This window comes from Aythya ferina (genome assembly GCF_964211825.1).
Source record: "Aythya ferina genome assembly, chromosome: 5".
NCBI classification, from domain to species: domain Eukaryota; kingdom Metazoa; phylum Chordata; class Aves; order Anseriformes; family Anatidae; genus Aythya; species Aythya ferina.
This window is the reverse complement of record NC_140301.1, coordinates 17,830,085-17,974,263: the sequence shown is the minus strand read 5'-3', so window position 1 is coordinate 17,974,263 and position 144,179 is coordinate 17,830,085. Positions and strand designations below refer to the sequence as shown.

Genomic DNA, 144,179 nt, shown 5'->3' with positions numbered 1-144,179 from the left:
TAATGAAGGTGGATGAGGTTATACTCAGTAGTGGAAGAAGAAAAGTAAAGGACTGAAGTGTAAAATTGATATATAAAGATATACCATACTGAGTCTTTTTTTTCTTTTTTTTTTTTTTTACATCAAGTTTTAGCAGCTTTATAAGACCTCAAGCTAAAATACAATGAATTGTTCTTCTATATTTGCATCTAACACCAACTTTTTCAAGTGCTTTTACCTGAAGTCTATTTTCAAGATATCATCTGAATGTTTCCAATTTCTGTTTGTTTAGCTGTTCAGCGCCATTTTTTCTTCAAAAGAGGTTTTAACCTTATATGTGTAAAATATAAACCTGGTGTGAATCAGAGATCTGGGGCAGGAAAAAATGCTTGAAACAGACATTTTATTTTAAGTATTTGTGTTTGCTGTGTGACATGCTGGAAAAAGTTTCCCTATCCTGTGGTCTTTAATAACAAGTCTTACGCCATTAGTTAAATGTAGTGATGTCCAGAATTTGATTCCTGTAGAATAAAATTTTCACTTATTTACTTCATTCCTTCATTGTTTCAAATGTGCTTTCCATAGGTATTTATCATTTAGTCTGGAGATAAATAAGACTACCAATATTTCGTTTCAGTGAATTTTTGTTTTCATCAAATTATTTTAATCTCGTCTGAAACCCCATTAGGGTAGAGATAGTAGTATTCTGCTATGTGTGGTACCTGAATGAGAAAAAGATTCTTTTTCCCCAACAGCTTTCTGTTGTAAAAAATTAAACAAAAGAGGTAATGACAATGACTACACCGTGTAATGTATTTGTCAAAAAACGATGGCAGTGCCATGGAAAGCCTAATCATAGTACAAGTTCCTTTTAAACTGTTTTATGGCCTAGGATGTTACTAGAGGAGAGGATATCTGTGGAAATCTCCACCCAAGAGTAAGGAACAACTGTGTATAAAAGGAAAAAGAAGAAAAAAAGAATGGGACAGCGCTATTCATGACATTAAAGAACATCTTTAAAACCCAGATGTCAGCTAGTCTGAGAAAAGTTGATATGCTCAGTAAGAAGCTCTGATGTCACTTCAAAGATGGAGGTTTTGAGCTAGATTGAATGAGGAGGAAGAGTAAGGGCATTAAAGGAGTCACACGAGCAAGTCTGTATCCAGGCATATATGACTTTGCCAATAGATAAAGGGTGACAGAATAGTATCTGCCAAGAGCAGAGCTTGCAAAAATATATTTAATCGTTACTGAGCTTTTGCTAAAATAAGTGTCTAAAACTAAGGGAAATAGAAAAATATATATATATATATTTCTTATTATGTTTTCACAGTATTTTCAATTGGTACTTTTACTAGTCTTCCCACTAAGAATGTTATAAAACTAATAAAGTTTGCTTTTTGGGTAACCTTTTTTTACAGTGCTGAAACAGTTTGACAGTTATTTTTACCTTCATTTTGACTATTAACATTTTATTACTAAAAACAAACAAACAAAAAGGTGAGGTCCACTTCAAATCTGAAAATTACAGAAAAATATCAACTTTTCAAATGACTGAATTTCAAAATACACTTGCATGATTCATCTCAGTTCAGGCAGGCGGCTGAATTAGGAACCTGCCCTGGGAAGTTCAGCTACCAAGGACCTGGCTTGCCCCTTGGAAGTAACTTTTTGGCTGGTTAGACTGGGAACTTAAGGTGAACTGTAACTCTCTCCATTAAAGGCTTCTAGTTTCTGAGCTGCATCCAAGCCATCAGTATGGGGCTTTTAGATTCAATGAAAATGTCTAAATCAAAAATGATACTGAGACAGTTGTCCTCAGTGTCAAAAAAGACATTGCTATTATTCGTGTGAAAAAAAAAAAATAAATAGAGAAGATATTGTGGATGCTTTGGAATGGGATTCCCAAAGTGATCTTGAAAAAAGGGGATACAGCATTTTCACACAAATGTGATAACTTGGAAGTATTTCTACTAACTACACATATATAGATACATGACTATAGAGCAGGAAAAAATGGCTCAAAAGCTGATTTTTGTTAGATTTACTTTGACACTTGCATCAGGAAGGAGAGCACATTTAACGAGGAAGGAGACTAGCCAGGAGAGGGCAGAATCATAAAAGCTAAGGGAGAAGAAAATTGGAGGGTGAAGAGGATGGTCAGTAGTGTAAACCATAGGGAAATGGGGAAGGGATTTAGACGTCCAGCTTTGTGCAGGATGAGATTTGCAAAGTACAGGAACAGAAAGTGACCAAGGCATCACTTAGGAGAGGAGCAGGGAGGAAGTCACAGTTCTCACTGGAGCTTGCATACTCACTCAGCTGACACATGATGCAGATTAATTGGACTCTGACGACCTACTTTCTTAATCTTTGTGAATGTAAGACTTCATCATTGCAGCTTTTTTTTTCTTTTTTTGAAACAGGATGCAATTTAAGGAAGAATGTTCCCTCGAAAGTAAATAAACACAAAGCGGATGGGATGTTATGTTCTATTAACACTAATCACTGCCTTTTCTGATTGTTGAATTTTGTAACACCAGAGTCCTAGCAGGGCTGTTCCTGCTCTCTCCCTCCATTTTTTTATTTTATTTATTTTATTTTTTTTTGGCTGAATGAGATTGAAAATCTATGGTATTTACTGTGCATTATTTGGGAGAAATATACTTTTTCAGACCTTGCATATCTTTAGTATTTTGAAGGTCATTTGAAATACACATGACACGCAAACTTTGCTGTTGTTCTCTTTTATTCAGTTGAATTATTTTATTTTACCATAATACATACAACTTAAGTGGTGTCTATTTTATTGTTACAACTTTAGACTAATGTACTACTAGTTTTATTTATTTTATGTCTTACCTGACACAAAAACTGAAAACTAAAATTAGCCCTTACACTTTAAAATGACTATTGAACTTATTTCCAATCCCTAAATGAGATTTTATGTTTGAGAACAGGAAGAGTGCACATGAAAAGACATACAGAATTTGTGGCTTTAAGACAACAAATGCTGATGGAAAACATATTCCCTTTGCCTGCTTGGTCAAAGGATGAGACCGTGTCTATTTATGCAGGCAACATTTCCTCAGCTGCTACTGTCATGCCCTCCTCCCTCACATTATGGCTGTTGAAGGGATATGTTCTCTCCATATTTAATAGCTTAGGTAAGTATTTGCGGGTATAAGTACTTTTTTGTCCTCCTTTCATAGGACAGAAGAGTGTATTGAATGACTGAATTAAGTACAAACTAGGCAAGTCAAAGCCTTCTGGAAAGTCTAACCTTGTGATGTGAGTACAATAAGAAACAGAGCAGGAGAATCTTTGCTTAGTTTTAGCTGCATGGAAAATGTTATTTATGCATAAATGGAACATCTCATACAGTAAGTGTAAAAGTCTTTTTTTCCTGTGCTCACATATCTCAGCAAAGGACAGCACAAATCAATATAATAGTTTGAAAATACAGCAAATATTTAAATTAGATTAAAATAACTGATTTTTTACAAAGAGAATTAATTTACTTGTTTGTTTTATATTGATGGACCCAAACCTCAGCATACTGAGTTACAAGTTCATTTTAATTGCCAGTAGATGGGGCTTGGCACCTCTTGGCAAGGCACGCACACTTTACTACAGCATGTGAATTCGTACCTGAATCAGAAAAGTAATGGTTTCTTCTCTTCTCTTCCTTTTGGCTTATTTTGTTGCTGTTAATAAGTTTTGCAATATCTTGCACTCTGCTACCACCTTCCCATCCAGGTGGCTTTCCCTCCAAGGAGTTTACAAACAGCCTTGAGGGGAGCATCAGCTCTGTGGCTAACTAACTTCTAAGTTCTTTGATATGAAGATAAGCAGCTTGTACCCAACAAATCTCTAGCAAATGGGTCTGTAAACTGTGCTACAGGACAAAATGTGGCTAGTAAAAATAATCAAACACTAGAGAAAAACTCACAATAGTGAACACTTAGAAACTGAAAATGATTGGGAAATTGGTCTCTCTGTAGGACCTGATTTTGAATGTTTTCAGATGAAACCAACATATTAATCTTCAGTAACATGGGGAGGGGACTAATGCCAGATCAAAAATCCTCAGTAAAACATGCATAAGAAATTATGAGAACTAAAGGATATTGTGGGAAGCTGAGAGCTAGAATGGAAGCTGTATTTCATCTTTAACTAGAGCAAATGCCATTGCAATTACAGTAATAGCAACAGAAACAGAGCTGAACTAGGAAGATGACAGATGATCGGCGGTAGGAGGGGGTGTCCACATTCAGCATGAGTCACAGTGAGTTTGCAGATAAAATGCAGTAAAATAGTTTGGCCAGGACAGTGTGAACAGACACTAAGAGAGATAAAGTCAAGTGATTCTTTGAAGGTGGTCTGATCTTTAAATATGCTGCAGATTAGAGAGGTTGTGAGAGGACTGAGGCCTTGCTGAGTAGGGGCTGGATAGTTATTCCCAACCTTTTCTCAGCATGAGGAAATAGAGAAGTCATGTTCCTACAGATAATGCAGCAGTGCTGCCCTTGCCCTTCTGCCAAGGCTATGCAGTCTTGCCTGGTGTCAGTCATCTACAGAGATAGCGCAGTGTTACATAGGAACAATTCTGACTTCAAACAATCTGACTGCAGGTGGACACAATTTGTCAAAATGGAAAGATTTATACAATTTTCCTTTTTTTTTTTTTTTTTTTTTTCAAGTAGATTTATGTAAATAAGAAGAAAACAATATGAAGAAATCCTACCTGCTATTAAATCTCATTCTAGTGATCTTACATAGGGCACACAGCAAACGACATCAGTATGTGTCCTTGATAATAGTTCTCCTCTGTTTCATTTGAAAGCAACTCTGCTCTTTCTCATGCCTCATCCTTCCCATTTGGAAAATTTATTTTGGACTCAGCTATATCCTTTACCACTTTCAGAACTATTCAAATAGTTATTTTCTGCCTTGGTGAGCATACAAGAAGCAATGTTAGTAGTACAGAAAAATATTCAGAAGTACATCTTTTTTGAATAAAACAATAAGAAATGGATGTGACTAATTGCTCATCCAGAGAACTTCAGTGACATTGGATCACAGCCTTGCTCAGAAACTAAATCATTGCACTGTGATCTTTGTCATCCTTCCATGTTTCACCATTCTATTTGCTATGCTCACCTACTCTATGTTGTTATATATCCTTCAACTTGGTAATGGTAGATTGTATGTTCTTTGGTAAGGGGTTATTACTTCTTTTCTAAAGCAGTTAGCACAATTCAGGAGTAATAGTAAATACTGACTACTTTTTTTTTTTTTTTTTTTTTTTTTTTTGTGACACGGAGGAATGTTACAACATAGTCCATTACCAGTTGATTAGAGGAGCAGAAATAAACCTTGAGCATGAAGCTGTAGTTCCCTGCTCAAATGACACTAAACCTATTTATAGATACAGAGTAGGCAGAAAGTAGATGAGGAACCAAAACATTAAGGAAATAATTTTCTCAGTCACTACCAGGCAATGACAGAATTATCTCACTAATATTTAGCTTTTGATATTACAGAGCAGAAAGTGCATGAAGGGCTCTAGGACAGACGCATCAGGCTCCCTGTTCTCTGGGTGAGAGCTCTCAGTGGCAGGGAGAAGCCACTGTGGAAAGGCTGAGTGGTCTGAGGTGGACAAACGTCTGAACAGAATGTGCAGTGTCTGCATTTCCAGGGAAGTGACTGAAATTAATGACATCCTTTGTGATATTTTTAGACATTCTCTAACCCCTTACTCTTGTGGACCAAATGATTAGTATATTAGAAATGATCATGATGGGAGAGCGCCAACAAGGAAAGCTGGCAGATGCTAAAATTGGAAGCATTGAAATGTTGATGAATGGTGGAAGATTTTAAAGGATTTGAAATTTTTGGATGAGTGTATTGGAAGTCTGACACACTGAAGTGATACCAAATGATTTTATTTACTGGCTCCATTCATATGACTCAGCTGCATAAAATATTATCCTTGAAGAAGACAAGAGGCCCACATTTACTGTAGTCACAGACTTGCAGAATAGAAATAATACAAAAAAAAAAAAAAAAAAAAAAAAAAAAAGATTTGTACCAAAAATGAATTTGGACAAAATGTTTTACACACAAAAAAAAATTACATTTAGGCTTCAGACTGACTGGTATTTGTAGTAAATTGGTTAGAATTAGGTGATCTTTAAAGTCCCTTCCAACCCATATCTTTCTATGTTTCTATGATAAATTGCTATCAAATTTTTTATCAGAAGGAAAAGTCAAGAAGCATATAAAACACTATGGTACTATATCAGTCTTCTGGTAATACTAAAAATGGATTAAAAAGCAGGAAAATATTACGTTTGAATACAGACACATATGAAGTCACATGATGTGAACTTCTATTTTTCATGAAATAAAGCATGTGTGCATTATTACATATTGCTCTAGCCTTGCAGTCAGGCAGGACATCCCAACAGGCTACAAAAGCTGCATATAACTACAAGGTCTTTAATAATAAAGAAAAAACTGGCTTGCTGTGCTCTCGCTCTGCACTTTCCATGCTTTTTCACTCCCCAGCTGTTGACTACTGAAAAGGGGAGGAAGAATTCAACCATTCCCTATTGTCTCCCTGTATGACTAGTGATAAACTGTCCAGCTTAAACAAAGGTTTTTCTTTGGAGACTCTCACTACAGGACTGACTGCAGTCCTGCATTGATTTGGTGAACTCTTCACTTCAGCCAGACTGAGGTCAGTGAAGAAGAGAAAAATGAGGCAACCACCTGCAGCTGAGCAGTCATTTCCAAGGTGGCTGCTGTGGACTGAGACTGCCCTCATCACTGCTGGTAAACATAACAGCTCCATTCTACAATGCTATTTTTTTTCTGGGCCTCCCATAGAGAGTTTAACAATCTTAATGTTTTTTTTCTAGATGTTTAAAGTGTTGTAAGTGTTGTAATAAGAGCTTCAGCAATACTACTCAATAGGTTGGCTTCTTTTCTTCTGATATTATATAAAACTCAGTGTTTGAAACATATAATGTGAGATAGATCATTTAAAAATTTGTTTTTATTTCGGTAAGATTATTCAGGGTTTATTTAGGCTTAGATTACAACAATATGCAGCCTGGCCATAGCATCTGTTTCACATTGCTAAATAGGAGATAGTCTTCCTCAGAAATCCTTTCTCACTGCAAACCAGTAAACACCTTCTAAAACATTAGCCAGAGTCTGTTGGAGGAAAAGGACAAAAGTGAGGAGAGAAAGGGGAAAAATCAGATTATCTATTTCAAGACGTCAAATGAATCCATTGAAAGATGGAGGTTTAGTTATAGAAGTACTGAAAATGTGTAAATGATGGTAATAAAACTGAACAGGACAGGAAACTTAACTGAGAATGACACGAGCAGAACGAAGGTGGGAAATGAAGTCCAGGGTAGGAATTCACATGCAGAGATTTCACTGAGGTAGTAAACACAGAAGGTCAGCAAAGAAAAAAAAAAAAAAAGACTTTAATGACTTATGGAGAAGACAAACTTTTTTAAATTGAGAGAGGAGATTTAAGAACTTAGTGGCACAGCAGGAACATTGAAAAGAAATAAATGTAAAAGGCTTGTTGGTCTCAGCATCCTTTCCTGGTCAGCAAAGTGGATGCTTGTTTAACTCCTGTCTCTGACTGCTTGTACTAAACAAAGACATTAAGGGCCAGAGAACGACAGTTGAGTCAGGTAGGAGAAATGCAGCCAAATGAGCTTTCAGTGTAAATGCCCTGAAATTTAGAGAAAAGAACAAGTTACATCAGAGAGGAATTTGAACTGATTTGTCATTTTTCTGAAGTTAGATAGCACTTTCTCCAGAATAAGGAAGAAACATAAAAATGTCAAGAGTCAAAAAAGCATCACAGTCTGGTGAATTGCTTTCAGAGGCCAGGGAAGAGCAAAGGTGGTCAAATGATTCAAATGTCTTATGGATGGAGTGGGGGATATTTGAAAGTTACTGGGCAGTAGAAGGTAGACAGCTGTAATGTCCATGTCTCAGGGGAGAGGAAAAGGTCAGTGAATAGGGAATGGAATTTGCCAGAATAACCCTTGTAAGCCCCTTATACAGGATCACACCAAGAAGCTATTTAGCACCAAGAGCAAGCCATTGAAAAGCATCCCAGCACCTGTCTGCGCCATGAGGGAAGGCAAAGAGTCCAAGAGGTGTAAAGCTGGTGGGGCAGCCAAGAGTGTCATGAAAAGGAGAAAGGGGCTGCTGAACCAGTGAGTCAGGACTAGCTGGGATTTGAAAAGTATCACAAGCGTTGAACTCTGCAGATTCCTAGAGGTGGCAGGCTCAAAAGGGTCATCCAGTGATGGTCACAATAAGTACACACGCATTGTTGAAAAGGAGACTTCAGTAAATGGAAAGAAAAAGATAACTGAGAATCTTTGTTCTGCTTTATTTATTTAATTTTACTTTTTAAGGAAAACACTTGTATGTATGTAGTGGGTCCCCAGGGAAAGGAAAACTTGGAAGGTGTAGAGCTCACCTGCACTACCTGAAAAGACAATAAATATTGTCCCAAAACTACAAGTTCAAGTAACATTTTCAGTTATTTTCAGTCACTTCACAGGAATATTTTGTGTCTACTGCACTAGACAAAAAGAATCTCTAAGGAAATCACTGCTCAATTGTATTTTTTTTTTTCCTCCACAATCTTACAACTCTTATCCCTTCTGCATTCTTGCCTGGATCCCCAGGACCAATTTTTCAGTTTCCATTTTTTTATATATTTCATTTTTTAAAGAAGTTGCTACAACTTTCAGTACTGGTCTCCTTGAGCCATGCCTGAATGTGAAGGCTATGCTCATTTCCAGGTATAAGAGGTGGTTTCCCTCTAACCTCTTCTTTCACTTGTGCTGTTATCCCTCCTACAGTCATTTGTTTTGTACAGATGAAGCTGTAAAAAATGGAAATACCCTAAGAGATGCCAAATTTCACATGACATTTGGTTCTACCCTTGTATTGAATACTCAGGCCTGCAGCTTCATCAGGCTGCTCCTTTTATGTATGAAAGTTGTCACTATCAAGACTTAGCAGATAACACTAGAAACACCCTCCTCTCCACTATAGCTTCTTGGTGAAATCTGCCATGTGGAGCTGTCTTTTCCCAGATCTCCTTACTATTTACTTTCTCATCCATCCCTACTGCTATGATAAGAGTCATCATTATTTGATGCTGTTCTCAGTTTCTATTCAGATTCCTCCTTGGATTTCTCAGCCCTAAAAAATCAGTTTTAAATCTCCTTCTCTGCCTCAAAGGACTAATAAATCTACTATTTCATGTATTCTGGCTCTCATTTCTCCTCATGAGTTTTCTTGCTATTTTCGCTCCATTTTATACTTCCCATCAAACCCATTCTCATTTTGTTCTCTCTTTTGTCAACATGCCTTTCTTCCAGATTTCTTTCTTCATTCTCTGCTCACTTGGAAAAAAATCCTCTTCAAAGTACACTTCTTCTGGTAAAGCTTTCAGTGTTAATCCCACCCAAATGCTAATCCCGACCACAAGACCATTTTGAGACTGATCTGTAGTTTATTTGCTTGCTTTGTTTTGAAAAAACATGATTAATACTGAGAAAGATGTTCTATACAGCTCTCTGGCTGGATGCACAACCTGCTTCTCAGGCAAGCATCATGAGAGTAGCTACAGACACTGCTTGCACCTGTGGAAGCAGAGGCTGTTGACAGTAATTAATTCACTGTAGGATGATGAACTTTTTGATCTATAGTACAGATTCTCAAGCAGCCTGAAAAGAATAAGTACTGGTGCCAAATTGTTTTAGGAGTTCACAGTCAATTGCATCCCTTTATGCTCCGAATCATTTGTAAATAAATGCATTGGCAAAGAAGCTGCTAAGGCTGTAAGTGGAATATTACAGTCTTCACACTACTCTGTTCCTTGCTGTTTCCAAGACTTGTAAATGACCTTTGGAGTTAGCACTGTGTTTTTGCAAGCATAGAATTCAAGAAGTGACTTTTTAGTCATTGCTATGACAATCATATCACTCAATCAAGTGATAATCAAGTCACTTCTTGACTTCTATTCAGGCTATCATAGCGATGATAAAGCCTTAAGCAAAACCCATTGAAGACTGTGGGAAGACTTCAATGGACTGTCCATTGGGCAGTAAGTATGGTACCCCCCGTGGTTGCCTTGTGATACAGTCTGCAGGACAGGCTTCAAGAAGATTTACTGAATCCAACTTAGCTTGCTTCCTGGAAACTAAATTTTTGATATGTTTAAAGTACACCAGCCATTTCATTCAATGTAGCTGGATGTATTTGTAAATTTAATCTGAAAAGGAATAAATCTTGGATAATCTTCAAACCCCGAGATTGTCTAAATAAGGAAAGGATTGAAAAGAAAGGAAAACACCAGGAAAGTAATGGATTGAGAGCTTCCTGGAGACGAGAAGCAGGTATAGCCAAATGCTGGAGTCAGGGATTATTTAAAATTCCTTTGACCAGTGTACTTCTTTGTGAAATGGATCAAATACTGTTTCTATTAGATGACAGGAGTTCATTTCCTTTCCTTAGATAAACACTTTAAGGTGCCAGACTCCTCTGTGAGATGATAAATGACTTCCTAGACGTCATCATAAAGGAAGTTGTTCCTTATAACTGTTCTAAATCTGTTACATATCAAATTTCCTGTGCATGGCTGCCACTCTGCAATGCTTTCCAAACTGTATTTCACAAATTCTCAGTATGTCTTAAAACATCAAGACACACACTTTCCAGCTCCGTCTTTGGCACTGTTCACAAAACACAGGAGGTCATGGGTTGGATTTGTAAGTTAGTAAAACACATCCTGCCTACCTTGAATTACAAAAAATATACAACTTGGATGAGTGATTTATGAATTTGTAATTACAGATGGGACTGTTCTATTTCAGTTCAGCCTGGTAAAGCTGAGAACAGCTGAAATTTGCTTTTTTCTGTGATAGGAAATTCAAAAAGAGGGTTATTGCCCTGTTTGTTTTGGAAAATTTGGATTGTGGTTTACATGTCATACTGGAAAAAACAATAGAATCCAAGAAAAAGGAAATTTTCCAGTTGTACTCCTGTAATTTCAGATCACCTCATAGGCTGGTAAATATCATGTCAGGTCTTTTGGTTCTTCACCCATTTCCTTTGCCAATAAATTGTTAAAATGAAGTTCTTTTTTTTTTTTTTTTTTAATAGCACTTGACATTTGAGAAGGGTTCATTGTCAGAGCATTTGTTGCAGCTCAATTAGTCTGCATGTTATCAGATTCTTGTCTTCATTGTCATAAGAGAAAGTGGAAGAGTCAGAAAGTAGAGAAATTTTTGCAAGATCACTGACTTCCTCTTCATATATTGCATTTACAATAAGCAGAATGCAAAATACCTGATGACTATCTCAGTGTTTTGTTTTGTTTTTTTTTTTTCACCACCAGATGCTCTTTATGTTAAATTTGAGGCATGTGTCTGTGGAAAGTTATTTTTAATTAAATAACTTCTATGCATTCCTATTCTTGAGGTTTAAGAAAGACACTTGCTTCATGGGTATTCCAGCCTGCTTTTTCCTGTCACTAAAGCTGTGTGCTTGGCAATGCTCTCTGGTGTTCCTTGGGCTTGAAGGTGGGCTTCAGTAGTCTTCCATTTCCTTCACCAAAAAGCCCATAAGTGTACACTGGTCAAGCATTTCTATGTGATGTCTTCTCTCATCTAGCAAAATAGTCTCATTTTCTGCTCTTGGTCTGATTCTGTAATACTGTCATTGAACAGCACACATCTTTAGGATAGCTTTCTGGACTGATGTGTTCACAGGCATTTAGGTGAAACCACTATGAGATAAGCATGTAGTAACCTGTGGCCTGGGAGCAGTCTCATCAAAGTTAGAAACTGTAATTACTTGATTTGCATAAATGTTGGGAGAATGTTACAGAGGAACATAGCTGGAATAGAAAGAAATGAGGGGGGGATAGAGGAATGGAAAATAAATAAATAAATAAATATTTTTTTTTGGCATGTGTATTTGTATTATTACTTCTGTTTTAGCTTTGAAGCTCTCTGGGGCATAGTCACTCTACTGCTCTGTCTTTCCGTGACAAATCTGAAGGTCTTAGAAAACAATTGTATAAGTTATTCTGGGCTGATGTTTATTAAGCAACATTTTCAATCACTAGATAAATTAAACCCCAGGCTGGTATGACCAGGAAAAAAATGAGCAAAGTAAAATGTGGATTAGCATCATAAAAAATCTAGCAGTAATGTGATCTGCCCTAGGCTATTATAAAATTATCATTAAAAAGGAGGGCTGAAAACCACCACTGTTTGAATTAAAATAATACAATCAAAACACTTGTTTTTGTACTGTAGAGATCAGAATATTTTAATGTAAGATATATAGTTTTGATATGTGTGGGTATGCAATTTATCTATGCTTATATTCTGCAGCATTTTGAAGTGCACTCAGAAGATGTTCCTCAAATTCTAAAATTATTGGCCTCATTTCCAAATGCAATGAGTGAAGAAGAAGTAATAAGGAAATCCATATTTAAGCCACTTGTACTGCTGTACCTGGCAGCACTAGAAGTCCTGTCTTTCTTTTCTTTCACTTCTTTCACTCATCACTGCACTCCAAAATTTCAAAAGGTAACTACCATGTGACCTTATTCAGAAAAATAAATGAAGCTCTTTTGCCAGTAATATTTTTTTCTGAAGCTGGGTACTGCACTGGGGTTTGGACAGCAGAATGTTTGATCTTAGCAGGAGTTGTGTAGCCACAGCTACTCCTTGTAAGATACATACAGGAACAATGTCAGAGGGGAGTCACAAGCTCCTGCTTTGTCTCCAGCCTGATATAGATGAAAACAGCTTCAGCATTTTCACGTCTTCCAGCTCAAAAAGACACAGTTATTTTCTGCACCAGCTCTGTTCTTGATACCATAGATGTCTTCAACATCAGTTTGTTGTTCTTATTTTTCATATCACTTACAAAGCCTAAAAAATGTCAGGGTGTCTGAGAGCTGGGATCAGGGCACGATGAGTGATACTATTTCCTCCATTTTCATTCTGAATGGTCTATATTTGAGTATGCTCTTGTCTTTTATACTTAGATTATAGGTGTCCAGAGACAGGGGCCAGCTTTCTGGACTGTGTGGCACAACGGGTTGGTGACTCAAGGTAATATCTTCTTAGGTATGTGGTAATAAAAATTATACATAAGAAAGTAAATAATAGCAGTGATCACATCTCCAAGAGTTTTTTCTTAAAAGAGGGGAGGTGTGTGTGCTACTCTACATCCTCAAATGTAGTGGGAGAAGCAAAAAATAAGCACAAAAACAAACACATTTCTTTACAAGGGGGTGATATAAGTGTCTGTGCTGCTGCTTTGTTTCTTTTGAGTAGAAGAGAAACTTCCGACTGCTGTGGGCGCCAGTATGGGGAAGTATGAGGTGAGTTCATGACATCACACCACAATATGGCAAAGGATCCAAATTATTTATTTTTATTTGCATCCTTATAACATCTTTTATCCCGCACCAAAGATTCCTGTAATCAGGAATTATAGCTCAGGGCTCTGAGTACAGAAAATACAAAAAAGGCCATCCTTTTCCCAAGAAGCTATCAAAGAAATCTATCCCTCACGTGACCTCACTTGGGAGACTGGATGTGTTCCAGCACAGGGGAGATCTCTGAATCTAAAATGTATATAAACAGAAGTACACATACCCAGTAGCAATACAGATCTTAAAAAACATCGGGACATTGTCTTTACAAGAACAGTTGAGGAGCAGGGCAGTTTATCATGGCTCCCTACCTAATATGGGAAGCAGTGAGCAGCAGCAGCACTTGCTAGGAGGCAACACGACTTGCTGGAGCCTTGGTCTGTGTGATAGAGCACCACATATGCTGACATCTGTGGGGCTAAGAGACCACCTCTTAACACATCTGATCTGATAGAACATGTTTGTAAATACGTTTAATTTTCAGTGTGGGAGTTATGGTCTCGTATTTATGATAGTAAAATCTCTTCTGGCATTTCGAAACATCACCAACGCGTCTGCCCTGAAAGGCATCGAGATATCTCTCAGTGCCCTGAGAGGGATTAAATACAAATGTCTGTTGACACATCTGCTGCCATGAAAAATTCAGCTGGGCATGTACCTTGAGTTCTTATGTGCCCCAAAAGAAAATCTACCTCAGCCTTAAGCCATATACTTATGCAGTACCCAATGGGATGTAAAAACATAATGCTTAGAACTAAGAATAAACTGCATTTTCAGCTGACTTTATTAACTGACAGATCTATACTGTAAAATGTATCACAGATTTCCCATTTGAAAAATGATGTAGATAATGGGTGAATACTAGCACTAATTGTACCTTGTTATGTTTGGGAAAACTAAAAAATGATTGAAAAAGCAGCCAAGAAAAGCTGAGAAATCACTAACACAATTGATTTAATGATCTGATAAGGCATATATAAAACTCTCTGTAACTAGAAGACACCTATCATGGTTTTGATTTGTTGCCAAAAGGAGTAAAATTTACAATGAAGAAAATACAAAAGCAATGAAGAATGTAATTTATCTTCTTCATGATCACTTTCCTGAATTAAAACAACTTGTGATATACATATGTACAAGTTTCAAAGCAAAAAAAACCCTCATACATTGATTTGAATATTACTGTATTGAGAAAAATGAATGGAAATGATTTTCCATATGTGTTAGGGTTATAAATTGCATAATTTAAATTTGATTAAAATCTTATGATGGAAAATAGAAATGGTTACATAACTTAAGCAGCAGGGGCTAAAAAACAAGAATATTAACAGAAATTGATTTATTTATTTCACCATGGCAGAGATGAATGACCCCATGAATTCTACCTCTCATTCTTCTACTTCAGCTTCACGGGTTACAATGTTCACAAAGAGTTTTACAAAACAAACAAACAATCAAAAACAAACAAATAAAACAGGAAAACAAAAACAAAAATATGCCTAAACCCATTGTTTCTCCAGGTGGCATTTTCTATCCCAATTTTGTGGAATGCCCTTTTGATTGGATATTATTTGTATTCTTTATGATCTTTAACTTATTGCCCTGCAAATAGAGAAGAAATGGTAACATTTGGAAATCATTTTGTGAAATTAATTTTGTGCCACCTGAGCAGCCATATTTAATACATTTTTATCTTCTTTTGCTTCTTTTCATATCAAATCGTAGAAGCTCTCTGTAGACCCTGTCACTATGCCAGGGAAAGCATAATTTTTCTGGTTTATTGCTATTAGGATTTTTTCTTTTATTTTATGCTTTGTTTTATGCATTGTTGTAACATGATTTGTGGTTGGGTTATTTACGACTGTTGTTGTAAATATGCAGCTGTGCAGCGGCAGTCCTTTTCACAAATAGGCACAGATCAGATCTGGACTTCCACTTTTTGGTCACAAGCTATGGTTCTACAGCTACAGTTAACTGATGGGCACATCCCCTACTAAAAAACAACATTATATCAGGCTATTTGGATGGTAGACTGGCTGTCACCAGGCTTTTTTGACAATACTAAAATTATTTTCCAGTTCTCCTTTCCACAAATGCAGGACTTAGAAGTGTGGGTAATGGTAAAGCAATTTATCTTTTGCTGCTGAGTTGGTTCAAAATGGTGTTTGAAGCCTCTGAGCAGTGTCCAGAGTAAGGGCTGGAGGAATGGAGGAAAGAGTACTTCAGGTGTGTTTCTATCTCTAAAAAGGAACAGAAGTGTGCCCAAGATCAGGTTTAGTGATGATCGAAAACAGCTGGGCTATCAGGTCACAGTGTGTGTGATAAGTGTGACGGACGCTTGCCAGGGAATGAACCCAGACTGTGAAATCTCCAGGCCAAGAGAATTTTAAGAGCCCAGGGTCCATGTGCTGCTGTCCATATACATGAGCTCAGTGCATGCTCATGGGAGGGAGCTTTAAAGGGCTATTCATGTGTCTTATGTGTTAAAAAAAACTTTGTGTGTTTCCATGTACACTTCTCAGTACTTTAAAAGAAAGTTCAAGGTGTGCTTTTCAGAAACATTCATTAATTGACTCATTCAACTAATGTTGACTTGATCTAACATTTCTATATTAAATACAATTCTAGCAGTTGTACCAAACATTGCATATGTCTGAAAGGATATTAAATAGTAATATTGGGAAAAGGAAGATTGTCTGCTCTTCTTCCTCTTCCAAAGTCTTCGGTTGATTTACTGCTTTTTGTAGTGCTGAATGTAAATAGTGTCACAGCAAATAAGTGTTTAGTGTCTGTGGAGTTTATTCTATTGGTCTATTTAGGTTCTTAAGTCTGAATTATAATGCATATAAATTAGTAGGCAGTGAGTGTTGTTTAATTATCTAGAAGCCTTGTCATTGACAAAGTGACCCAGGCTGACTTTCTTGCCAGGAAGAATTGAAGTTGTTATGCTAAACTCTGGACAATTTGGTGTAAATATTTACCCACCCAATAAAGAGGTGCTAAAACTAATTCAGCCTCAGGATGTTAACTCCTGGAGATCACACAAGTTCCCATAGGAAGACAAGCTCATGTTACACAGGGAAACCTCAGATCTTGCTATAGTAAATGAACAGTTGCTCTAACAAGGTGATGATAAAGAGAAGTTTGGACTTGATCATAAGCATGCCTGAGAAAAATTATATACACACAGAGAGGGATCCACCTCCCATATGGTGCCCGTCACTGTGTGCTGTCTGACAGGGTGTTTTTTTTTCAGTTCTGAGGGTGAAGGTCAATGCAAAGACATAGATCTTGATGCCTACAGTCATCCAGTGCCATCTGAGATGCTCTGAAGTATTCTGCCTGGCCTCCACCCAGCAATCCAGGAGGGTCCCATAAGTCTTCTGGCATGTGGGTACCTTGCTTGGGCCGGGGTGTGTCAAACGGAATGAGACAACGGTGTGAAAGAAACTGAATCAAACCCTTATCTTCATTAAGTCAGAATGATAAATGTCTGTGCAAGGCCTGCAGTTTTGGTCACAGTTTCTGTCAAGACTGAGGTAGCATGTAGCTGGTGATTTTTGTATTAGCAGCTTGTTTCCATATCCCTTCTGTGAGGGACAAACTGCCACATTATTTGACAAGACGAGGAATTTGTATCCTCTTTTTCTTCTGGGATGTGAACAAGGTTTGCTGCTCAGGACAGTGTCAGATTCGGTGGCTTCACATTGCTGCCAGAGAACTCAAAGCACTTCCCTCTGGATGTCCATCATCTGTGATCACGGGATGAACCAAACGGTCTCCCCGAATGAGATAGCCACTGTTTGAACAGTACACTTTTGGACTGAAAAAGCTAACTTTACAGCCTGTGGACAGTAGGACGTTTATTTCTGGGCTTCCCGCCCATTTGCTCCTGACCCAGGAGTGACCAGGCATTGCCCTTTGAAGCTGCCTCAGGCCAGTTCCCGGGCTCTGCCACACAGCACACAGCAGCCAAGCGCTCACAGGCCCACAGGGCTGCTTCTGGATAAGGCTCTTTGAACTTACACACCAGACACTTGACTCCCAGGGCCACCATCTGCAACGTCCCAGGCAACTCTGCTCCCTTTGAGGCAGAAGCACTACAAAGTCAGGGTCATCTATGTCCCTCAGGGGAGGAGACAGCTGCTGCATTTGGTTTCCATCTGCCTCTTGCCCCTTCTGGTCAGTGAACTCTGCAGAGATGTGGCTGTTATGTGTGGCCTTCCCAAAAATGTTTTCCCACAGACATGGTGTAAAGGACTTCTGCTCACTCCCTGTTATCACCCCCTGCTGCCTCCAAGGGCAGGTCGCACACTGCTGGCTCACACTCCTGAGCATCACATGAAGGATAAGAGGACCACAGGGCTTGCTGTGGCTGGAGTTTCTGTAGAGACATCATCTTTAGTCAGTGAGCAAGGACTGCTGGTAATGTGAAATATTCTGTAGAAAACTAAAAAGGAATGATGACTGTTTTGGCAGCTCTAGGTAGGCAAGCATATTGTTCTCTGTTCTGCCCTCAGTGCCCACAAACAGGATGGTGGGGCTGTAGGATAATTCAGGCCAGAAGGCACCCCAGGAGGTCTCCAGTCCAAGCTCCTGCTCAAAATAGGGTCAAGGTATGAGGTTGAACCTACCTGGTCAGGGCTTTATCCAGCTGGGTCTTGAAAACCCCTCTGGGCAACATGTTCTTCTTCACTTCCACCCATTATCATCTATGCTACACAGATTAAAGCCAGTACGCATACATCTGTCTATGCTGAACTCACACCTTCCTTTAGAAGCACAGGCTTGTACTGAAAGTGTTTTGTTTTGTTTTGTTTTGTTTTGTTTTCTAAAAAAAAGAAATTGGGAAACAGAGAAATTTGTTTTCCCTCCAAAAATTTTAAAATTTTCTCTATGCACATTTTCTCTTCTTTTTTTGGGAAGGAATGTTGACAGAATTGAGGTAGATCTGCTGGGCTTAAGTTCTTCCCAACTTCTTCCAAGAAATGAAGTTTCAAGATTCCAATTTCATCTTTCCAAAACAGATATATTTGCAGAGAATTAAAGCAAGCCCTTTTCTGGGATTTTTGTTAGAAGCCAGTACTAATCTGAAAAAGAAATGGTCTGACAATGACTATGTATACACATATTTGGAATGCCAGAAACTGTTTTGCATATATTTAAAAACACTTGGATAAGAAGATTAGTACCTCTGTATGCCCCAGCAGTGCCACTTGCTGATCATAAAAAGCAGAAGTGTCTGTTTGATTTTCAGATAAATAAAACAACAAATAATAGCAAAGGAACAGGAATGGATTTTTTTACCTATGTTAGGAAAATATGCTTATGCTTTTCTTGATTTATTTTTTGATTGTCCTAATGTGGAAGTGGAAGTTAAGAATGAGGAATGTACCCAATGGTAATTTGCTTTCAGGGGTTAATTTTACTCCTTCATTCTTCACGACATAAAAATGTACTTTTACAAGACATCAAAATCATAAATTGACATCACTAGAGACAAGTTCATTTATATCTCCAGAGAATCTGGCTCCACATGTCTCAGATTAGAGCTTTCATTCTGTGACTCTCTCTCTCCTTTTTGCCTCGCTGTTATCTCCCTTGCTGTCTCTTGTCGGCTGCAGAAGAGAAACCAATGGCTCCGACCACCCACAGTGCATACTTAGCAGCTGGAAAATATAGGTGCCAAGAACCAAAATGCTTTTTCTCCAGCAGTGGTATCTCCCACAACTGGTCCTTTGGTTGGCATTAAGAACCAGGTTTGATGGCAGCCAGGAAATTTCTTTTAAAATGCAGAAGGATAACATCCTTGTAATGTTTCCCTCAGTCTGAGTGCTTCCTCTTGGGAATTTGCTCCTCTGTTGTATGTACGAGAAGAGGTTCTTATCGGGGTGTTTGTAGGGGGATGTTCTCTGTTCAAGGCCCTGAAGACTTGGATTGAATATTCTCAGTACTTTATGGGAAAACAGCCATGGCCCACCTTGGCTTTTATGGGAGAAAAGGAATGTGAATCAAAAATTAAATTCACATAACTTTGTGGGTGGCCTTCTCTGCTATGCAGAATATCTTTGTGTATGCTCATGTCTGCTATGACTTTGAGAAAAGAGTCTTTTACTTGTATAGCAACAAACTGTCATAAGCCAGAGTGTTTATGTTCCTAAGTACTATATCATATTTCCTGACTAAGTTAATGAAACAAATTAGACAAAACTCCATACAGATTCCTGTATTCAAAGAAAACTTTGCAAATTCTTACAGGTCCAAGTTACAGTGGTAGCTAAGCATGCTGAGCTTTATTTTGTATTTTCTAAAAATCATAAGCCAACGTGCTTACTCTTGACTTCTGCATCTCAAGAAATGGAGGATTAGTTTATAACACTATTTACAGCTACATGCCACTTCTTTTAATTGTTCAAATGTTACAGTTTTCACCGTGACCCAGTGGACTGGTCAACTTCATGGGGATCTGACATATTTATGACTTAAGAAAATATATATTACAGGGTACTCTGAACACACATTTTCCTGACTTGAGTCATTAAGCAAATGAAGACTTTAATTCATTCAATGAGAAAGTCATAGATATATAAACGTTTGCCATGCTGGATTGTTAATGTGGTGTTCTCCAAAGACATATCATCAGGTTTTAGAAACACCCAATTTATAGTCAGTGAAACGTGTGAGCTCATTCATAGTAAATCATAGAAGCGTAGAATGGTTAGTTTTGAAAGGGACCTTAAAGATCATCTAATTCCAACCCCCCTGCCATTTGAAGGGGCATCTTGTACTAGACCAGGATGCCCAATGCCCCATCCAAGATGACTTTGAACACTTCCAGGGATGGGGCATCCACAGCTTCTCTGGGCAACCTGTGCCAGTGCATCACTGCCGTCTGAGTGAAGAATTTCTTCCTAATATCTAATCTAAATCTATTCTTTGTTGTTGTTGTTTTTTAAAACCTTTGCTACTTATCATATCACTATACTCCCTGACACAGAGTCCCTCCCCAGCTTTTCTGTAGGCCCCTCTTAGGTGCTAGAAGGCCACTCAGTATAAGGTGTCCCCAGAGCTTTCTCTTCTCCAGGCTGAACAACCCCAGCTCTCCTAGCCTGTCCCCATAGAAGAAGTGCTGCAGTCCCTTGATCCTCTTTGTGGCCCTCCTCTGGACTCATTCTGATAGTTCTATGTCCTAATTGTGCTGGGGACCCCAGAGCTGAACATAGCACTCCAGGTGGGCTGTCACAAGAGCAGAGTAGAGGGGGAGAATCACCTCCCTCGACCTGCTGGCCACGCTTCTTCTGATGCAGCCCAGGATGCAAACAGGCTGCAAAAATTAGTAAATGGGGCTACACTTCTTCATTTACATATTATTTTTCTGATTAGTTTTGAAACACAAGAGAAATGATGGAATACCCATATCTACACCTAAAGAAAAATGCTTTCCTGAAATACAAGTGGATATTGAATTTCAGTCTGGTATTGCATACACAGTTGTAATGAAGATTTAAACTGGTTACATATTTACTTTCTGAGGAAAGTCATTATACTTCTGAGCAAATGTTATTCAGGAGATACTTATGCATTTACCTAACTATGCTCATGCAGTAAATACTTTCTCCAGAAAGGGAGTTCAGGAGTTTTTTCACCCATGCAGTCCCATTGACTCCAGTGGAACAGGTCATATGAGTAATAACCCTAGAGTATAAAGGCAGTTCAGAAACTGTCCTTTTGCTATCTCACTTCTTTGGTTGTTCATTTAAGAGTTTTGCATTCATACACATTTTCTACAGTTAGCTGATTTCAAAACTAAAACTATGTATAAAATTAAGACTATTTGATAAATTATTTATGTAGACTATGAATAATAAGCGATGATATTCTTAAATAAATACTTAAGTAAACCTGGTCTGGGAAAATTTTATATTTTAATATTTAGATATTAAAATAAAGATTTATTTTTTTTTTAACTTTCTGATCAGCACAATGATGGCTTATGCCAGCTTTTTGCTGATGTTTTATTTTTGAATATATTTATAATATAATTTACTTAAAAGAAATTGAAATTTGCCACTTTGCCAGTCTTCCTCTAACCTCTTTAAGCTTTTTCTAACAAATAATTACAATAATACTGAAAATGCGTTTAAAATATTTACCAATATATAATGACAGGAACTATCATGTCATTTAAAAATATTCCTCCAGATTCACGCTGTATCTAACAAAAAGAAACAATTGGATTCTAAACTATGCATATTTTTAAGGGTTTACTCTTAGTATCCATTTTTAGAAATACAGAACAATTCCTTCAGCTTTTTAAATAGCTGAGACTTAATGTGCCATAAAAACATACTGTAAATATTTCTGTTGCTGTAATGGTGTCTCAGTTACCACAAAGAGTTGCTAGGATATTATCTGTGTCAGGAAGTTTGTTGTGCCTTCATGAAGGAAAACCAACAGTCATTTTGATACATTATGCAAATATTGTCCTGTTTTCTCAACAGATTCCTTTGGAGCAATCAAAAAACTCCCAGGCTCCAAGCAGCATTCATCTAGATTGGTGTATTCTGCTGTTAGTATCCATGCAAGTAACACTTCCCCTCTTTCTTGTTTTTTAATGCTTGCAGTAGTAAACAAACTTGTACTTGATTGAATTCAGTGCTAGAGATAATAGCACAAATGTACCTGTTAAAAGCATTTTCCATTTCAGAGACAGGGGAAACATTTAAAATGTTATGAAGAAATCACGTTTGTTACCAAAAATATTATTTCGAAAGAACACTTAAACTAAGATCTCTGTTTAACAGATGGTTATCAAGTATGTTATATTTGATGGAAATGAGTATACACAGTAAAGTGCTGAAGTTAATAATTACAAAAGATAAACATGGTTGTAAAACTTTTGCTGACCCCTATGTACATGATATCCTGAATGAGTCCATGATAGGATTTAATGTTTTTGAAGTGCTTATAATAAAAAGAGGAAGTTGAATTTTTCTTTAATACACATAATTTCCTCTTTAGTTGTCTTTGAAGTTCCCAAGTTTTCTTTTATTAGGTCTGCAGCAAATCACTTTAGCCTAGCTTAACTTCAGGCAGGGCAGAACTTTGCTGTGTCGTGCTCAAGCATTGGAGAGTGACAACCAGAAAGCGAAGCAGCTATGAACAGAAAATTAAGTTCCCTGAACTGGACTTTGCTGCTTATTTAGGTGTTATTCTAAGCAGTCCCTTTACTTGCTCACTCATTCCTGTTCATTAATTAGTTCTTTGTTTACAACGATTTGAATAAGGACTGAAGGAAAGTTAAGTAGAGGCCTTCAAATTATGATTATTGTCCTCTTTAACTGGAGACAGCCAGGTTAGCCTTCCATTAAAGCTATATGACAAAATGTGGCCCAAACTTTAACCGAATGTACTTATATTTTGTGGAGCTCAGCAAGCCTTTAGGTTCATGTTAATTGTTTGCATGCCTGTGCACAGCTTGGTGTTTGTCAGAAGCAAAGGCTGTAAGTGGCACAAGAACATTTAGTGCAGTGTTTCTGACCCAGCTGTGCGAGGAAATGTCAGTGTGATGGGAAGGTCTCCCGGGATCCGCAGTGTGAATTCCAGGCAAAAGTTATTCAAACAAGTATGAAGTGAATGATGCTAGATCTATTTAAGTTTGTCTTATTACTAATGTGTTTTATGTTGGCAATTTTTGTGTAGATTCAAAGAATGGAAAGGATGAAAGAAAGTATTTTTCTGAGATAATCAAAATGGAAGCTGTGGTAAATCTGTTTTTATTCAGCAATGCATCTAAGTTTGAGCAAGGCCCAATAGACTCTTTATAGTTGTTCTTTATAGAAAGAGAATTATGAAGAAGAATTAGACATTTTCACAGGGCTTTAGTGACGTGCTTAATTGGAATTATGTAGTAGTAAGCTAGGAAAAAAAATCACAGCCCTATATCCCAAGTACATGTACTAAATGCTTTTCAGTTTAATATCAGGTGTAGAAAATTATTCCCATCTGTTGGTATTACATGACTAATACTGATTGGTCAATCGGAATTATCCAGGATTTAAAACCTCTGTGTGTGGGGGAAGTATGTTTCAGTAATGAAAGCAGAACATTGTGAAAGGGCTGAGAAGTTCTGCCTGATTGTCAAAAAAAAAAAAACTCGAGTTTTGATATGGTCAGCAGTAGGTCCTGAGGAAAGCTGTGTGAATCCTGTAGGGCTTCTGAAACTTGTTCAAGTTTGGATGAAGCTTGTGCCAAGTTGGGCTGCAGAAACAGAAATCATGTAGGTACAAAAATGCCCTCTCCTTGTAACACATGCTACTTATCTTAGCCTGTATGCCCTCCTGCAGGTATCCTGAGCTTGGGGTGCTGCTCTCTGGTGCAGCTGTGGCCCCACTATGCCATAGGAGTTCCAGAACGTAGCTGTGCTTGTTGAAGTGATGTAGGTGGTGGTGGTAAAAGGAAGTGAATGAAAGCATCCTTGAGCATGAAATAATCTATTTCATCAAAGGGAAAATACTTTAAAAGAAAATTTAAGGTGAGAACATGTGAGTACCTGGAAGTGCCAGGATTTGGCCTGCTAAAGGCATGAACATTCAGTCATGCATGTGTGTAGGTAGCTGTATGCTGTACTCTATCAGTATTTACTCAATATACTAGTTGAGCCTATGAAAAGTTTTGAGAATGCACAGTTTACTGGCTTTTTTAATATCTTTTAGTTAATCCATGCTACAGGAGCAATTCTGCAGGGTTTTTAATGTATCTACAAAAAACTGAAAATCACAAATACTACTTGAATAGTAATAGTGCCAAGAGACAGCTCAAACTAGAGAATAAGGCTTCCAGAAATCCTGGCAGTTTAGCATAAATAACTAATGCTTAAAAGAATCAGTAGACTTAATTTTTTAAGAATAAACTCTTCATACTAAAATGCATCTGCATAAAGGTAACCCACAATACACCCAAAGGTATACAAATATTTTTATCTATTTACATAGCCTGAAATAGCAGTTACACAGTAGCAGAGTGGGATAAAATGTGTATACTGCTGTTCTTAAACAAAATGGCTTATCAAAGGAAGGGAAATCAAGTATAAAAATTTTTTTGTATAACAGAGAAAAAACTAATACTTGTAAAGGAGTCTGGATACTATATATGACAAGGGTGTACTTCATTATTGTAGCGTAGTTTCCAATACATACTGTTTAATTTAGTTGAGAATGTGTAGGAACTAGCATTTTCTAAGTCTACAAGTCTTTAAGAAAATTATTGCATTTGAGAACTGAATGTATTTTGAATGATTAAAGTGAAGCAGTGGTAACATCACATTTAACATTATTTTTAGGGAGTCTAAATATTTCATCATTATTAATTCCTGCATAATCTCTCATTTAATTTAAATGGTCAATTTTCCGTTGCATAAGAAATGGAAAACAGAAATAACTTGGTTTTCTTCATTTCTCCTCATTTGTGATTCAGACAAATTCCCTCTCTCCATATAAATATATGTAAGGAAAAATAGCTCCAACCCAGTGATGTCTAATGAAGTCTACTTGTACAAGAGTCATGTATTTTATTACCAATGGATAGGAAAAACTGAGATGTGGTATATACCTGGCTTTACAAGTAACCATGTAATTCCCAGAAAGTGAATCCAGCTTCTTCTGGTTCCTATTTCTACTGTCCTATACTTCTCAGCCAGGTACCTGATTATTAGTGACATGCCAGTTTGAACACTCAGCCTTCAGAAAGTCTGTCCAAGAATTACTGGCTTAAAACACTTCCCAGTGACTCAGCAAAGAGAATCCTTCAGATTATTTAATAGACTAGATGAATCTTTTCCAATAAATAAGCTTATCCATATGTATGTTTCTTCCCCAGTTGAAAATCTTTGATAGAGATTTTGTTTGCATGTTTTCTTTGTGTCTGTGCATTAAGTCATCATACGAAGTTTAGAAATAGGTAATATGAAAGAGATTTTTAGGACATTTCATAGTTGGCAATGATTGAACCAAGATCTGTGTTTCACTTTAGTATCAGAGATATCTCATCCTTGCTAAATAAACTACAAAGCAGCCAAGAAACCAATCCTACTCCTGTGTGGTCACGCACCCTTTTATTTTAAGGCACCCCTTCTCCCCCAGTCATCTTCAGTGAACTGAGATTAGCACAAATATAGGTGCATTTCAGCTGTTTACCCCTTATCTGCTCTCAACAATTACAATATGCTAGCTGTGTTTATCCAATATTCCCCTTATATCAAAAAGCCTCAGTGTCTTTATTTTGGTTTGAAATTTATTAAATTTTGATCTTGCTAAAGCAGGCAGTTAATTTCCCCATTACTTTAAAAGGCTGCCACAGGTGTCTCAATTTTTGGTGAGACCAATTCACATTAAAATCAAATGAAACTCAGCTGTCTGCTGGGGGTGGAAAGACCTGGCTGAACCTTTCTGTGCTGAAGGTATGTTGATCCTTTCTGAAGGTGATCTGTCTGATTGAAAGAGGGCATGTTTACTTTGTCATACTATAATGTTTTGTTTATTCTACTAGAAAGTTTCTTCAATTTTAATAGCAAGTTTTATTTAAGGAAAAAAAAAATGCCAATAAGAATTTTAGTTTCCTTTTGGACCTGAAGACACCTGCCTTTCACAAAGTAGAAGGTAGGTAAGAATTCACTGAGCAGAGAGGCTGTTAGGCTGGATTAAGGATGGTTTTCTGAACATGTGGGTTTCTTTTTATTACTGCCTGTAGTTTGGAGCAGTTACTGACTGTGAAGAATGAAAATGATAATGTAGAGCTGTATACATGTGAAATAAGTAAAAACAAACATTTTTCTCTGTCAGCCTGTAGGCACCAAGTGTTGTCTTGTATAGGCTTTGGAAGAGTAGTTACTCTACCTCTTCCTAGAGGTAGGCACCTCTAGGCAGTAACTGAAATAACTTCTTTCCTTTCTGAGGGTAAGTTTGCCCGAGTGTGTCTATTCCTGGTGTGACTCAGCTGAAAGCTGTAGACTCTTACCTAAGGAGTCTGTAGCCTCTGTTTATGCCTTTGAATATTTATGCATTAGTCCTCTAAGAGTGCAAATCCACTTGGAGAGCAAAGAGTGTCAGCAAATACTTTTGTTTGTTTTGGTATGGTGTCTGCAGCATAGTAAGAATGACAGTGGCTCATCAGATTTAAAAATTTCCAAAACATAGTTATATTCGGTCTTTTAAAATTAAATATGCGTATGTTCTCATTTCCTTAGGGAAATGCTCTTAAAAGGAGGCTTCTTTGCAGTGGGAAGAGAAAGCTAATTTCTAAGGCACAGTAAATACTGAAGAGGGAACAGTAACTGTCACCTAAACTTCAGACAATATTCCTGTATAGCAGTTTGATATTAGATTTATTAATATCCCAAATTCTGCTTATGAGCAGTCGGACTGACTGAAGGAAGTATGGGATTATTTTGGGAAACACACAATGCCAGTATCTCCTTCTGACTATATTATGTGTGCAACAATGATGCTTCCAAATTTAAGACTGAGCAAAGACTGAGTATAGGAATCCATGCTTGGGCAACTCTTCTGCCAATGTGAATACATTTTAACTTAATAAGGATTTCAGATTTGGGTTTGGGGAATTATTGACCTAGAATAGAAAATTCTTTGAGCTGTAGTTGATTTAAAGTTGTTGGTTGTTGTTGTTGTTTTTTTGTTTTTTTTTTTTTGTTTTTTTTTTTTTTAAAAAAAAAAAGAGAGAAAACATTTGAGCTGTGTGAAGTTCAGATAGCAAAATATGAAAATATATTCAGTTCATCTAGTTCTGCAGTTTATGACTATCAGAAGATGCAGACTTACTAGGTAGTTTAGAGGAGTTAGTGAACCTCAAAATAATCTAAATTCAATTTTGAGTTCTAAAGCTGATTTGTCTCCCAGTCTTGGAAGGACTGAACAGAACAAGAATAGAAAAAGATACAGGCAGGGAGAAATACTGAAAGTCGTATATTATGTGAATAACAAACCATGTCCTCTGAGTGCTACCCTGCTCTCCCTTTCCCTGAAAACTTTGCTGTACTCTTAAGATCCCTTTGAGACTCAGGATATGGAAACTCCCATGGACTTGCACTCAGAGACAAGAATAAGAATCTTGAGTAGATTGTGAACAAAAAGGCCAGGCTTCTTTCTTAGCTTCATTCTAAATAATGATCACATTTTAAACCTACTTCATGCAAATTCAATTTCTTTAATTCAGGCCTAATCATGCTGTAATGAAAGCTTTTCAGATGCGCTGTTTCCTGCAGTGTGGATGTTGTCATCTGCTGTTGATAGAACTCATGAAAATGAACATGCAATATTTTGATGCCTTTGGCTAAAGGTCTTAACGTTGTTTGTCTGTAGCTTGAATTGACTGGAAATGTTCCTGGGCTCTCAATTAACTACTGCATAGCAACTGTTGTGACTAACATATGATAACATCCTTATCTAGGGTGATACAGGTGGTCCTCCCTGGTGTGTGTGGTACAGCAAGAGTAAAATTCACCTACGTAATCAGCAAAGCTACCTTGCCCATCACACCAGTTCATGAAATGGTTTCTCAAGGGACTGGTGACCATCCTAATTGTCCTGACCTTCCAAAGTACAGGGAACTTATCTTGAATGTTGATTTTGTTCTAATTTGCGTTCATAGCTCTGTGTGCTTCTATATGTATGTTTGTGAATGTGTGTGCATATTATAAAATATACTGTTATACATTCTTCTCCCACTGGGAAGATGATGAGAGAACAAGTGTGTGACAGATGTTAATCGTGTTGCTTAATTGCTGCTGAAAAGCATTTGAATAAAGCAGCAATGAATGGGGTACAAGAGCCTAGGGAAAAGATGCACTTCTGTGTTAGACCAGTCTATGATGTGCTAAACCCCGCTATTGCCACTGACTCACACTCCCAGGCAGAAGCTATCCAGAAGGAAAATGAGAAAGAAGAGACCTCAGAAGGAAATGTCAGGGTAGTCATTTTCTCATAGGACTCTTCTTGGCAGCTGGAGATAGTGACTCTATAATAACATGTTAGGCTTGAAGGGGGATTCCTCCAGAACGGAAATGTCCTTACAAGGACCATTGCCCTAACTGTATTCAAGCCTGTGGGAAACAGTTACCCTATGACGAGTTCTTCTAAACTAGATAGGATTTATATTTATTCTTAAATTATGGTTTATTTTTGGTAACTCCCCCACTGTGACTTGACATCCCAGAAACAAGACCCTTCAGATTCTCACAAACCAGTAGTAACACTGCTGACAAAACTTGTTCAGAGTTGTCTTTGTTAGCTCTACTCACTTGATAACTTTCCATTCTGCCGTTCCCTTCTGTTAATTCGGAAATGGCTGCTACATATATCAAAAAAGTTAAAACCGTCTTGTTGGAGATGTATTATCTAAATCAAGAGAAACAAGGGAAAGAGCTATCTGCTTACTCTGATTATATTTCTATTTTATGAGGCTTGGATTTTGCAGACTGAGACAGGTGTTGAGTAAAAGTATCTTGAAAAACAGACCCAGATTGTGGATGTAATTCTGAGTGCACAATATAAGTTTTGGGGGTACTTGTTTTGCCTAGAAGCAATTCACTCCCCCAAACTTCAATTGTAACTGTCCTTAGCAATGTGATGGTAATAGCTAATATTGTATGGAGCTGATTACTATGTTTTTTCCTTCCTCTGCAGACCTTGCAATCACAGAGTTTGAGATCTAAGAATGAGATCAGATTAATTTCTAATTGCACACTTGCACAAGAAACAACAGTTTGCCTTTAGTGATATTTCTTAATCTCATTGACCCCTGGAACTCTATTAATGCGAAGCATACTCATGTAATGGACCATTCTGCTGATTATGTGTAATGTACAAGCAGATGCTAGCTCAATATTTCAGTTGTACTGCCTGTTCAGATTTGGCAGTAACAAGTGGTAAAATCTGCTGCTATTAGATGAAGAGTGATTCCAAGCACACACTGAGAAGCTGACACTTTTCCAGGCATTCAAAACAGAAGCACAGTTTAATATTGTGTTCAGTACTTGCCCTATAACTCTTCCAGTTCTCACAGAAGGGTAGAAATTTGGTGACTCCTGGTGTTACATTTCTCACCGGACTCATTTGTTGTATACACTCTTGGAAAAGCTGATAAATGAACAACTTGGGAGCCTTTTTTCTTTAACTGATGAAATGAAATTCTCTCCCAAGCAAGGGACATGCTGGGTTAGGTACTTCTCTGCACTTTCTTTGAGATCCAAGCAGGAACAAGAGTGATCCTCTGCCAGCCCTCTGCTAAGCAAAGGGAAGTACTCCAGGGAGATGCTTCATAAATGATGTGTTCTGATGCCTGTCCCAGTATGCAGGCCAGAGATTGCAAAGCCTTAGATAAGCAATTTGGATTCCATTGCAATCGTAATAGGCACACATCCTAGAGGAAAATGCTCCCACATCTCGAGTTTTGTGTCTGAATTCAGGTATTATTACTGTCCCTTATGTCTGAACTTAGTGGCGGCAGGACTAGCTCCTGTACTCTACCACCACAACAAATAATTGCATTTCAATAACCATATTTTTCAGAAACAAAACTGAAAATCTTTCTGAAATGAAACCAAACCATATGCTTTAATGCTTGCATTTGGTTTGGAATCTAGAGTTCAAATTCATACTAATAGCCAGGTAATCTTCAGGTTTATTGTTATAGACATGTTTTTGCATCCCTGTAAGCAAGAACAATTAAAGCAAGTTAAAATCACTGAACTCCCTTTGTTATTGGAATTTAAATAAACAAAACAAAACAAAAAAAACACACACCTTGTTGAATTTTAAATTTTCAAAAAGGGGAAAAAAAGGGAGGAGAGGGGGCATTTTACATCTAAGGACACTGTTTTTTTCCTAATCCTGAATTACTTGCCTGGTAATTATACAGGCATTTATAGAGCTAGGTGATGTCAACTATTAGCAACCTATTGATAGACTTGATCCTTTATGCAAAACAGCAAAAATACCTACAAGTTTCAATGGAAAGGCCTGAGTTTTTTACTTGGTCAGAGCATGCCAGAATGATGATTTTCTAGATGGTCTCTGGCAAGATTCCAGATCTGTGTTTGTGTATGTTAAGCTCAGATGTCAGTGCCTTAATGCAAGGGTCTGGAGATGAACTTTGACAGTGTTTTTGTACAGGTACAGTCTCTGTTTTGAAATAAAATACCTTATTGTCCTGTAAAATCCAGTGAGAATCATGCTAGAGAGTTATTTTTGCTGCCCCTAAAATACTGTGCTTTGCATGAACCTTGAATGAGCAAGGTCTTATTGGGTGAATTCTTTCCTCAAGCTTCCACAATTGTTTTTCATTCCATTTTTACATTTATGGTATATTCATATAAAAATATTCATACATTTTGTTGTTTAACACTGCTAGAAACCAGACCTGACATCCAACACATGGACAAGCACTGACGTGTGTCTTGTGAGATCAGCTTCTTCCTTTTGAATAAATGCCATTAATGTGTTGGGAGTCACGCAGTGATTCCTGTCTGAACACTGGAGAAAAGGACAGAACTTTTAAATGCTATATCTGTGCCTAGGCACAGATTGCAACAGATAACTAACCTAGAAAATGGGATGCAAACATCTTACACAGACTAGCCTAGTCACTGAAAATTGCCTAATCTGAGATAAATCGAAATCTCAGTTACAAAGCTTAAAAAAAACTCCGGAAGGAATGCCTGTTGGACATAATACTGTCTAATTTCTCCTTTGCCAGCTGTGAAATTCATCTCCTTATTAAAAAAGTCAAAGCAAAGTTTATGGAATAAGTTTGCATTTAAAGCTGTTTTTCTGTTCATTTTCAGATGCATTTGGAGACATGACCTGTTATAATACCACTTCCATTAAACATTGGAAGCTTGAATTTTTGGAGAAAAAAAATCACACAAACATACTGCTCCTAATCCAAACAGAGGGGTTATGAACTGAACCTTCAAACAGAAACTTTCAATATTTGGCTTCTCAGCTCAGTAGCACCAATATAGTATGCCAACCATCATGTACTGTAATTAATAATTGTTGTAAAAAAAGGTCTTTAAGGCAGAATACCCACTGCATATAGCTTGACTGCTTTTTTAACCAAATAAGGTAATAGGGCATTTCACTGTTTATAATAGCTACATGAAATACGATGTTTCAAACTGTTAAAGAAAACACATTTAAACTTTTCCTGCCCATTTCCAAGTTTCTCTAACTTCTTAAAAAAACTGTCTACGAGACTCTGGCAGATTTATAGAAACCTCCATTTTTTACTTTTCAAAACACTTTAACAAAGCTTCAGAGATGAGCAACATATCACCCAAGTTCTGGCACTTATACAAGGATTGTACACACTGAAGTTCAGAAAGAGTAAACATGCAGAAATCAATTCCAGAGACTGACAGAAAGCGGAACTAATTAAAGAGGCCCAAGCAAAAGAGATCATTTTTGAAGACAAACAAGTCAATATTTATCACATAAATAAAGTCGGTGCTGCAGTGAATCCGGTGATATTTATAAATATACATCTGGCACAATAACATTTTAGTAATTATGAAATGACTGCTAATAAAATATGTGTAAATACTTGAGCCCTACAGTAGATGACTCTCAAACTACTTTAGGATCATATCAAAATTTAAACATTATATTATCTGACATCATCCCGAAGTTCCTTAATGACCAAACATTTGTTATTATTCCCACTTACCATTGTAACTTTATTGTCTTAACTGGAATTAATTTCATTATATCAGTGAAAGGAGACAGATTCAGGCCATGAACTCCTCATTAAATGTTTTCTTTTCCTATGTTTCCCTTACCCTGCAAGCCTAGTAGCTATTTAACAGAGCTACTTTGGGCTCTCCTGGTTGTCATGCCAGTGCTATCTGGTGCTGATTACCCCTTCATTTTGCTGGAAGTGTTCTTGGCATCAGACCCAGGCCAAATCCCCAGGATTTTATTCTCTGCTACCAGTTCACATTATTTTCTGAACAGGAAATTTGTCAGGGGTTTTTCACTTTCACTGAGCAAGGTCAATGAAGTGCTTACAAGATGAAAGGGCGTCTTTTTCAATCATGACAGAAATCCCAAGAGGTATAATTTTTAAATCTTTGCATCGCTGAGGGTGATGCTGATATAGTTCTGCCAGCTCAGGTTGTTCCCATCAGCTGAGTGTTTGATGTTCAATAGCAGCAAAGCCGTGAACCCTCAGAATGGTGAAATTACCACTGGCCCATCCTTTTTTTTTTTTTTCTTCCACATACAGGTTCATTTAAGGAAAGGAGTACAAGTTTATTACTGTTTGAAGAGGAGGCAAATATTGTCTCTGTCACTGGAAATGGACTTCTGCACATTAGTGCCAAACACAGAGGGTGGGAAAGTGTGTGTGTATAGGGGAAGTGGGAAGGGGAGAATGTATGCTTGTGTATGACTTGCACGAGCTCTGTGTGTTTCTGTATTTACTTTTATTACCTTTCCCTGGTATATCCCTGGTATATTTTGGAGTTCATTTTATTTGAGGTCTCTAAGTGCTTTTGACTTTTGCACATACCAAATGCATTCAGGAAATGCTGATTCCTTTTAAACTACATCTCTAGAGCTCATGAGTAGAATTCAGGTCTGCAGGTCAAGGTTCCTTTTGCCATCAATACGAATTCAGTATGCAAAATGGGAAATCTGCAGCAAACCTCCAGAGTATAGGATTGGCAATGTTAAGGTACTTTGCTTTAGCAGCATTATCTTTATCACATCAACAGCATCTTTTCATTTGTTCAGTTGTCTTGGGTAGAAATTTAAATATAACAGAAAGAAAACTATGTTGTTGTCGTCATTTGACTTTATTTCTATTTGGTTAGTAACAGAATTTCTCATCTGCAGGAAAGCTCCATGCCCGAAAACTTGACATCCAAGATGTCAGAAGCATCAGTATTTACAGCAGGGCATTTTCTAACTTTTCTGACTGATTCCCATTTGGGCTCTAGTGCAACCTTTTCAGTTTTGTCCTAAATGGACAAGTAGAGCTGCCTCCCACTCCAGACTATCACTAGCATGTGTGCTGTCTGTGGTGAGATGGTTTCATCTAATTCAGATGAAAACACACATGCACACGCACAAATAAAATAATTAAAACAACAACAAGAAGAAACCACAACACTTTTTCTTTTTCCTTCAGCTGATTTAGCTGAGTAGTTTCTCAAATGCTTGTGGAACTTAGTACAGGGGAAGGAGCGAGTGCAGCAATAAAAGGCCCAGAGTGTACAGACAAAGCCAGTGTTGCCACTGAGAAGTATCCATGTGGAGCCATAATCATGATATCATTTCAATATCATGTATGTCATGTATGGACTCACCTGCTTTCCTTAAACAATGTATTCAAATGTCCAAAGTGTTGATTCATATGCCTGATGAAGATCTATTAAGTACTACACATGGATGAGAAACAGATGTTTTATGTGAATGTTAAAAATTCCAGGACAGCTTTTGCAATGACAGAGATTGCTCTGGTGTCCCTGGCTAGCTTCCCTGGTGTTGTCACATGTATTGTGTATTGTTTGGATATGCTGCAGAGATGGATGCTTCGGTCATGTTTAATGTAAGGCACCTTTCAAAGGTAGGATACACGTGTAAAATATCCGTAGATACTAGAGGGAAAGAACATGAATGAAAGGAAAGCAAAAAGAATGAAATGTATTTATCTACAGGAAGAAGAGGAGGTAAATATGAAAACAACTGAAAGAACAATGACTTTTTAAAAGTAAGGAAAACACAAAGAAGTCAGTGAATATTGATCATCAAAGCCCTGAACAAAAGCTTCAGGTGATATTTAACTGGCAGTAGCAGTGAGTGAGATGACTGTCAAATATTCAAGCAACATAACGCAGGAGCAGTTCTGTTTGAAGAGATGATATGGAGTTCAGCACAAGTAAAACTTGAGCTTTTGTTAGTCCAGGAATTAACACTGCTACTAGCAGTCACAGAAGAAGGAAAAGGAAAAAAAAAAAAAGTATTATAACCAGTTGGAGATGCACAGTGAATACACCACTATTTTCAAAATCGAGTAAAAAAAATAAAATAAAATAAAAGGTGTGTGTGTGGGGGGGGGAATTTGGCTTACACAACATTTAGACACTCCAAAACTCCTCTCATTGTCTCCAACCTACCAACTGGTTCAGGTTAAGTGGCTGATGAAAAAGCCCCCTCTTGCACGCCTACAAAGTTTATTAAGCCTAAGACATCCCTGATTTAAGGGGCTGGTAAGAGCAGTTGGATGTCACTGTTCTAAAGTTGGGAAAACACAGCTTCAGTCTCAGGTTTGCTGGAGTGATGGTCTTTTTTTTTTTTTTCCTAGTAACTGGGCCTGTTGTCAGTAATGTCCAGGGTAAACGTTTAGACATGAGAACTAAAACAGACAAGTTAGCTGACTCATATCCACAAGCAAGGTAGTTAATGGTGTGAAAAGGATTCACATCTCTTGACTCCCTCTTCTGTGTTTTATCCACAAAACCATTTTTAAGTCACAGGATACTTCTGAGTTTACAATGAATTTAAAGAATACATTACTACTTCTTTTCAGGACATCTATATTTACAAAGCCAAAAGAGCTTTCTCAATCTGGAAACCATTAATTAGCAGTTCCACCTACGTGAAGTAGGAAAGAAATAAGAAACAATATTTCCATGTCTACAGAGTGGAGGTTATCAGGGCAAAGAAACCTGAGATATGTGATTATGCTGCAGTCATGTTTATACCTGTATGCAGTTAATGCAGAGGGAATTCTAGTAAAGATCCCCCTTGCCCAGCAGCACCCTGCCCCTGGCCTCCCCAGCTCTTCTGCCTCTGGTTCTGCACAGACACCTCTAGCTTGGTTTGGGGAGAGGTAATTTGGAAGAACCAGTTATTCCATCTGCAGATCTCATGAGTTGAAATCTGCTAATAAATCCATCTTAAATGTGGCAGCCAGATGAACATTGAGTGTGAAGAGGCAGTTTGTAAGCTATCTGAACAGAGAGAATGGGGAAAACAATTCTGTGCAGGTCCAAACATGGTGAATTATCAGGAAAATCTTAATAGAGAGATCTGTGTCATTGTAGAACCATTTTCCCAGGCAGAATAATAGAAGATTAAAACCTTCATGATTGGATCATCATCATATGAATGGTATGATTGTCCTAGGTATGGTATGACTACATTACTAGCCCATTTTAACTCTATACAGGATTGTGCAGGACTCAGCTGTGATTTAAAATGAGCAAAACCAGGTTGTTGCCTGAAAACAACATATTTCCTCCTTGTGACTGTTATCTGCTTAACTGAGGATTCTGTCCAAGTGAGCTCGTACTTAAGGAAGTTTGCTTTGAGACCTCAAGTTCACCTGGAAAGTGTTAATTCCTTTGAAAACCAGTTCTACCTCTGTTTGTTTGGGCTGGGAAGAGGGAATGGCTAGCTAGATGATTACCTTGAGAATGAGAACATAAAATCCAGGAAGAATGTGAGTCCACCTAACAAAACGGGAAACACCTAGGGAGGAAACCTGCAGTGTCTGAAGTCAAGAAAGAAAAAAATGAAAAAGTCAGAAAGAAAGGTACTCTGTCAGAACCATTCACTGAAGTCCCAGAAGAGTTGTGCACTAAAACATCATGTTCCTTTGAATTTAGCTATCTTTTATGAGCAATAGTTGAAAAATGAGTAGCAACTGATCTTTCACATATGTAACCTTACGACCTGGCATGGGATATTTCAGTGGGGCTGGAAAGCACAGCAGAAATTCAGCAGTTTGAAACATGAGCACTTGGATTTTAAATTGCCCTTTTGTCACATCACAGTTCTGCTCTCAGGATTTGCATCGTGTTGGGTCTCCAGCTCACCCTCTGCATGGGGGTAAATTCCACTTTTTTTTGTATGTGCAGATGTGTGTACTTCAACTGATGATATTATGCTACTTTATTCATATCTTAATTTGTATTTCAAGACCTCCTCTTTAGTCATTTTTACTGAGCAAATACAAAGAAATCAAAAGGGGACTAGAAATTTGAATAATGCAAACATCACAGATATTTCAATGTTAAAAAAATGCTAGTGGTTCTTTGGCTCAACTTTGCCTTTTTTGGGGGTGGGGTGGGGTGTATTCCATATTTTTTTCTTCTTAGAAGCTGAATTACCTCTTTATAAGACAAAGGAAACAGTATTCCATTTTATGAGTGACCCATCTGTGGTGGGAAATAATCCACTGTCTAGCTAGGAAAAGAAATGAGGCAGCATAATATGCACATGCCAGGAATTTACTTTCCAAATCATTTCAGCTGAAGGAATGACAAAGTATTGCATTTCTTCCATTTAATTTCAAAATATATCTCATTTGAAAAAAAAACAAAACAACAAAAAAAAAAACACTATTGAGTTGTAACAGTTTCCTTTAATTTACTGTATGTGAACAGTTTATTTCTTGCTCTACTAGCTTGTTGGTGCCCCCTTGTGTTTAAAAGAACATGATAAATATCTATTGTATTTGTCAATCTTTTAAGACACAAGATTCCTCCTGAAGAAGAACTCAAATAACTATAACTGATCAAGGTATGGATACTAGTGCAGAAGAAAAAACAAAACACAAACAAACAAACAAAAAAAACTTTCAATTCTTAGGAATTGAAAACAGACTTTTAGCTTGCATTTCTTTTTTCAGAATAATTTTTAGATATTTTCAGATGTTTCAAAACCACTGATAAAATAAAGATATTGATAAGTTTATAACAACTGTATTTTTAAAGTATTTAAACAAATGACCAAAAAAAAAAAAAAAAGGGATTTTTTCTCTTTATTCTGTTCAGGTACATTGTTCTCATGTATACAATCAATGAATTAATTGATACTCTTTATTATATGATGGTGAAAGACATCTGAGGACTTGTTTTCAGATGCCATTATTGTAAGGCATATGGGTTTTTTGGTGTGCAACAAGAAGAACAACTATGTCTTTCAACCCCAGAATGAACACAGATGGATTCGGATCAGCAGGCATGCTGCCAAATATGTGTTTTGCTGGGGTCCTGGTTAATGGCAGAAAATAGCATTCATCTAGTCTGTTGTGATTTAGGAGCATAGGATGAGGCACGTCAGCAAGCCAGGAGCCGGAAGAAAACTACCAGACTGTGGCATGAAGTTATTAGAAGAGCAGTGACCAGACACAGGGTAAGTGGGTGGCAACCATCCTAGCAGAGTACAAGAATCCAGAAAACTTGTGAGCTGTTAAAGGAAAACCCTGTGTTTTGAGAGGAAATATTCAAAAGCTGGTTTTGAGATGTTTATGAATCACCAGAAATTTTTGTACCTGCTTCCCATTTTGATCTACATAAGCAACGAACTTCCTAAAACCTCTCAAATTCAATTTTCACCTGTGGTCAGCATGAGGCTGCTGTGCTTTGAATTCTGGGGGGCAGCTCACCTCTGAAAGAAAATGACTGCCTCTGGTACCTCTTGGATTCCAACCCTGACAAAAATAGTATTGATCCATTAATTGCAGGTGGATTCTGTTTGACAGTCTTGAGGATGATCTACAAAAATTCTCAAATGACATATTAACTCTATTAACTCCTGAGTGGTGCAATTAAAGGGATTTATTAAGATTAGGTGGAGAAGGTAGCATTAAAGCCAGAGAAGTGGCCTGGACGTCACACCTACTCTGACAAGCAGCAACAGCTGATCGGTGATGTTCTACCTCAGCTTAGTCATGGTGAATAAGACGCCATGAGTGTACGAAGACTTACTTCTACCCATTCTCATCCAACCCTCTCCTCTTGTCACCCAGCCTAGCCCATACTTACTAGCTCCGGTGTCACTTTGGTTTTGCTGTCCCTTCCTGCTTTGCTGGACTTCCCACCCTGACTTATGCTGACGGTGTTTTGAGGAGTAGCAGCGGGAAAGCACCAGACCCAGCATCGCCCATGTGCTCTTAACACACCAGTGTGTGCTGAGGGCTGTCAGAGATGCACTTTGTGTACAATAACAAGTGACGTGACTTTGTTACTCTTAATTATCTGCCCGGACATAGACAAGCTATCTATATTTACAGATGTATTGCTGGAAAGTATGCTGTGTTCAGTCTGACCAGGAAACAATCACTGCCGCATTATTTTATTTATATGGATTTGAAGCACAACATAAAAATGTCCATATTCTTTCTTGTATTCATTTATGTTCAAAACTATGTACATGAACATAAGCCAGTTCTCAAAGATCAACCAAAATTCACAACAACAAAATTGACAGCCATACCTAATTAACAAGGTAAGCACTCATCTACTGTGTGTTATGTTCTGTCTTGCTAAGATCTGCAAACCCTGCCCAGGATAAATACATGTGAAAAATACTCTTTTTTAAAGTTTTCTGATATATGTTTCTCTCAGTACCTGTACTACAGAAACACAGAAGCTGAAGGCTGAAGAAGTGAGCACAACCGTTTCTCTAACTAGCTCATCATCTTTGATTTTTTTCATGGAGGTCCTTGGATATTTGTGTTATGGAAAATACTGGTGAATCTCTCTGAATTTGCATTTGACTCACAGCCCTGGGATGGACCCTGAGCATGTTGTTCTCCTGTTTCCAGGGAATCTTCAGAGGGCCTGGCTGAATTCATGATTCATGTGTTTAAAACACAAGTTCCTTGGAAATAGAATGAGGATATTAAAATAGATAATGTAACCAATTAAAACAACAACAGTAGCAAAAGCCTAGCAAACACCTGTGACCAGCAGTTGTAACTGAGTATATGTAAGTGCATAATTTAAATGTACAATTCAGTGATAGTCCTATGTGTAAGTTCAGTGCTGATGAAAGGACCTTCTAAGGTCTGTATGCTACCTGGGAAATAACTGCTAGTCATAGACCAGTGAGACTTGTGCTAAGTAATCAGATTCTGAAAAAGCAACCATGTGACATTGAGGTGCTTGAGCGAGTCCAGAGAAGGGCGACGAAGCTGGTGAGAGGTCTGGAGAACAAGTCCTACAAGGAGCAGCTTAGGGAGCTGGGCTTGTTTAGCCTGGAGAAAAGGATGCTCAGGGGCGACCTTATTGCTCTCTACAGGTACCTTAAAGGAGGCTGTAGCGAGGTGTGGGTTGGTCTGTTCTCCCACGTGCTTGCTGACAGGACGAGGGGGAATGGGCTAAAGTTGCGCCAGGGAAGTTTTAGGTTGGATATTAGGAAGACCTTCTTTACCGAAAGGGTTGTTAGGCATTGGAACAGGCTGCCCAGGGAAGTGGTGGAGTCACCATCCCTAGAGGTCTTTAAAAGATGTTTAGATGTAGAGCTTAGCGATATGGGTTAATGGAGGACTGTTAGTGTTAGGTCAGAGGTTGGACTCGATGATCTTGAGGTCTTTTCCAACCTTGAAATTCTGTGATTCTGTGATAATGTTATCCAAATATTAGTTGTATATGACCTGGTACTGTTATAACGGCCCTTAACTCATTCACACAAGTCCTAACCTACTACTTTTTGTGAAGTATTGCTGTAAAATAATGGTCTTAAATTACCAGTTGCCACAGCATAAAACCCTCTTGTGATGGGATCAGGTACGCAGCAATGGCAGCAGCTGGGGCAGAACTAAGGGAGGCCCCAGCATCCTCCCAGCTGTGGAAGCAGCTGGGTAGAGAGGGGCAGCCCTGTTCTGCAGGGAGATGGGAGCCATAGGAAGGATATCAGCAGGGAACAAGGAGGCTTCTGGCTGCTTCTCCTGTGGCACCTGGGCTGGCTGCAGGAAGGGGAAGTTGGTCTGGGCTCCTGGCTGCCTGGGAGGTGAGTGCTGGGGGGCACAGGTACCGGGACTATAGGGGCAATCTCTGTTCCTCCAGGGAGTAAGTGCCTCATGGAGTTGTGAGAGGAGCCCTGGGAGGGCAGGTGGCTGTGAGGAGGGGCTGGAAGCAGCAGCAGGTCCTTCTAGAAGCATTATCAGATCTCTGAGCTCTCATTGTTATAACATAATGTCAAAAATGTGCCTTGTAGTGGGCCATCAGCCTATGCAGGGTACTACTTCTACTGCTTCTCTGCCCTGTAGATGTCTTGAATAACACAGGAGCTATGGTCTTCTAGTGTCCAAGCTACTTAAAGAGTGTTAGTTCGAATCATTGTTAAGTGTCTCATTGCATCTCAAAAGAAAAAAAAAAGACTTTGCTGCTTCCTCTACAGATGGTACAACTGTGGCAGGCTCACAGAAGTTGGAGTGGATCACAAATACTAAATGCATGTCAAGGGAGATGCTGGCTCCTATAAATGTAGAGTGACATGTCGAGTCACAGGTAAATATGTCACCCTTCTTCCTCTGTATGATTCAAATGGCAGTTAAGCTATGAGACTCACTTCTAGGAAGCAATTTTCTACTTTTTTTTTTTTTAAACTTCATTGCTTAAGACCAAAGATATTGAGGCAGGTCATAGCACGCAACTGCAGATTGCACAAAAACATTTTAGGCTGATTCTTTTGCTTTGGACTGTACACCACAAAAAGGAAACAAGAAAGATCCATGAAAATTCTTCTTAATCTTCCTATATCAGTTACTTCAAGCTTCAGTTCAAGAAGGTAATCAATAGCTGCTGTTAACTGTTAGCCACAGAGATCAAAGAGAAGGGAATGTACATCTTCATGTCAATTGCAAATGGCTATGGATCGATGGACTTGTGCTACAGAGGAAGGGATGGAGATGAGAAACTGATGCAAGAATCATTATATGTACATCACTAGATTTCCCGGAAGCTTAAAACAGATGATGGAGATCTCATAAAAATGAACCAGGAAAACTAAGATCAGAAGTAGCTTGAGTCCATTTGAATCTCTCTTGGGATAGAGACGGACTGAACCCAAAGACAAAGGGTTAAAGAAAATGGAGTGGGCTCTGCTTTGCTTCCCCACCCCTTCGGGCAGCGCAGCTGGGATAGTGCCACAGCTGTCATAATTTCCTTCCATCAGTAGCAAGGGGAGAATTTGAGACCGACTGTGACTCACATGGTCTGAATCAAATCTTTTCCCTTGCTGTTTCTGTGAACACGGTTTACAGCATCTTCTAATTTAATTTCAAAGTCCTGGCCAGGATCTTGGGTGGTGTTGCCTCCAACTGTAAATTGCAGAGGGAAGCAGTGGGAGGTTCCTCAAACTTTTGTAAAATGACACTTGGAAACTTCAGCAGCATTAATGGGAAAACCCTGCATGTATCCATAATGGCTAAGAGCAACTAGTGAAAGCGTTTCATGGGGAAATGGCAAAGGGAGTAGTTCTCACATGCAGAAGCAGGGTGTTTTGTCTAGAAGTTTTTTCTGCTCTTGTGCAGAAGAACTTAATTTTTCATTTTGCTTATATTGTCTAAAATTGCAGGAATTGGTCATCCCAAATGTATATTCTTGACTTAGGGAATGTGTGGGGACCCTGAATGTGCTTCTGCTGTTGGCATAGGCAAAAAGCTATGACGTAGTGGATGACTTCTGCTACAGACACATTGTTTAATTCAGTCCTTAAACTGCATTCAGATTTGACCATACATTTGGCATACCAGATATTACCACTTACAAACCATAATACTGTTCTCACTCACCTTTGGCAAAATGTTAAAACAAAACAAAAAGCCGGGAGTATTGAATATAACGTTTAATATAAGCATGTACAGAAGCACTAGGAAGATTGAGGCATTGATAAAATAATGGTTTAGCAGTATTTGCTTAATTCCAACACAACTACGCCTGACTTAAATGAGATCATAACAAATTATTTGTGTTTTAGGTGCATGAGCTCTATATAAAGGCAAAGTGTTATATAATCAAGAGACTTGCCATACTCTGTCAGATCCGAGGTCCATCCAGCCCAGGACCCAGTGTCTGTCAATGGTAAGTAGCACGGAAAGGAGATAAGAAACAGAACATCCCTTCCCCACAAATGCCTTTCCAACAACCAGGGGCTTAAGAGCTTACACGGCTGAAAATTATATCCAGACTGCTCTGTACAGTAGACACCACTGAACCTATTTTTCATGAATGTTTCACATCCTTTAGAAAAAAAAAAAAAAAAAAAAAAAAGCTATGCTTCTGGCCACACTTGTACTGCATGAAAATCTCACAATGCTTGGCATCCATAGTTTTGCTGTATTTAATGTTATTGAATAATTTATGTAATAACACTATGCACTCAATATGTTAGATGGAAAAAATACTACCTCCTGATCGTCTTAACCTTGCCACCTGCTAATTTCTCTGGGTATGCCTTAGCTTTTATAGTATGACTCATCATTCCCCCTTTTCCGCCTTGCCTGTGATTTTAGGGCTCTCTAGAACCTCATTCTCTACCACACCCACAGCACGTCCATTAACTTGTTTTTTTCTCTTGTACGTGTGGATGACGGGCAGGGATCATGCTGTGTAGGGTGCAAAAGGGAAGGGGCAAGGGTACGCTGGTGCAGGAGCTTTTTCCACCATCATGTGATTGTGCTCGCGCCTTTTCAGGCGGCTGCCAGGGATGTGGGCTCTTATCTCCGGGTGCTCCAGCCGAAAGGAGAGCTGGAGCATTTCCCTGCCTTCACTGCGCGCCCCACAAAGGTGTAAGAGAGTACACAAAAATAGTTTGGAGGCAGAGAGGGGCTGGTGGGCTGCCATTTGGGCCGGCAGGGCTGGTGTTACGCACAAGCATTTCTCCAGTGAACAAGCACCCGGAGCCTTTGCTTGTCTCCGGATCACAGGAGGTGAGAACTGAATTATTATTGTTATGAAGGTACACAGTACATTCTGCAGGAGCAAACTATAAATATTTCCAGCAAATGCACTTACTATAGGTGTGGGTGCCAAGTAGCACTGTCTCCTTCCTAATTGTTAAGAAAGAATTTTTGTTTTATTGCATAGACAAGTAGATCCTCTGTCTCTTTGCCATCCTTCTCACAAGTATGTGTTGAGATGGCACAATGGGTTTATCACACACTAAGGAAGAAAACTGTAGCTGGAGCCTCTGTCTCCTATCAGCCCAGCAGCCTATTTTAGCTCATGGGGCTCTTGAGAAGACAAATCGTGTTTCCTCTGCTCTTGCACATGGTCTGAGTGGTCCCACTGCTCGATTGTCACCTCCAGTGAAGGAGTGGTCCAACTGATGTCAGTCCAATGCCGACATCCCTGCACTGCACAGGGAGGAGCCCAGGGATTCGTGGCAGGTCCATGACATGGTGTGTGGACATCTGGAGGAATGAACATTGGGCAGCCTCCATCCAAGGAGGCTTCCCCTTTCTCCTTACTGTGTGTCCAGCCATAGGCTTCTCCAAAGCATTCAAAGGACCTGCTTGAGCTTCTCCATTGGGGTTGGAAGGAAAATTCTCCTGCCTGGTATTACGGCTGGCTGTGGTGTAGCCTCTGCAACACATGGAGGTTGTCCATTTCCATGCAAATCTGTGCCAGACCAGCCCAGGACCTTCTAAACTAAGGGCAGGCAATCACTGTGTTTTGATTTTCAGGACGCTTTTTAGACAGTAAATGATCATTAACACATAAACACCTGCAGTGAGGCAGTAGTGTTAGGTCTACTGCTTTTTTTTTTTTTTTTTTTCCTCCATGCATGTGGCTGAATTAAAAATTTAATTTCTGAAATGCTCCCTAAACCCTGTTACTAAATGAGGTCATTGATCAGCTGGCCTGCCTTTGGCTGGGCTTGCCGTGGAGAGTGGTGGGAAGAAAAGGCCACTTTCTGATGAGGACGCGGGCTCCGTGACCAAAGCCTGCTGTGCTGGCCCTGAGGTGTGTGTGTCCAGGCTGGGTTCCTAGCCCAGCTGTAGCCAGTGGCTGCTGACAGAGCCTGGGATCATTGGGAGATAGGATGGTGGAATCCAGCATTGTTTCCAGCTTTCTTTGTGTTTCACGTTCATAAGACAAATATATATGTTGGGCTTGTGCCCACATTTGGTTCTGCTGCAAATCTCCGTCCAAAATAAATTAATTGTAAGCAAAGGAAAAAGAGCACTCTCTCAAATGCCTTTGATCTCCAGTTAAGCAAGCCAGTAAGCGAGGCTTCATACAACACGATTCACTCATCTGCTCTTCTGCTAATAATAAAATGAGTAAAGCGCATTTTAAAAATAGTCTAAATCCATACTTTCTCAAAAAAGCACAAAAGTTAAGAAGGAGTAAAAAGATGTGAAATCTAGACTAAAAGCATCCTGGCTTGGCTTCAGAGCCTCTGGGGATTATAGCCCATGAAGAAGAAATCTATATGTGTAAATTCCCTTGTTTATGTGTTTATCTCAGCATGTTTTCTACCTGTCATGTCAAATCTCCAACATTCCCAGGAAAGATTATTTCACAACTTGAAAAATGCAGTCCCATGGAGATACTGGAGCTGCAACTTGCTACGTTTTGGGTAACAAAGGAGAGTAGAGAGTGGATCGAGGACCGCAGCCTGAGCAGGAGCTGTGTCCGGTCCCGGTTGTGCCTTGCGCAGCCCCCCAGGGGCTCCTTTCTCAGGAAGGCAAGAAGAGATTGCTCGGCTCCACAGGCCAGCACAGCTCTCTTGTAGCCTGGGTCAGAGAACCACCAGCAAGATGTGGCTCAGCCGTGTCCCTTCTGGGGCTGCCCCAGGGAGCGGGAGCACAGCGCTGATAGATGCCAAGGGGTTTGTGCCCTGGGAGATGAAGAAGTCTGGGATCTGGGATTTTTCCTGGTCTTGTGCAAATCCCATGGCTATCCAGCCAGAGGTGTAAAAAGTGAGTGGCAGCTATTCTACATCCTGCACTTAAAAATAAATAAGTAAATAAATAAATGAAGAGTAGGAAGATGGTATTTTGTGAGGTCCCAAGTTTGCTGGTGTGTACCGTGATATTCCCAACACCCCTTGCACGCTGGGTCTGGGGAGGGGAGGCAGCTGGATGCTGCCAGCAGGTGCTGTCCCACCGGGAAACGTGTCCCGTGCGGCTGTATGAGCACGGACAGACGGAGGTGAATGCCACCACACGTGGGGCAGTGGGAAGGGGCGCGGGAGCGAGCTGGGGAGAGACCCAGCTGTGCCTTGGGCGGGGGGAGACCTGTCAGCGCGGCAGCCCCAAATGACGGCATCTCTTTGGCAGGACACCGAGCCATACTTTCCCCCCCACACTTTTTTTTTCCTAACAGCAAAGCGCACGAGCTTTTACCACGGTAAGAAACGGGCCGGGGTGGGTGTACCCAGCTCCGCTTCAGGCAGCGCAGGGACGAGGGACTCAGCCCCGGGACTCCCCAGCGCCGCGCCCGGGGCGCGCTGACCTTTGGCGGCCGCGCTGCCCCCGCCCGGCCGCAGCAGCAGCAGCAGGAGCAGCAGGAGCACGACCGGCACCGGCAGCACCGCCAGCAGCTGCCGCCGTCGCTCCGGCGCCCGGTGCCCAAGGTCAGGGCGGCAGCGGCGGCCGCTCCGCAGGTAGGCGCGGAGCCCTGCGCGGGCGGAGCGGGGAGGAAGCACAGCGGCGGTGTGAGGCGGGGTGCCGGAGGGCTGGAGGCCGGCCGGAGGGCTGGAGGGCCGGCCGGCTCCCTCCCCGCCGCTCCCACCCCACGGAGGGCCGCGCCGCGCTCCCGCCGCCCGTATTTAAAGGCGGCCGGGGGGCGCTGCGCCCTGCGGTGCCGCTCGGCGGGGGAGCGAGCCCTGCCCGCAAAAAAGAGAGGGAGGGGGGAGGAAAGGGGGGGGAAAAAAAATAGAGGGAGGAGGAGGAAGAAGAAGAGGAGGGAGCCTGGGAAGTTGAGTTTGGTACCTAAACGGCAGCTGGGCTGCGGGGCTCGGCGGGCGATGGATAAGGATGAGATCCACCTGCGCAGGCTGCCGGCCGCCGCGCCCTGGGGACCACGTAAGTCCGCGGCGGGGACGGGGTGTAGGGAACCCGGGGAGCCGTGGGGAACGGGACGCCCCGTTGTCCATCTCTCGACAGCCTTTCGGAGGGGAGCGGGGGTTACAAATCCCGGAGTAACCTCAGCCAAGTAGCAGGGAAGTAAGACAGCTGTCTCCCCGCCCCGACCCCTGAAAGCGTAGAACAGCATAAAGTCCCCTTTACCTACATTCATGTAGCAATTAACAGCTCATCTGGCCCCGGGATGCCAGTCTAATTATGAAAAACTGCTGGGATGCGAAGTAGATGAGATAAATCCTCGATTTGATGATTGCTCTTAATTCACACTGTGCCGTGGAAGACCGGCAAAGAAAGGTCTTAACCAACTGAAACGGGTCTGTCTCAGGTTGTCAGTAATGTTTTTACAGAACTGGCTAAATCGTGTATCTCTATCATTAACTAATGTGTGCAGCAAAATAAATTATATATATTGGAAAGGGAAAATACATTCCTTGGCTGAGAAGTTACAGAATGTTTAGAGCCAAAGAGCAGATCGTTTAAATGGTAGGGGGTGGGAATTTCCTTGGCTTCCCTCTAGAAATAAATCACAGCTCGGTGTCTGCGTGCATGCATGTGCACCCACATATGCATTTATATAAAATCTTCACGCACACGGACTGTGTATATAAAATCTTCACGTGCATTGGAACACAGATTTTTACAAGCGCTATTTACTGAACACATTTTTCTACTAGTTTAGAGACTATAAAACTAGAACTGAGATGCTAACCAGGAACATGCTGTAACACACTTGATTATCCAGCTGAATTGTATACAAATGAAGTAAATTTAGCATGGCACCATTTATAAATTCCATGCTTTACAATCAAAATTCCAAATCTAACTATTTGCAGCTAAGAATAGCGTGGGGAGCCCTTTTCTTTACTCCCTCTTTTTTGGATTCCCATGAAAACCGTTATCCTAGAGTCTACTCATTAAATGGCCAAATATTTAACTGGACTTCAGCCCACTTCTAAAAGAAATGCTGTACACTCATCAAACCGTAGGGTTTCCAGAGTGCTCAGAATGAAAAGAGAACTATTTCTTTAATGTCTGACATGAAACAGCTGGGTTTTGTATCTCTGTACCGGGGACGGGGTTTCTGACTGCCACTGCCTGTCCCATGTTAACTTATTAGTTAAATTAAGGAGTTTGAACTCTTCAAAGCCGACCATAGGGTAGATTCTGAAATTGAGAGCCGGGAAAGCCCAAGGTGCTGAGGTGTTATCGCAGTACATTAAAGGAGGTATCAGCAAGAGGGCTGAAAGATAGAAATGGCACTAGAAAGCTCTACCATTACTCATGGGGCAGGTGGCAATTTATCATGAGGCAATCACGGCGATAGGACAGGAGTCCTGGGAAGTTGTTGGAGTGACGTTTTATCTGCGAGAAACTTTACAGAATGGTTTGCAGTGATATTCTCTATTTAATTTACTGAATCACCTATTAGCAGCACAAACACTGTGTACCAGCTTCGTTAGTAAGTTCAAGGAGCAGTTTTGTTCTCGGAAGTGTGTATTTGTTTTTCTGGTGATAACTTATCCAAAAAAGCTTGTTTGTAAAAGCCATTTATAAGATGAAACTCCTGTCTAATTACATAATGGATCCATGCATTGCAGCATAATCAATTAGCCCCAGCTAGTTCTTGGGCAAATTTTGCATGTATTGCTGGAGAGGCATGTGGACACCCATCCTTGATGTTTTTACATGGTCTTTATACTCAGAAAGCCCTGCTGCAGACAGCTGAGGAAACCTGATGGAATGAGGAGCTGGGGAAAAGCTGCATTCAGTGAGAGGGTGACAGAAGGGAGGAAGAAGGGGAATCTGTAGCCCCCTTACTCCAGATAAATACTTGGAGTTAGCTACAGCCAAAACACTGTTTTGCATTTTGCTAGCAATAATTGGCCACAGTAACCTTGGTACATTATTTTTGGCTCTATTGGTGGCATGAAAGGACAGGTGTGCTTGGATACATCCCTGCCCTATAGACCCAGACATCACTGTTGATGCCTCCCAGCTTATTTGATGCTAGTTCCTTCCTCACATCCTGGGTCAGGGAGTATGTGTGACGATGAAGGGGAAAGGGTCAAAATTGGGGTGAGCTGGGGAAAGGTACTGGCATGCTGGCTGCTGGAAGGGCCACGGACATAGCCTGTCACTTCAGGGAGGGTGTGGAGGCGCTGGGACTGGTGCTCACGACGCAGCGTGGCATCAGCAGGCACATCTTCACTCCCTGCATTTCAGCAGTTAAAAATTCCCCGAGCGAACACTTGACCCCTTTGAAAAACAATGGGATTTTTTATGTAGTTATGCTATTGTCCCAAAAAGTGAAGCATTTTCCTCTTTTTTTTCTTCATGAGACATCACCTCTGAGCAGGGACTTCCAGCACAGCTCCATAGCTTCTCCTATGCATCGCCCAGCTTCCCGTGGTAGCACTGCAGCTATTTCCATTACCAGTGAAAATGATGAAGCATATTAAGCTAATAATTAATCAGAGATGACAAGGGACTAATAACTGTATTGATTTAATTAGGACTTCTTTTCCAGCTCTGTAACTCGCAGTCACGCACATCATTAACTTAATATTTTAATTTGTAGTAATAACTTATTAATTTCTGTGGATGAGTGCAGGCGCTGGGGAGGTCACGCTTGTGTGGTTGGGATGTGCAACGTGGTGCCAAAGTAGGGTGCCAAAACAGAAGGCAGGAGAGTGACCCTGGGAAGTAACAGTGTTTATTGGCATTGAGGAGGGAAAAATGTCCCTTTTGACTTTAATTGTACCCTTTGGCTTTTGGTGATTTTGAGAAAAGGAAATGCTTAGGGATGTGCTGTGGTTGGAAAATCCGGTTTGCTTTAAATTAGCATCACTTTGGGGAGAGGGAAGAGCAGAGGGGACTGGTGGACAGGACAGATTTCAGGACTTTCCTGTGTGAAAAGCTGAGGGGTGCTGAACTTGTTCATCTCTGCCCCCTGTTTTAGTGTTAGTGGGGATGTGCAGCACCCACTGGGGTACACTTGGCATCTTTCACAGTTGGGTCCCCAGCAAGCCACCCTCTGGCCCCTGCCTGGTCCAGGAGGCAGCCCTAAGTACCCGGCTGTCCCATGCCACACAGCTTTGTGGGGAGGGTTCCAGAGAGCCTTTGCAGGGGGCTCAGCACTCTGCTCCTGGTACTGAGTCTCCTGTCCATCCGTTCACCATTCTGTCAAAGGGCTGAGCCCTGCGTGCTTAAGCTCTGTGTGCTGCAGCGGGGTGAGAAGATCTGGGCAGGCACTGAGAGGCTTCGGAGAAGAGGCTGCTCAAAGCACCCAGCCCCATCTTTCGGCATGGCACTGGGAGTCTGGAGCACTTCACTTCACGTAGTTCGGTCACTGTACAGGTGAACCATCAGCCTGGTGAGCTCCGTGAACAGAAGCCACCACTTTTCTTATTTTTTGGGATTGCTGTCAGGGATTCTGATAAAGTACCTCTGCATACGCCATAGTGTTTTAGTACATGAGCCCAGTTAGGTGTGAAATAGTTCTGCTTGCTTTCAGAGGTCACAGAGCAATTCCTCTGGAGGGTGCTGGTAAGGGATTATTTGCCTTCCCAACCTCACCCACATTTGCTGCGAGGCTTCACATTACAGCAGGGCTCACAGCTCCCTCGCAGGTAGAGTTGACCCCCAGGAGTGGCAGCACAAGTGAGCAGCTTTGGGGACCGGGCAGCCTGCGTGCCATGGTGGGACCCCTCACACCGCTAGGCTCACCGGTGCAAAGTCACCCCGTGCCAGCTGCTGGATCGAAGTCACGGAGCGGGGTGATGTCAGTGGTGGTGTGCAGCTTTTTTACAGTACTTTGAAGAGCAAAAAGGCAGCGGTGCCTCGGTTGTCACCATGAGGTAATTTATGGCCCACGCAGGCCTGTTAGAGACCGCTGACCTGCCCTGCAGGCGCAGGAAGCAAATCTGCCCGCGCTGAGCTGCATTAGTCACAGCCCCCAGCCTGCGTGCTGCCAAGGGAAGCAGATTTGTATTTATTTGGCTTAGCCTTTGGTTTCCTATCTCTCGCCCCTCTATTTCTGAGAGCAGTGCCGCATCCCGGTGGGAGGCAAGCCCGTCCCCGTGCCCCCTCGCCTTCCTCCAGCCGCTATCTGAGGACAGCTGAGCTGTATCTCTGACGGCATCCCTGCTCCTTGCTCACCCCATGTCCTGCTCTGCCACGCCAACTTGCTTTGCTGCCTGTGGTGGCTTGTCCTCAAAGCTGCGCTGCCCCCCCTGCTGCCCCATGTGCCGCTGTTTTCCCTCTTCTTCCAGCTCCCCCAGTTCCTCTCTCGGAGCCTTCTCCTGGCAGTCTGTTCTTCCAGACACTACAAAAACTATTTCCAGACTTGACCCGATGAAAAGATAGCAGTACCGCTAGATCCCATGCCATCTCCTTGCAGTATCTTTGCCTGCTTGTCTTATCTGCATACCTGATTTGTTCTTGGCAGCTCTGCGTCTGTGCTAGAGCCTGTTTGTGCGTTCTTTCTCCTATGAGAGGAATATTAATAATATACTTAATCACTGAATTTGTCCTCTCCGACTGCAGTCCAGAAGACACAACCTCTTTTTTGGTGAACTGGCATGCACCTATGACTTTTTATTCATGATTGTAAGTGTTCTGAGGGAGTTTAAAAATATGAAATCTGTTATGAAAAGGTTAAGTACTTTACAGGCATTAACTGCTCTTTTTACATTTTATAAACTATTTAACTTATATCTTGGCATCAGTGGTTACAAGTTCTATGCTTCTGGTTCCTGGTCCTGCTGTCTCACTTCACCTGCTATTTGTATCCTGCTTAGGGGGAAACTTGATGAGTATACAGAGGAGAAAGAACTTTGTTTTCTAAACACATTGCAAATATTTGTTGCCTCTTGTACATCTTCATTGACGTCAGGTGATGTCCTGCTTGCAGAACAAACTTGGAATATGCAGTAGGCATCCGTGTATTGATAAGGAAGGTTCACCATGGAAAAGTGTCCAGGGAGAGAAAAACACGTTTTACAACACTCAGTTATTAAAAAAAAAAAAAGGCTGGCAATTGAATTACGTTTCCAGTGCACATTCAGGATGCATTTTGAAAAAGTAAATAGGGAAAGTGAGCAGTTACTGACTTCAGCAACATCCTGGAGGTGAAAGTCATGAACACTGAGTCTTCTGAGCTCACTTGAGAACTCTTCTTTTGAAACATGATGCTGTGGGAGTTTGGTGGTTGCTCTAAAGAAGAGTAACAGGAGCCAAGGTGGAAGTTCTGGGGTGAAGGAAGCATCACTCAAAATTTTAGCTTTTTACTCTTTGGTGTAAAAAAAGTGGCAGAAAGGGGTCCAGTGCAGTGTTAACAATCAAAGAAAAAAACCTGTGCTGTTATTTATGTCTGCTCATTTGTAGTATAGCATCTTGGCTGGCGATGTACCGCAAGATATGTCAATGAGTGTGCTTTGCGATTCTTCCCGGATTTTGGCAGGCAGGGATTCAAAATATGGTATGACTTTATGCTTCTGGTATGATTGCCCAGAAGAAATCTACTGCAGACTGCAAAAGATGGAAGCTTTTATGCAAATACCATTAAATTCATCTTGCTGTTTTGCTGCACTATTGTCTTGAAAAGGTTTTCTACTGATGTATGCATGCTATTTTGGCAACCCAGCAATAGGAGGATAAAGAAGGGTTGTGTGGGCGTACTGCATTTGCTGCTAGGTTTTTTGGAGTCAAGCATCCAGCTCCACATTAAATCATATATTTGTTTTTGTTTAGCATTGGCATGGTCTACTTCTATGGAGAAACTGGCCCAAGGCTCAAGACCTATTCCCTTGTGTTTAATGCTGTTGATGGATGGCATGGGTATAGTAGTATGGGATGTACCAGAGGGTACCACGATGTATCCAATGGGAATTAGCAGCTGTGGAGCCACTTGAAGGACAAGATGAACCAGACCATGTCTGAGCAGCCGTACTGTGTGCGGTGGAGGCGCCCATTCCCCAGGCTCGCTAGTGGAAACTACTACATGATTGTCTGTATCCTGTGTTCTCTGGCACTGGCACTGAGCCTGGTCTAAAGAAGGAAAATGTCTTTCTGTGTGTAGTCTGAACACTGGTATGTGGTCAGCAAACCTCATCCAGATGCTTGTATCTTGCTGCATACTTTTGAATGTTCTTTTTTTTTTTGATGAATGGCAAGAACAGGTTTCTAAAAATAAATTAATGGTTTTCCCTTTTTACTTCCTGTGACTTAATATACTTTATTTATCTATATAGCCACTAGTCATCATCGTTCTTCAGCTCACAGGAGTATAAACAGAGATGAGCCTGCGACACAAATGAGGACGTGGGGCTGGGTTTCCCAGGTTCCCAGCCAGGTGCAGGAGTTGCAGCTGCAGCCTGGGGATGGAATGGGCTGGCTCCAGGCTGATGCTGTGGGGCTCTCGCGGGAAGCCTGCAGCAGGGAGGTGAGACACTGCCTGAAGCAATAAAACCCGAGTGAGACTACAGTTTATTCCCCCAGCACTGCCCCTGCTGTTGATCAGGCCAGCATCCAAACCAATGGTTACTTGTCACTTAATCAGCTTGAGCAACATACTTTACATTTAGTCTCCCAGGGCATGTATTCAATTCATCATGCTGCTGATACCGTGTCCCAAACAAATCATACATTTTCATCAAACAGATCTGAAAATCAATTAATGTTATTGGGGTTTTTGGGAAATGATCTCCTTTCTGTGGTGATTGCCTACTAAAACTGAAGGCTGCTCTGTGCTATAGTAACATAACACAGTAATTCTGTTTACTTGTGAGAAATTGCAGTATCTCACTACATATATACATGAACACTACTGTATATAAAACATGCTGAGCATCATCTTCCTTCCCAGAACGTACTTTGGTTGTGCCTCTTTTTGTTGCAAAGCAGCACATCTGTATGTTAAATATTTGTTAAATGTTAAAGACACCTTGTGAGGTGTACAGGACAACTTCAATCTGTGCTGTCTTGAAGTTGTGTGTATACACGTACTGCAGTGTGTAGGTATGGCTCGTAGGACTGACATGGTGTCCTGTGCAAGAAGTGCACTTGCTAGCAGGCAGAACAATGCAGGGTGAATGTCAAAATATTCCACTTCTGTGCTCTTTTATCAGAATTACAGGTTGTACAGAGAATGTGAATCTAGTAATCGTTCATTTTCATTTCAAATGATTAAATACATTTAGTTTAGCTCTACTCAAAGTCCATGCAGCATATTGGGATGCAACATTTGACCTTCTATGTAGTAGAAAAGAACATTTACCCTCCTTCACTCCCCTGCTCTCCCCTTCCCCTCCCTCCCATGTATCTTTTCTGATCTTGCCAATACACGCATTTTTGTGTGTTTTGTATGTCTGTATCACTTCTTCTGGGTAGTTTTGCTTCCTTCCCTTCTCTTCTCAGTAACCATGCTTATCTAGCTTCACCCACTGCTGCCCTTGGAGTCGCTGTGGGACTGCTTGCTGAACATGAAAGCTTGTCTGGGGACTGTTATGTGGGATATTGCAAAAGCTTTCTGTGCATCTATCTTAACTGTTAATTAAAAGGACACAAAGCTTCAGAAAACAGCAAGCTTCCCCCTGGATCCATGTTTGCAGTTCCTCTAAGTTAAACCAAAGTGTTTCATAAGAAGACGAGGGTTCTGAGCAGCCTGGTCTATTGGAAGGTGTCCCTGGCCATGGCAGGGGGGTTGGAGCTGGATCACCTTTTGAGTCCCGTCCAGCCCAAACCATTCTGTGATTCTGTCAGTACTGAGTCCAGAGTACACTGCTGTAAGGTCACAAGTTTCTAGGGATATGGGGATCAGAGCAGGGTTGTGTTTGCCAGCTCCTTGAGTCCACAAGTGAACAGTCTGCCAGGGTTTAGCATTGACACTGGTGGGGGCATGGATTTGAAGTGTTATTTTGAAGTGTTTGAAGTGTGTATTTCTCTTTACAATTGCTGTCAATAACCCCTTTGGCAGATAGCTGAGACTGGCTAAAAGGCCAGAGAGAACAGCTTCAGGTACATTATGAGGACATACCTCAACTACAAGGGCAACTACCGCAGGCTGGTGTTTCAAATTCAGTCACTTTGTAGAAATATTTCATTCCGCATGCCCCAAGACACAAGAGTACATTTGGGCTCTCAGAATAGGAACAGATCCTGTTTCTGAACAATTGTGAGGGAGGATGTTCAGCATGTCCTCCTTTAGCTCACATGGTAGGGAAGCCAGGCTGAGAGGCAAAGGCTGCACACAGACACCCTGTCCTAGCACTTTTGTACATCCTTTAAAAGTGCAGAGTATTTCTTTACCCACTGATCTTAAAGGACTTCGTAACCTTCAGTGAGCCTTTGGGAGAGCCCATTGCCTTCTTTCTCATCACTTTCATTTGCTGTGGCAGAACTTTTGTTATATGCCAGGAAAGAGTATGTTGAATTTAGGGGTTTGGCAGGTAGCAAAAAACAAGAATAGTTATTTTAGTTCACTTGAAATGGACTCATCTAAGAGAAGTAATGCTTGCCCAGGACACAGCCACATGAGTTGTGTGGGTGGGAGTGGGAGAAATGGAGCAGTGTGGGTCTGCGTGGATCAAATGGGATCAGATTGTCCTGGGTGCTCCCGTGCTAAGAACTGGATTTTAGTCTGTTGGGCCGTGCTTGGTCACTCAGCTGTTTGTTCTGTAGGGGGCTGCTGAATGTCAGCCTAGATAAAATAATTTAATTTTTAAACATAGAGTCTAGAGCTTTTCTTCGAGAATGAATGACTAAGAATCTAAGGTCATTAGTGGCCAGAGAAATCATGCACATTGGTGGCATTCTTACATGGCCGTAATAGCCTGTCTTTTGTGTGCCGCAGTTACAGTATTATTAATTAAATATGAGCAATTTAAGTTTATCTGGCAATATAACTGAGTAGTTGGATAATAACAAAACCCACGTACTGATTACCAATGGAAGCAGAAACAGATTTTAGTTTAGATTTTAAACATCCTGGTATCATACCAGGGGCAAAGAAATCAAATCTGAGCCTTTTAAAGCTAATAGTTTCTAAATGGCAGATGAATTAATTTATTTTCTAAACTTTCTCCTTGTAGCATCTTGTTAACAAACTTCCAGTTAAAACAGCAAGACTCATTTCCAAAACAAAATCTTTGTTGTCTTTATAATAGAAATTAATGAAAGCTTTTCCTTTTCTCTTTCTCTTCAGTATGTTTTCTCAGAATAGTTCATAGGGACTATATCCTGCAATTTGCTGTGCCCTCTGGCCCTCATCCAGTGAAGCACTTAAGCATACAAATAGCCCTGGTTTTGGTGGAAAGCAGGCAACTGAAAGACCCTCCTGTGTGTCCTGATGGCATCCGTGCCCCTGGATTTTTGAGGGAAATCTGCATTGTGCTTACCACTCTGCATGGTGTTTTCTCCACCAACCAGTAGCAATATTTTATCATACAGTCCTGCCTCTTCATTCAGTCATCTCTCTAAGGGATTTTAATAATTACTTAGCTGAAGAAAGACATGGGAGATCTTCAAAGGTTGAGCACAGTGAAGCACAGGGCCCCTTGCCTCTCTGGGAGCTTCTCATGAGCTCTGCTCTAGGCCTTAGGGGCTTTGCTGTTCATCTTCATTTTGGAAAGGAGGAGGGGTAGTTGTGGAGTGCAGTATCTCACTTGTTATGGCAGTAAATCTTTAAAGTAAAATCCAGTCGAAGCAGTTCTTGGGAGCTTGCAATTGATTCCAGTCCAGCAATTACTCTGTATTGACTGGCTTGAGCACGCACTCTGTCAGCAGCAAGAGTTTTGTACAGACTCACTTGCGGGAAGCTTTCACATTTTGCAGGTGGAAAATAAATTCAGGGACTATTTCAACCTTTGTGTGAACAACCAATTTATTTTTTTATTTTTTAAAGAAAAGTCATTTAAGTCTCAGGCACTGTGTGAAGGGTGTGCAGAGGCTGTCGTTTAGTAATTGAAGGAGGAAAATAATGATTTCTCATAGCTAGATAATTGCAGAGGAGGGGCCCTTCTCTTGAGTTTGGTATTGCTGTTGGACTAACGTGGGGAGCTAACTTCAGCTTTTAACAGGTTTGATACCGTTGCTCTTCTTACTGCTTTGCACCACATCCTTTTCCCAGCTGCTTTCCTTTTTATTCTTTTTATTTTTAAGATTCCAAAGGGGGAGAAAAGAGGTCACAGAAATGGAGACTGAACTGAGGAAGGAAAGTGTTTCAGATGTCCACAGGCAGGAAATTTGAACTCCTCTGGAACCTGAATGAGTTCTGGAGCAGTCTCGTTATTTTTATATATTTATTTCCCTGTTTGGCTGTTCAGCCTGCTTTTCCCACGTTATCATCAAAGTGGCCCCAGAAGGGACAGTTGTGAAACAGAAACTATCTATGAGTAGAGAAACAAAAACAGAGCTTTTGTTAAGCTACAGATGCCTCGGTTTTAGCAAAAACAAACAACTTTAATTGCTGTAAGTATTTGCAAATGCTGCTGCTCTCCTCCAGAAGTGTTTTAATATGGGGAAAGTGGGGAAAGGCAAGAAGAGATGTCAGGGACTGCTCTGTCTTGTTGAAACTTGGGTTCAGCCAGTGCACTGATGGTGGTTTCTCTCTCTCCCTACTCTCTGCCCTGGCCTGAATGCAGATAGGTTTGTTGCAGTGGAACTAAAAGAAAAAATAGTTTCTTCCCCTGGTTCACATGAACTGCTTTGAACTGGAACAGATGTGGATGTACAGAACTATCTGCTTACAGCAACTGTTCCATTTATAACCACAGATTTTCTATTCAGGTCTCTTTATCATTTTAATTTATTTTGTGTTTCCACATCCTTTTCCACAATAAAATATTCTTAACTAAATGGGTTTTCAGTTCACATCCAAAGCCCTTGCAAGCACTCTTCCTTGTGTGAACTTTCTATGCCAGTGTTATTCTTCCATGACTTTTTGCTCATAATGTTGGCCTCTGGAGGCCAGGTCAAGTTTGGATTTGTGGTATTTGTAAGATGTGGTTGAGATTACTGGTTTGTTACCAGATTAGGATAGAATCTGGAGTCTGATGTAATGGTGATAAAATCTCACAAAAGGTGTTTTTTGTAATATCTAACTTTAACGTGACATTTCCATTAGGTTTCTGCTTTAGGTTTTCTATTAGATTTCTTTTTTTGAGCACAAAAGTGTGCATGCAACCCAGACCAAAATTGTTTCAGTGAGTACAGATAAGAGATTCAAGTTCAACCACAAAAGTTCAGGCAATGGCATTGTTTTCATTTGGTGTTTCTCATGATCTCCTGCTTTGGAGCAAGTTCCTTCACTGTTCGATCTGATCAAGTGTTCAATAATTAATTCCCCATCCATTCCATCAAGTAAGGAGGGGAGCCCTGCAGTTCCCATTCACTGAGACCCAGGAACGTGTCCTGAGATGGAGAAAAACTACATAGCCACGGGCAAAATCAATAGTGAGATTTGGTTAAAACTAAGCGGTAATGCTTCTCAAGTTCTGCACTCAGTGGAGCAGACCATGTGGCCTTTATTACAAAATTAGGGATTCATTTTTTTAGAGTTACTTCAGTTTCTCTGTTCTCTAATTTTCTATGGAAACAACCGGTTGTTTGCATATTGGAGACTGTACGTGTCAAGTTCTTTGTTTTAGTTTGACGGTTTCGGCCTTGACGCAGAAAACAAAAATTTCATCAAAGTCGTGGAGGCAGATAGGATTTTAATCTAAACCATATTAAAAGCTAAAACTCTCCACGAGCACAGAGTTTTTTTTCCAGCCATGAACTGAGTTCTGTGCTACCTTGGAGGATGCTGGAGGTTTTTCTTCATAATCTGAAGACACTTTTCTCTTCTGGTTGACTCCATACCAGATGTGAAGCTGAACGGCATGGTCCCATTAAGCAATGTTTTGGTGCTTGGGTACTCTGAGGAGCTGTTGAGAAAGGCAGGGTGTCCTAGGCTATGTGTCTGTTACAGCAGTGGGTAAGAAGCATGTGGCTTTTGCCTGGTTACCTTTGCAGCACTTGAGTTGCATTAACTTAAACAGAAGCTGATGTGGTGTAGACAGGTTTCTCATGCTCATCTTGCGGTTGCTCAGCCTTGCTCACACTTCACGTGGTTTCTTCCAGTCTCAACTCTCCTTCCATCTATCCTTACGTTTTATTTCTGTTTGCATACAAAAACCTACATGTAATGGGGAGCATGAAGTGGGCGGTAGGCAGACCTGCTAGAGCTGTATTGTCCCCGGCATTTGTCTGCTGGGGACTTGGGAGCTGTGCATGGATGTGGGAATTATCCTCCATCAGTAGTGAAGGGTGTCCTTCTGTGGTCCTCTGATGGCACAGGGCTGCAGGGTCTGGCGGTGGGCCTTCTCGAGAAGAAATGGAGATAAGATCATGGTGATGTTGCGTGCTACTCTTGTTTGTACGGTCAAAAGCTATGCGGTTTGGTTTGGTCCCATCTGTCCAATAGTTGTAGCTCGCTTTATTTACTTTTTTTCAATTTTCATGTAAAGTCTCTTCTAACAAAAAAAAAAAAATACAGCTCTTCAACTGCATGTATTTTTTAATCTCTTTGAATGTTTTTGTTTATACAATGTATGGGCATCACATAGAAAACCCCTTCCATATTGCCCTCACAGCAGATCCTTCCTCCTGAAGCATCCTTGTGCCACCCTTTTGCAGCTTTAACGAGAATTAAAACTTCATGGGAATGTACCCATTCCCCAACCACATCAAAGCTGTGGTTGAAGTCCAGTTTTCAAACAACCCTCAAAGTTGGCCAGGTCTGAATTTTCGGTTTTGATTTGATATGTTATACAGAGACCCTACTTGCAACATTCCGTGAGGGATGAGGAGCAGACACAAAGCTCCCAAAAGCTATTTGCTGTCTGGACTGAGGCAAGATCTTGTTTATCCATTCCTGTAACTTGTCCACATGGGTTGTTTTATCCCCTCTTTCACCAAAGCACCATGTAATTTGTCTGGTTTTAATATTGACCAGTAGTAATTTTTTAATGTGAAGAATGTGCAGTGAAGGAAGACCAGTTTACAATTATTTGATAGATTGGTTCCATTTTTGTTTGCATCTGCTAGTTTTATTGACTCTATTTTTAAGGAAAAATAATTATGTGGAGTCTGGTTTTAGTCGAGGGCTTTTCTGTTTTATGTGAGGAACAAAAACCTGCAGCATCAAAAGAATAAAATTAGGTGGGAAAAAAAGTGTTATTTTCCCTTCAACAAATAAATCAAGTGCTTCCACCATACAAGAACATACAGCAGTGTAACAAGTGTGGGCACTAAGGATAAGCAGACACATCAACAGAGGGAAATCTCTGACAAGTTTTAGGTATGTCACTTGGACATGGGATGTATCTTAGGAGACAGTCTGTCACTTTTATTCCCTAATAACTTTTGACAAGAGACAGATAATACCGCAGAGTTTATTTTAAGGTAGATTGTTTAATTTTGTGTCTGTTCTCTTTCTTTTTCTTTCCTCTGGATATTTTTCCTTTTTCATTAAAACACACATGCACACTAAACAACAAAAAAAAACACCCCACCCTGGCTCTGTGAGCTCAGAGGCTGTACAATCTCTGTCTGCAGGAGAGAGATGACATTCCTGACCTGTTCCTGAGGTTCACATAAAGGTTTTCCTTTTCTTGTCCTTTCTCTTTCCTTCTTCGGCCAGTTGAGTGTGGGGGTGAATACCCCTCTGCAGAGCTGTGTGCTGCTGGGGCCAGCTGCAGCCCTCATGCTCCTGTGAGCCCCAAGCCATCCCTGAGCGGTTTTGTCTCCGCTCAGCAGGGTCCCAAACCAAGCGGTTGTTCCACGGTGGACCGGATGCTTAAAAACATAGATTATCCAAAGGGTGCTTGTGAAAAGGAGACTTAAACATTCAAACTGAGTGCGCTGAGTGCAGCCAGCATGTTGCCATCGGCCTGTGTGGGGCTACTCCAGCCCCACACACGGAAAACCCCGAGGGGTGCTGGGTGCCCTCGTCCATTGCTTCCCACGGCCTCAGGGCGCCCGGGGGGCAGTGAGTCAGAGGCAGGGCCAGGCAGCTGTGCTGCAGCAGCAGCTCACTGCCCTGCTTGGGTCGAGCACTCAGGACTAGAAGAAACCTAAGAGTCCTCTGGGGACCAACACAGGAATGTAAGGGCCATCCAGAGAGGCTGCACCTGGGAAGAAGGGTTTTGTTTCTTTGTTTTTTTTTTTTTTTTTTTTTTAAGGTTTTGAAGTAGGTAAATGTGGATGATACTACTCTGTCTCTTCTAGGTTCCCATCTTACACAGACTGATGTGTTATGCATCCATGGCACTGCAGGTAGTTAATTAATACTCACTGAATTTGAAGGGTGCAGAAACTGACGTGTTCCTGCAGGCTGGAGGATCCCCAGATGATGAACTTGGGCCATAACGGTTGTAACTGTAGTGTTTCTGAGCCAGTATATTAATCAAGTGTCTTGGTTCCCATTGTCTGTGGCTTGAGAAGCAGGGCTCTTACCAGCCTCAGCTCACCCTGGCCACGTGGCCAGCCCCGGTGGGTTTGCCTCTCACAGCTCTGCATAGATTATACTCTGTTCTCACCATCCTGGTTGGTCTAGATGACCTTAAAGGTCCCTTCCAACACAAACCATTCCATGATCCTCTTGCAGAAGCAATTGATTGTTTCTGGCTCTGGGACGTGCAGCTTTCTCCTGTCCTCGGGCTTGGTGGCATTATTGCTTTTGACACTAACTTAAATAATATTCTTACAGTTTAAAAGAACTATCCCGTCATTCCTTGCTAGCCACATGTAAAACTTAAACCCAACCAAAAAGTTGGGATAAAAGTAAACAGATGGGTGTGTAACAGGCAATTGCAGAAAGCTCATTTGTTATTTAAGGTAGTTCAAATGACCCAGGAAGGCTGCAAAGGCCTTCTAGCTTGAGCAAGTGCTCTCCATTTGAGCCTATTGATGTTTTACAGCTTCACCAACATGGGGAGACAGGTGTCTTGTCTGTTGTCTTCACTTCTACCCCTTCTTTTTGTTTCACAGCTCTCTGTAGTGTCTTCTCTAATAGCCTCCTGTAGTCCAGTTACCCCCATCCAAAAGGTGGATCATGCTACGTGAACATCTAAAACCTGCTGCTGTACTAAACCTTTCCAAAAGCAGCGAGGAGAAGGTCATCGTTGAAACTTGCTTTACAGTGCTTTATGAGGGAAAACTTGTCGACTGTTCACTTTTATTTTTCTAGTGAAGGGAAAAAGTCAAGTAAAGACCTGTCTGCAGCAAGTGTAACTGATAGTCACCAAAGCATATGTTACAGTTTGGAAATGTCTGTGAGAGGCTGTCACTGAGAACGGGCCTAAAAGGGGAGCCTGAAAGAAAAATTAGAAAGAGGGTGGAATGTTATTAAAGCTATAATTATAAACATAGGAGGCGCCCTGATTTTTTATTTTATTTTATTTTTTCAAACTCCCCAGTGAGCAGGGCTTGCTGCCTGTGAGTCTGCAGCAGGGGATCCAAGAATTGTTTGTTAGGGAAGAGAGGAAGATGCATGTTGTCTCACCAGATTTACACACTGAGATAATGAATTTGGACAATAAGAGTTATAAACTGTAGGATTTTGTAAACCCTCCTGTTAGTGTTTTCCATTGACTGAAGTTGAGTGAAAGCACGCAGGTAATAGAAGGAAACACCAGCTGCCCCTTCGCTGGAAAGTGTTTGACTCCTGACTCGTCCTGAAATGAGAAATCCTTCTCCTACTCCCTGCGTCACATAGCGTGTGAACGTGTTCTGTCATCCAGGATGTGGATGCAAATGTTTTGGAAAGGGCTTTAGAAAAGTATTTCCACCTCTGTTTTCCTTGGTACCAGCTGCTGTTGCACCCTGAAAAGGAATATGAGAGCTGATTCCTTTGCCTCTTAAGGCAAGGGCATGTTAAACCAATGTTTGTGGTGGTATGTGTTCAAATCTCATATGCCACTTGTTTGGGTGGCTTCAGAAACTTTGTGCGTGCAGATTGGCAGAAAGGCTTCACCGAGGTTAAGGGATGGGCCCCAGCAGTCAGGAAGATGTCCCTGTGCCAGGAAAGGGCTTCACACAGACCTGCACTGCATGCGATTGCCACCATCTACATCCTGCCATTGGGGCTGAGAGGCTGGGACCTGTGATGTGACTCGAGTATTCCAGCGTTGGTGCCAATCCTTGCACTTGCACAAACACACCCCTTCTCCAGGAGAAAGCTGGAGGGTGCAGGTGCCTCCATGTGAAGCAGAAGCAGCAGCGGGCTCGCAACGGTCGCTCCATATAATAAAACACTTGGGCAGCACTGGTGTGCAGCAGCTGTTTCGAGAATAACATGATGGAAATGTGTGGGGACGTTTTGGTGGCAGTAAGCCCATGTGTGCTTGCAACTGAGAGTGCCCTATCTCCTCTTTGACACCCCGCCCTGTGCCCTCATTTCAAATGTCCTTAAGGTTGGCTACATTAAAGAGCGCCGCTGGTTAATTTGCTTTACTTTTACAAGCTGCAGTTTGTGGAGCACGTATGTAACGCAGGGCACGTGAGAAGGCTGGGTCTGCTCATGTCCTGTGCTTGTCCCTCGGGCAGTTACGTGTCCGCTTGGTCTCTGCTCAGCAGTGTAATTAAATACTTTCTTGCGGATGGCTTTTGTGCTCACTTATTTAACCCAGTTGTTGTCTTAGAAAAACTTATGATATCTTTTTAGTTAAGTCAAATGTGACGTTCTGGTGAAGGGTGTTAAAGAATAATTTAGTTGCTAGATGGGAGTATAATAACTTACATTTACAGGATATGTTTAGAGTAGCTCGCATGACTCCGAATTTCTGTCCTTTTGTGTTGTGGTGTTCCTCACCTTTGCTGTTACTGGAACATGGATGCTTTGGGAACGCTTTTTCAGCTTGGTCCTACAAGTTAGTTGTTAAAGAACCACACCTCTCCAGTCTGAGAGGTCTTCATGTAGCTTCAGCAAGGCAAATGGTCTGCTGAAACATGCCCAGGTTTGTGTTTTCCTTCATGAGGCTAGGTGTGCTTTGTCCTTAATTTTACTTACTTTCAGCTTTTGTATAAGGAAGGCCTTGTGGTCAAGTGGACAGAGCAGGAACCAGCAGTCTCATCTGGGTTGCACCCATGACACAAATTGCACTGAATCAACATGCATCTCAGCCAATCCACGCTGCAAAATGAATGGTTAAGGATGACTTCTGCAGAGTTTTGCATTTGGACTGAGCTTACTTGAAGTGCAAGTGGTTTTAAAGCTGTTTGAACAGGGGGAGTCCTAACTGAAGAGGGCTTTTTTTTATTTAATCTGTGTTTGTGTTCTGCTCCACCATGTATTTATTTTAAAATCTGGTTGTGCATCAACACATTCTCAATCTGAAATGTAGATCTCAGACTGAGATGTTTTAAATGTTTGAACTGAATCCAGTTTTAAAGTACCACAGTTATCTAAGAAGTACATCGAAATTTCCTTCAGTATTCATTTCTCATTATTATCTGTTCTGTAGTGCTGACTGTTTTTCAGTATAATTAGCCTATGTGTCACTGTAAGTTCTCTTTCTTATCTTGTATCAGATGTGCTGTCATGTTTACAGAGAAGAATATCATCCAGTATCTACGAAGCTAAGTTTTACTATGTCAAAAATGAACTTTTGCCCTGCTTCCATGATTTTAGATGTTGAATCTATGTACTATCAAGTCACACAAAGTACTGGTGCAATTTTATTTGAACATGTGCACATGTGGTTTGCGCTTCTATCAAATTCAGCAAAGCACCCAACGAAGAGCTAACAGTAGCTCTACTCTTTTATGTCAAAATTAGGCTGACTGTAGCAGGACAGTTAGTAAAAGATCTGCACTAAAGCCTGCTGATATCGTACTGCCCAGAAAAAAAATAAAAAAAAAATCTCTTTGAAAGACCTGATGTGAGTATATTTTACAATTCTACGTTTTGTGTTATGTGACTGTGGAGTTTTGGATCTGGTACTAGCAGCCTTACACTTTATATTGTTAAATTGCAGACTTCTTGTTGCTTATATTCCTCCCATGGGTTGGGCTGGGAACCAGACAACTGCAAACTATTCCATCTGGGTAGGAATAATTAGCAGATTAACTAGCAGTTCCTCAGAAAAAGGTTTAGGAGTCACAAACCAAATATAAATCCGCATTTATTTTTTTTATTTTTATGGTGGAGGAGATTGAATGATGTAGGCAAGAGATGATATAATTCTTCTGAGGGATGAAAAAGCATCAGCTGGAGTTATGTACACAGTTTGGGGCATCTTTTTGTGAAAAAAGTGTGGATCATACAGCCTAAAGCTGAGAGAAGAGCAGCAAAAAATAAAAAATAAAAAAAAAAAAAAAAAACAAACAAAAAACAACAACAAGAAAATACATCTCAAAAGACAATAGTGCAAGAGCAGCATTTGTCACTGGTTGCACAAACTTCCATTTGGTTTTCTAGGTAGAATTGTTGTATGTAGGGGAATATTCATTATTCTTGTCCTATTCTGAGGTGCTGTATGTTAATGCTGACATTTGTTTGGAACTTGTAGGGAAAAGTCCATGTTACAGGAGGGGAAAGGAAGCAGCGGGAAACCCTGTGTGCACACATGACGGCCTGCATGCCAGCTACTTCAGGAACTCCTAGGTCATCATGTCCAAATCTTTGCTATTTCGGGCAACCACATCACAGAATCCCATTCATAAATTTCTCAAGTACCATTATAAAAATAGTTTGATTTTTTTTTTTTTTTTTTGCCTCCATTGCTCTGACTTGAACCTCATGCATGTTTGTGATTCAGAACCTCATCTCTGGACCATCTTTGAGTGTTTTAAACATTACTGTAGCCATACGTGTACTTTATTTGTTCTTCATTTCTCTTTGGCTGCCTGACCATCTGGGGGGGAGGGGGAGGGAAATGAGGGTGGTGCATGGAATCCATCTAGATAGTTTTCTAGCTTAACATATACAACTTCTTTCATCATCTTCTGCAAAGACAAGCTTCTCCCTCCATCACTGCCACTCAGTCATTTTTGCATCCATTTAAATTTGAATTTGTGTTTCTGGAATAGGGGTGATGAGAGCTGCAAGCAGTATCCCAGAGGAACACTGCTGTTGCTCTTTCATCTTTAACAGAAATATTTCGTTCAATACAGTGCAAATTGTCATTTGCCTTTTTTTCTGAGCTGTGCCTCACAGAAGGATTAGTTGTGCTGTGATTTACTAACTTATAAGGAAGGAGTCCCAAAGTATCTGCAGTGATAGACAGAGCTTCCATGTGATACCCCTGGAGAAGATTAGGAACAGCCTGTGATTGAGCAGAATCCACATACCACTGTCCTGAGAGCCCTGATGGATTTGTAAAGGAATTAGTCACAGGAAAGATATTTTTGTGGGTGTTCACTGAAACTAAGTCCTGTTGCTTTTGGGTGCTGGGTGACCAGGCAGTGGATGTGCAGTTTGATCACAAAGTGTTAGCCGTGGGTTGTTTTGACAGTGTTTGTATACATGCTATTCTATTCTGAGAGCACTCCTGTGACCACCAGATGTTCTCAACATTGTCTCCCAAGAACAATACAGAGGTGGCTGTGGGAGCAGAGGAGTATTGTGTCGGCAGTCTTACACCATCATGAGGAGTCTCAAGCCATCCAGCAACCTGAAGTTGCTCTTGTGGTAAAACCAATCCCTGCTTGGTTTACAAAGACAAATAGGTTTGGAAGGTTGTCTCCTGGTAGGTGAGAAAGGAGCTGATGTAGCAGGTGAGATTTTTCTAGAGACTGAGTAAGAAAAATCTGAATTGGGTTTTGGAGGTGAACATCATAAGGCCGCAGTATAAAGACTCGGAGGATTCACAGCTAATAAACCTCACTTGTTTCAGTAGGGGGAATCACACATCCGTGTTGTGAACAGTAAGTTCAGTTTCTGAGAGGAGGTGTTCCTTATAGGAGGTTAGGCAAGAGATCAGATTTAGAAAAATGAAGAACTGCTTGATCATGTATAGCTTATCTCATAAGTGGTTGTATTTCATGCACTCTGAAAAGTTTAAGAAATGCAGTGTCCCAATGGACCTGGGCGCTACCAGTGTGCCTAGTTTGGACCCATTCAGTTCCTGATGAAGCAACAGGGCTCTGCTCTGAAGGGCAGAGTTTTAAGAGGTCATTGCTAGATGGAAATTTTTATTTGCTGAATTGAATCAATATTTTGCAATTTGTAAATTTTACAACTGTTCGATGTGGCTGGATTAATGACATACAAATGGGTATCTGCATGAGAACATCTCCTTCCCTCTCTCTCTCTCCCCTCCCACTCCCCCCCCCCCCCCCGCCCCATTTTCCTAAGGCATACCTTCACTTTGGTTGTGCTGCTGTGAAGCATTTCCATATTTAAACAGTACTTCAGATTGTTTATTGAAGTGGGTAAGTGATATACCATCCAAACTTCTGGGAATTACACCACAGATTTCCAAAATAAACAGGCATAAGGAGAGAAGCCAAACGGGATACAAGTACTAAAAATCCTCAAGATTAGCAAGATATGCCCCTATCTGTCAAACAAGCAAGTAATTGTTTTGGTATGAAAAACAGCATTTCAGATACAGATTTTTCTATTGTTGGCTGATACTGGTGTTTGGCTTAAATCTTGTTTAAAATATCACAGGATCAGCTTCTAAGAGCCTAAGGCCTGATTAGCAAGTTTAGAGATTATCTTAGGAAGCACTTGATATTTTCTTGTCCAAGGAGATCCTGATAGGGTGCTGTAAGACTTTCTGAATAGACTGGAGTAGGTGCTATGCATCATTTACGCGATGAACATCATGTTCTGCAGTGACAGCATTAGTATGTAGATACATTTGTATGTGAGAGCTAGCACTCCACAGCTTTGGGTCTGGTCAAGTCATTCCTAAATGTAATCTTGTTCCAATTTTCATTAGAATTAGAGCATCTAGCTTTCTATGTAACACAGTTTTGTTGTGGATTTTAAGCCTCTACTATTGCCTCTACTAATCAGGAAGACTTTGTGTTCTCTGAAGTTTCCTTGAATCATCTTGTTGGACAGCATTGTCTGGAGTTGCCTTGTAGTGGCATTTACTGTCCTTCCTGTCTGCGGTCACTAGGGCATCACAGGCAAGAACCAGCCCTGCAGGTAGGCAAGGAATAATGAATATAAATTGTTGATCTGAGTTATAAATACTTCCTGGAAGAATGCAATTAGAGATGAATGATATCAGGAAATAAGTCTTAATTTCATGTAAACAGAAGTCAGCCTCATGTCAAAATTAGGTCAAGAAAATAGACTCTAAAACCTTACACATGCTGTAATGCTGAAATTTTTCTTCAGGTAAGTATGTGTAGCTATTGATAGAGGTGCAGGCACTGTCCACTGTTTCAGAGCACTGATGTCCTAGATATACATGTATATTGGTGGTAGGCAAAGCTCTTAAATTCCTTCTTCCTCTGTAGACTGCTGCTCAAGGAGTTTCTTGGAAGGATGTTATTCCTCAGGAAGATCTGACTTAGCTTTCTCTAACCGAGCCCCCTCTGATTTCTACCATGTATGGTCTTTTAGAGGCTACAAAGACAGGGAAATCAGCAGCACACACATTTTGTCCCACACATTGCTGCTGCTTTTTGATTGCTCCTGCATTGGCAGGAAAAGAATTTCCATCACTTGGAGGGTTGTCTTATTTTTCATGGTCTTGGGGGCCAAATGGGCCCATATTCTGGTGTAAAATCTGTATGACTTCTGAGGGCATCTAGTGTGCCTTGGTCTTGAGCTGGGATGAAGAGTGACTGTGAAAATAACAGTTTGTGCTTAACCACTTGGATTTTTTTTTCAACTGCTACAACTGGTTTAAATGTTTTAAATATCATATGACTCCCAAATTAATGCTTTGTGCAATAGCTGATCCAGCGTTATGACACCTGTTCCACTGTAACCACTGTTGCTCTATGCCATCACTTCACAGAATATTAGCCACTAGTAATAAAAAATAGCAACAGTTATGGGTTCCAGAAATCCAAGAGGTTAGTGAAGCAAACAGTTGAAGGACACTACTAGCGAGCTATCTCCATTAGATTTGAAATCAGTTAGAATTGCATCATGTTCATTTATATTTACTTAGTTGCCCTCTATTCCTTTAAATACCAGTATTTACATAATTAGTGTGGTCAGGGAGAGGAACTTTTTTTTTCCTCTTAATCAACAACAAATGCATTTTGGGTTTAAAAGCAGTTACTTCCCAGTCACTTCTACAGAGAATTAATAATTTCATTTAAAAAAATAAAAATTGAATATTCATAAGACTTGAAACCTACCTGGCAAAAATGCATCATGCTTTTTGTAAACTGGTTGAACTTATCAAACAATTTATAGTATGTGTTATTAAAGAGTGATAAAGTTTACAAATAGCAATTTAGAATATATTTTTTTAAAAGTTCACAGAATATTAGGTATGCTAAAGGATAGTTTCCAAATAAAATATTGTTCCAAATATTTTGGTAAAACAAAAACACTTTTTTATAAGGAATATTGTTTTTAAATGTTTCAATGCCTGAAGATAAGCAATATATTAAACTTTAATTATGTTTTATTCCATTGTTTATTTTTTTTCACTGATCTGATAAACATTTACCAGATAAATGAGCAGAACATTTTTTTTTTTTTTTTTTTTTTTTTTTTAAGAAAAGGAAAAAGGCAAGTGAATTGCTTTTCTGTAAACCAAAACAGAAAAACACAATAAAATTGCCTTACGCTTATAAACTTAATCACACATCAGAGGAAAAGAGATTCCTCTTTTAAATTCTATAATGAAACCTTGGCCTTCTACAAATAATAAAGTTACAACATTGCTAATGTCTTTGTCAGGAAATATGAAAACAAATAATGTTTTCTCTCTTTCTCTATATCTGCCTTTATGCCAAATGCCGGCTCTTGGCAGGAGCTGCCATTTCATTTCTTACCCAGAGTAACTTCAGACAGACCATCACGGGCTATGGGGGTGTGATACGGTTTGTCTGCCTTGTGGTTATGTTTCACTAATGTCTCTTCTCTGAAGGCTTGTGGTGGTTCAAATACTTTTTGATCATTAATTTTGTTAGCTAGTCCTTGTTCTTTAACAAGGAGCAGTACATTTTATGTGCACAGTAAACATTGTTTGAATGCCTTGTGTCAGAGATGCAGAAATTAAATTTTATCATTTGTTGATGGAGCCTTACATTGTACCGTCCAGGAGAGACTCATACCGTTCCCTTTCTGAACCATAATAGGACTGCTAAAATTTGGGAATCAACTGAATATTTGTTTACAAAAGAGAGGTACTGTTTGAAATTGTATCAGTTCCAGTTTCTGTTTGGGTGGGTCTAACCTTTATGGTGTTCAGAGCTGTTTCCTAAAGAAAAGACAGTTTGTACACAGTTCTGAAGACACAGGGTATGTCACAGAATCACAGAATCACAGAATTTTCTAGGTTGGAAGAGACCTCAAGGTCATCGAGTCCAACCTCCAACCTAACGCTAACAGCCCTCCACTAAACCATATCCCTAAGCTCTACATCTAAGCTTCTTTTGAAGACTTCCAGGGATGGTGACTCCACCACTTCCCTGGGCAGCCTGTTCCAATGCCTCACAACCCTTTCTGTAAAGAAGTTCTTCCTAACATCTAACCTAAAACTCCCCTGGCTCAACTTAAGCCCATTCCCCCTCGTCCTGTCACCAGGCACGTGGGAGAACAGGCCAACCCCCACCTCTCTACAGCCTCCCTTGAGGTACCTAAAAAGAGCGATAAGGTCACCCCTGAGCCTCCTCTTCTCCAGGCTGAACAAGCCCAGCTCCCTTAGCCGCTCCTCGTAGGACTTGTTCTCCAGGCCCCTCACCAGCTTCGTCGCCCTTCTCTGCACCCGCTCAAGCACCTCGATGTCCTTCTTGTAGCGAGGGGCCCAAAACTGAACACAGTACTCGAGGTGCGGCCTCACCAGAGCTGAGTACAGGGGGACGATCACCTCCCTAGCCCTGCTGGTCACGCTGTTCCTAATACAAGCCAGGATGCCGTTGGCCTTCTTGGCCACCTGAGCACACTGCTGGCTCATATTCAGCCGACTGTCCACCATCACTCCCAGGTCCTTCTCTGCCTGGCAGCTTTCCAACCATTCCTCTCCCAGCCTGTAGCTCTGCTTGGGGTTATTGCGCCCCAGGTGCAGGACCCGGCACTTGGCCTTGTTAAACTTCATGCAGTTGACCTCAGCCCATCGGTGCAGCCTATCCAGATCCTCCTGCAGAGGATCTTCACGGGAAGACTGATGACTACCTGCTGGTTGTTGGTTGTTGACCCAGCTGTTGGTCTCTTTCTTTGCATAATTTCTCAAAGAACAATGAATAAGATAGAAACAGATCTCTCTTTTGCTATTTATCTCTCACTTCTTGAGATAAAGTACTGGACTACAGTTGCCCTTCATTAGTTCTGGTTTCATTACTGCATATTGTATAGTGTGTGGCATTCAAACGGTTCTTTTTTTGGAGTGTGTCTTTTTGCTTCTGCCAAGATGTCCTTGTTTATACACAGGTCGAACATAGTCTTACAAAATATCTTAGGTTATGATATGAATTCGTAGGGTTTTGTGTCTTTTTTTTTTTTTTTTTTTTTTTTTCTGGGGTAGGGGGGGGGAGGAGGGAGCGTTATGTGCCCATACAGCGGCCATGGAAAAGACTGCCTTCAAGCAGAAATATGCTTCTTCAAGGCACATATCTTTGATATGGATTCTCATCTCCCTTTGGAAAAGTACTGCTGCAGAACAAACAAATAAGAGTAAGCTGGGAATTAAACCTAAGATTTGGGATATTTTGGCCTAGCTGATTTGACCACCTGCAGCACTCACAGTTTCCTCCACACTCTTCTGACTCTGTTTCTTACCATTTTATAGTCAAAATGAATTTACTGGCAGTTTCCTCTTCTTCATTCTTCTGTAGCAAATGTAGATTGACTGGTGTCCCTTTAGGTTAGACTTTAATCAGTCTGTCTCCTGTTACAAAATCTACAGTGCGGTGTTTTACACTTAGATGGGGTATTGACTGCTTGTTTGATATAGACATGTAACAGATAGCAAAGACTGTCAAAAGCTTGTTAAGGGTGAAAAGGTTGTCAAAAGCTTGGTGAGTCTAGGCTTGGTGCTGCTGTCATTACCAGCTTCCCTGCTGATGGCCAAACTGCGAGGAATGTGTGTCTCTGCTCAAACATTTCAAGTGTGCCTTTCATCTGGGGGTCTCAACATGCCTTACCAAGGGCCCTGGCCCAATTCTTGCTTTTGCCGGCACCCAAGAGAAGCTGGCTTCACTCACGGGTTAGTTCTGTGCTCCAAGAATTTTGCAACCCAAGATGGGACCGCCGGAAGTCCTAAACAGAAGTATCTTGCATTCCTGTAGCATGTCTGCATCCTCAAGCACTGGGCAAGCTAGCTGACTGGCGTGTGGCATCTTCCTGGGATATCACCTTCTTTGTGGCAGCCACATCTCTGCTCTTTCTTAAAAGCATGAAAGAGACTACTTGGTTGCATAGTCACTTCTTAGGTCTTGTGTCTCCGGCACGCCTAGGCTTGGTGGATTAAGACGGAGGAATACACAGAATGGCATTCTCTCAGATAGGCAAGAGTTAATAGAGCTTTTTCCCCCTCACTCATTCATGCTTACCTGCTCAGTGAGAGATAAACTATTTCAATTGCCAGTGAAATTTTGCAGTGTGTTATTGCACAGAAGTTCTTCTCTGCATCCTAGTTAAAACTGCAGCACTTTGAAGAATACTTGCGAAAAGCTGAGTAGCATAGCTTCAGGCTTTGCCCATCTCAGGATTTTAGTTTGATTTCCTGTGGAAAGACACCTCAAATAGCACAGAACTGAAGGCTGCAGTGGACCTCGGTTAAAAATCGCTTACTACCATCTCACTATCAAATCAGCTCCACCTGTTTTGGCACACCCAAATAACATACATTAAGTGGAGCTCTGCCATGCAAAACCTGACCCCACCCAGGCTGACTCAGATGGAGAGTATTGGCTCTTTCACTGCAAATGTAGGAGAGCTCCAGTTACTGAATGTAGTGACTGTAGTCAAAAACATCTTTATTGGACTAGCCAAAACCTTCCATAACATTTAGACTCATGATGAGGTCCAAGGAACTGTAGCATTTCAAGAAGTGTCCTGGATATTTCTGAATATCATAAAAGTTTGTGTCCTATAAGCCTGCTGACATGAGTCTAAGGCCTAAGTCTATGTTATCTGAACACCCTTGTGACTTTGAATAGAAATTTAAACGTTAAGTGCCAATATTTCAAGATTAGAAAATAGAAACACTTTGGGTCATGAGCAGGTTTACCAGTCGGTATAGGCTATGACCTCGGTCCCAGACTGTCATGTATATCTCATATTTTAACAGTAAAACTTTGGATCCTCATTTTTGTATATTCAGTGTAATGAGCTATTTGTAATAGTCTGGTAAAGGAAAATATGTTTAATACTTTAAATGTATTTAGATATCTTTAAAAGTGACAAGAGTTTAGATATACATTGTCCTAATGCTCACCAACGCTCTTCTCACAGTATCTTCTCTAGTAATTGTTTCCTTTCATTATACTGCTCCCTTTAATAACACTTGCCTTCTGTTGGAACATACAAACAAAAGTGATTAGCATCATAACCTTTCAAAACGTGCCTACTGGGATCCATAGGATAAAGATGCAGTCTTCCTTCCCTATTGCACCTGCCCATTCCCATGAGATGCATAACAACACAACATCGCAAAGTGCATTCGAGGAAGTCAGCAGTAGGTGCATTGGAAGGCAGCTGTAACTTGTGTAAGAATGGTACAGCCTTCAGTTCCAGGGCATCTCAGTGAATCACACTGGTGCTTCTGTTCTCATTAAAACTAGTTGAAATGCAAAAAAATGTTGCAAGGATTATTCTGTACATGTATGAAAGTAACTGGGAGAAGAATTTTGCTTATTTTGTCTACTTTTCTGTAAAGTGCTATCAAATTACAGAAGTATGTAAATAATTTATAAAACTGTAATTACGAAGAACAGTCTGCAGTGGACTTGAAAGTGGTCTCAAATGCTACTTTTATTGGAATAACAAAAGTAGCAAAACTAAAATATTTTTCCAGCGTCTGGTGGTAGAAGAGTAAGTGTGCTTGAATTTTCCTATTTTAGAAATATATCTGAGAAGAGATGTATTTAATAAATAGTGCAATAACTGTTGGTAATTGGAAGAAAAAAAGTGCACTTTGTCTTAGGCAGGGGATGTGGGGAGGAGGCTTTGCATGTTGTTTTTTTTGTTTGTTTGTTTTTATGAAACGTGGGATTTTCCAGGGTCGACATAAATTGGTAGGATGAATTTCATTACTTGTGATAGAATTGATATTCACTGGTCTTTTATGTGCTGTTGAAAATTCCATTTCACCCCCAAATGTTCATTTTTACTATCATTACATATTTTAAGTAATATGCTCTTTGTTTTCAGATTTCACAAGGGCAATGTCAGGTCAGAAGTGTACAAACCTAGGCCTGCATATTACAAAGAGGGTAAATTAATCTTTAAAAGCAAAAATAGAAGGGCAGAAATAGAAATGATGCCATAGTTGTCTGTCCTTCTAGCCACCTCTTAACATGTTGCTGATAATAATAGATCAATAACTTTAAAGCTGTGGACAGCCTTCCAGGAAAGCTCCAGCCCCACGCTGGAGACCCACTGTTGATATGTCTGTACTGAGAAACATACCTAAGCTGCTGTTTCAAATAATCCTGCCAGGATCTGAATTTTCTCCACCCATGTGACAGGGGTTAGTTTTCAGACTCCCAAATACTGGATATAAACAAAGTCTTTAAATGAGCTCCACAGTTCAGTGTAATTGGAAGTGCTAATGAAGTTGTCAGCTTCATATGTATGAAGATTGTTCTGCTTTAGATATATTTCTATTCTGCGAAGGAAACTCTTCTTGCAACCCTGTTTTACTTATTTTTTTTTTTATTTTCTAAATGAATTGGATCATACCCTCTTCTCTGTTTGCTTCATTAAAGTAATGCTCTGTACAGACCCAGGCCACAGCCAAGTTTTAAAATAAATGCAGAAGCAAGGAGATGGGCAAGTTCCAGGGTGTCCTATTTAGCAGGCTGCCACAGAAGATGAAAGGGAGAGCGAGTCACGTCTCTGTGGTCAGGTCGAGAAGATGTTGACATCACCAAAAGCATTCATCTCATCCAAGGATAGGTCAGTTGCCTTTTACAGCAGCCCTTTGCCTGTTGAAGGTATTGGTGCAGCCTCCTGCACCTACAGAAGTGGTCCAGCCAGAGGCAGTGGCTGGTTGCCAGTGGCTGGAGATGCAAGGGAAGGTTTAAATCAGAGGGTCCCAGATGTGGATCTAATCAGTTCTCAACTCCCAGCCTTTGAACGGAACAAAAGTTCAGGACATGTACGAGTGCTCCTTGGAGAGCCCAGTGGTTCCTGACCGGGACATTGGTCTCCAGCCAGCGCCTCGTAAACAGGTGTCAGCCTCCCAAAAAAGAACTGCCCCTGTGCCAGCAGCGGGTATCCTCGCTGGCATGCTTGCAGCAGGATTTAGTGGGTCAGGAGGGGTGACCCATAGGTCAGAAATGAGACACACGGGTGGGATGGCATGTTTGAGGCTTCCTTGACATTTGCTTTGCCTTATTTTTTGTGAGGATGAAGCAGAGATTTCAGGCTCCAAATCTGGCAGCCAAAGCCTTTTAATGAATCAGGAGGGGGAAGGAAGGAGGAAGGGAGAATAATATGCGAGTCAGTTGTGGGATTTTTTTTTTTCCCTCCTTCCTAGCCCAAGTATTAACCTGTAGCTTTGAATTTGGAGGATACAGGAAGTAAAGAAACGGGTAAGACTTTGCTAAAGGAGGATTCTGCTGCTAGGGGGCAATATATATTAAGCAAAAACATGCTGAAGAGTTTTCACTTTGTATCTGTTGAAGTTTAAAAAAAATTATTCAAAAACTAAAAAAAAAATCCCTGACAGTTTGTTATGTTAGTATTTCTTCTGCAGAAAAAGCATAGCATAAACAAAATATGCAACCTATATATGTGTAGATGTGTGTGTTGTATTTTGTTTTAACATGCGTGTGTGTCTTCCTTAATGTGTTTTCTCCCCATCACAGTAGGATCACTGTCAATATCAGGGCATATGCACAGCATTTTTCCATCATAATTCATATGAAAGTAATGTCTTCAGTTTAAGGAATCTAAAAATAATGTGCTGGTGTTTCAGAACTCCTGTTGTGGCTCCTTTAAAATGACTAGTTCAAGGAACCTATCCTGAATAATTTTTGAATTTTCCTTCCTAATTCTGTCACTGTTTATATAAGGCAAAAAGATAACAATCTGGACGTTAGAAAGTCTTAAATCACATGGTCTTACAACTGTCCTGCTTCTTCCTTGTTGAGAACAACTGGGACAGCTAGCTTAGATGTCTTTTATGACTTTTTTTGTTCTAGCCACTTTATTAAACATACTCCCTAAAAAAAGAAAACAAGGATATGAGAAGCCAGTTTCAGCTACATTATGAGTTTCAGGCTGAGTAGTGAAATAGTTGCCTGGTTGTTTATATATGCTTATGCTTGTTTTAGAACAAGGGCAGGATGTTTCTATAAAACTACATTGTGTTAATGCAATTTTCCATTTATTTTAATGAAAAAAATCTTTTTTTTTTTCCCAGAGAATATTTAGTAGTTGTAAGAGAGGATATTGAGAAGGTAGTCGATCAAGGCTGCAGCTAGTAGTGAAAAAAAATCATCTATTTCTAGAGTGAATTATCAGCTCTTGTTCACTTAGTCACTAAAGTCCAATGAAGAAGCATTGTCTAGATATCTGCAGCTTGCAGCATAATGTGCCACATTTCTGTGGTAGAAAATTTGTTGTTAATTAGTGTTAATTTTTGCAAAACTTGAGAGGAGTTTGCTCATCGATGTTCTGCAGCTGAAGTTTGCACAAAGAAGCAGATGTTTGTGATTATTTTTTAGAAATCAAGTCTTGTTTCCAGTGTTCAGAGTGAAAGACTTATTGGAGATTCAAGGGAAGAATTAGGTGGACCAAAGATGCAGGACATGCACAAGTCCACTGTCTTTTCTGATTGTGTTCACCAGCTTCTGTCCTCCTGCTTTCATCTCTGTGCTCCATACAAGTTTATCTACTTCAGCTGGATGTAGTGCTTGCTTACATTGTACTGGAAACAGCACAGAGCCCATTGTGTCCATTCTTCTGAACCACGTGTGAAAAATACGGTCAGCAGCAACAAATACAGGAATTGCCCTTCAGTGCCTGTGGTAAGGAAAGGAGAAGTTCTATACATGTACACATGCACCGTTGACCAAATACTTTCTCAAACTTGGTTCAGGGATAGATTGAAATTGGTATCAAGTCTTATCAAAATGGCTTTTCAACATTCTGCTCCCGTACAGCATGTGTGTGTTTGGAGACAGGCAAGGAATACTTTAAAATATTTCATTATATAGTGTATACTTGGCAGGGTTTTCTGAGATTCATACCAAACATTAAGAAATGACAAAGCAATGCATAATAAAGTGTAGGAGAAGCACTGAGTGGGTCTGATTTTATAATATTAGGGACTCCTGCTGTCTTGAAATCCATGGGTTTCTGAACAATGTCAACTGTGGAAAGGGGAGGGTAAATGTCTGACTGGTTATATGGCTATGCTGAAATATGTCAAATGTTTCTTCAGGTATTTGCTGTAGAATTTTCTGGTTATTAAATAGAAAAGAGTGGGTTAGTCAATGCTAGAAGGCTGCAAAGCTAACAATTTTCACAGTACTCCTCCTATTTCAGCTCCCAACAAATAGATTAAGATGTGACTGTAGCTGTATTACGATGTTAATATGCTTTGTGCTCTTCATATCATGTCTACTACATTGTTCTAACTAATTATGAACATAAATTTATTTTTAGATTAAATTATTGTCCTTGTGTAATATGATCAATGCAAAATAGAGATTTATAAGTCTTTAAAATATTCTGTTCCATACCAAAAGAGGTTTTGTATTCTGCAACAGAATGCTTTGACCTCTGCCAAATCAGCATATGTGAAATAGTTATAATCCCTGTGCGTTTGTAATTACCAAAGTGGTTTGGATGGCTTTACTTAGCATTAAATCCTGACATCATCTTTAAGTGCACAAATCAAACTTCTTGTAATTAAGATGGTATCAATAAAGTTCTCACATTTTGCATCGTTTTTCAGTAGTCATAATAAAACAAAATTTTATGATTCATTGCCTATCTTAAGCACTTGTTCTTTCAGATATTGCCAGGCTACTGATGTGTAAACAGAAATGTAAATATATGCTTGCGGATGGGTGATTGTTTGGACTTGCACAATAGTACTGAATCACTAGAGCAGGTCTCCTTGCTCTGTACTGTATACTTAACAAATGCAGTTGAGAAGTGCAAGAGAGCACAGGCTGCTCATTTGGGCTCATTGAAGCTTGTGGTTTTCCATTCTAAACATTTTTCATCCTAACTGTGATTTCTAAACTAGCACTTTTCAGTTCACAGACCTATTATAAGGTAGGAAAAATGTTCAGATTCGTGAGTCAGTAATTGGTGCTTCTCTTCTAACGTTCGTTGCAGTCCACTTGAGTACCTGGGTTTTATTTTGTACTCGTGAGAGGAGGAGGAAGGAAAGAGGAGTTTTATAGCACTTGAGGTATTTTTTTCCTAGGTATTTTTCAGGCATACTTCCAAATATAAGCATAGGTTGTTATGTGTAAGAAGTTCCAAAAGTTGCTGTATTATTATATGAGTATTTTACAGCTATGGAACAAAGGCACGAATGCATAGGATGCTGTGGCTGATGAAGTATGTGTAAGTTCTTAAGTGTTCAGGGAGTCAGTGTGTGTATGCGTGTATATGTTGGGAAAAACAGGGCATAGATGCGTAGGGAATTGTTACAAATGTGCTGGTTGCTCCCTAAAATATATAGCTTTCTGGATGCATTTCTGCATTACTCCATAAAAAAGGTTATTTAACTATTATAAATTGTTATTCAAATGATTTGCTGAGTTTGAACATCCTGCTGCAAGATCACAAGGAGGGTGTCAGAATTAAAATTCCATGCCTGGTCCAGGAGTGATTTGCTCTATTTATGAAGTTACACAGACTTCAGAAGTGTGTGGCAGACATCAGATTTGTGTGCTGCAGTTTCTAGGAATGCCTCAGCCCTCCAAGGGAAACTGTGGAGCTTGTAGAAAGTCACTTAAGTCACTTGGGCAGCAGATTTCCCAATAAAAGGGGCTGAAATGAAGATCCACAAACTCGTGGGACTTGCAAATTCCAGAGAAATGGGTCTGACAGTGCCAGATAAGCATGACTTTCTTACCAAGAACACTTTCCTTGAAATGATAAGCCCAAAAAGCACCACACCTTCCTCCTCTGCTGCCGCAGGTGCTGTCCATACTAAGCCCTGCATATCACTAAGAAGCACCTGGGCTGCAGATTGATGCAATGCCCAACCCCACAGTGTTAAAGTTGGTCAGGTCACTCAAGGCCCTGTGCGGTCAAGCTGTGACTGTCTCCAGGGGTGGATAGAGATTTGCAGCTTTGCTGGGCACCTTTCCCATCATATTGTTGCCCTTATTGTTAAAAAATTAATGATTTTTTTTAATGTCCTGTCACAATGTCCCTTGTTGCAACTTGTGCACCTGTGCGAAGAATCTGGTCCTGCTATGCCTGTAACTGCTCAGTGGGTAGCTGAGGGCAGGAGTGGGGCCCCAACCCTTACCTTCTCTTCTTTGCACTGTGTAAGTGCCTCTCCTCATATATTGAGGGCTTGACACCCCTGACCACCTTGGTGGCCTTCTACTGGACTTGCTCAAGCTTGTCAATGTCCTTCTTGTGCTGGGAAGCCAAAACTGGGCACAGCACTCAAGCTGTGGTCTGACAGGTACCAAACAGGAAAATCACTTCCCTGGACTTGCTGGCTTTGCTGTCCTACTAGTGCAGTCCAGTCTGCAGTTATCCCTCTCCCAGTTATCCCTCTCCACTGTAGGCCTGATGACTCACTTTGTACTCAACTGCCAGGTTGGCAGAGCCACCTTTCATCCACTCAGCTCCTTGCATGGGATTGGTCTGTCCAAGCGCAGGGCTTCCCAGTTGACTTTGTTGAGCTTCATGAGGCTGCTCTCAGCCCATTTCTCCAGCCTGTTGAGACCCTGCTAAGTGGCAGCCCTACATTCCAGCTTACCAACCCTTCTCCTCAGTTCTATGTCATCTGCAAGCTTGCTGGGGCCTGAGATCTTCCCTGTCTGTCCTTGTTATGTCATCCCTGAAGCTCCACCAAAACCAGATGGGTGGTTTGGTGAAGAGGAGTAGCATTCCTCTTAGGCTAAGAAATAGCTGGTTAAAATGTGATGTCTGTCTTCAGCTCTCCCTAAACTTAGTGGAAGCTCTAGGTATGAGGGGAATAGTTTTTCTAATAGGCTAAATCTGTGTAAGGCCCAGGGGCACTGTGTGTAATTTGTTCAGTTCCTGCAGATCCCTGTTCCAGAGATTGAGCACTGGGCTAGCTACAGCGAGACTGTTGCAGTCTAGCTGCTAGCTTGTGCTCCTCCGCATGTTTTTGTTTTTTTGAGGGGGAAAGTTAATTTAGTATCCACTCAAGGCTAAATTCTAAAATTCCTGCTTTATCTCCACTCCTCAGACAAGCAAATTCTGCTCCCAAACAGTTTGAAAAAATGCATAGTGCTGCAGTATTCCAGTTCAGCATCAAAATGAGTCAAATCTTAGAAAACTCAGCCTTTTGTTGCATGCAGAAATTCACACATGCAAGCAATGGTTTGTATTTCATTAATTATCTGGTTGCTTAGTTTGTACTTAAATTTTTATGTGAGATTCTTTAGCCCGTCTATATAGTTAAATACTAAACAGGAACAGTAAGAGTCTCTGGCAGGGCAAGAGGGAAGAAACCTGATATTCAGAAGACCCTTAAGACTCCTTAAATAGGAAAGGTTCAGCACATCCTATGCAGTACATAGGTACTTAAGGGGAAGCATGCTTACTTTTTCAGCATAAACAAGTGAAATTGCGTATTGAACAAGAACATGCATACTGTAAAAGGAGGAAAACACCATGCTCCCTTATTCACTAGCTGATTCTCAGACTACTCTTCTTTTTCCCCCTTTTTCACTCTCTTGCCAAGAGAGAAAATCAAATCTTTGCGAGGCAAAGAGGCTGCATGGTAACCTAATCATGGGACAGCACTGTGGCATAGGTGTAGGGGGAGCACTCCTGCTGAGGAGGAGGAGGTAGGGCTCAGGGCTGTGGGCTCGCTGAGACTGAGGCAAGGGGTGGGAGCCCCGCATGGAGGCTCATTGGCAGACAAGGGCAGGAACAGGATACGTTTCAGCTTGGGTGGCTCTGGGAGGAGCAAGTGTTGGGATTAAAGAGTCTTGATGAAGTTGTTCCTTTTCCTTGCAGACGGAGACAGTGAGTTTCATGGGGTGGATTTTCTGCCAGACGACCTCAGCGAGGCTCCAGACGAGACAGGAATGAGGGTGAACAAGAAATACTCCTGCCTACCTGCTGAGGAGAAGGGGATTCACATCATCAACATCCGAGCTATTGAGGATATAGGATATGACCAGCACGAAAGCACAGTGAGTAGAGGACTTGCCAAAAGTGTAACAGCTGGCATGCTGCTCTTTACTCTTTACCTTATTTCCAAGTGTTTCCTTTCCCTGGAGGCTCTGCAGGTTTCTCCCTCTCCTTTCTGAAGTTTTGAGGAGGATTACTGTCAGCCACAGCACATGCTGATTTGGTGGGATTTGTACTTTGGTGTGTGGGCTGAAGAAGGGAAGCAAGGGATCCTTTTTTTAACCTGTAGCCTAAAAAGGGGTTGGTTATTCTCAGAGTAAGTAATCTGGCACTAAGGCTGTGGTAACCTTTAAATCTCTTTGCCTGTATTGAGCAGAACAAAAAAGTGCCTAAAACTGCGTTGAAAAGCTATTGTTAGTAGCAGTAACCCTAAACAAATAGTCTGTAGCACACAACAGAGGTTTTTCCACTGGACGGGTTTCTAGTGTCCTTAATTGTGCCTTAGTTAAATTCTTTATATCTTTATCAGCAGTTTTAAAGGAAGTTAGTAACATGAATACATAATAGGATTAGGAGTTGGCTATGTCATAAATGCACAAAAATAGGTTTATTCAGGTGAAGAAATTGAGGTGGAGTGAGCTATACAACAGATCTTGCTGGAGAAAGGTGCACCATAAAAAGCAATGCTTGATTCATTGTGCTTGTGCTTAATTAGGGTTTAGTGTGGTAGAATAATTGTGTCAAGGCACACATACCCCTTCTGCTGGTTTAAAACTGAGATGCCCTTTCTGCACCTCGCTTGGAACCAGAGGCACATGGCCCATGCATGGTCTTGGCCAATGCATCTCTCTCCTTCAGTGCAACAGCACTGCAAGAAAGGATGTGGCCTCCTGAGTGCTTTTCAGCACATCCTTACAAGACTCTATTTATTTCTTTAAATGAGGACCAACAGGCTCCTTTGGATTCCTTTGGGTGCATCCCTTTTGTAGTGTGAGGTAACTATTCTTTTCATTAGTAAATGTATTGAGGCATTCGTATCCACAGCGCAGCAGGCTCACCCATACTACCAGCGAATCCCCAGGAGGGTCAGCTTTTCAACAACAAAGTTTGAAGAAATGGGAAGCAGCTCATTCAGATTCTGCACCGTGGCCTGATCCCTTCCTGGTGGTGGTGGCACAAAGAAACTAGTGAAATCGGCATTTTCAGTGCCACTTTCCTCAGCCTCCACCAGAAGGGCACTCCAGGGCACAAGGAGCATTGGGCAGGGTGTGCTGAGCAGTCTGTATTGCCCTGAGCAGCCAGAAACACCCAGCGCACTCACTGCTGTCACCTTCAGGAGCCATCTCCAGTCCTGCCTCTCTCCTGTATTTATTCCTCCCCAGACAGGCGGACAGATTGCTGCTGGCTGTCCCCAAAAATGTCAGGCCAGTGAGGGTAGGAAGTGCTTGAGGTCTGAGTCTTTTCCTCATTTTATCTTCCTGCATTTAACTGGACATCTATGGGCTCAGCCCAATTTTTCAGTAAGTGATGTTTAGTTAATTGATACAATCAAGAAATCTTTAAAAAGTAATACAATTAGTTATCTTGAAAGAAAACCCAGTGATCCTGTATCTTGTTTACAGCAACGATATTTTGAAGAGACTATCCTGAAAACATAGTTTATATTTCTTACTATTCTGTTCCTATAGAAGATTGCATCCCTGAGTTGCTGGCCACAAACACTCAGCTTGCTTTAAAAAAAATAATCTGGATTAATGCGTGCATGCCATTAATCATGAAGCAATCAGAAAGCAATAGTGATTAGTGATCTGTACTACAGTTATGTTTAAGAACTAAACACTGGTGTCTTGATGTGGCACAAACGCAGGCAGCTTTTCCACGCAGCTGGGGTCAAGCGGCAGAATAACATTGATCAGCCCTCCACAGCTCAGTCCCTCCAATGAGTATGTGGGATCTGCCAAGTAAGTGGCTGTTTGCATGAAGTTTCAGGTGTGTTGGCTGTGATGAGTTCACAGGCTACTGTTTTTGTCTGTGGCTTAGAAGTTGGGCTTGAAGATAATTGGTTGCCTTGAAGATAATTGGTTGCAGATCTGTTACATTCCCAGTTTTCTTTATGAAATAAGCAAAAGGAGTGCACATCCCAAGCAGATTTTGACCAGTATGATTTGTAACTGAGAGCTGATTGCTGTCATTTGGAGCAGGAGTCCTTACCCTGCATGAAGGTTAATGCTCTCCTGTAAAGTTAGGAGCTTGAAAATGTCCCTGGTCCTTGGAAAGCCACTCCTGAGATTAGTGTTTTTTGTAAAAATACATGGCAATTGTGTTTTCACTTTTTAAATGATCCGAGGGTAGAATTATGCATGAGCATTATGCTGTTGCAAGCAGAAATTAATAATTGTTAGTACTTTGGTATGTTTCTACAGTTGTCTGGTGCAAATTTCAGAAAAATACCTGAACATGGGGTTGTGTTTTGAGACTTAGATTTCTGGCGTCCCGCACCACTGCAGAGCAAATTTGCACAGTATTAATTCAGAGCAGGAATAAAGCCTTTGCCACCCGCGGACTGCAAAGTTGCATGGGTTTTATAAGTGGGGAGAAAGGTGATGAACTTGGTCACAACGAACTTGCTTCCCTGGCTGCAGTCCACGTGCATTGTTGGCTGTGCTTGGCGACCAGCTGGCTCCCTTCAGTCTGTATCTGGGATGATCTCTTTCTCAGATGATACAAACTCACAGAGATAGATAAGAGAAGTGAGAAGTGTTTGCACATGATATTAACCTGTTTGTCAGAACCGAAACACAGATGTCCTGGGTGGAAAAGGACAGATGATCTTAGTGGCAATTAACCCTCAACGGAGACAACCAAATCCACCCAGTAGCTAAATTATGAACTAGCATGCTGGGAATTAGATTAAATCCCAGTCATCTTATCTATTTATTTCTGGCCAATGAAATCCCAGCTGGCTATCAGGAAAATTGCAAGTGTTAACTTGCAAAATTGTTTTGTGTAAGTAGCATGTGGGGGCTCCTTCTATGGGCTTGCTGTTTGAAGTTAAGTCCTTGCGTGCTCTGGGCAGCTAGGAGGGGTGCTTGATATGAGGATGTAGTCTGCTTGGTGCCCATGTCAGCTCTCTGATGATTATTCCTCTCCTCTCCTTCTCTCCACACCCCCCTTTCCCTACTTCTAGCTGTTGAACTCCCTATCCAAAAATCCAGATGCTGACTGCAAATACGGACTTTACTTCAGAGATGGCAAGAGAAAGGTGGATTACATCCTAGTTTATCACTACAAGAAGTCCTCATCTGGGAGGGCACTCGCCAGGAGAACTCACCACAATGACACAAGTGCACGAAGCACCAAGCAGGACCACCCGCTTCCTGGGAAGAGCGTGCAGCTGGAGATGGGGGAGAGCGAACCCCCTGCAGATTCCCATGAAGACGACAAGAGATTTCGGAGGGAGGAGTATGAGGGAAACCTTGTGGAGGCTGGCCTGGAACTGGAACATGATGAGGATGTAAGGAGCTGCGTCAGATGTGTAAAGATAAGGAGCATGACTGGTGGTCGAGTCCAGGGAGGTGCTGAGCTTGCCTTGGGCAGCACTCGCTGTGGAGTGTGCTTTATTGCCACATAGCTTATGGATGTGTTATCATAGCTAGAGGCGAGGCTTAGGTGTCTGTAAACACTAATCAGTGGTTGGTGGGTTGACAATATGCCATGGGTTGGATCCTCTGGTAATTCTGGTTCTGATGAGAAATATCTGATGTAGACAGTGAAATTTTTACACCTTCAGCCTTCAGGAGAATCACATTTGTGCGGGGAGTTCTGGTAAATGCTCTGGTTCTAGCACATGGCTCCATGTTACAGTCTTGCTCTTTCCATTCTCAGCTGTGAACAGTACAGCTTGTAATGCCTTTCACCTGTACTCTGAAAACAGCATATTCTATTAAAAGACCATTAGACTACATAAAAAAATCATGTTTTTGAAGCACTGCCAGTGTGTGATTAGTAGAAATAGCCACAGCCATATTAATTTCAAAGAAAGCTATTACAATTAACTGATCCAACCAATAAGCCTGAAATTCCTGTGAGGGAGGGTGAACGTTCATGTTTGTTTTATTCACAGGATGTAAAAACTGAGGTTAAGCAGTTAGACCTGTGGTCAGAGTGTTAAATACATAAATAAACCATATGCAATTCACAAATTCTAGGGAAGGGTGATGGCACAGCATGACAAATCTTCCTTTTCTCCATCCTCAGGTGAAAAAACAGATTGCTTTCTGTCAGGTTGTTGTAGTGAACTGGAAACCTGCCTGTGCCAAGTCCTAGATACTGAAAATCCTAAGCGGGCTGGGAGGTCCCCTCCCATGACATGTAATATGATTTCAAACGAAGCAGAAGGCTTGGCATTCAAGCCAGGGCACCACGAAGAAGGAGAGCATGTATCTCTTGGTACAAGGTATCAGATCAGAAACATATAGAGATGAAAGGGAAGGGGATTTACAGCAGCTTCCATATCCAGCACATCAGAGAAGGGGAAAACCTGCAGTCACCAGAGCTTGACGAATGCCTGGGAGTTGTGTAGGTGGCCTTACTAACTGCAAAAAGAACAAGGGTTTTGTTCACAGATGATGTTTATTATGTCACTTAAATGCTCTTCTGTGAAATAAATTCAAGGATGGTTTGGAAGCGATGCCTAATTAGAAGGCTGGCAGTTAGTTATGCCCTCTGAGTAATTAATGGATTTCTAGAAGGCAGGTAGGGAATATAGCTGTGTGAAAACCAGCTGTTAAAACTGCCTGAATGTGCAAAGCAGCAGCATTAGAAAGATTCATTAATGTTTCTTTCTCTTCTCCCCTGCTGGTTTGACATCATTTGTCCAGGGTCTTGGAGGTGGTTTCTTTGATGGGGCTGGCAGGCACCTGTGGATGCAGGGGTGGGCAGGAGCAAACCGCAGCTGGGGTAACTGCTGGGATCCACATGTACTACTAGTGTCATCCCTGATATTTCTGTTGGTGGTGGTGGTCAATTTTTCCAACCAAGTTTCCTAATTAAAATGGTTGGTGTTTTAACATAGATGTTGATGTCTGCATCTGCAGCCTCTGCTCTCTTTTCATGCTGAAGCTGTGACCCTTACATTACAACGCACTCAAGAAATTGTAGAATTTGGCTGGGTGCCTGTGTATCAAATTTAACTGGCTTAGTCTGTATTTGTGTCATAGTCATTAGCTTTTATTTCCCAAACAGTTTTTATCTTCTTATCTGTTTAACCTAGTGGTGATTGTTCTAGAAGACAATAGCATTTCTGAGTCACGTTTTATATCGGCTCCGCACAGAGAGGTGCCCAGTGATTGTCCTGTTGTTAGAAACTGGTCGTCTCAAACAAATGAGGTTTACAGTGTTGGCTGTAATGGACTGTTCCTTAAATGTGGATGAAACACAAGGGGAAAAGTATTTAATTTCCTCTCACTGGTAACCTTTTCTCTTGCTTTCTTTTTTTTTTTTTAAAGACAAAAATCCATGGGGTTGGATTTGTAAAAATACATGCACCATGGAATGTATTGTGTCGAGAGGCAGAGTTTCTTAAGCTCAAGATGCCCACAAAGAAGGTAAGCCACATTTTTCTTTTTCCTTTCCCCCAAGAAGGCATGGTTTAAACACATTCTCATCTTTGTGCACCTTATAAATGTAGACTTCTCTTCCCACAAGCATTTTTAAAATAGTTTAATCTGCACAGCCCGGCAAAGAGGCTGGTATTCCCCTTGTATTTAACAGGAAAAGCAAGAGAGTCATGAACTTTCTTGCTTAGGACAACAGAAAGAATAAATGGAAGGAGGAATGGAAATCACAAATTCCTATCTCCTGCCTTTATCCGTGTACGATGTGAGTGATCTCATAGAGTCTCATCATCTCAGTGTGTTTTAAAAGAGGTTGCAATTGATAATGAAACTTACTTGGAGTTTTCTTTCTCACCTGAATGGATGGGCTGCTAAAAAGTGAATGTAATACTCTGTGTGCAGCAGTCTCGCTGGGTTTAGGTGACTACTTACACATCATCAGTCATGTTTGCAGGAGTTGGGACTACTCTACCACAAAATAAATTACCTCTCAGAATAATTGAAATATCATTAGAGATATCATGGTGTATTTTCATTATGAGCTAAGTTCTAAATCATCCATGATAGATAGCTACCTGGTCAGTGCGCATAGCTTAGAGGTAGATTAATATTTAAACATACTAAGTGCATGTCGCAGACTGCAGCAGAAAGTCTGTAATGGAACAAGAGACAGTCTCAAAGCTCAGCATCACTTAGTACAAAACTAAAACTACACGTTTGGTTTGGATTTTTTATTAATCCCCATTATTGCCTCACTTACCACCAGTTTTAATCAGAAGCATAATCAAATCAAAAGAGAACTGCAATGGACTTAGTGACTTCACTGTTGTGGAAGCAAAGTATCTTGAATATTCTTCATTTATAAAGAAGGTGGGAAGTCTTGGAAGCTGCAAGACTCTTCTTGCCTTGCTTTGACTTTTCCATCTATCTATGTGTTCTTAGATGTTTTCAAGAAGGTAAGCTGTGTTCCTCGATAGTTTAGGCAGATGTAATTATCTAATTCATTTTTTACGGTTCAGTCTCTCTGTGGATAACCAGAAAGCGATGACATTTTATTGTCTTTCTGTTTGCCCCCGCAGATGTATCAGATCAATCAGACCCATGGGCTTCTGAAAAAGATCAACTCTGTAATCCAGAAGATAACAGAGCCCATCCAGCCCAAAGTGGCCGAACACAAGCCGCAGACAGTGAAGCGCCTCTCTTACCCCTTCTCCAGGGAGAAGCAGCACTTGTAAGTGACCATGTGGTGCCAGCAGCCATGCCAACAGGTTTGGGTTTTTCTGATAGCATCTGGAAAAGTGAAAAGAAAACAAATGCCGATGCTTTGTTAGTGGTTACTGTAAAAACATTTCCATTTCCATCTTGCAGTAAATTTACTTTTTTTTTTTTTTTTTTTTTCTGTGTGCAATCCCTGTGCATTTTAACTCTTGTTAAGATATATGTTACATATCTATATAAGCATATACTTAAACTTTTAGACTGCCAAACAAAACTTAGTGTGGTTTACAGTAGTCTTTTTCCGTTTAAAATAAAATGCTCAGTAAAATTTCTGGACAGAGATATGGGTTGAAAACAGTAAGGGTAACTCCATTCATCTGGTATGGGCAGCTCACTCATGTACTGCAAACCAGGTCTTGACTTGTAAATGGTATGAAGCCAGTGGCAGCTCTGCCTTCGGTTTTAGATTGGTAAGAACAGCTGTAGACGTGGGTGGAGGAAAAAATCGCAAGGTGGGGCCCAGCTTAAGTTTTGGCTGCCCTGGATTGCTTTGCTGCTGCTCTTCCTTGGCCAGCATCCCGGAGGAGAAGCTTTGAAGACCATGTTTATGTGTGTGCCAGCTGGAACAAATACCAGTCCTAGAGCAGGATTTCTTCACTCTAGATATGTATATTTTTGTGTTTAATAAAGAGATGCAGAACACTAATGGAGTTCTGTATTAGATTCACATACCTGATGGTGGGGCTAGTCAATGTATGTGACATTTGATGTCACAGATCAGACTTGCAGGAACTGTATTTATACAGGTATTGCATGTGGGATGTTCCTACAGAAAAGGAGCCTCATGGCTCAGAGAAAGACCAAAAGATGGTACTTAGCTTGTGTTTGAAAGTGCCTTACACTGCTTGCAATGGTGCTTTTTTTTCAGTGAGGCCATCTGGGTATTTGCTGAATAAGGGAGCACAGAGTGCTCTTAGGGCTTTGCAGGTTCAGCCCAAATGTAAATTATTAGGAGAAACCCTAGACCAGTAGTGGGCAGGAATTCAACTTTGATGAGCATCAACAGCCTTTTTTTTTTTTTTTTTTTGTGTGTGTGTGTGTGTGTAAAAACCTATAAATATATAAAATGAGTGAAACATATAACAGCCTCTCTAAAATGTGAGAGTTATGTTTGACTTTATTTTAATGAGGTTTCTACAAGCTATTCTTTAATGTTAGCTATGAGAGATCCCCAGGAGAAAATATAATATTGAAGGGGTCAGCAAGAACAGGAAATTACTGGCTTTTTTTTTTTTTTTTTAAACTAATGGGCTTCCTTCTAATCTTTTAACAGATTTGATTTGTCTGACAGAGATTCCTTCTTTGACAGCAAAACAAGAAGTACTATAGTAAGTACTGTATGTAAATAATTTATGGTGGATAGTGCCTCGGTCCTTGTGTTAAGAGCCCCTTTGCCAGCTTTGGGGCAAAGCCTACTGCAAGTCTGTCTGTACCAAATGCCAGGGAACGCCTGTGACATCAATTATTTAACCAATAAATTAAGCATTTCCAGCTTTAGCTTGTACAATGAATAGCATTTGATGCTAACAGGTTGCTACCTTTAGACAGTAATTTGGATCTTCTTTTTGGTTCAAGGTGAATGCAGGACATGGTTTCCTAGCAGCCATATAACCAGAAAGGAACAGATTTAGACTCTGCCACTGGCTAGCCACCTGGACCTCTGTGTCTAATTTCCCTTTCCCTAACCATACATTTTTGTGCTGTAACTATACAAGTTTCTGCAGATCCCTTATGGAAATGAAGCTTAACACAGGAATAAGATAGTGCAAGCTACGTCCGAGTATTTCCTTGTGACTCATAGAACATAAAATAGAAAGGGGAGAAGGTGCAGTCTCCTCTATAGCCACTGAAGGGGAATTTAAATGGAAAGCCCACACGGTATCCAGGGCAGTCAGAAGGACCGTGCCATGCAGCATTTGCTGCAGCACTTCTTCAAAGTACAGTGCAGACTCCTTGCCCCCTTTCAGGGCTGCTAATCAGCCCACTGGAATGTGACCATAAGCATGCTTTTATCTTGTATTTAACGTTAGCCTTTTGGATGCCAAGTGGTTTTGAAAAGAGCTTATATCACGTTATAGCTGCCCTTTATTGCTGCAGTGATAAGGGGCGTAAGATATCTGACTTTCCCTTCCTGCCATGAAATTCCAGTGTGCAGCCCCCTGGGATGCAGTGCCCCTGCAGCCTGGTGTGCAGAGATTTATCTGAGCACAGGTTGTGAGGGCTTGGGGAGTCTGACCAAGGCAGGCAGATGCAGCATCGCAGAAATGGAAAGGAAAATATGATAATCAAATTTTATTTGCAAAAAACCATTTCATTTGAGATTGGGGAGAAAAATACATAGTTTTTGTTTTCAGACTTTCTTGGTATGTTTACACATAGAGTTAAAAAACCATTGTAGGTTCAGGTAAGAAACTTAAGGGAGCAGGTGAAGAGTTAAAATTCATGACAAAAATGCCTGAGAAAGGCAGCCAGCCAAAATGACCCTGTAGAACAAGGTGAACCAGAGGGTCAGCCTTGGTGGCTAACGTGGCAATGGGCTGAAGCAAGCAGAGCTAATGGCAGAGGCTGGGAGGAAGAGGAGGATGGGATGTTTTTTTAAAAACCACTCAAGAAACGCTGGGCATATAACAATAATGCTGATAGTATGTTGCTTTGTTTGAAATCCCTGCAAATAACCTGGTAATAAAAGACATATTGAGCAGTGCCCAGCATCATCTTATCCTGCATGCATTTCTCTTTGTATTCTTGTTTCTTGAAGTTCCCTGCTGCCTTTCCCATATGTATTTTTAAACCACAGTGCAAATATTGACCCTCCCGCCTACTGCAAAATGAACAGGAATCCAGTCACTCCCTGTGAGGCTTTGATGAATAGAAACTAAGCCAAGGACCTTTTACTTACTAAAATAAAATAAAATAAAAACTATGTTATATAACTGGCAGTCTCTCTGTGACAGCCCTTCAGCTGGCTGGAGCTGAAAGACAGCACAGGGCAGAGAAACAGTCTCGTGTGCCCTCCATAAACCTCCATGGCAGGCAGTGGCTGTGTTGCTTGCCCCTCCTGAGCCATGTGCAGCCCTGGACATCCCTGGGACAGTGGCCACGGGTCCCCAGGCAGGTCAGGCAGTGGGCAGGATATGCCTCTGCTCCTGCTGAAAAGTCCGAGGCTGCCCTCCGCTGCTGTCCTGGCCTTGCACCAACGTGCAAAGGTTATTTAACAATAAATGAAAATAAATTGTAAAGCAAATACACCTGTTTTGCCACCAAGATCGTGCAAGCTCTGAAGTTTTAAGGTCAAGCTGTTTTGTTTGGCCTGGTTTCTGATAAGCTGCCACGTGCCGTGCAAGCACCACGGGGCTGGAGGGTGGGCAGCGAGGGCACAGCCAGGTGCAGCGCGGGTGGCGAGGGAAGGTGGTCAACATGAGGGGGAACAGCTGTTCTGTGGCAGAAATGCTTGAATATGATCCCCTTCCCCTCAAACCAACAGCAGTCATAGTAACTGGCTAGCGAGCTCAGCCTTCCTCTCTTGTACATGTAGCTGTGTAAGGAAATCTTTAACTCTGCTGTCCTGAATGCAACCACTTTTATTACAGAATGGTGACCTCATCAGCATCTCGGTTTTGCCAATACTTATGTTTGAGCTGTGCACAGAAAGATTATGCTTTTCACTGGCCATATCCAAAGTAACCCTTTCCTTTCTTTTACTTTGTTTCTGTAGGTTTATGAAATATTGAAAAGAACGACATGTACCAAAGCAAAATATAGCATGGGTAAGGAATTTTATTTAGGTTTAAGATCGATATCATTTTCAGGTATTGAAAATAATTGCATGCTGTAACTGGATGTGGCATTTAGGTTTTTCCTCTGCTCTCTGATTTGATGTATATAGATATAATTATTTTATTCGGAAATTTAATGTAATTAATGTAGCTATTCATATTTTTTTTTTCAAATGTGAATATATAGATTCAATTATAAATTAAATGATAGGTGACCATATGGCCCCTACAGATGTTAGTTATGTTCTTTATGGCAGGGATGGAAGATGATCTGATGCCATGGGAACATGTGCTCTGCATTAGTTCAGTTTTTCACTCTCACCAGTGGATGAGAGCATTACTGTGCACTTCCAAAACTGCTGTGAGAGTCTGTGGGCTGCTCTGCTCCCTTTAAGTGGTGACCTCAATTTTTTATGGTGGGATGGCTTTTCAATGACTTGAGTGAAATGCTCTTAACTGGTGACGGCCCAAAGCACTGTCATAAGTGGAAGATTAACCCCGTGGCCAAGGGCTGTGGTGTGCACTGGAAGCTGACCCTTCCCTTGGTCCTCAAAACAGCTGCTGCAGGTGAAGTTTATTCTGCCACAACCAGTGGTTTTAGGATTTCAGCCCTAGGGATGGTGTTCTAAGAACTAAATTCCTAATACAGGTAAATATGAATTCAAATATTGTGAGGCAGAGGTTTATACTTGACTGGGGGACCAAAGGTAAGAAGTGGTTGGTACACCAAATTATATAAGGTGGAAGGCTGAATTCCTTCAGATGACCAAAAGAAACATATATGGATAAGAAAAATGCATGAACATGGGAGAAGGTGTTTGATAACTGTTGGAATCTGTTATAACATTTATTTGTCTATAAGCAGTTAAGTAAAACAACGAGAACTTGAATTACAGGTAGTTCTGTTCAATGTTGACCCATCAGCCATTTAGAAGTCCATCAAATAATAGAAGAATAATTATGCCAGAAATGATTTCCCTGCTTTGACTTTTCTGTTGAAGTGAGAACATACAATGTACAATTGTTGAGTCCTTATATACACTAAATTTACTTGGTGTTCAGCCAATATTAACAGAAGTTCTGTTTCCCTTTAGCATGGGAAATCCAAATTCATCTGTGACTTTCAGGACTCTTTTTTGAGTCTGATGTCATTTTTGTTGGAAATTATGTATTTGCACTCTTGAAAGGGGAAGATCATATAGTTCAGTTTGAATTCTTGCCTTAGAGTTGGTTGCGCACTTGATTTTTTTTTCCTTTTTTTATTTTTTTTTATTTTTTGGGGGGTCCAAAAATGGGAAACAAATTAGAGATGGTTTGAAAAGGCAGAGGAAGGTAAAGTGTTAGGATTCCTGGATTGTTCTTCTTCCATAGACTGGCAAGGTCACAAAGTATACCTAATAAAAATGTCATTAGCCTGGCATGTCCGAGGGTACAATCAGCATAACTCAATCAGGTCCTTTGTGTTACAGCACTGGAATGCTGGGTTACAACCCAGCAAAGGTTGCAAACGGATTTGAGCAAACACAGATAATGCTGCAACACTTCTGTCCAGCAGGAAAAAGGCAGCAGCACAGCAAACACTGCAGTCTTTGTTATTTATTTTGCAAATTTGTGAAAATGTGAACGTATCATAGTTGCTAAATGCTGATATGTGCAAGTATATTGTGTAGCTATTTGGTAACGCAGCCTTGGAAGGATAACTCATCTGTTCCCTAGTTGTTTCTGCCAGAAGCATGGAGATATTTGCAGAAAATTCATAGCACTGTATAATCTTAAATAGCACTTTGAAAAAATAATGATACAGCATACCGAGCACTGCTGGAGCAGTTCCTGCAGCAGGTGCTCAGTAAAAATATGAGTGAATATAAAAATGTTAGTGAGCTTGAAAAATTCTTCTTTCAAGAACAATTGAAAATGTCTCCTGAACCTGCAGTGATCTGCTTCCTGGTTCATGCTCACTGTCCCACACTCGTGGTAGAAATGGACAGGCAGCATGGAGCACACTGTAGCACATCATTTTACTTTGTTTGAAGTCCTTTGAAATTCTCCACAATGCCAGATTTTCTTTTTAGTTAGCCTTGCACAAAGAGAACTGCTTGGCTTTGCACTGACTGACCTGAACAGGCTGTGACTCCAAACCAGTTAGTCGGATGACCAACCTATCTTCACAGATAACGCATTCAGACACGGGTACTGCTCCATCACTGGGAGTAGCTATATGAATGCCAGCAGAGGCAGCAGCGTGTGAGAGGATGTGACCTACAGCCCTCAGAGGTCCAGGTCTGGCCAGGTGACTTCTGGAAGAGGTGCACCACGGGCATGCCCTTGGCCCCGTGCCTTCTCCCATCCTTCTGTCGCTGTTGTGCTCTGGCTCTGGTGAAGGAGCGGAGCCGCACCTGAGAGGGCAAGACCTCAGAGTCCCACATGCCACATACAGTGTGTAGATGAAGCATTAACTGCTTTCAGGCTCATGCATGTAACTAATAAACGGATGTGTAAACAGGGAAAGGAGAGGGAAGAAAGAAGGAAACTACCCTTTTAAATAAAAGACGAAAATGTGGTAAATATGGTAAGTATTACGCCAAGGTCTTTGCAAAGGCTTTCCCTACAATTTCTCTAATCAATCTGAAATCTAAATTCAAAACTCTGTGTGTATGGCAAGTGCGTATGCGTGTTCCCGTATGCCATCAATTCCAGTTGTATTCTTCTTGTGATCGAGCCTTCTGCTACACACTTTCAAATCTGCAGGCTTGCCCTTAAATCAAACTGACTTTTCAGAAAATGCGGTTTATTATAATGACTAATTTCAAGTCATTGGCTTCTAATTCTTGATTCTCAAATATATATGTGACTTCTTCTTGCTCTCTGCAGTTTTCCGTTTCATAAAATGAGTTATGTTTAATAACCTATATGATTAAAAATGAAAGTACATGAAAAGGAATGAGATGACAGAAAAATCATTATCTGAGCAGATGACTGTTATTCTGAGGGAAACCTCCAGGAAGGATGATGAAGCGAGACTGTCTGGCCTTGAAATTGTAAATAACTATTACGTCTTTATTTTTCAAGGGATCACCAGCCTGCTTGCCAATGGAGTTTACAGTGCCGCATATCCTTTGCATGATGTAAGTGATATTGGAATATATTTTACATGTCTACTGTCTGACACAAATAGTCCTTATTGTGTTATGTATTAATGGCATCATCCCAAACATTGTTGCTCAGGACCCTGACTTCCTGCTTGCTTGTAGGATGGATGACTCTAGTAACCTCTGCAGGTTGCTTCCTTCACTGTGGTCGCTTTTAATGAATTCCCCGCCTCTGTCTTACTTTTGGTGATCATAGATGATGTCTTAAAATGATATTAGAGGAGTTGCTTTGGTGGCTTGGGAAATGGAATGGTTCTGTTACTTTCTGGCCTGTTCCCAAGGTCTCTGGCATCATTGCTGAGATGCATATGTGTTCCTCGGGCACCAAGGGGCTCACTCCCATATCTAAACCTCCCTGGCATTCCCCTCAGGAGAGGCTGAGAGAGCTGAGACTGCTCAGCCTGGAGAGGAAAAGGTAGAGGGGGATCTTATCAATGTCTATAAATACCTGAAGGAAGGGTGCAAAGAAGGCAGAACCAGGCTCTTTTCAGCGGTGCACAGTGCCAGGACCAGAGGCAGCGGGCACAAAATGGGACACAGGAGGTTCTGTCTGAGCACCAGGGAGCACTGCTATGCTCTGTGGGTGACAGAGCAGTTGCACAGGTTGTTCAGAGAGGAGGTGGCATCTCTTCCTTGGAGATCTTCAAAAGCCACCTGGACATGGTCCTGAGCACCCTGCTCTGGGTGTCCCTGCTTGAGCAGGGGACTTAGACCAGTGACCCCCAGAGGTCCTTGCCAACCTCAGCCATCCTGTGATTCCCTGAGTGGGAGGCATGCAACAGCTGGGTGCTAGTGTCACCTTAACTTGGGGGGTTCACAGCACAACTAGAACTGACAAACACACACCCTTAGCTAGAGCCTTGCAAAAAAGGCCTGGCAGATGTCAAGGGGACATTGCAGAAATACTGCTCGTGATGTGCTGGCTGTGTAAGCATCCAGAGAGTACTGAGCCCAGTGCAGATTTCCCCATGGGGAATGTGCGGATGAAGTGTGCCATCTTAGTTTTCTGCCCTGCTCATTTTGTCTTGAGTGTTTTATTTCTGGGTAACAGTGATCACAACAGGCTCGTCATCTGTCCGATGCTTATCACAAACATCAGGCACTTGCAAGCTACAGTGATATCACTTAGAAATCCAAAAAGGTTAAATAAACTTCTCTGCATGTACTGGCCTCACATCTTTAGACAGCTACTGATAGGCTCTGTTGTAAGTAATTTATTTGTTGTCTTCATTTACTCCTTTATCGTATTTAAAAATAGCTCCATATTAAAACCTCAGATCTAATCAGCCCTGAGTGTTTGGAGAGTCTGGATACAGATCAGCTCTCTCAGCTGCTCTCTCCTCTGTCAAGTGGACTGAGATGAACCCCAAACACCGTGGAAATACCACATCCTTTCCCTTGACATTTTTAGGCCACCTTTATCACTTATTCATTCCTTGTACCCCGGTGACAGACATCATTACTCTTTCTTAATGTGCCCAACGACAGGAGACAAAGTGTGCTATGACAAATGAACTCCTAAAATACAGCATTATTTTACAGATTGCATTTCTGTTTTCGATGCATTAAGTGAGCAGGATACACGGGCATTGCAGGAGGCATAGCAGCTCTGGGTGCGACTCTCTGAATGACACACGTTTTCTTTTTTTTTTTTTAAAGGGTGACTATGAAGGTGAAAACGTCGAACCCAATGACAGAAAAGTAAGTGGATGTAACGGGGTTTAACAGGTTTTTGCCAGAGTCGCAGCCTGAAGTCACCCACTGGGATCTGGGCGTTGCCAGGATTTCACACAAAATACCATGAAAATGCCACGCAGTAGAAGTACATAAATACTTCCTAACGTTTCAATTTGCCTTAATGTGGAGCACGATGTGGCTATGTATAAAGTACCAGGTTGGTGGTAATGCATTATTTGCTGTGTTGGCAAGTATTGACAACATTTAGATGTGGATCCTAAAGTTGCGGTGATGTGATGTCAGGCCTGCACTGATGAGAATATGCTCAGCCATCTTCTGATATCCATACCTGAAACAAGCCCTGCTTCATGCCACAGAGACCTGTGCAAAAAGCATTGCAGTCTCTGGTGAGTTAATGTGCTGCTGCTCTGGACAGAGGAGGGGACCAACCAAAACATGAATGTGATGGTGATGGCTATTGGGAAGGGTAAAGAATGGCGCATTCCTGATAAATTCTCATTTGCATCTAAGTTTTACTGTGGAGTTAAGCCAGAGATGGTCTTATGGTTGTATGCTGATGCCCTGTATCACTTTCCACATAAGTCTGTGGCTTAAATTGTTTTTAGTGTCTGTATACTCAAAAGCATTTGTTTAGGAACAATTCTGAGGGAATACTTCTCATCAGAAAATGCAATTTTTTTCTACACTGTGCAGAAATGTCAGCTTTTTAAATTCAGAATGGAAGCGCTGCATACTTGTGACCACACTTCTCTAAAGCAAATTCTCATTTTCAGTGTGGCAGATTAGAGCTTAAGTCTACTCATAACCTCCCAGCTTCCAGGAAGAGTTTCTGAATTTGGTGCCACATACATTGGGCTTCCAGACTAGCAGCACCACCACCTTGCCTTTGCCTTTCTGACTTGTTTCATGATCACATCCCCAGAAAGATTCTGTGGAAAAGCGTGGCTCAGGGCATGGGAGAAGCAGATCTCAGGCCCTCAAGGGTGGCCATATGAAAATAGGTACCCAAAATTAGAGGTCTGCTGCGCCTCAGTGTGCAAGTGTCTCACCAAGGGACAGCTGCTGTTGATTCCCTCCCTCCTACCCATCCACCCCCATTGATTTGTGTTAAAAATACCACATGGTTGTCATGTCATCATTGAGCAATACATCTCTCAAACAAAAACAGGATGAAAGTCCGCATTTTGTAAAGTGTCTGGATTATTATCTTTACTACTAACCTCACAAATGCACTTATTTCACAAGTTCACTGTCTGTTTTGAAATGTTTACCTTTGCTTCAGCTTCCAGTTCCTTCAAATAATACTTTGGTGTGCTTTGGCATGTCTCTTCTGCTTTCTTGAAGTTTTCTTTAATCTAATCCAGTGCTAGGCCAGGTTGTGCCTTTTTTACAACAGAATTAAATTTGAGCATAGAAATGAAGTAAATATTTAGGACTAGCAAACTGATCTTCGATTATCATGTCTTTGAAGCTGTGCTTTGAATAACAGGCTGGTAAATGTCAGGATAAATGAGATAATTCATTTGTATTATAAATGCAAATTCTGTTTGAAGTGCCGTCCAAAAGTGAAAAATGACACTGATGCAAAATCTCCTCAGTTTAGTGTTACCTGATAGGCTTGACCAGTGTATCTCACCGAGGAATTATCTTGTTTCCAGCACTGACTTAGCTTATTAAAAGGAAGTGAAAAAATAATAAAAAGAAATATCTCTGCTCATACGCATGAATGTTGAGGTGCCTGAATCATTGCATGTTTTCCAGACAGAGGCAGCCAACCTTAAATTTTTGGAAACATGGTTGAAAGAAACCTAGAACAGAATTCAAATCACACTTGCGAGAATGTTGATATTTAATAGAAGTCTGCCTTTCAGGTTTCAGTTTCTGCCCTTGCGGTTGTAAGGAAACTAATAAAGATGAATTATTTGGGGCAAGGAGGGGAAGATCTGCAGTCCACCTGTATTTTTGACATCACATTCCCATAGAAGGAAGGCTGTATTTTGGAATGGTTTGAAGGTGTGGTACCACTGTTTAGCTTGGAAGGTTTGTACTTATAAATTGGCAGAAGAATTGCAGAGCTGGTCTAGAAACTGTGCTGGCTGTGTGTGGCAGAGGCTGGAGCACCAGCCTGCCTGACCTTGCTTTGCTGTGCGTCACTGAAGGAGCACAGCCACATATGCCAAGCTTCTCCCTGCTGCAATAACATCGCGTATGGACTTGAGCAGTGGCATCCTGCTTGGGCTGGTCTCCTAAGAAGTGGTCTCAGAAATTATCATCCGAACATCTCCTTGAAATATTAGTAATTAGTTCAGGAACATCCTGCTCCCTAGCTCTTGTAACTGGGTTGAAGCAAGGAAAGAAGTAGAGAAGATGCGAATTCACAAGCAGATGGTGAGAGGCCAGTACCCTTGTCCCAGGGAAGGTGATGGCAACAGGTGGCCAATGAGCACAGTTATTTCATCCACTATTTTTTGGATACACACACAGATTTCTTGTTCACTGTGATAGTTGAACTATATTTTAAAAATCAGATCATAGATATACTATTTTTGTGTTTTAGAAAGGAAAGGGTAAGTTGAAGATCTTGTAGGAAACTATTTTTTGTGAGGGATTTAATTTTATAAATCACTAGTGGGGAATCATTGTTTTCCTTGGCTTATATTCCAACCAGAAGGATGGGTGGAAATCATCACATTCTTCTAGTTTAAAGCTGAACTCCTATTAAATGGAGCCTTCCAGGCACTTCTGTGCAGCTCCTCTTGATGAATGCTGAATATTCACGCTATTGAAAACAAACCCACTTATGCTAGTTTTCTCCATCTTGTAATTCAAAGCATGTTCATCTTTTGCGTCTATTCTGCTAGATACTTTCTGCAGATCATAAAATCAGGACTGCTCTCCCTATCTCTGCTGTAGTTATCCATCAATCCCATTGCTGAAGAGCCTTTTAATGTACTAGAATTCATCACTGTGTTATAGCATGCCAGATCACCGAATTTGTATTTAATGCTTAATGCAGACTGTGTGTATTGGCAGATCTGAGTTATGTTTTGAAATTGAAGAGAGGTGAGACCGGATCACAGCATGAGCACTGCAAAGGAGAAGTAAGCCATGTATGTGTTGCTTCTGTTTTGACCTTCTTTTCTCTTTTACAGCTGCTGTGCGAGGAGTGGGCGAGCTATGGAGTCTTCTATAAATACCAGCCCATTGACCTGGTGAGGTGAGAACTCAGCCCCAAGGTCGGGTTCCCGTGCCGCAGCCCTTCCCACCCATGCTCTGCAGCACGTGCAGGTCCCTCGGTGCCCATCCTCCTGAGGATGGACGACTGTGAGCTTGCAGTGCTGTGCCCAGGAATAGTCCCACATCTGCACCTCTGGCTAGCCTGGTGGAAACAAGGGGAGCAGGGCTGGGTAGGGAGGAAGTTTGTGCAGGGCTTCAATGCTCTCAATGAGTTTTTTTTGCTCTGGGTGAGAGTAGAGACTCTATGGAGCAACTAAGTTACAGAAAATGCAGGGCTTTTGTAAGATGAATAGCTCTCAGGTGGTCCAAAGATACCAGTTTACACGGCAGAAAGACGGGAAAAAAATGACCAGTTGGACTGACTGGCTTTCATGGTGCCTGCATCACTGGATTAACTCCAAGCATCATGAGAAAGAGAGTCCTCTGAGGGGAAAACATTCCCACAGGTCATCGGATCTTACTTTCTCCATGCTAAATCCAGCTGTGATTCATAATTTTATCCATGATATATTTTAAGAAATAGGAAACATTTTTTTTTCTCTCTCTCTCTCTCTCTCTTTAAATCTTTAATGTCTTTCAGAAAATACTTTGGAGAGAAGATTGGACTATATTTTGCCTGGCTGGGAGTTTATACACAAATGCTTATTCCAGCTTCCATTGTAGGGATTATTGTTTTCCTATACGGCTGTGCAACTGTGGATGAGAATATACCAAGGTAAAAACGAACAAAGAGGAAAAAAACAGATTTGTCTTCCTTTGCATGCTTCATCTTTTGGGAGGTGTGCTTGAGGTGAGGGCAAATTCCCCAGGCCAGGGGAGCCTACAGTCTCACCAATTCCTGTTTCAAATAAGCAATATGGAGACTTAGCAGCAGCTGAGCGCAGGCACCAGAAATAAAGTGTATTTTAAAATCATTAGCAATTATTGTTAATATTATTTGTTGAGTTGCATTGATGTACTAAAAATAATTCTTGGCTGTTTGCTCAGGTATTTTTTTTTCTAACTCAGATCATTATGTTAAAACAAACCAACAAAATGCTGCTAATGATAGCTTTTAGTGCTTTCCATCTTAAAATGCTGACAAATGTGCTGTGCGGCATGAAGATAAATAAAGAATATACACGTCTAAACTAAGCAATTGTGGTCAGATTAACAAAATCTTGATGTCATACTATTTTTAAATTTTACTAAGTTTTGTATTATAATAATTTTTAAAGCCTTATGATTTTGCATTATGCATCATCAGCTGTGTATGAAAATTACATTCTTTGTGCAGCAACCATAAGCAGTGATTAACAAAGCAGATTAATAGATATAAAAAATATATTTATTTTTGTTTGTTAATATTCCTTTGTACTTTTTCCAACTGTGGAAGAAAGTCAAGGAGAGCATCACTATTGCTATTTCAGAGATGGAGTGCAGAGAGGTTAAATTCATTAACTCATCTCTTAATACTCAACGTTTCCCTTGTTACCTTACCTATTACTGTCGTTAGCATTTTAAAACTAGATTTATTTATTTATTATGTTTTTAGCTTTAAGTTTCTGTAATAAAAAGCATAGACCTTTATGCATCTATTTCAGCCCCTGTATCAGTGTATGTTACGGACAGAGCTACTCACTGGGCCAGGAGAGAGAATCACTACAAGAGTAGCATTTAATGGTCCTACAGATCAGAAATAGATGCTGTGCCAAAGAGAATGGCCCATCAAAAAATATTGTCAGATAATGGAAGATGAGCTGTACTGACATTGCTTTTCACACGTGTTGTTGTTTCCTTGCAGTATGGAAATGTGTGACCAGAGAAACAATATCACCATGTGTCCCTTGTGTGACAGAACATGCAGTTACTGGAAGATGAGCTCTGCTTGTGCAACTGCTCGTGCAAGTCATCTTTTTGATAACCCTGCAACTGTCTTCTTCTCAGTCTTCATGGCTCTCTGGGGTAAGAAGATAAATGCCTTGATGTTAAGTTTTTAATTATTTAAAACACAACAGGAAGAAACAGAAGAGATAAAGTGGTATATTTATACCCAGACAGTTAATTATATAAAAAACTCTCCCCCCCCCAACATGAAACTGTCACCCCAAAATTTATATTCTGGACTGAAAGCTAAAATTCAAAAAGTTGCTCAAGATGAATATCAAATGAGATTGTTAAGCATCTGTCATAAAACTGCAGCGTGGTATGTCAAAATTTCATTAACTGGATTGCATAGCTTGCCAAAAAAAAAATCTATTTGCAGAGCCAGCTTCCACTTTAGAACATTACAGAAGAAATGTATTGATGTACTTTGGGGTTGAGGGGAGGGCTCCGCAGGGAAGTGTAATGGCCTTTAAACATCTCCGGACAAACCAAGATTGATTCTTGAGTGTGCTCTGAGAAGCAATTAAGTTTATCAGCAAGCAGACATCACGCGTGTGGACCAGCAACAGTGTTATAGGTATTTTTTCTGATGCTGACTGGCCCTGTATTTGAGCCAGTCACTTAACCTTTCTTTTCTTATCTGGGAAACTTATTTAAAAGCATTGTGAAACCTTTGTGAGAGTGGTTCAAGGGTGGTTAAGAGGGTTGCGTGAGCCATGGTCATCCCTGCTGCAAGGCAATGGGGCCTGTTTAGATAAATGGGAACTGTTGGGTGCAGAACACGTGGTTTTTTAGCCAGGGGAGTTTTAGGTTAGATGTTAAGAAGAACTTCTTTACTGAAAGGGTTGTGAGGCATTGGAACAGGCTGCCCAGGGAAGTGGTGGAGTCACCATCCCTGGAAGTCTTCAAAAGACGTTTAGATGTAGAGCTTAGGGATATGGTTTAGTGGGGACTGCTAGCGTTAGGTCAGAGGTTGGACTCGATGATCTTGAGGTCTCTTCCAACCTAGAAATTCTGTAATTCTGTGATTAACTGGGAGCGCTGTACAGAGATATGGTTGAGTCACCATCCCTGGAGGTCTTTGAAAGATATTTAGATGTAGAGCTTGGTGATACGGTTTAGTGGAGGACTGGTTAGTGTTAGGTCAGAAGTTGGGCTAGGTGATCTTGGAGGTCTCTTCCAACCGAGACAATTCTGTGATTCTGTGAGATGCTGCAAGAGAACAGGGATGTGTGCTTTACTCCCCTCAGCTATGAAGTTCAACAGCCACATGTTCCCAGTGTTGGGGAGGGGCACAGGACATTAGCCCCTCCTGTCAACCTTGTTGTGAGCTACCCAAGAAACTGTTCTGGGTGATATTTAATCCTAAAAACCCAATATGGACTTTTATTTGTTCTAGGATGTAATGAACCATTTTTTACATTCGCACTCACTGGAACTGATTTCAGCATACATCAGTGTAAGTCCACTTACTAAGAGCTCATTGTCAATGACTGCAAGGAAAAGGACAGACCTGCAGATAGATTGAAGGGGTAGTGGGGTGTTGGGAGTGCAACAGGTTGAGAGGGAAAGCTGGAGAGTTGGGGAGGTTGAACTGAACTACTTTACAGCAGGGAGGAGTGACTGTGATCTTCAGGATCATCTGGGCGTGTAACATACAGGGAGAAATGTGATACACCCCAAAGCAGGGTGCCATGTCAGAGGCTTTAAATAGTCTGATGCTGTCATGTGGAGAGTCAAGTATCAGTTTCGGTCTCTTTCGTTTACTGTTATCGTGACCCACGCACAGTTCTTGGCACATAATGCTCGATTATCCAGAGTGAGGCTGTCTACCTCCCTTTCTTTAGCAAAAAGCTGTGGGTTCCTCCATCCATTTTTAACCTTCTTGGGCAAAGGCAGGAATATTGGCAGAAACCAGTTTCTGTGCTCTGTACAAAATGAGGCTTAATATCAGAGATAGTGTTGGAGTGGAGCGTGAAACTTCCTGAGTTGTTCTGGGTCAGCATAAAATTTTATTTCAGAGTAATACCATGTAAAATAAATGTTTGTTTTTTCAAAAATGTCATTTTGAATTGAGAAGTCTGAACTTTTTCCACAAGGTTATGAATTTGCATTACTGCAGTTTCTAAAGGATTTGTCAAAGTATTTTTTTTTTTTAAATGAAAGGAACACTTTTTTTAGAAAATAGTTTCAACAGAAATTGTCTGTAAGTGTAGGTACACACACAGTCTTCAGTGTCATCCATTTGTGAGCACCTCTGCCTGTAAGGAGAAGGTTTATTAGGCTGATGTGCAGCTGAAGAACCGAGGCAGGGGGAAGCTAACTGACCTGCTCGGGTGACACAGGGTCTCCTTAGCATAGCAAAAGAGAAATTATTTCAAGTTTGGAGGTATCCCTCTGAGCAATCACTTAGCCAAGCTTTCTTTCTGTGGTGTTATTACAACAACCCGGAGAACTCTACTCGTGGGAGTTACAGCAGCTACAGCACTGAGCTGGGCTTCTGTCACAGATTCAGCATTAAATATTGACCATAGCACAGTGCTGCTCCCCAAAATAGCAGGCTCTCCTTGGCCCAGCCCTGAATCTTACCTTGTACTGAGTGATACTGGCTTTTTTCCAAAGGAGTAAACCTGAAGCTGTGGTCTGAAATGTCATTAAAAATCTGAGAAAATAAGAGTATCTGGGTGGTAACCTTTGGGAACTGTTGAGCTCCATTTATGCTGGTGGGCCCAGATGAAATATGAAAATGCAAGTATGCCTGGTGAAGAGGCAGTGCTCTGCTACTGCATCCTACATGGCACGTGCACCCACTGCTTTTGAAATGAGCTGGCTGCATTTCAGATGCATTATTTTCATTTTGCATCGTTGCAAGGCAGTGCCATGAAATGATTCCTAGTAGCACTAAGAAATGATGCGTTACTCGTTTTCCATATTCCTGACTGTGGATGGAAACTGCAAATCCCAGGGCAGGAGCTGCAGCAGCATGGGATGGGGAGGGAGCCCTGCGACCATGTCGTGGTCTCTCTTAAGAGATACTTATGTTGATACAGATTTACAGGAAGCATATGGCTTGTGCAGGGACTCAGTTGTAAGTTTGGCAGGTGGGAGTTTCACTTAGAAGATGAATGAGTGTCATGACCATAGCCAGGCTCCAGTCACAAGGGTGTCCTTTCCTCTGTATTCAACCTTCTTGCCCTCTCCCTGCCTCTGTTTTTCCTGAATGTGGGGGGTGAATGTTTCTGAGCACATCTGTTAATGCTCACTGCGGGAAGCTCCCCTGGGAACACCACTTCTGGGTAGACTTGCCTCTTTCATAATCACTTATTTATTATACGGTACTGGTGTATTCCCAGCATCTAAATATGTCCTCTGAGAACTTGCTCTGTCTCAGAGGCAGATAGACTGATATAGACCAGGATCTTTTACTGTGACTCAAGAACTGCATTAATGAGGTTTCTTTTCTGGAATTCTTCCCCATCAAAAAGAAAATTCTAGTTCTTCTAATGATAAAAATATATACATATATTAAAGGCTTCTTTAACAGCCTGCCCACCTGCAGCTTTTACACTGGCATGAATATTTTGGTTTGGGTGTGATTATAAGAGCTAACAGTACTATTATGACTACTAGATGGATGGAATTATAATACGAAAATGGTTTATTTTGATATCTTTGAGGGAATAACTATATTAACAGTACTAGGCTAGTTAAATCAGTCATATTTTGTAGAGATGAAACACAGATTTGTTTGGGCTTACAGACAGAATTGCATACAGATGAAGACAAGCAGTATCATTAGTCACACACAAATATTTAAATAAGTTTAGGAGTCTGACTTGCTTAGACTCCTTAAAAAATTGCATGCATCGTTCTGCATGTAGCCATGTGGGTACAGCAAATGCCCTTTCTTTTAGCTCATGTAGAAAAGTTGGCTGCTAGCACCGATTACCGGCACTTCCCAGGCAGACGTTACCGCTGAAGGAGCGAGCAGCCACAGAGGAGTCAGGCCGGCTGGGTGTGCTGTGTAATGCTGCACCTGCTGGGACCTCCTGGTGGCAACAGGGAGTGTGCCCACAGGCATCTTCCTGGCAGGTGCAGCTTCAAGGCATGTCCCTGAGGCTGATACGACTTCCGAAGCTTTTTGTGAAACGCCCAAATAATTGTCAACCTGTCGTTTCAGCTGCTACCTTTATGGAACACTGGAAGAGAAAGCAGATGCGCCTCAACTACAGGTGGGACCTGACTGGGTTTGAAGAGGAGGAGGTTTGTCCCTTCCTTTCTGACTTTCTGCTTTCCGCCGCGGCATTACAAGTCTCTCCTTGCCCTGAGCTGCCAGACGTTGGCTCATGGGGTGCTTAAAAGACAGGAAAATCCCATGCATGAACTGTTTGAGGTTTTTATAGCACGGGTATGACTAGTACGTATTGTTGCCATAGGAACATAATTGTATAGCTACAAAATCTGGTGTTTTTTTTTTGTTGTTTTTTTTTTTTGTGAATGTGCAGCCAGGTCACACCTAGCAGCGCATGCATGGAATATATGGCTCACATGTTACACTCTGCCTGGTTTCAGGGTGATAACAACCACAGACCTTATTCATCTCACAGTGCTGTAAATCAGAAGCGAATGTATGGAACTTGATAGCTACAGCATTGTGTAAAATAAAATAAAATAAAATGGCACTGAAAAATTCCTATAAACTTTAGCGATGCAGGATCAAGCTCTGACTTGGCAAATACCTGAGAAAATACTGCCAGATATGTGGACTTTGGACACTAGGAAGAACATAAATGTTGAGGCATATTTTTTTTCATATACAAAAAATAAAAAATAAAAATCCTTACCCAGGTTTATAATAAATACACTAAATAGCTTGAAAGGGGAAAGGGTCAAATTTGTATGAAAAAGGATATTAAAAAATCATTGAAGTTCTAGAAGGAAAGGAGAGACAGTGCTCACACCTTTTTGTTTCTAATATCACACTTTACAAAAAGTGCTCACCTGCCCCGCTCCCAGCACAGTGACAGCCGAGGCAGTCTCAGGTACAGGCTGGGGTCATGGGTCTCCCGTGTCACCCCACTGCCCTTGGCATGTGGCATGGTGGCTGCAGCACCCCAGTTGGCACAGAGCCACTGCCCAGCTGCCCGCATGTCCAGATATTTTGCTGTTGTTGTTTTTAAGAGGAGCATGGCTGCACTTGTCATATCACAAGCTGTCCTGAGTAGGTACACAACAAATATTGTTCCCTCGTAACAAAAACCTCGTGGGCTTTACAGGGTGCCATGCAGCTTGCTGAGCCTTGGGCAGTTATTGCTTCCTTCACGCCCAAAATGTTTCTGCTTGAATTATCTCCTCTTAATATATTAACTCCTCCTTAATATATTTAGGCGTACTATGCAAGCAGCCTCTGTGCCATGCACTTTGCTAGAGCATACCTAGCTGGGAGAGAATAAGGGGATTTATTTTCTGGATACTATACTGCCCTTTTATTTTTGGCAACTTGCTGTTAGTCTACATGAAAGGAGAAAGGATTAACTGTATCTTTCCGACAGCTATCTCCTTCATGTTCGGGTTCATAGCTCTACAGCCTAAAACCTTGTGTAACCAAAGGCAGCAGCTGTTTAAAAAAAAAAAAAAAAAAAAAAGTATATTTTATTCTTTGTTTTGTATAGGTAATTCTAGATAATACAGTCATGAGGTAAAGAGCCAGGGTCTTAAGTGATACACTAAAATAAAAAGTGTTTCATCTTCCGGTGCTTTTCAGGGACACCTATATCATACAGTATGAACAGTGATGTTAACAGATATTGTAGAACATGTGTGGACTGATTTTCTCTGTTAGTGTCTGCCATCCACTGCGCTTATGATTGTTTCATGTAATTTTAAAAATATAAATCCAAGATAATCTGCAACAGTTTAGTAATCAAATTTTTGTTTTCTTTTTTTTTTTTTTATTTTTATTTTTTTTCTGGTTCCCTGAAGGAGGCAGTCAAGGTTTGGAAAACATCTTTTTTTTTTTTTTTTTATTGCTCCTGCCTTTTTTATTACATGTCCACCGATGAATGCCATCTTTTAATCTCCACCTCTTCTTTTTCGAGCATCAAATTTTCCAATTTTCCTTAAAACTCCCACTGATTGCTTTTCCTTTACATCCTCCCCCTCTCCACTTGTTCGGACTTTTTTCAGATCTGTTCTGTTTTCCATCCAATGCATAACTGTGAATTCTGCATCTTTCATGAATGCATAATTATTTTGAATTCTAAAGCTGTGAATCTTTCTAAATCTTTTGGCTGTCTCTTACTTTTGAGCATTTCCTACACCCTCTCCTGCAATGCACATGGGTAATTGTGTGGATTTTGTCAAAGACAGGATTAGGGGAAGGCCCCAGTTGACAGTTTTCTGGGATCCCAAAGCAACGTGTTTTTCATATTTACAGCAAATAAGTATTTCCTTCAAGAGTTGAGTGTCACTGAAATTACAGTTAATGCAAAATCTAATTTTTATGAGAAAGGCAGATCAAGAATATCCAAGCATAATGTCAAGTGGTTTGAACCTGCCTGCAGGATGTGCTGTATACTCTTAGGTATTAAATTTAAATGTATGTAGGGTTTCTGCTGGGTGTCTGATAGCAAAACACTCTACGTTTGCTGCTGTAGTACTGAGAATGATATGGTATGTGACATTTTGTTAAATGTACAGTTGACCATCAATTGACATAAATGATGTATTGAGTTAGTTAGAAACTTGGAGTTTATCAGCAAATTGACCTGCAAATGATTCATGTGATACAGAAAACAGATGACTACTTTTTATTAAATGTGACTTATTTTACAGGATCATCCAAGAGCAGAATATGAAGCAAAGGTTTTAGAAAAATCACTAAGAAAAGAACACAAACATAAAGAGGTATGGTAAAAATATTAATTTATTTCACCTTAAAAAAAAATAAATAACACATTGAAAAAGAAGGTCATTTATAGTAGGTGCTGACCCAAGACTATGGGAAAAAGAATGGAAATGGGTTAAAAAAAAAAAAAAAAAAAGAGAGAGAGACACTGCATAATGTGTTTAAATTCCAGTTGTTTTCAGTCCTGGCATACATGTGGTACTTTGTCCATTCTCTTACTCAAGACCTGATTAAGTCTAGAGGTGTCCTCAATGATATTGTCAGATACAGAGGTGTAGTTTAAGAAAGCTCATCAAGTCTGATGGAAGGGGTGTTCCTGTTGGGCTAACAAATCAAGTTTGAGAAAAAAAATATAGCAAAACATCTTGTTCTGTGCTATTATAAGTAAAGCATCTCAGGAGAGGTTCTCTGTCATGCCAGCAGGTTAACCCATGGGGCCAAAATCTGTGTTGCTTTACATATTGAGGTTTTGGCTGTGCTGGGTGGCCTGTGGTGGTGTCGTGGCTGTCCCAGGGAGCCCTAACACCTGCTTTTGCCTTTTTGCTGGGAGCATAGATCAAGCACTGGGCACTGCTTTAACACAGCTGTAGAAGATGAGCGTCCTGCTGCTGAGCTGGGTCTGACTTTTTATGCTTAGGTCTTGGGACTGTTCTGTAAAATATCTTCTAAAATATTACTAGAGCATAATTAAGAACACTAACACCAGTTTTCTTGCCCAATTCCAGCTTTGATAATAACTTTCTGCCTTTTAAAAGCATAACTTCCATTATATTTCACCGGGTAAGGTATTGCTCACTTCTGCTTTTAACTTGCTCTTTCCGGGGATATGATAAAGGTGCTGCTGGTCCCAGGAGCACACACATCTCACCCTCAGCCAGTGCAGTTCCTCTGACCAGTTTGAGTACTGCTGGGCCCCCTTTTCAGGATGCCACGAGGCTGATGCCAATACCATCTAGCTACTTTAGGCATTGAATTTTGCAAGCCACTTGGTGCATTGTGGAATACCAGACTTGCAGCACATTAAAATCCCTTACAGGACAAAAAGAATTTGTGTTGCTGCTCTCTTATATAAACGAGGTTTGAACACAGACTTTGTTGTATACTATAAATTTGCAGTTTGCTGTGCCTTTTGGTGTATTAAGAATTCAGTTCTTAAATGTAGAAGGTTGAGATAATCAGACAATTAATGAATGGTAACCTCAAAATATCAGCGTATGAAAGCTGAGCAATAAAGGGAGGTTTTTTTTTTTAAACTTGACTATTTATAACTTTTTGGGCTGTGTTCAATTTGGATGTTACTAATTTGGGAAACGTGAGAAAAGGAGTTTTTCTGAAAGACTTAGTAATTATCTTTCATTGGGATCTAGAGTGTTCAAGTTCAAATTCAACATTAGACTTCTGAGTTGTCATACAACTTAAAGGAAAACTGTCTAAAGCCAACCCAGAAATTGCTCGTATTTTTTTTTTCAAAAGAAGTCTGATTGAAAAAAAATATATATACTTTTAAAGGAATGACCAAAGCGTTCCTCCTTTACACATCATAAAGGAATAAGAATGGCACAATCCTAAATTAAAAACAGGAAATTCTTTGCAGGACAGTTTGACCTATTCCAAGATTTGGGGCAACAGTTTGTCTTCTGTTATTTTTTATTAACCTAGAGCCGTAGCACACAGCATTGAGCAAACTAACAGAGTATTGACTTATGGCTGAAATGCTGGGTATGTGGAGTCAGTAGAGAGTATGTAGATTAATTTATCATCACTTTGTAATGCTATGTTGCCCGATCCTTTTTTGTTTCCTTTGATTGCCATCAGAAGCATCGGTATTTTCCAGAAGAGGCAGCAAACAAATGGAGACAAAGAGTTAAGACAGTCATGGCTGGGGTGAAATTGGTTCTTTTTATTCAAACTTAGGAGGAAACTCAAATTATGAGTAATTATGGAAGACACAAATCAATTGTTTTTGGCTGTTGAACCCTTGTTTAATACTCACATTCAGTTTTGGGTTTCTTCCCCTTCCTTGTTTCTTCGGCACTCTTTTAGCCAACGTTTCTTGCATCTGGAATGGCACTGCATGGCTAATCTTAGGTGTACATGCTGGATTGATGTTATGTTTTGCAGTCAAGCATGGCTTGTGTGTTGGAAGAGCTGCTTGCACTTCCCTGAGGCAACGTGCATGTGATAAAAATAGGATTTTGAGTAATATTTTTATGTTCATTATAACATGTGCGTCATCTTCAGTAATGCTACTTTGTTGTTTATTTTCTGGTGTTTAGAAACAATTCCCGGCATGAGAGTTCAGGAAAGACTCTAGATGAGCAATACTGCTCTAAATGAAATCTTAATTCCCCAAATTCAGCGTGGTAGAGTCACTGGATGGTTGACTGGGTTTAGGATAGCCTACAAACTGTTACTACACAGGTGTATCTTAACTCCCATTGACATGGTCCATCACATACCATGTGGGTAGTCAGGTAGTCAAAACTTACTCCCATTGAAGCACTTTGAAGGGGATTGCACTGCAAAACAAGGTCTTCCATCAACTGTACGCTCATCCTGAAGTTTTTTGATTTCAGTGGCACCAGTTGTGTAATTGCAAAGCTGCAAATACTGACTGGGGTGGGACAAGGGAAGAAGAGGAAGAATTTTTCCAGGGAAAGCAAAATAAAATATTTAACAGTGGGAGAGATCTTACTTCATGGTTTATGACAGGCTATTTGCATGTTTCCTTCAAAAAGTATACAGAAAAATCTGTTTTATTTATACTTGCAGTGCAGGCTCTTGACAAATTTGAACCTAGATTTGGAGTAAACAATTTGCCTGTGTGGAATTGTAACTGTAAACACTGTGTCTTTGCATCTGCTAACTGGGTGTGTGTTTGTTAGCCTTTTGTTCCCCTCTGTGTTTTTGTCACATGTACAAAATCACATGCTTCATATTTAGTAAATGTGCCTTTTTTCCCCAAAAAAAATTTAGACAGATAAAGAAAAGCTGACATGGAAGGATCGTTTTCCAGCCTATTTGACCAATTTTGTTGGCATTATCTTCATGGTAAGCATCACCTGGGGAAAACCTGAAATTTATGTTACTGAATGACTGTATAGAACAGAAGTAATATACTGTGACAGATTTATTTATTAATTGCCATAGTTTGCAATGACTTTTTCCCAGTTAAAAAATTAAAATGTTTTATTAGTTTTATAATGTAAAAACTTTTAAAGAAATTGGAATACTACTTTGCCATCTCATTCCAGTAAAGAATAAGCACACCTGAACATGGCAATGGAAAAATGAGGGCACAGAAGTGGAGGTTACCACCATCACTGATGGGACAAAGCTTAAAACATATGCAGAGTGCTCTTGAGAAGTACTCAGGAAGTAGAGAATGGCATAATTCTTATGCCAAATATTTTTGAAAGAATTGATGTGGAAATTACAATCCTTTTTGCCAACATTTTTAATTATATCAAATTTGGGGTTCTACCATACAACAGGAGAATAGCAAACAGAATGTTTAATTTGAAAAAAAAATAAATGAAGAAAATGAGGAAAAATAATTATTAGAACAGTCTTTTTTTTCCATTTGCTTATAAAACATCAACATATAAAATAAACGTTGAAGGAAATAATTCCAGACGTAGATCACAGTGGCAGCTGGATAAAAAAGGATTAAGCCCTTTCCAAAGGTATAAAACCCCATGTTAACTTCGTTCATGTGTTTTTGGGGGATTGTGATGATCAAATTACCAGCAAAAAAGGATCTGTTCTACAGTTGATCACAGTGACTGGGAGCCTTAATGCAGAATTTGGTGGGCTTGGGATGTGGCTCAGAGATCACATTTTTTAAGGTCACAGCTAAGTCCCATGCGAAGTATTTATAGTTAAATCTCTGATAAGAGGCTGTGCTGCTCTTACTTGCAGGTGGGGCTGACATTTGCTATAGTGTTTGGAGTCATAATATACAGAATCTCCACTGCAGCAGCACTGGCAATCAGCTCAACTCCATCAGGCCGGTCCAGCGTCAGGGTCACTGTCACTGCCACTGCTGTCATCATCAATTTGGTTGTCATCATCATCCTGGATGAAGTATACGGCTGCATAGCAAGGTGGCTAACTCAGATCGGTAGGTGCAAATCAAGTGGTATTTGTTGGAGCAATTATAAATGAGAGTACCAAAAGGACTGTCTTTCATTGTTAACTTCAAAATGGTGAGCAAACCCAGGAAATTCAAATGGGTGGCTAGAAGTCTCACCAGTAACTTACAAATATCAAAGTGCACGTGGATTCAGCTTTATTTTTAAAGTCTATCTTTCAGCAGTGATGGTACTAATCACTTACCAGTTATGTGTGACAGGGTTACAGCAGACTTTCCTGTACCTATTCTTGACCTTGACTTGTCTATATCAGAAAATTACTGCTTTCATTTTCTGCCATTGTTTACTTGGCATAAGAGATGTAAAACTGTAGAGATGGAAAACTGTAAGAGGAAAAAAAAAAGTACAGGAAAAAAAAAATCCCCAAAACATCAGAATCATCAGTGATGAAAGGTCCAGAAATCTTTTCAGTTCAGTCAGTTCTTTGTCCAGTCTGCAAATGATTGTCATGGAGATCTGCCAGATGTGGAGTGACACTGGAGTTGCTGCTGTAATGGAGCTGAACAATAGGATCCTCAGCAGATTTACCACTGACTTTTGTGAGGCCATGTTACTTTACCAAAGTCCACATTTTTAACACCTTGAAATGTTCCAGATAAGAATAAATCCTCAATGTTTCTTACCCATGTCCCATTGGTTCCAGAGGTGCCAAAAACTGACAAGAATTTTGAAGAGCGTCTGATTTTTAAGGCTTTCCTTCTGAAATTTGTCAATGCTTACACACCCATCTTCTATGTCGCTTTTTTCAAAGGCCGGTGAGTAACGTAAAATGCTGTTCGGTGTTTCAGTTCGTTGCTTGAGATGGTGGTAGTGGTGTTAAGCCACATCTGGGTGATAAAGAAGACACCTTGAGATGGGTGACAATAGACTCCATGGGGCATGGTCTGGCTAATGCAACAGAAATGAGGTTGAGTTCCCGTATGTAGTCCAAGCCAGATTCTGGCTCTGGAGTGATTTCTGAGTGATAGGATGGTGCTCAGGCATACTCCTAAGGATCGTGGAGCATGCAGCTAGCCTGGGAAACTGGGCTGAGGTTGACAGCTAGTGGTCAGCCTGGGCAGCTTACTACCTCTGCTCTTCTAAGCATGCCCCAATAATTTATTTCCCAGCTGTTCTTTCCCATCTGTCTTATTTTATTTTATGTTTCAGTTTGGGATTTTTTTCCCTGTTTTTTGCACCTTAGAGGATTTCTTTCAAGATGTGCCTATACTATGTAGGGCACATGGCTTGCAGTTTTTACTAAGTTGCTTACTCAATAAACAGGACTTAGTCTTTAAAACAAAACAAAAACACAGCAAACTTCCAAGTTAATTGCTCACCTTCCCTTTTTCAGGGCTAAGTATTAGATGATTCCACCCACAGGTATAGAATTTCACATAAATGGCTTTAGGAATCAAGTACTAAAAGAATAAAATCTCTATGAACTTTACATTTCTACCCATTGTGTCCTAGATTTGTTGGACGTCCAGGAGACTACGTTTACATTTTCCATTCTTTCCGAATGGAAGAGGTAATTGCATTTTACCATGCCTGTGCTCACAGCACATGTGAGCAGCCTCTTCCCCTGTTGGCAAGGTGCAGCAAATGTCCTGACTTCCCTTTCCTCTGTCCGCTGCAGTGCGCACCAGGCGGTTGCCTGATGGAGCTGTGCATACAGCTCAGTATCATCATGTTGGGCAAGCAGCTGATTCAGAACAATTTATTTGAGATTGGCATCCCGTAAGTAGTAACTTTTTTTTCTCAAACACGTGGTTTTTATGATGTGTACAACACACTGTGTATTTATGGCCCCTTGATATGAAGATGGTACCTGCAAAACCCTTGCAGTGAGCCTCTGTCTGCCGTATAGCAAATAATTCATCCTTGCTGTTTTGCAGATGCACCAATGTCACTGCAATTACATCCAGCAATGCATGTGTCTGAAAAGAGTTAGGAAATCTACAGTTTTCCTACTTGCTAGTAGTAGGTATAATTCTGAACATGTGATTCAACCATAACCACGTTTCACTGATACTTCCTTTTAGCATATCATGGCACTCATACAGTTTTTATGAAAGTAGATACAGAGCTCAGTGTGTCTGTTGACATAGTGTACTTGTCACTCCTTATCCATCTGAAAAATAGGCACTGTGACCAGAGTGGCGTGCTAACTGGATCACTTCCACTTCCCTCAGGAAAATGAAGAAATTTATACGATACATGAAACTAAAGCGCCGGCGTTCCTTAGACCATGAGGAGCACGTCAAAAAAAAGCAGCGCTATGAAGTGGACTACAACCTGGAGCCTTTCGCTGGACTTACCCCTGAATATATGGAAATGAGTGAGTGAGGTGGAAAGAAGGCATTTCAGGCAGAATTATTCTGACTAAATGGGTTGGAGAGCTGAGGTTTTCAAACTGTAGATTTGGAAGACAGTGGATATGGTGCAGAATTTAATTATTAAAGTGTATAGTCTAAGAATGTAGAATATTTCAGCCAGTCAAGGGCTACTTCAGAGGTGACTTATGCTATCTGGTGAACGTGATCTTTATCTCTAGCACTTATTTTAGGTACTTTCTTTTGAGCTACGTGTTATGTTACTGTCAAGTTTTAAATACAAATGATAAATAGAGTAAACCTGAGATTGTGAGCCAGATTGCATCATCCATTACACCCTACAAGGGGAAAAAGTTATTTAATTCAGATTTGACAGTTCCCACTGTATATTCCCACAGCAGATTGTTTCTGTTTTGTAAAACCTGGACTTAATCTTCTCAGAGATGTGCCTGTAGACCAGGTTGTACTTGACGTATTACATAGATTGTGTTGCAAGTAATGTATCATCTTGAGTGATTGATATGGCATTTAAGTGCTGGATGTCAGGTCTGCATTACTGAGGTCCTAAGACTACATTTCTTTTCCGCCATGCCATCTTGAAAAAGCAGAGGAGACTGCTCCATATAATGTTTTTTCTGATAGTATCCAAGGTTCCTGAAGGGTCAGTCCTAGAAGAACAATCTTGTTTAGTGTTTTCAGGAACGACTAGGCAAAAATATTGGAAAAGAATAATGAAATACACTAATACCCAAAGTGGGCGTGCCTGGCAAATACAGAGGTGAATTAGAATATCTTGGTGCCCAGAGTGGTTGAAACAGATTGAAATTTAGTACTGCAGACTGCAAGGCTATGTTACCAGCAGCTAACAATTAGAAAATATGCAGTTAGTGAGTTCAGGAGGGTAAGTAGCAGAAGAAGAAAGATGTGACTAAAGCAGTAATGGGATGAGTATGACATGAGCGTGATTAGTCCTGCTGCAGCTGGTGGCACAGTGTTCCCTTGCCCCTGCACTGCCAGAGGCGCATACAGGCTGTGCCAGCATTGCCCACAGGGAAGCTGTGTTAAGAGCTTCCCTGTCTTTCTGGTCACTTTTCAGGTCTTGCCTCACCAGTCCCGGCTTTTGCAGGAGGGACAGCTGGCCCTTAAGTGGCTGAATGGAGCAGCAGCTAGGCAAAAGTGCCTCATGCAGAAAATGTAATCTAGTCTCCCAGCAAGTGTCATTTTGTTAGAATTTGGGGGAATGGCGCTGACATGATGCATTTGACAAATACAGACCAAATCCATTGAAGTTCTCCCTTTTTTTTTATTTCTCAGTTATTCAGTTTGGATTTGTAACCTTGTTTGTTGCATCCTTCCCACTGGCGCCTCTGTTTGCTTTGTTGAACAACATCATTGAAATCCGTTTAGATGCAAAAAAATTTGTTACAGAGCTGAGGAGACCGGTAGCAGTCAGAGCGAAGGATATAGGTAAGTGCACATTGCTGCAGTGACTCCCTGCTTGTTTGTTCCTGGATTGATGGCAGGAAATTATTATGCTGAGTTAGTCTCATTAACAGGAAGACATTTATAGGACAATTCAAAACATTAGACTGTGGCTTAACTGTGAACTGTCATAACTTATCAAGACTTTACTTTCAAAATAGAAAGACCAGTGATTACAGATTAACAGATTAATATTTTATTAGGTAAATATCATTTTTCAAATCAAAGTGATCAATACAATAGTGAAATATCTTGCATGGTTCTGCACACCAGCTGTTCTTCCTAGCAGTGCAGTTTTCTTGCAGAAGCAAAAATTTCTGCATTTAAAAGCTCTGGACTGGGCTGGAGAAACACAGGGGAAAGAAAGAAGGTATCTGTGGGTAAACATGGCTCTTCATCCCCACTCAAATGACATTTATCTCTTGAAGCTGGAAAGCTGTGGGTGAGGCCAGCCAGAAGCTGGCTCTGCAGTCACAAGACAGCAGCAGACCAGTCCTCCCCTTCCCTCAAAACCTATATAAAAAAAAGTGTTTAAGTATAGCTCTGGAAGACAGAGTTGGACTCACTTTGCTTACAGGTCTTTTAATTAATCTCTTATAAATTTCTATTTTTTATTTAATGTATAACTCAAGTTTGGCACGGTCCTAGCACTGTTAACTGAAAATGGAATTTATCTAAGTTTAATGACTAGCACAATATTCATAAGTTTGTTTCCTCCCTTAGGAATCTGGTATAATATCCTCCGGGGTATAGGAAAGCTTGCTGTCATAATAAATGTAAGTAATTCTGCACAAATGCAATTTTACTTCAGTAGGCTGGCTTTTCCATTTGGCTCCATTAGTTTAATTTCAGCTTAAATCCCTCAAATTCAGTGAAAGTATATGATTTAGAAATTTGCTAAAATATTAGAGAATCAGATCCAGTGTTTACTTTAAGGTTATGACAGTCTTGCTCTTACTCAGCTCTGAAAATCAATGAAGATATTTTTGGTTAATTCCACACTGAATGTCCTATCCCTTAGAAAATTTTGAGACCACCTTAATATCAGCATTTCTTGCACCATCTTGATTCTTCAGAAAAGTTGTATTTTGTGGCTATAAGAACAGATTCTCTCTTGCTTTCTTTCCATTATATTCATTTCTATTATCCTAGATAAATATACATCTACTTTCATCATCCTCATTGCACCATGCCTGGGGAAAGTTGAAAAATAAAGAATGGCAAGCTGAAAACATGTTTGTAATAGCAGCCACTCAGGGCTTATCACCATGTGTGGACATGCCCTCTCATTTTCTCTATATTGTCCAGAGTGGAAATCCCTTAGCTTTGCCAGCAGGTGTTTGGTCTTCTACGGCCGAACCATTCTGGTGGTTATTTAGGATGCTGCCTTACTTGTCTTTACCATTTCTTCTCTTTTCCTTTGGAAATAATTTCTCTATTTTTCTCTTTTCTTCCTTGTAATCTCTCTTCATCATTATCCAGTGTTATTTTCTCTTTGATCTGTGTACTATCCCTCTTTATCATAAAATTAGTAAAACATTTTGTACTGTGTTTGTTCCACGTGTACATGAGACTTATACCAATGAGAATGTTTCACAGTAATGATAAACAAGAACAGCTAGAGTTGTGAACAAATCCTCTGACTTGGCTGTTCTGCTTTTTGTGTATGACATCTTTGTAAGACCTTTTTAAATAACCAAACATGGAACTTTTGTGACCATAAAATAAAACTGTCTCAGTCTGCTCATCTTTTTAACTTGGTAGAGCTAAAGAACACACAAAGTGAATGGGCTTTTGCGATGCAATGAGAATTTAAAGATTCGACTGACTATAAGTTGTTTGCAGAAAAGCAAAACAGACCATGTAAATCAATCAGTTAGGCTTTATACAATGCATGAGGGTCAAGTCGTGGTTGGGGCATAGGGAAACAGCAGATTATTTTGCTTTTCTCTGATGCTGGGGGTGCGACAGCTTCATGCTCCAGAGAGTTCGGGTTGTTAACACATAGAAATCTCGATCAACATGAAACTGCTCATGTCATGTCCTGCAGCTCAAAATTGTCAACAGTAAATACCACCTTGTTACTGCAGTAAATACTCCATTTTTAGGGACCTGTGGGCTGCACTCCCCCTTTTGTTTTCTGCAGCATCCCCTATCTGACCATCCTGATTTGTGCAAGCTGTGTGGGCAAGAGGTACTTGAGTGTATTATTAACTTAAACAGTGCCTGAATATTGCGCTCATTCTCTACTCTTATGGCTTAGGCATTTGTGATCTCATTCACATCCGACTTCATTCCACGCCTCGTGTACCTGTATATGTACAGTGAGAATGGCACCATGCATGGCTTCGTGAACCATACACTATCCTCTTTTAATGTCAGCGATTTTCAAGCAGGAACAGCTCCAAATGACCCCATGGATCTTGGCTACGAGGTTCAGATATGCAGGTACTCTCTTGAATGATAACTCATTTTAAGTGTTTTCCCAGCTGGTTAAGAACATGACAAATTCTTACATTCCTGGGATAAACCTTGGTCCCTTGTACTTTCAGTACCTTTTGAGCACCTTGGTGGGGTTTTCTATCAGGTAGAGCTATTGCTTTACAGATTAAGCAACTACAAACCCTGAATATGAAGTACTGCTTATTTTGGGAAATAAAGAGTAGCATTATTAAATTCAGTGTTTATCAGTGTAAAGATTTTTACAATTATGTATTCCCTTTTCCAGGAAAGGAGATAAAAAACTATAACCAGTTTAATGATACTTTAAGGGAACAAAATAGTATTTGTCTGATGTCGTGGTGTTGTATGGTACTGATACAACGACTGTGACTTCATAGTATACCACCTCTTCTCCAATTTCTGTAGAAATTCCTGATGACAATAACAGCAGCCTTATCCGCACTGGAACTTAAGACCCACTTAAAGTGTGATTGTACAGGAAATGTGTCTGCCTGTAACAATTTCTACATATTATTTTAATTGTCAAAGACAAATTATTGTTTGCATATTTCAGTTTATCAAGTAATCTAAGTCAGTACTGAAATGCATGCTTTGCCCGAGCCTTCATAGATACACATCATCTTCAAAGCAAATGTTTTCAAGCTTATAACTGGGGACCAAAGCCAAATGTAACAGTGGAAGCACTTGAAACAGCAAAACCTAAAAGACTAAATAATACAGGGAAATGGGAGCAAGAAGGGGAAGAAGAGAACAAGGGTGGAAGAGACACACCAACAGAGAAAAAGATAAAAAGAAAGATTATTAGGTACACATACGCTGAAAAATTACACAGACTGACCAAGAAAAAGAACACCTCTATAGTTGTATTACTTTAAAATTTATATTTCTTAGAAATTGTCATAGGCTGAAATTACTGCTAAGCTGAAAAATCACTCTGAGATAAAAGACAAAAACAACCAAAATTGTACATGTATTAGCTTTGTTTGCTTTTAATTTCTCCTGATTTCCTTCTCATAATCTTTGGACAGAGGATAAATTAGGTTGGCAAACATGCTTCTAGCACAAAACTTACAGAAGGGAAGTGTTAGTGGCAAAGTCCTTTGTTAAAAGAGCAGCTTTATCTGCATTCTAGTCACAGCCTTTCCTCTTCCCATTTCATCATTTCTCCCATATTCCAGAGAGTTTTAGATCATTTGAAAATATGAAGCCCAAATTCTTGCAAAGTACTGACAGGATGCTGTGGTTTCTATGTAATAGTTGGTGGTGGTGGTGGTGGTTTTGGTCCCATTCCTAACAGGTTATTGTTGATTAGCTCACAGATTTTCCGGAAACCACAGCTAAGGCAAAATTCTCATATTCTCTCTATACAGCAGAATTTGGTGGTGGTCTTTTGTGAGTCATAAACTACACAGAACACCATATAGCATAGCATACATTATGAACCTGAATCTGTATTTTCATCTTTAATGTTAGTCTGAAAAATATGTTAATTTGTTTTCATTGAAAGTTGATTTTAAAACCAAGAAACAATTTGAGTTGTGTAGTTTACTCTGTCTTTATGCAGAGTTTATATTATCTGTATTAATCAGAGAGTATTAAGATTGCAGACCTTTAATTTTGACTAAAACTTGAAGGCTATGGGTGGCTTTCAGCTGTAACTTATTTGTGAGAGGTTAGTATAGAGCAATGCTTTAATAGCAAACTCACTTTTAGATGGTTTGATCTACTGTTCAACCATTTGGTGTTAATTCCTCATTGTGCTACAATGTTTGAATGACATCACTATCTACTGAGTCTTGTTTTGCAGATACAAAGATTACCGAGAACCCCCCTGGTCTGAAAACAAATATGACATTTCAAAGGATTTCTGGGCTGTCCTAGCTGCAAGATTAGCATTTGTGATAGTTTTCCAGGTATGTTATACTGCATGCACTTTTTATGTGAAAAACAAAAAGTTACCATATCTCTTCAGCTAACTAGAGCAAGCTACCTTTGGAAATAAGTTACTAGGCCAAAGAAAGTATCTTCTTTCACAGCTCTTTCCTGCAAAATCAAAGGAATTTGCCCGTCCTTGTTTACCTTCCTGCTGCTTTCCATACAATCCAGATGTATCCCCAGTGAATTACTTTGTCCCCAATGATTCCCTGAACTGGTTTGATCCAGAAGCAACTTAATGACCTTAGTGAGTAGGAAAGCACAAGACTGATGCTAATTAGGTCCCACCAGTTTCTCCAATAAGACATCAACATGTATAGTGAAGAAGCATAAATTTATTCCAAAATAATGTCTAGACCTAGCCCAGAAGTGGAATTTCTAAAATTTTCCAGTTGTATTTTATCTCACCTCTGAACAAGAAGGCAAAATCTTGCAGTTATTTACTGTGACATTGTTCAGTCACAACAGTGATGCTAGTTATTGTGATACAGATGTTTAATTGTGTCTTATGTAAACAACTTATTTCAAAACTTTTATTCCTTTTTCAACAAAATACATATTTTTATTTAAAACACTTCCCCTTCATGAAACCGAGATTTTAAATCAGAAACATTGAATTGGAATGTTGGTTTTTTTGCCAGCTTTCATTTTACCACTTGCTATGAGCTTCTGCCTTGCTGATGTTAATCTTTATTTACCAGTTACAGTATTTCCTTTTGATTTCCAAATAGCTATGATAGTATTTGTACTTAAATCATAGAGATCTGTGCCTGCCATTTTTGTCTACTTCTAGTATGAACAGGAAGTCGAGGTAAATTTGGCTCAGTATCACATTTGTGACATGCATTTGAGCCCAACTCAAATATTGTCTTTTCTTCTTCTCAAATACACTGAAAATGGCCCCTTTCCCCACAGTCATCCTTGCATTTGACCTTGCTGATGTTTTCTCACAATTTACTTTTCAGAACTTGGTCATGTTTATGAGTGACTTTGTTGACTGGATTATCCCAGACATTCCCAAGGACATTAGTCAGCAGATTCATAAAGAGAAGGTTCTCATGGTCGAGGTCTTCATGAGAGAAGAGCAGGGGAAGCTGCAAATGCTGGAAACCTGGAAAGACAAGGACAAGAAAAAAGGTGAAAACTGTAACAATCACAGCCCCAGACTCTCCAGGAGCCACAGTGGGAGCTTGTCCTCCTGCCACTCGTATCCTCTTGACGTATAGAAGAGGCGGCAGTTGAGCATGTTGGGGCATTCCACTGGTACATAAGCCATCACATAAAGGGCAGGACTTGACAAATGGACAACCTGGTGCATGTTGAAGGATGTGCTGCCATTTTACTCCCATTTTTGTGAGAAATGCTCTTCTTACAAATGGGGAGGACCATGATCTATTTCTGATAATATGTTGTGTTTTTTTTTTTTTTTTTGCACAAGCAGTAATGCAGGGAATTTTTGTATGTCATCATTAGATAACACTATAGACATTGACGTGCATTAATAAATGCACTTAGTACTTAGTACATCTTGACAGAGAGATTCTCTAAGAATTTGAACTTAGACAATTAAATAATTAAAGGTAAATTTTAAGTAATAATAATAATACTAATTTAAAATATTTTTGGAGCCCTTGGCTTGCAGGTCTGTGGGACAACTTTGTATGCAAAATCAGCTTTAGAGTGTGCCCTAGTATTCCTTTTGGCAGGAGAGGAACCATGCAAAGTTTACCAGACTTACTTGCTTTCAAAGATACGGTTTAGCTCTGCCAGCAGACATCTATAAACCTGCAGGTCTGAAACAAAGCTCCCATTGAGCTTTAGAGTCAAAGACATGCCTGAGGCACGTGTGGCATTCTGCTGCATGCCTGACACCTCCACTGAGCACTGCTCTCTTCACAAGCATCAGAAAAGTGGATCTGGAAGAGTCCTTCTTACCAATGAACAACCGATGTGGTGGAAGCTACCTTGGTGCCCCAGACTGCATCATGTGTGTTTGAGCTGTCCCCCAGAGGCTCCTAGCTCATAGCAAGGTGACAGCAGCACAATCTGGGAGATCTTCCCAGCAGGTTGATTACCATGGAGTATTTTGGTAAATGCCCTGAATTAATGAGCACATGTAGAGCTACAGTGAGTCACACTGCCCTGCCTAGCACTCAGACACCATTCTTGCTGAGGAGAGTCCCTTTTTCCTGTTGTTTTAGCACATCCCTTTCTTAGCCAGGTTTTTCTCTGTAGCCCTCTATGCTCTGCAGGAGAAGGGAGTCTGCACGCATCTTTCACAGCCAGTTTACCCTGCAGACTGTACTGCTGAATGGCATTTCCCAGAGGCTATGCCAGAGGAGTAAATCCAAAACATGTACCACTTACTGTCTTTAATGGAAGTTTTGCCTGCAATGGGGCTACAGGACCAGACCTTCAGTTAGTTACAGGACTTTTCTTTTGTCTTAAAATACCCTGTCTTTTATATAAGAGCTTCCTTAAAGTACAAGTCTGAAATCGTTACTTAAGAAGCCTATCTAAATCCCATCAGTTCAACTCTTTTTAAATATAGTACATTTTAATTTTGCTTTGTCAAATGATAAACTGCACTTCCAAATAATATTGGTGCAATTAACCTAATTTCTTTTATCGCTTTGTCTTGTCCATGGCACTTGCATTATGAATATAAAACTGAATAAAATAAAATGTAAAGATTTCTTTAAAGTCTAACTACTGTATGGTTTGTTACAAAACCAAACGACATCAAGACTGTTTTCAGCTACTTGTTTCTTTTTCTTTTTTTTTTCCTTTGCCAAACTAATTTAAAGATTAATACTAGAACTTAAAAAAAAAAAAAAAAAGCCATATCTAGCTTTTGATATATTTATTTGTTTAAAAGTATGTGATAAACTTGATATTTTTCTGTAGTCTGTCCAAAGAAGATACCAGAAAAGATATTATGTGGAAGAAAGAAAATGGTATTAACCAAATATTCTTGAAACTTATTTAAAATATTGATTCAACCAAAGATTTTTATTAATAAAGGGCTTATATTTTGTTAACTCTTGTTTCTGTTGTATTTTGACTTGCAGGAATGTCACTATTTTTAAAATTTGTAATTTATGGTATCTTACAACTACAGGGCCAAATCCTGCCTGGTATATTCACACAATAAGCATTGTTCCTGGCAGTAAGCATTTACAAGATCAGACCCATGGACTGCAGTAGAAATATGAGTGCAAATAAATTAGGTAAATCCTGTTGAAGAAGTGTTCTTTTTCTCATCATATGGTAGCCCAAAAGATCCAGAAGAAAGCCAAACATGAACTACCTATTCTGAAGAGACATCATAGGGAACTTCCTCTAGGGGAATTTCATCTGTAAATACTTATCTGAAAGTGTTCCCAGCTTAATACTGACATTCCTGTAAATGGTAGAGCTTTATCCTGAACACATACTTATCAGAATTTTTCATTGTTTGCTGAAATCATGAAATAGTAACAGTGGCTTATACTTTCTTTTGTACAGTAAATTGTTTGAAATGGAATTTTGTATATAAAAACTGTATTACTACTTAGATAACTATAAAACTCTTTCATGGAATCATTTTTTAAGAAAAGTAAATATCTACTAAATCTCTTTTAGTTCGTTTTTTTCTTTTTTTTTTTTTTTTGTTTGTTTGAACATTTATTTGAAATAAACTTAAATCTGCTAGAGCTTCTTCTGTGGGACAGCTTCTGTTCCCAATCCTCTTTGTGCTCTGTGTGCAACTATGAGTACTATTAGACTGGAGAAATACAGTAACTTACATTATAGTTTGCCTAAAACTGGATCTTTGATGCCTTTTGCAGTCAGTGCTCCTTGTGTACTCAGCCAACAGAGACCAGAATAGAAATGGGTTTATTATTATTTGATTTTTATCAGGTATTAACTACGTGATTTATAGACATCTTACTAACAACTCAGATTTCAAATCTTGTGTTGTAGTTGCTCTAGATTTGAGGGATCAAGTGGGATCAAATAACACTTTGAGATTCAATGCATCCCACCTTAGATGTTTCCATCTCCATGAGCACAAAGGGGGATTTGGCTTCTAGCACAAATATAGATGGTGCATACTCTCAACATTCAGTGAAGAATTATATCCTGGGAGCTTTCATTTTCTTTTTACGTTGGTCTTAGGTATTTAGCTGAATATGGTGTGTAAGAGTATTCACTAAGACATTTGAAGTAGGCTTATAACAAGGAAGAATACTGCTTGGTTTGTCTGTTTAAAATGAAAAATGTATTCATTACAAGGAGAAAAAAAAAAAAAAAAAAAGTATGAATGGTAAAACTAAAGTAACAAAACTCAGTGATTCCCTTGACCACACGCTGCTGAATGACAGCCCTGAAGTGACACAGCACAGGAAGCAGAAAAGCTGCGCTGAGTTTTTCACATTTTTATTGCACTGTGAGACCTGTACAAGCAGAGTTGGACACAGAGCCTGGCTTGCAGTTTCCTTTTTTTTTTTTTTTTTGGAACTGTTGTTAGAAGGCTAAGAGTGAAGCTTCATGCCAATTTTTCCTTTCTTACTAGAAAATACTAATACCTCTAGCTGTAACTGAATTTAATTTAGAAGGTGGGAATTCTGTTTGGAGATAATGTCAATGAAAATCTATTCCTAGACTACTCTCAAGATCTTTCAGCTGTTAAATTGTAGGAGCTAGGTACAACATATCAGGCAAAATACTTCCTTTGGAGTGTGAGTAATCTCACTTCAGTCGGTTTATGTCATGCTTTGATTTGTTTGCTATCCAAACAAAGGTAAGACTTCAGTTTTCTACAAAAGATGAGTCATTGAGTTAAGCAATAATCCATATCAAACACAAAATTCTGCACCAAAATACTTTTCATCATTCTGTGTAACTTTTGTAGGAGCGGGTAAATCACTGCCTATTTGGAAATGGGTTTGGTTTTCTCAGTTCTTAAAGACAAATCTATCGAGTTGAGTTCATGAGATACAAGGCAATATCTTCCATAAAGAGATTTGTGCTGTTGTGTTACTTTTCATGAAAGTATTTTTTTTCATATTTGTGATGCAAGCAGAAACAAACTTTGTTATTACCAATAGCAAATTTGAGTAAAAATTATGCGGGGGGCAAGAAAAATAGGGAATGGAAAATAACCAATAATTAACTGAAAACAGCGGTTTTCATGGTGACTTGCATCTACCATATGGGACAGGCTTTAAGAAAGATAGTGATATTGTATCCATCTCATCAGTGGAATTCAGTATTGATTTGATGACATCTCCGTGACTTGTATGCAACCTGTTTTTGACATGCTTCTGACAAAAAAGTTGTAAGTACAAAACCCCATATCCCAGCTCCCTTGCTTCCTTCATTAAATAAATAAATAAATAAATAAATAAGTATTAAACAGGGAAATAATTATAGTGGTTTACTTAATTATAGAGTGGAGGTCTTCATGAGAAGATGCAGATACAGACAATAGTAGGAAATATTACAGTTGGAAGTGGCTATGTAGAATATTTTTTTTCAACCATTGGTAAAATACAGTGTTTGCTTTTTGCTACCCAAAGTTTGTAGAAAAGGCAGAATTCCAGTTGGTACATCTGAGGAAATCACATGCACCCTATTGTGTTGACAGTACAAGTCTGAATCTTCTGAATTTCAATGTCATTGTGTTTCTAAGAGACTGTATTACAAATATTTTGCAGTCTTAAATAGCTTAAGGGTGAATAAGTCTCAAGTCAAGGCACAGATACATTTCTATTTTTAAACCCTCAGTGCTCTCTGGTGCTGAGCTGTTAATGATCACTTTGGCTGTTCTGATTTCCAATAAAAGATAATGAAACAATTTACTATTCATCTTGTTCCCTCAGGAGTCCAAACTCTCCTAAGTTTTGTAGATCACTTTAGCACATTTATATTTTCCTATGAAGTTTTCAAAGTAAACAATTGTTTTTCCTTTTGCAACTGAAGAAAACATACCCTAAAATTTATGTGGATTCCATTCAAGCTGATTCAATTCTTTTCACACACAAGTACAATTTATTCCATGACCAAATACATTATGCCATTTTTAGTACAGCACAGAAAAAATATTGTTCCTTTTTTTCCCCCCTTCTTTTTTTAGCTGAACAGGCCTTCCTGAAGAAAAAACTATCAAAGTGGCTTTTTAATTTTAAGCTCTTCCTTAATTTCTAATGCCATGCATGCAGCCTTATTCAGGGCCACTTGAAGCCAAGGAAAATGTTTTCTTTGACTCCCTTTGACTTCAGTATACTCCATGCAAGATTAAGCATGGCTTATTGAATGATTGGTTCCACTTGAAATAAAAATTCTTAGTACTCACTTTATGGTACTATCATAACCCAGAGGGTCAGCTAAAGCCAAAATATATTGATGCACATGAGTTGTGTAAGCAGTAGAGTTCTACATACCGTTGTGTTAGTTTCCAAAAGGAAAGGGGCTCCGAAAATATAAGGCATTGTATGGTCATGTTAACTTAGCTAGTTACACAAGTATGAAGGTTTTTGAGGCAACAGCCTTCATCTTGCTTAGTACCACATGTATGAGAAAATTGGTGCCAAAATGGGAAATGTAATAATCAAGATTCTCATGAGAAAAAGAATCAAAACATAAAGTATTGTGCAGATAAATTTAAAAGCTTAAAAAATCCCATTTTTCAGAGCAAGAGTTAAAATTTTATGGTGAAGCCAACTTTCTTAGAATGGAAGAGAAGATTATTCCATATTTTTACTTCTAAATGAAAGAAGAATAGCTATCTTTCCTAGCTGAAGTTTAGAGGCTGGGGAAAAATGGCAGATAGGGAAGCGAGGAAGAAAAGACTTGATTGATGTTTTTAAATCCAAGCGAGTTGCAGATCAGTTACAGAGGCTGTATTGCTGAAACGAGGATTGCTTCCTAAGGCAAGTCCGTCTTGTATGTAGGTTATCAGGGAATCCTTTGCCAGTCTTTTCTGAGCAACGTACAGTCACATTGTGCCAAGCAGTGCAGTACTGTTGATCTTATGTTCAGGTGAAAGTTGGAAGGTGATGAGAAATGGAACACAAACACAGTAAGAATGGGGAGACCTCTCAGGCTTCAGTGAAACCTTGGTGACTGTGTTCTCCACTGACTGTATTGTATTGCAAATAATACTGAGAGCCTTGGCAATTGAAAATAAGCAGGTGCAGTGAAACAAGTGCTTTTCACTGAGAGCATGCCAGACAACTTTTCTGCTCAAAAAAGCATCTCTTTTCAGGAGCCTAGAAAGAGAGACAATCACCCAAATAGCACCATCTTACATTTTGTTTGCAGATTAATCCCAGATTTGGCACACCAGTTTTGAGTCCTTAGTGTTAAACCAGAGCAATCATTGTGTTTCTCACGTGTTCCTCTAGGAACACACTTATTTTTAACATTGCTCAGAATGATTTATGAACTCTCATGCCATTTCCAGCATTGAAGTCAGACCCCAGTTACTGCAGCCCCTTCAGCAGCTAAGTCTCTCAAGCCTCACAGACAACGTGCACATGAGTGGCTTCTGCTTGTGCCGACAGCCTCAAGCCACGCTGGCAGCATTGCATCATTGCTTTGCTGTGCTCACAGGTATGGAATTGCCATCTGTTCTGGTAGGAGCATATAATTAGCTGAGCTGCTCACATTTATTAATGTATTAATCTTCCAAACATATCTGTACATAAAGAAATATAATTACTCACAAGTAATTAACCATCAAGTGGGAAAGTAATAAATCTCAGCAGACTAGCCTGCTCCAGGTTTACTGATAAAAAAGGCTTAGTCCAGTGGAGAAATTGAGCTTTCAGGCCTGTCTGAAGCTTAAAGGTTGAGAAAGTTGGTTAGAGGCCAAAGTTTCTCTCAAAGTGTGGGTTCCTAAAGAAAAAATTTCATTCAATTTAAAATTGGGACACCTGCCTTTTATTGATTAGATCGCATATCAGGGAGTTGGAGGCCTGAAGTATAAGCCGTTTTTACCTTGAAAGAGTTCAAAATCATGTTTCCCTGCAGTGACTTTTCCTGAAGTGAAGATCAAATTACAGAGTGATCCTCACCTACTGCTCTCCTTCTTCTGCTGAGCCCCTGTGCCACCAAGAAAGCACAAATCCTCAGGTCACAAAGAGACAATGTGCATAACGAAGTGGCTCTGCAAGCTGGTGGACTCCAGGCTACGCTCCTACAAGTGGTCAGGTATTTTACTTTACATAAGGGTTGTTGGGAAAGAGAGGGACTTGTAACAGGGAAAGGAACAATAGAAGTCCTTAGAGTAAATGGATGTGAATTTTAGCTGCATCTTCTTCCTGGTTTCAGGGAATGAAAGAAGTAAAGCTGAGAGCCCCAAAATTTTACTGAATCTCTCCATTTCTATCTTTTTGAATTCTACTTTTGAAATCAAATTTCTCCACATCTTTACAATGTGTTTCTTTTAGATCTGACCAAAGAGAGTTGGAGAGCTAAGCTGGTAGCCATCTCTGGGGCATCTTGTGGAGCTTAATCTAATCCAGGATCAGGTACTTGGTAAAGATGTAATAAGTGCAACTTCTGCTCAAAAAAAATCACTCAAACTCAAACACTGGTGAAAAACAACAAATGTGTATGTGTATATGTGTATTCAAGAGAGAGTGTGAACATGGGTTTGATCTCACATTGTCACTTTATTATGGTTGTGCCTCTGAAAAAGAGCTTTTCAGGAAAATAAGAAAATGCAGTATACACATTTTGAGGGTAGGCAGACAAAGCTGTGGTATGTGCAACTTTTATTTCTTTATATACCGTAATGTATACTGACTGTAGGTGAAGTATATATACATAAATACACATACCTGTGTATTGTATGATATTAATATGTTCTCTCAGCATGCTATGTTCCTTTATAGACTTTCCATTTCTAGGAAAAAACAACAATTTTCCGTTGTGTTTGTGTATGAAAATTAATTCCAAGTTGTGGGTTAAGCCTAACTTGGATGTGGTTGTGCCTACAATGCTGAGGACTAGCTCAAATTGACGCGTTTCTTTAGGGAACAGAAAATAATCCTTTTTACTCCCCCTCTCCTAAGAATCAAGGGAGGGGCATGATGAAACCAGATTTGCTTTCTTATTTATTATTTCTAAATTCCTGTGAGTAACTAACCTAGTCATATCCTGTGTCACTTAATGGCTGCATAAAACTATTCACGTTTTAAAAGGAAATGACTGCTCCAGATAATAAACGCACTGTGTTCGAGCAGACAAGGCACTCCCTCTTTAATCGGATTTGAAAAAAAACTTGCACCTTCCAACTTCAATGACGGTGAGATAATGACTCAGATGGAAAACACTGTATTGGCACATTCTTGAAGGGAAGAACCCAAACTCACCAATCTTTCCTTCAGTTGGTAGTTCTGTTGCCAGTCATAGTATTTAAGGTAATACTTGTTTTTAAGAAATGTATCCCCCTCTTGGTTTGTTGCAGTCAACATAGGGAGCTCACAAAATGCAAGTTTCACACATTCAAGCAAGTGTGGCCAGGCTCATTCTTTTATTTTTATTCAGGTGAAATTTTAGTAACTCCGAAAGAAATTTTCTGGTCTGTGAACAGGCAGGATGAATGCAGAAACCTGTCTGGGAAAAAGGTTGCATTTTTCATGACACTTTCTGCAGTCAATATGCAGAATAACAATGAGTAGCTCCAATTCAGAAGAGATTAAAACAGGAATATTCACAGACAAAAACTGTGCAGTGCTGTACTCAATAAGGAAGGGGGAAGAACCCCCTTTCCTTAAGGGGAAGGATGAAATCCTAGGACTGTTTGCGTGCTTATAAGAGATACTTCCAAGTGGTGCAATCTAGTGAAAAATTGATTGATTTTCTCTAAAGTAGTTAATTTTAAGCTAAGCTAACATGATACTCAGAATGTTGTACTTTCCAAAGCAAAAGAGACCAAAGACAAATTCCTCCATTTATTTTATATCCACGAAAATAAATCTTAACATGGTAAGTATTTACCTTTTCGTGCTATTTTTGGGCTTGGGAACCTGCAATACAGTTGCCCAGGAGTATAAAGAACAAATGTATACACTCTTCTGAAATTAATTAATATTATTTTAGGAGTCTGGCAATCAGAACTGCTGGATTATTTCCCTGGATTCATAGCAACCTCGAGATCATACCTTAATTTCATTTGCTTCATTCTCAGTCAGCCACGGAGCACACCACTGCGCAATGGAGCAGTCTCCAGTAGATACAAGGTAGGTACGAGAGCCATTGGCTCTGAGCTAGTGTTGGACACACAAATGACTTAAGTACAATGGCTCTTCACCACCCTAATGGAGATATTTTGCCTTCAGACCCACACTAATATCTCTGCACTGCACTGCGGAAGACAGGCATGTGAACAGCCTTTGGCATAGATTAACACGAGCTTTGGCATCTCTGTATCATATTCAGCTATAGGTTCATCTTCATGAGGAAGTTGCTCAAAATACCTACCTCCCATAGCTATTCTATGCTGCTGAGGTAACGCTCTGAGCATGGGCACTTCCAGTGTTGTACAGGTAAGCTTAGTCTAGTTCCCCAAAAGAGATATAATGATAATTCACTACTATTCAGACAAGTTTTTTGTTTGTTTGTTTGTTTTATTTATTATTATTATTAATTCCTCCCTGGCTTATTTTACAATTACATTCCTGTGTAGACAACCCTCATTTTCTGTTTTCTCTGTTCTGTTTTTCAAAGTGCTAAATTAATGTTACATAGCCTAAATAATAAATAGAGTTTAGAGGAATGAAACATTCTAGTCTAGTATATACACATAGTTTTACTGACATGTGAAATGTTTGTCTGAATGATTTCATACTTACACAGTAAGATGAAAAGTCCCTACAAAAATAGGTAAAAAGTCAAGTCAGAGATTTTTAGTTGGAGAAAACAAACAAAAGTCTAGGATTTACCCTTCCCCTAAAGTTAAACTAACGTCTTCTGCCAGCAATAACACAAAAGAATTATATCAACAGAATTATATCAACGCTTCTTCTGTTTCAATATTAAGTTCAAGCATCTGTTAACAACTTATTGCTTGTTGTTGTTGTTACTTGGCCAGATCTTCTATCTGTATACAACCTATTCATGCTGGAGTTCACTTTCTTTTCAATACTTATTTGCTTTTCCCACAGTCTGCTTCTGATTTTCTCTCCTTCAACCTACATTAATTTGACATTTCCTATAGTCCCTTTTATCATGGGCAGTTTTCTCCTAGAATTCTAAGTCTCTTCACAAACAGTTTCTGTACTAGAGAGCATTTCCTTCTAAGTGAGACAGCATAGCAACAAAGAGGTAATCTCTGACAAGGAAATATGGACAGTTCAATTCATTCACCATAAATATATATATATATATATTGTTTTTTTTCTTTGCTGGAAACATGTTTTATGATTTTGCAGACAATAGATGTGAGGCATTGAATAGGTTGGTTAAGATATTTTAGGGAAGTCAGTTTATTTACCACAGAGTAAAAAACAAGCAAATATACAAAAAAAAAAAAAAAAAAAAAAAAAAAAAAAAAAAAGCCTAATTAAATCAGTAGGGAGTGCTTTGCATTTTTTTATTACTGCTCTTAACCTGAAAACAATAAAGAGAAACTGAGATGCTCTTAAGTCCCTTGAGAGATAATGGAAGTTATAATAAAAGAAACGTACAAATGACTGAACCTCAAGAGATAGACAATTTCTCAGTACTGAGACAAGATTAAATATATCTAGTCTATACCAAGAAGTTTGTCCAACCTGTTTTTCAATACTGTCCGAGATGAGAATTTTAAATTCTCCCTGGGTTGTTACTGAATTGTCTGTTATGTTAGGAAAGTTACCAAAGCTGCTTCATTCATAAAGAGGATATCACCTAAGTACTCTGATTTCTGTGGATGCGGGCAACTAGGAACTGCATCCCACCATGTTTTTCATTACCTAGTCAAAAAAGCTAGGGTGCTCCCCTCTCTAGCAGCAGGGCTTTCCAAAGCACTATGCCATCCACCTGTAAGGCATCCAGCAGAACACAAATTTATCTTATAATGATGGAATGCTTTGGATTTTGATGTCACGCCCACCATATGGATATTCACCTTTTTGCTTCCATTCGCTAAAAAATAAAACAAATATGCCTTTGGCAATTCTACCTCACCCCCAACAGTCATCCCAGACAATTTAGCAAGTACCTGCAAGCAGCTTGTAAACAGCAGTAGAACATCAAGCTTTCCTTAATTAGATTACAGTTTTCAGATCTGAAAACACCTGTTGACCATCTTGTCATCCTGCATATTATTCAAATCAATTACAATATCAGTAACAGTCCTTCACAAGTCTGTAAAGATATAGTCATGATCCATGGAGACTTTCACATCCCTCTGCTCTGAAAAAACAGATTGTAGGAATTCCTACAGAAGCACATCATTTGCATCTTACAGGCCCAGGAGCTGAGCTTTGCTCTGATGGGACAGGACTGACCTGATAGCAGTGATATAAAGTCCAAACTTACCAAAACTAAGCAAAATACATACAAAGCAGCAGGTATGTAGCTCAAAACAAAAGCAAAGCAATAAATAAATAAATAAATAAAAATAAATAGAACACTGGAAACTGTACCTCTGTGTGTAACCCTTGCTGTGGGCCTCAAAAAGGAGAGTCATTTCTTTGAATATCTGTGCTACTATCTCTGATTTGACCACGCTATTTAGTGTGCTGAAATAGCTATGTTGCAACCAGCACCCAAAATAGCTGGTTTAAAAGTAGTTCTTCTGTGTCAACAGTACACTACATGCACATCCCTTGTTACAGAAGAGGGACTGGCTGAAAAGAGAGGGCAAGCTATTAATATGTACAGAAAGCTATTTGTCATATCAAGAATAAGTTGCTTGACAGTACTATTCCTGAGAAAACAGAGTCATCAAAGCTGGACTCAAACACTCATATACTTGCTAATGAGCACTAATAGCAAATCAGATTACATTGGATCAGATTAGAGCTCCTGGAGAAACTGTCAAACATTTCCACAGCTGTGTAGAAGATTACACTGATTCTAGAATAAAGAAGGGCAACCAAAAATTTAATTTGCCTTGGCTGGAAAGCACAAAGCATCTTCCAAAAATTCTACGCAAATTGATGTAAATCACCTACAGTCAGGACAGCCACAAACATTTTGTCACAACATTCTTACTCTTCAAGACATGTAGACTAACTCACTGCTTTTTAAAGCAGTTTAATAAATCGTGAACACTTGCAAGCAACCCAAGAGTTGTCAGCTACTCGACGCATATTCACACACTATGGCTGTGCACAGCCCCTGGGAAAGGCAGCCCCCTGCTTTGCTGCTTCACTTCCACACTCCCTAAATGTGTGTTTGTTCCTGTATGTCCTGGTGACCGACACCGTTCTGAAGAATCGGCAGAAATGAATCATTTTGTTCTCGTTGTCCTGCTCTTTCAGTGGAAATCAAGTCAAAAAGCTCAGCAGTGAGCACTCCAAAGCCTCGAGCTCCCTCTGCAGCATTTTGGAAGGAATCGTCTTGCCTCAAGGAACCTATAAATTACGTGGTGAGGAACTGAATCATTCATAGCACTCAATTTCTGGGAAAATCGCACTGAAATCTGAGCTGGTCTACTAAATCATTTGTATTAAATTTTATTCTAATGTGGAACCGTTATGATCTGTTGACCCTTGCAAATATTTTCTTTGCCGACCCTGCCCCAAATCGCTTTCAAAGGAAATAACTGGAGGAAAGCACATTCCTTTGGTATTTTCATCTGTGAATGTGTAGAGTTAGCAGGCCAGATTCAGATATAACAAAAGGGGCCACTAAATCACTATGCCAGACATTAGAAGTGAATTTAAAAGCATTTAAGTGGTGATTTATATCTTAACTAAATGATGATTTATATCTTTTAGTTCCATGTTTGTTATTAATTTAGACTCCCTGAGAATTACATTGATATATAGGATTATTTTCACACATCTTCCTACAGCAGTGCTGAATGTGACCACTAAGTTCATACAAACCTCAGCTGATGCTTGTCAAGTGACAGAGAATAAATTATGCTGATTTAGACATCCTTCATGTAGACTTGTCTCTGAATTTGGCCTGCTAATATCACCAGGCACAAGCTAGGAGCCAAGTGATTTGGTTCCACCTCACACTTTGTTTTGAAGTTATTTTTCTTGGCAATATTAAAATGAGATTTTAAACTGAATTTTATACTTTTTATGCTGTTATTAGGATTTACATCTGCTTTCTAAGTTAATTCGCAGATGACACCAAGTTAGGTGCGTGTGTCGATCTCCTTGAGGGTAGGAAAGCTCTGCAGGAGGATCTGGATAGGCTGCACCGATGGGCTGAGGTCAACTGCATGAAGTTTAACAAGGCCAAGTGCCGGGTCCTGCACCTGGGGCGCAATAACCCCAAGCAGAGCTACAGACTGGGAGAGGAATGGTTGGAAAGCTGCCAGGCAGAGAAGGACCTGGGAGTGATGGTTGATAGTCGGCTGAATATGAGCCAGCAGTGTGCTCAGGTGGCCAAGAAGGCCAACGGCATCCTGGCTTGTATTAGGAACAGCGTGACCAGCAGGGCTAGGGAGGTGATCGTCCCCCTGTACTCAGCTCTGGTGAGGCCGCACCTCGAGTACTGTGTTCAGTTTTGGGCCCCTCGCTACAAGAAGGACATCGAGGTGCTTGAGCGGGTGCAGAGAAGGGCGACGAAGCTGGTGAGGGGCCTGGAGAACAAGTCCTACGAGGAGCGGCTGAGGGAGCTGCTCTTTTTAGGTACCTCAAGGGAGGCTGTAGCGAGGTGGGGGGTGGCCTGTTCTCCCACGTGCCTGGTGACAGGACGAGGGGGAATGGGTTTAAGTTGAGCCAGGGGAGTTTTAGGTTAGATGTTAGGAAGAACTTCTTCACTGAAAGGGTTGTGAGGCACTGGAACAGGCTGCCCAGGGAAGTGGTGGAGTCACCACCCCTGGAAGTCTTCAAAAGATGTTTAGATGTAGAGCTTAGGGATATGTTTTAGTGTAGGGCTGTTAGCGTTAGGTTGGAGGTTGGACTCGATGACCTTGAGGTCTCTTCCAACCTAGGAAATTCTGTGATTCTGTGATTCTGTAATTCACACACTGCAACTATATTTCTTCTTGGCATCATACTACACTTTTTTATTCATGCTCATTCCTCCACATTAAAGAATCTTCAGGACTGCAGAGAGAAAATACAACCCTCAATACAGGCACAGCTCATCCTAGTTTATGTGACCCTGCAACAAGCTAATTCCCTCCAATTTGCAACAATTAGGGACTCAAAAAAAATAATATCTGCTTTAAACTTGTTTAGTCCACAAATGGCTTTCATCCATGTAGCTAGTTCCACTTACTGGCTTTCTTGATCATGGGCAAGACTGGCTCTGTGTAACAGACCGAAACAGGATGCTGAAAATCTAGCAATTTTATCTAAGGAGGGCTTGTGCCTGTGGGAGTTTTAGAAATGTTTTGGGAGTAGGAGTTGTTCCTCAAGTTGGAATGTGAGACTGGAGAAGGAGATGAGGAAAATGATAACTCCCAAGTTTGTGTATCTGAGACTGCAATCTCTTTATGGCATGGACCAAAGTTCTGTTTGTGTGTTGCAACAATAATAAATTAAAGGATGCACTGGGAACAACTTAGTAATAGGATAGTTTCGGGAATAATCCAAAGGTAGTTCAGGACTTTCCTTGTTCCTATCTATGCTGTGCAGTAAACCTCTATGGTTGCTCTGAACTTTGGAGACCTACAAAACAATGTCATGAACTTGAACTTTCCCTTTCAAGAAAAGTTCACAACCTTTAACCTTCTAAAAAAAATGACTTTAAGACATGAAGACTTAAAATTTGCTCTACTTCAGTTTTAAAGGTCAGAAGTTATTTCATGTCACAATTAACCTTTGTGAGCAACAAGGCCCACATGCCAAGTCCGGTATTTCTAGGTTAAGGCTTGGGTCTCTGGGGGTAGCAGAGGCAGTGCGTGGAGGGCAGAAGCTGCTTTCCCAGGTGGCTGCCAGAGATGCCATGGCAATAGCAGTGTCTCTTTGGGAAAGGGTCTCTGGTGCTGCATTTCTTGGTCTGTCAAGTCTGTTCATCAATAATTGGTCTCCTTTCCCCCATTTGCAAAAAGAAAAAAAAAAAAAAAAAAAAAAAAAAAAAAGCTTCCAAAATAACCCTTGTAGATTTAGGTGGTAGGTAAAAAAAATAAGTGATAACTCTCACGAAAAGGCTAATAATTCTGTGTTTAATGGGGAATCTACAGATCCCCCAGCCTGGGCACAAACACATTACGATTACAGCTTAACCGAAACCAGGACGCAGGGAGCTGGCTCTACTTGTGCAGCAGGCGGCGGGCAGCGTCAAACCTGGCTCCAAGCACACATTTTTAATTCAGTACCACATAACAAGGCAGTTAATCTCCGAGGTATTTAGAGCACTGTGCGGCTCCTAATAACAGACCAGCTGGCAGCGAGCACGGCGACCAGCATTTCGGTGCTGTCAGCGCCTCGGGCACTACCGGGTGGCAGGGAGCTCAGCAGGCTGCTGCCTGCCTCTGACACCTCAGCGGGGCGACTCGGCAGCAGGAGCCGCAGCCCAAACACCCCACATGGAGCCTGCTGACACCCGTGGGCTGAGGTGTCCGGGCACCCGCAGGCGATGGGGGCGCTTCCTCGTAATTCTTTATTTTAAAACACGCGGGGCCCTTTGCTGCCAGACGCCGCCAGCAGGGCCCGCCTGAGGGGCGGAACCGCCCGGCACCAAGGCGGAGGCCGCCATCTTCTAGGGCTGACAGGGAGCCCGCTGCTGCCATCTCGTGGCTGCTGGCGGGCGGGAGCAGGGCTGGGGCAGCAGCGCTCCGCCATCGCGGCGGGGCGGGGGCTGGGCTTTGCTTCGCTTCGTTTCTTTTCGTTTCGTTTCGTTTCATTTCTCGTCCCTGCAGTGCCCGGCCTCCCCGCGGAGCCGCTCAGCGGAAACAGGAACGAAAGCCGCCCGCGGAGGCGGGACTCCGCCAGCCTTCCCCTGCCGCCCGCGTCTCGCCCGGCGCCGGCCCCCCTCTAGGCCTCGGCACCATGGACCCGTTTCTGACCCTGCTGCATTCCTTTTCCTCGAGCCTGTCGGCCGCGGAGCTGCGAGACCTGAAATTCCTCTGCCAGGACAAGATTGGGAAGAGGAAGCTCGAGTCTGTCCAAAGCGGCGCGGAGCTCTTCAACTTCCTCCTCGAGCAGCAGGTGATATCAAGCCACAATGTGGACTGTCTCAAAACGATGCTGAAGGTCATTAAAAGAGAAGATTTGGTTACGCGGCTAGAGCATTTTGTAGAGGAAGGAGAAGCTAATGTACCTGAAGATCAACCAGATATGAATGAAAAACGTAGGTGGATTTTTTTATTCGTTTTATTTTTATTTTTTTCCAAAATAATCACAATAAGTACATACACATCCTCAAGACTGCTTGGAGCACGGTTGCCTGCTGTGGATGAATCCGCTGCTAACAGTGCTTCTGCTACTTAATTGCTCCAGAGGACAGTGTTATGTCCTGCAAGAGTACCATGAGGGCAGCATATGCTGCAAACAGCTTGCTGGAGTGGAAATTACTTCTCTGTTACGCCTGATGGTCACTTGGATGTTTGCTATATACCTGGACCTCCTGGCATATGCAGTGGCTTTTCAGACATGATGTGACATACAGCGTGTGTAATACAGCAACAGTAGTAGCATTTTGCTTAATAAAAATCTTATCTAATGTTACTTTTGGAAATCCATCATTAACATTGTTTTTGCTATTTCAGGTCTGCAGAAGGTAGCTATTGAAGTCATATGTGAAAATGTTGGGAGAGAATGGAAAATGCTGATGCGGAAACTTGGCTTTTCTGAAGTGAAAATGGACAGAATAATAGCAGCCAATCCCCTTAATTTGAAGGAACAATTGGTTCAGTCACTTCGAGAGTGGCAGAAATGGAAGGGGAAAGATGCAAAGGTGACTGACTTAATAAAAGGTCTTCGAGACTGTAACATGAACTTGGTGGCAGACCTAGTTGAACAGAAGCTCGTGCAACTGAACATTGAAACCAAATGAAATCAGTGTAAAAACTCATTCACATCTGTGATGTGAAAGTTAAAAAGCAGAAGTGCCTTCCCATGTTCAAAACCAAAATCACTGTCATTGGTTCTGTTAATTCTGCAATTCATTCATGTGCCTTAAATTAATAGCTTAATTTGTGGTCAGATTAAGACTAACATAAAAAAAAAATCGTTTCATATAGTGCTTTGTAACTGATGCTTCCCTTTAAGTGATATTAACATTCAGAATAACTAAACTACCCTGTGTAAAAATTCTTACACTTTAGTTCAGCCTCTCACCTGAAAATATTACTAGCTTTATTGCAAGTACTTTTCAGATAACATCTCTGTGAATACATCCATGGAACACTTGTGAGGGAGCTGTAATCTAAAACTTGATAGCTTTTCTTTTGTTTGTTTGTTTTTGTTTTGTTTGTTTGTTTTTTTTTAAAGTGGCCTGTTTGTAGTGTGAAAGGGGTAAGGAGGTAGAGCTCTTTGCTGTGTAGCGGTTCTTTTTTGTTTTAGGTGGCATAAGATAATATTGTCCATAATCTGTTGAATACATTTGCTATCAGTAGAAGGATACTAAGAAGACTGTAACCTCACTCTGTAAGATGGCAGTGCAAAAGGCGTAATAACTATTTTAGTGGTGCTTTTTTTGGCAGAAAATATGCCCAGTTTGAAAATAAACATGTTGAAATCAACTGTATCAAGTGCCTTCATACACAGAATCAGAATGGTAGAGGTTGGAAGGGACCTACAGAGGTCACCTTATCCAGCTCTTTTGCTCAAGCAGCAGCACCACCTAGAGCAGGTTGCCCAGGACCTTGAAAATCTCCAAGAATGGAGGCTCCTCAGCCTCTCTGGGCAACCTGTGCCAGTGCTCTGTCACCTGCAGCAAATAAAAATCTTAAAGTGCTTCCTGATGTTTAGATGGAAAACATCACCCTGAGGGAAATGTTCTCCTGAAAGTACCGAAGAAATTTTAAGCATCTCACAAATGTTTACAACAGACTTGTTTTTTTTTTTTTTTAAAGCCTTGAATGTTTTAAGATTCTTCACATCAAGTCATCTTGAAGTAGGATTTTTAACTGCAAATATCTTTCTAACTACATAGATAGATACCTGAAGGGAGAGGCTTTATTTTTGCTACTGTACCTGTGTGACTTAGCCCCTTTCAAGTTCTCATTACACGGTGCTATTATGAAGGCTGGGCGTCAGAATGTAATACATCACTACTCTTTCTGACACTCACAATTTTCAAGTTTTTCTTGAATTTGGTGATTCTAGTGTAGAAGGGAAGCTGCTGAAATGTGAACTTTTTATTAGAGTTTTTTATGGAAAAATGCATGTGAGAATCATTTTAATTCTAGTGTGCTCACTATCAGTGATGATATACAAGCAAAGGAGCAATGGGTAACACAAGTTTCCATGTCTGTTTTTTTGGCATGTGCAGTTCTTTAAGTACTCCCTTCAATACTTTGTCAGCATCAGTTGTCAATTCCAAAGTTGTGGTAGGAGATGAAATGCTGCACTTCAATTAGATGACTAGCTCAGAAGTTTTAGTGACTGCTAATAGGCTTGGTCTTTGTTCTATGGTATTTAAATAAAATTTTCAGACTTTTTTCTTCCAGCATCTAAGCTATCTTTCTGAGCAGAATAGAGGATAAATTAGCAAAATGAGTTATGTTTGTGATGAAGCAGCTCTGCAACAGTTCCAAGTTCAATCTGTCCAGTGTTTTCCTTACCTACTTGACCTAAGTTTTCTGGTTCACAGAAGATAAACATAGCAGGAATATTAAAAACTATACTGCCTACTACATATTGTCAGGATATTTTAAGAATCAATAGGAACAGCTGTTGTAGCCAAGTGCTCATCTGCAAGAAATGTTCTGCCTCAAGATGCGAAACTCAAGGATTTGTACATAATGGATGTTTGAAAACAAAGACCTAGACTGCAGCCATCTCTTAGTACTTCAGGACCAATTAAAAACTATTTTTATTAAAGATTGAAAAGGTGATTGTGAGAGGAACAAAATCAAGTGGAACAAAAATTTTTTATTGGGAGGGAGGGAAGGAGTGTAATTCATAAAGAAATGTGTTATTATCTGGTCAGCAATCTTTATTTTCAAAATCACTATTTTGGACTCACTTTTATAGCTAGAATTAAAGTTTTATACTGTATAATTTTGTGCATATTTCATTAAAACTATTTCTTTAAATTAAATGGAACTGTTTCTTTGTTTTATAGAATTGCTGTCTATGAAATGGATCTCTAATTAGGAGAAAATAAATGCTAAGGACACTTATAAAGAAAGGAGTGGTGCTAACCAGGCCTTATATTATCATGTCACTCTTGGAACATCAAAAAGGAGAAGGGGAGAAAAAGGAGAAAAAAAATATTAATAAATGCAGGAATAGCTTTCAAATGCTGTTGCTTGGGAAAAATTTTCTGCCAGCCCTTAGGAGCCTAAAATTGAGCATGATGTATGCATGGGAGACAGGCCTTCCATGAATAACTATTAAAATTGTTTTCTTTATTTTTCTCCACTAGTCATGCTCTGGTAAGGGTGTTGTAGTTGTTTTATAATTAATTAAAATTACACTTTATGCCTCTTTTCTAAACCTGCAGGGTTCTACAGGATGTGTTCAGAAGTTAAATTGATAGATGCTTTGGTGTTCCCTGAAGTCTGTGCTAGCACTAGAGTGTTAGCGTGTACTTAAAACTCTGAATGCATAAGGCAAATGACTTTGCCCATTTTATCAAATTCTTTCTTCAGTACTCTGCAATAATGTCTGCCTGCATATCTGCTTTTTTTTTTTTTTTTTCCTAATTTCTCTTGAGAGCCTTTGTTTCCTCATAGCCTTCAAAAGACAGCACATCAAAACATGCTGACAGTGAAAACTACTCTCTCAGGAGAACTCTTATTTTGGTGGATTGTTTTTTTGGGTACCTTTGCAATCTCTGAGTACTTGCTTGCCATTTCCCATGATGCTTGAAAATATCACTAATTATATACTGCATATTGTGATGGCATTTTTTTTCAGAAGTCGCTTGTTTTCATGACAGAAGTAAAAGAAATTTTCTAGACTTTTAATTAAAATTACTCATACAAATTGGTTGCTGTGAATATTTCGAATGCAATGTTTTATATTCCTTCTTCTCCATTCCCAAAACACAGGCAGCTGTACTTCCTCCAGCCTTTGTTTCAGTCCTAAAGTAATTGGCTACTTTATGAAATCTAATTGCTTCATTTAATTGTCTAGCACAAAAAACTGAGTAACGCATGCTGTATCTGTATCTCAGAGCTCTCTCTAGCACTCAGCATGTCCTTAATTCAGACTCTGGCTGAGTGGTTTTCAATTTGAATTTAATTTCTAATCACTGTCTTTGTCTCTTCCATAATTACTAAAAGTTAGTTTGCACTATTCTTCCCGTCCCCTGCATAGATCACCTATGTTCTTAAAATATGTTCCAGCATGGAAAACACATTTCCAAGTTGTTTTCCCCTTTGATTTATTACTTCTTTCCTCTGCCAATGTTTTTATCGCAAGTTTTAAGGCTGCACTGGTAGAACTGCAGAAACTAGTTCAGTGCCTCAACTGTATACCATAATAGGAATTATGGGGGTCAGATGAGAGATGTGGGGTTTTGATGTCTGCAAGCAATGAAAGTTCAAGGACTTTGGAAGAACCTTTGTTTTTATAACAATTTTCCTAGCTGAGGATTACTTAATGTTGAGAGGGTATGTTGCAATGGGTTCTGGGAACTGTAGGTTTAGAAGAAAGGAAGCACAGCTTTGCTCAGCTGCCAGGAAAGTTCAGAATGAAAAGACAGGCTCATGGGGGGCGGATCTCTGTGGAATAAACTCACGGGCACTCTTAATAAGTGCATAGGCATAAGTTTCTTCCGCAGAACTATTTCTCCCACTGTTTCTTCTCAAGAACGTTACTCATGATTTCTTGAAATAGTTGGGTTAAAAATAACAGACATCTGTTCTTGTAAAATTTCATGTAATACACAGTATTTTACTATGTTAAGTTGGTATTGCTGGTCGAGTTTAAAGTCAGCAGTTCCTGTGACTGGATAAGCATTGGAGGTTGAGATTTTTTTCATTGTTATCCAAATAGGCCATGTGCACAGTCCTAGTTGTTGATGGTGACACAGTTTTCCTTTCTTTCAGCTTGGAGTTTATCAAAGGGAAGGGTTTCTCTGTTTCTCGCAGCTTACAACATTTTGGACAGCTTTCAGTCTACAGAATAACCAGCTGTTGTAGCAAAGTTAAGGTCTTGGAAAGCATTCTCCAAGACTCTGAAGAGATCAGTATATAAAAATACACCTATAAAGCCCTTCCTGAGGACTACATTTCTAATATAGCATAATATGTACTTTTGCTAAGGATAGCAGCTTAATTTCAACTTTGTATGTCTCAGGTCTCAAGAAGGTCTGAAACTGGCATTTTTACTTCATGGCATTCAAGCCTTCAGGACCAGGCTATTCTGCTGTGTAAAACGACAGGGGGATAAATATGGAGCATTGTCATGGAGATGTATAAAGCCTTAAACAGGACTTTCCTGTTGTTAGCTACACATTTACTGGTGACCACTTGTACAGAACTTTTATGCAAAGCAATAACCTTGCAATTAAAAATGTTCTCAATTTTTATAATGTTTGCATTTCTGCTTCTTAATTCCGTTATTCCTAATGATCTCAGCAGCACTATTAGCTTTAGAAAATAATTTTCAGAATTTAATGTCAGTACTTCTTATTATGATCTAACATCTTATATGACTTTAAAACTTTTTCTGTGAGTGTACACACACAACCTGTGGCAAAGATTTGCACAAAGTGGTATATGGGGACCACATTTCAATACACAAGTGGGTAAGTGATTTTTTTTGCAAACCTGGTACCAGATATATGTACAGTGAATATATAAACAATAAGGAGGGTTTTGTATAAAAATTCAGCTACTATTATTGTCATTAACCTTTTCAATTTTTGAGTATTAATGGTTTTTCTTTAGCTCTACTCAATAAGAACCTCATCTTTTTTTCCCATTCTTTTTCAGAATTTGTATTTTTTTTTTTTTATGAAATAGGATCCCACACCTATATCCATCTGTTAAATAAAAAAGAAGTTAGTATCTGAACAATAGAGCTAAATGCTTATCTTTTTTTTCCCAACTAGTAGTCTCCCTGAG

At 40.3% G+C, this 144,179-nt stretch overlaps 2 protein-coding genes and 3 long non-coding RNA genes across 9 annotated transcripts; 4 read left to right on the top strand and 1 right to left on the bottom strand.

Moving 5' to 3' along the window:
- Positions 1-40,178: 40,178 nt before the first annotated feature.
- On the top strand, positions 40,179-42,517 carry LOC311437121. The gene is made up of 3 exons (XR_014693306.1): positions 40,179-40,314; positions 40,705-40,814; positions 42,286-42,517. It is a non-coding gene; the product is annotated as an uncharacterized lncRNA (long non-coding RNA).
- Positions 42,518-45,817: 3,300 nt separating this feature from the next.
- On the top strand, positions 45,818-124,506 carry ANO1 (anoctamin 1). 5 transcript variants are annotated; one of them, XM_084520801.1, is made up of 27 exons: positions 45,818-45,921; positions 80,892-81,070; positions 84,196-84,522; positions 86,516-86,614; positions 87,703-87,854; positions 89,175-89,229; positions 91,617-91,668; positions 94,181-94,246; positions 94,747-94,802; positions 96,486-96,527; positions 99,677-99,741; positions 100,342-100,476; positions 101,545-101,705; positions 105,808-105,890; positions 107,610-107,621; positions 108,462-108,533; positions 111,511-111,585; positions 112,456-112,657; positions 113,332-113,443; positions 114,141-114,198; positions 114,307-114,407; positions 114,863-115,008; positions 116,318-116,470; positions 117,209-117,261; positions 118,749-118,933; positions 120,756-120,861; positions 121,849-124,506. In XM_084520801.1, exons 2-27 carry the CDS (start codon positions 80,963-80,965, stop codon positions 122,107-122,109), a joined length of 2,937 nt encoding a protein of 978 aa, XP_084376927.1. In that variant the 5' UTR covers positions 45,818-45,921; positions 80,892-80,962; the 3' UTR covers positions 122,110-124,506. The 5 variants fall into 5 exon arrangements, with proteins under 5 accessions (XP_084376927.1, XP_084376923.1, XP_084376925.1 ...); XM_084520797.1 differs by lacking the exon at positions 45,818-45,921 and adding an exon at positions 46,203-46,342; XM_084520799.1 differs by lacking the exons at positions 45,818-45,921; positions 94,181-94,246 and adding an exon at positions 46,203-46,342.
- Positions 71,150-72,288, bottom strand: LOC311437709. The gene is made up of 2 exons (XR_014693652.1): positions 72,080-72,288; positions 71,150-71,984 (listed from the first exon to the last, which is right to left on the bottom strand). It is a non-coding gene; the product is annotated as an uncharacterized lncRNA (long non-coding RNA).
- A 3,886-nt stretch (positions 124,507-128,392) lies between the features above and the next one.
- LOC311437037 lies at positions 128,393-134,484 on the top strand. The gene is made up of 4 exons (XR_014693212.1): positions 128,393-128,482; positions 128,903-129,077; positions 130,979-131,118; positions 134,347-134,484. It is a non-coding gene; the product is annotated as an uncharacterized lncRNA (long non-coding RNA).
- A 3,198-nt stretch (positions 134,485-137,682) lies between these two features.
- Positions 137,683-139,679, top strand: FADD (Fas associated via death domain). Its single transcript, XM_084520796.1, has 2 exons — positions 137,683-138,286; positions 138,705-139,679. Exons 1-2 carry the CDS (start codon positions 137,986-137,988, stop codon positions 138,989-138,991), a joined length of 588 nt encoding a protein of 195 aa, XP_084376922.1. The 5' UTR covers positions 137,683-137,985; the 3' UTR covers positions 138,992-139,679.
- Positions 139,680-144,179: the final 4,500 nt, after the last annotated feature.

Excerpts from the sequence above, each read along its gene's own strand:
- FADD (XM_084520796.1), top strand. The coding sequence starts at position 137,986 with ATGGACCCGTTTCTGACCCTGCTGCATTCCTTTTCCTCGAGCCTGTCG. Across the intron at positions 138,287-138,704 it reads ACCAGATATGAATGAAAAAC|GTCTGCAGAAGGTAGCTATT; the intron begins GTAGGTGGATTT and ends TTGCTATTTCAG.
- ANO1 (XM_084520797.1), top strand. The coding sequence starts at position 46,285 with ATGGATAAGGATGAGATCCACCTGCGCAGGCTGCCGGCCGCCGCGCCC. Across the intron at positions 86,615-87,702 it reads TCAAGATGCCCACAAAGAAG|ATGTATCAGATCAATCAGAC; the intron begins GTAAGCCACATT and ends TTGCCCCCGCAG. Across the intron at positions 100,477-101,544 it reads GTGGATGAGAATATACCAAG|TATGGAAATGTGTGACCAGA; the intron begins GTAAAAACGAAC and ends GTTTCCTTGCAG.